The sequence below is a fragment of the Arvicola amphibius genome, chromosome 2, assembly GCF_903992535.2.
Source record: "Arvicola amphibius chromosome 2, mArvAmp1.2, whole genome shotgun sequence".
Classification (NCBI taxonomy): Eukaryota; Metazoa; Chordata; class Mammalia; order Rodentia; family Cricetidae; genus Arvicola; species Arvicola amphibius.
Window position 1 is genome coordinate 113,194,372 of NC_052048.2, and position 102,725 is coordinate 113,297,096.

General features: G+C 44.7%; 1 protein-coding gene across 2 annotated transcripts; it reads right to left on the minus strand.

Moving 5' to 3' along the window:
• Positions 1 to 6,601: 6,601 nt before the first annotated feature.
• Ppp1r21 (protein phosphatase 1 regulatory subunit 21) lies at positions 6,602 to 71,435 on the minus strand. 2 transcript variants are annotated; one of them, XM_038320208.1, is made up of 23 exons: positions 71,284 to 71,385; positions 67,646 to 67,882; positions 57,559 to 57,627; positions 55,195 to 55,341; positions 53,064 to 53,165; positions 51,098 to 51,262; positions 50,917 to 50,975; positions 49,955 to 50,049; positions 46,254 to 46,306; positions 45,366 to 45,515; positions 42,095 to 42,196; positions 41,895 to 41,983; positions 39,240 to 39,376; positions 34,930 to 35,022; positions 31,907 to 32,034; positions 28,419 to 28,571; positions 25,814 to 25,906; positions 23,820 to 24,062; positions 17,237 to 17,269; positions 15,201 to 15,317; positions 11,848 to 11,946; positions 10,604 to 10,732; positions 6,602 to 7,290 (listed from the first exon to the last, which is right to left on the minus strand). In XM_038320208.1, the coding sequence occupies exons 4-23, from the start codon at positions 55,327 to 55,329 to the stop codon at positions 7,261 to 7,263; spliced, it is 2,205 nt and encodes a 734-aa protein (XP_038176136.1). In that variant the 5' UTR covers positions 55,330 to 55,341; positions 57,559 to 57,627; positions 67,646 to 67,882; positions 71,284 to 71,385; the 3' UTR covers positions 6,602 to 7,260. The 2 variants fall into 2 exon arrangements, with proteins under 2 accessions (XP_038176136.1, XP_038176135.1); XM_038320207.1 differs by lacking the exon at positions 67,646 to 67,882 and having other exon boundaries at positions 71,284 to 71,435.
• Positions 71,436 to 102,725: the final 31,290 nt, after the last annotated feature.

The following is a 102,725-nucleotide window of genomic DNA, read 5'->3' on the forward strand; positions in this document are numbered from 1 at the left end:
CTCCCCTTCTGTGATCCACACTGCTCTGGAGCTTGCCACTTTCCTCAATACAGATCTTTCTCCTAACTCCAGCACGTATCTTCATGGAAGCCTCTCTGGCAGGGTCCTTTCTGTAATCAAATCTGGTGGCAAACAGCTTAGCCTATCCTCAGCTAAGCCACCACAGCCATGTCACCAACTGGGACCTCATTCCAGCTCCTTTCCCCTGCTACACAAAACAGACCCTCAGAGAACATACTTCTCAAGTTTTAAAATAACATTTATTTTTATTTTATGTGCATTAGCGTTTTGCCTACATGTATGTCTGTGTGAGAGTGTCATATCTTGGAGATACAGACAGTTGTGAGCCATCATGTGGGTGCTGGGAATTGAACTCAGGTCCTCTGGAAGAGCAGCCAGTGCTCTTAATTGCTGAGTCATCTCTCCTGCCCCCACCCTTCTCAATTTTATTCAGAGCTTTCCCCCACTCCAGCCCCCAAAATTTTCATGGACCCACTGAGAACTTCCTATGAGATTCCTGAATTCACATAGCAGTGGGATTCTGTTTTAAACACTTCTGGTATCATCTTTGTGACCTTGGAAAGCCTAGTTAATGGAAAAGATATTGAAATAGTTTGTCCAGCCACTGGAATTCAAAGAATTCAGGATTCAGTATCACAAGATCTTCAAAGTTTCCGCAGTAGGACCTGCACGTATTTCCATGGAAGCCTCTCTGGCAGGGTCCTTTTCTGTACCTTAGAATTCTTCAAATCCAAGTCAGCTGAAGCTATTAGGATCAATAGACCTTCAAGAGGAGGGCCAGGCTCAGTCTCAAATGGTTAATGAGAACACTCTATTTGGATGACAAGAACCGTTCAGGACAAAGTGATAGCTTTGGGGGAAAATGTATTAAAGAAGAAAGAACTTGGTACACGCACGAAACATTCTGAGCCGACCCAAGCTACTGCTATGTCCTTTCCTGAGGAAATTGAGCTGCGCTTTGGATGGGGAGTTCCTGAGCTAAAAACCTACATCTTCAACAGAGAATGCCAACCGAAAGCAATTGATTCTAACCAGTCAGCCGCTGACAGTCTTTTAACATAAAGATGACACTTCTGGTACGGCTTGAGCTATCCTGACTGCTGGCTACAGCTGGTTCCTGGCTCAGTGCCTGAGACTATCTATTGCCTGCTTTCTGTGTACAAGATACTCTGCTAGGCAGCAAACGTCAGTCTAAGGAGTGAGTCCTGCTTCAAGTTCCTGCAGGTTGTAGAGGTAGATGTCATACGTTAAAATACAATGTGAAAATTGTCCATTTAACCCAACTAAGGAGGTGACCTAGGTGGGAAAGACTGAAATGATGTAATGCCTACAGAACTCAGTAGACCGAGGAAGGAAGATCATGAAGTCAAGGCCTAGCAAGAAGGAAGGAACAGTTGGGGAAATGGAGGGAGAGGGAGAGAGGCCAAGGGAGAATATTCTTCAGTATTTGAACAGGATATGACTGACATTCTGTTGACCAGATTATGCTGTTTCTATTCTAGGGCCCCGGAGATTTCCCTTTTGGGCCATCCCACCGTACTCCATGGTGTTTATAAAAGCAGTGGAGTTCAGGAGTAATTGAAGACCCCAGTAAAACCAACACTATGGTTCCGACTGGGGAGTTGCCTTTTGAGGCCACTCCACTTTAGGCTCCAGCATGCTTTCTCTGCTGAGTCTGTTCACAGAAAGTTGTTCAAAGATTTGGAAGAACAGAGCTGACCTTGCCAGCTAGCCTCCTAATTTGGAGCTAATTACTGAACTGCTCAGAAATGTGAGGCAGAGGAATGCGCTTGCTGACTGCCTTCCCATTCATCACCATGGTATCTGAGGACATGGCTCTCAGCAGAGAACAGGAACTTCCTCTTCAAACACAGAACAGACAGCCCTTGTTGGTCTGGCTCTCAGATGTTTCTTACTATCATCTGCCATTGTCTATTGTTCTCTTCTTGTTAAAGTTATGGAGAATTTTGAGGACTTTGAAGACCAGGGAGGGCTGAGCAGGTAAGAGCACTCGTTGCTCCTGTAGAGGACCCTGGTTCAGTTCCCAGCACTGACATGGTTACAAGCATCTACAACTCCAGTTCCAGGAAACTTGCTCTCTTCTGATGTCCATGACCATCACACATGCACATGGCACACATACATGCATGCATATAAAAAAATCAAATAAATCTTAAAAATACTATTTTTAAAGACCGGGTCAACCTCAAGAGATAACAATGCATAAAACAGATCTATAAACTGTACCTTTTCTGTCTGGGCATTTTCACCATGAAGAAGGCTTTCAGTCGACTGAAGAAAGCTTTGGTTGCAACTCAGTCTGCGCCTTTCAGCTAGTCGGTTCCACTTGTTTTAACTTGTTTGCAAACATTCTGAGTTTTTGGTTGTTTGCTGTTTTTTAACAGTGCTAAGTTACCTCTGTCTTGCAGTGACCAGATACTTGGCAGAAAAAACTCAACGGAGGAAAGTTTTATTTTTGTCAATGGGATTGGAGAGATGTCTGTCCATCCCAGAAGGGGAGGTCTGGCAATGGCAATATGTACCAGGGTTGTTCGCTTCTTTGTGGTTCAGGAAGCAGAGCAGGCTGGATTGTGGGGACCAACCCCTGCGACCCACTTCCACCAGGTAGGTCTTATACCTGAAAACTCTACAGCCTTCAAAACAGTCCACAAGATGGGCACCGAGCAACCAAAGCATGGCCCTGTGAGGAGTGTTTCAGATATGGACCAGGGCCTTCGAAGCAGTTATGCTAACGGTCATGTCAGTTTACCCAACAGTGTCTTACCATCACACCAAAAGCAGCAGCTCTGCCTGGAGAATGGAAACTTCCTCTTTGGACACAGAACAAACTCCCTCATCAGAGTAGCTCTCACATGCCTTCCCAGACATTATCTGCCAACGATGTTGTTATGTTCATGTTAAATCCCATTTTATATGACAATCCAGTTTATCAGCTTTAGAAGCCAACAGCACTGCATCTGACAACTTAATTGAGGGTGACATTGACAAACGACATGACAAGATACATATTCCTCAGTCTCTCAAGCTGTGCCTGAAGGCTCATCTCCCTGCTTCTGGCTGCTTTCAGTGTGTACGGTGCCTCCAGGCATTTGGAGCCATGCAAAGGACTTCCCTCTCCCATTAGACAATCTTTTTTCCATTTGAAATTTCTCATCACATAATTTATTCTTTATTAAAACATATGTGAGCATTAGATAAGAGCAAAAATACTTTTCTAAAATTACTTATTTTTTTCTGTGTGTGTCTGTGTGTGGGTATGTACAAATGAATACAATGTTCACAGAAACCAGAAGATGATGTCAGAGCCCCTGAAGCTGAAGTTACAGGTGGTGAGCCATTTCATGTGGGTGCTGGGGCTAGAATTTCAGTTTTCTACAAGAGCAGGTGCCCTTAATCATTGAGCCATCTCTCCAGCCCCATGAATAAGTTAAAATGTTAAAAACTAAATCTTTATTAAGAGATTATGTTCTTAATCTATTTCCTAGTTTCTCAAATTTGCAACAATATGCATGCAACATATAATCAAGAAAAGGTAGGAAATGTCATTTTAATAAGTTCTCCAGAAAACAAGTGGTTTTAGTTAGGGTTTCTATTGCTGTGGAGAGACACCATGGCCACAGCAACTCTTATAAAGGAAAACATTTAATTGGGACTGGCTTACAGTTCAGAGCTTCAGTCCATTGTCATCATGGCATTGTGCAGGCAGATGTGGTACTGGAGTAGGAGCTGAGAGTCCTATATCTTGCAAGCAACAGGAAGTCAACTGAGACACTGGACAGTATCCTGAGCATAGGAAACCTGAAAGCCCACCCCCACAGTGACACACTTCCTCTAAGAAGGCCATACCCACTCAACAAAGCCGCACCTCCTAATAGTGTCACTCCCTATGAGATTATGGGGACCAATCACATTCAAACTAGCACACAAGTCTATGCTGTTGCATTTGTGGCTTTCGGTACGCACGGACCTCAGTCACTATCTGAGTCTCCACTGCCGGGACTGGAAATCTCTCAGTTTTCACTGCCCATGCCATGAGAGGCCTATGCAGTGGAGAGGACATTTCTGAGAGGAGGTATAAGTGATAAGTAGAGGGCTGTGAGGCGAAGGGCTTCCGGAACTGAGAAAGGGTGAGAGACAGTGACTGTCCAGGATGCGGCAATCCTCCAGCCCAGGGAGCAACCAGGACAGCCCCCAGTGAGTCCAGGGGCTCCAAGAGAGACCTGTTTCCCTGACACGGTGTCTCACATGTTACCTGGTATGGCCTCAAAGACTCCTCTACCTGAGCTCCCCAGCAGCTGGGACTCAGAGCCGACTTGTGGTTTCTAGAAGATGTCTTGGCTGAATTCCCAACCGAATTTGGCTTCAGTGAAAGAATTACACTTCCGGGGAAACGTTTAGGAATGAACAAATGGCACCCACTAAATACATGTTTTAAAGGTCATCATTGGCGCCAGAGAAAGCAGAGATGTCATACATTATGTGGCTTGGCTACCACGTGCATCTGAACAGTCACAGGGAAGTTTATATTGAATATCAACACGATCAAAAGGTGAAGCAACCAATTTAAAGTAGAAGGGTTTTCTCTCTACAGAGTGGGAGGAGGACTGGGGACAAGGTTTTGTTTGCTTTCCATCAGGAACGTGTATGTTAGAACAGCCTGACTCACACTGAGGCTCATAGCTTTGACTAAAGTATAGACAATTTGGGGGCTGGAGAGAGACGGCTCAGCAGTTAAAAACACATACTGCTCTTGCAGAGGACCAGAGTTCGATTCCCAGACCTATGTCATGCAGCTCATGTAGCCTGTGACTCCAGTTCCAGGAGACCCAATGCCTCTGGCCTCCTGCACTTCTGTGTACACACAAAGACATGCACATAATTAAGAAAAATAAAAAATTAAAAAATGAAACACAGAGAAGTTGAAGGAAAAGAACCTCTATGTATTACTTTATGTTTCTTGAGACAATTCCAGAACAGGATGAGAGAGTTCATGATTATATCACCGCTATGTCACAACGCTGCTCTCCAGGCAGTTGATGTAGCTGTTTGTGCCCCTCACACACACAGACTGTGTGCAGTACCTGAGCACACATTCCCTGCACTAATCGATCATATGAATAAGACAGGTTCAGAAACCAGTGCTTACCACACTCACTGACACACGTGTAGAACTGAAGCATTCAGATGAAGTAATCCAGTGTCTTAGACTTGCCTTAAACACTCCAAGAAAAAACGTGTGTGCCACAGGGTAAGCAAGCTTAGCAAAGTGTTTCTGATAACTGACAGGGACACAAATCTGTTCTCTCCACATCTGTGCACATTTTGAAACTCTCATTATAAATGAGCGATGACAAACAAGTTAGTGGTGCAAATATACTAGACTTGCTTGATAGTTGGCAAGGTCTGTATAGGAGAGAAGTCGGGGCTGGAGAGGCGGCTCAGTGGTTAAGATCACTCTTGCAGAGGACTCAGGCCCAGTTCCCAGCACCCACACGACAGCTTGCAACAGCTTGACTCGAGTCCCAAGTGATCCAATGTCCTCCTTTGGCCTCTCCAGGCACCAGGCTCACATGCAGTACATGTACATACATATAGACAAAGCAATCACACACACAAACAATAAGTAAGTTTTTTATGTCAAAGGAGAAAAAGAATCATGCCAAGGGCTGGAGAGACAGTGGCAGTTAGGAGCATCTGCTGCTCTTTTTTTTTTTTTTTGGTTTTTCGAGACAGGGTTTCTCTGTGGCTTTGGAGCCTGTCCTGGAACTAGCTCTTGTAGACCAGGCTGGTCTCGAACTCACAGAGATCCGCCTGCCTCTGCCTCCCGAGTGCTGGGATTAAAGGCGCGCGCCACCACCGCCCGGCTGCATCTGCTGCTCTTGCAAAGGACCTGTGTCGCTCACAGCTACGGAGAGCTCCAGCTCCAGGAGGTGCTATACCTCCGGCCTCTGCAGGCACCAGCTCTCATGTGCACACACACACACCTACATAATTTTTAAAAATAAAACCTTTTAAAAATAAAAAATATATCAAAAGCAAATATTGTATCTGGCCTTTAAATGAATCTGAGAAGCTAACTAGCTAAAAACTTTACAGGCTTTTGAATGAAGGTATGAAAGAGAAGACAGGATGAAGTAATGGAGTTATTGAGAAATGTCATAGTTTACCCCCCAGAAACAGCACCTGGAGCGGAATGCCCATCCAAAAGCCCTCCTGAGGAGTGGGCTCAGGTGTGCACTCGCGTGGCTGTGGCCAGGTGGCCTCGGCCCTCTAAGCCTTAGTTTCTATCCGTGAGACAACGACAAGCCACTAAGCACAAAACATCTGCTTGCGGTCTTGGGAGTGGGGTGCAGGGACAGGCACCCAGGGGTTTGCACTGAAATGGCACGTGTCTACGAGAGACCAGGGGTCTCTGCTTGAAAGGTGGGTACCCCCAAAACTCAAGGGCCTTCTGGAGGCCGGACTGTCCAACAGCTCAACTAGAAAGTTTATCTCTAAGTCAGTGGGACTGGATGCATTTGAATCTCCTTTATCATGTTGTCACAGACAGCCCGCAAGGTTCGTGTGGGTAGGAATTTATTGACATGAATCTCCTTGAGCAATTATTCTAACACAGAGAGGACTGCACAGTTGCAGACATGACAGCAAACCCATGGGCTGCGAAGGATGGGAGGCTCATCACCCCCAAGGAATGGAGGGAAGGGAGATGGGGGAAGAAGCGGGGGAAGGGAGAGAATCTTTTAAAAAGAATCTGAGACATCTTTCAATTATAATAAGAAATGACAATATAGGGAAGTAAGGACATCTGACAATTTAAGCATTTTATCCAGAAACATATATCTATTCCACAGATACAAGATCCATTGCCATATAATCGAGCTTGAAAATATACAAAATGTTTGTTGTTCTTACATACTGAAATTAAGTCCTAATTTCAAAAAGTGCACAGTAAAAACAGCATAAGGAGACCACAATATCCATGGTTATGTCTATTGTTTTCCATTTGACTGTCAACATCAAATTCTGTATTTGCCTTGCTGTTTACAAATATACTTTAAATGTCTCAAGGTCACGGACAACACTGGCTAGTTTACTAGGTCCAACAGCACTTCAGCTTTCCAGAGGCCGCCAGCACTGGTTGCGGGATCTGACCCCGAGACTCTTGGCAGCAGCTGCAGCCGGTCTGGAGGGAACAGTCACTGTTCAGCTCTTCGTCAACTATCGACTCCTGTTCTTCTTAGAATTTCCCTGTGCAAGGAACAACGGCCACCATCAGAACACAAGCTTCATGAAAAGCGTTCACAGTTTATAAAACAGGCTGTCTGGGGGCCATGCTGTCCTCAGAACACTCTGGCTTCCCATGTGGACAGCAGCTGAGAGAACCTGCATGTCAGCTTTTCTTCAGTGACCACAAAGCTGCTGTTACTTTTGACTTTCCCTGCTCCCAACTTGTACCGGCGGTCGGAGGAGTTTGGAAATAACCAAAAATAGTCCTTTTATAATAAATCAGTTTTAATAAAAGGAGAAATAAGGGAACTTACAGAGCCAAGGGTCCAGCGAAGCAGAGGGTAACGCGGGGAACAAAAACAGGGGAGTCCTTCCGGGACCCGGTCCTTTTTAAAGGACCTTACTCCCCTGGGGCATCCACGCCCCTGAACGCAGGGATTGGGCCAGCTGCCCCAACACCAACTTCCACGGATCCAACCCCTCTCAGGGCCAATGGTGGATAATAAAGAAAGCCAGTGGCATCCAGTTTACCAAATTCCTTTTCTTATGCAATTTCATGACGCAATTAGTTTAAGCTCCAATATATTTTTCTGTTGTTTAAATAAACAGGTTTGACATCAGTGGCTCTCAACTTCCCTAATGCTGTGACCCTTTAGGACAATTCCTCATGCTGTGGTGATCCTAACCATAAAATTATTTTCATTGCTGCTTCATAACTGTAATTCTGCTACTGCTAGGAGTCGTAATGTAAATATCCGTGTCTTCTGGTGACCCCAAAGAGGTCGATATCCACAAGTGAGAACCACTGTTAGAGCTTGAAGCAGTGGTGCACAACTCTCAAACATGGCGGTTTGGCATAACTCTTCAGAGAAATCCACTCCTTAGGACGACATTCTAATTGAATGCCTAAATGATGAGGCCACACACCATTTTTTCCCATAAGGGCAACACTTGCAGAGAACAGACACTAAAACTATGGAACACACTCGGTGGAGATGTTTACTCCGTATCCAGTGGAGACAAGGCTCATTCAGCCATGGGAGGGCCCTACAGCAGCGGTAAATGACTAGTAGGTGGAGGAGTGTGCTCAACAGCTTTATGTCAAGTTGACACCATTAAAGACATATGAGAGGAAGGAACATCAATTGAGATCCACAAGCCCAGGCTGCAGGCAAGCCTGTAGGCCATTTTCTTAATTAGTGATTGATGGGGGAAGGCCCAGTCCATGCTGGGCTGGTGGTCCTGGGTTCTATAAGAAACCAGCTGAGAAAGCCATGGGAGGCCGGTCAGCAGCATCCCCCACGTGGCCTCTGCACCAGCTCCTGTCTCCAGTTCCTGTCCTGACTTCCTTCAGTGATCAATAGTGATAGGAAACCCTCCCCTCCCCAGGCTCCTTTTTGGTCGTGGTGTTTCCTCACAGCAATAGTGACCCTGACTAAGACAAGAAGGAAGCAAAATACAGGGCTTACAGAATGCGCACAAAATGGTTAAGAACACCACTGTGCGCTTCAGGGAGGTTTCTTACTTGGATTTAATAACCCAGGTACTTAGGGAATAACCTCCTGAGAGAACTTGAAAACCCCGGGACTCCTTAAGTGGCTGCAGTCCACCTGCTCACCTCACATGGCGGACACGCAGCTCGGGGCTGAAGTGCTCCTCTGTCACTGCTTCTTAAATACTAGTGCACACCTAGCTTTCCCATACTCTGCAGCAATCAATCACATCATAGAAAAACCAAAGATATCTCTCTGGTGTGTATGCGACCTACTGTGACTAGAAATATAACATGTCATAGAGTAAGGCATTCATGGAAAGACTGTACCTCTTGCCTCCAAGGTCACATTTCCCAAAGCACAGCTAGAGAGACATAACTGAAAGCATATTGGCTGGTCTTCAGCACAGAGATGGCCCAGACAAGTGCCAGGAACCCTCCCTACACAGTGAGAAGTTGATGGCTACCCTGAAACAATGCTGGGGAGGGTTGTGTAGTGCAGACTCCAGTGTAGCAACCCAGAATGTCCTCCGGGGAAATCTCGCCAAGCAGAGACTGGGTCTGCTCCACCAGTGCAAGACTGCAGCTACACTCTCTACGGATGGGTGATAAAGGCCTGGCTTACAGAAGTACTCTGACCATCTGAGATGACACACAGAACTGAACACCCGGTGTCGTGAAGCTGACATTCACTGACAGAGACGTGGCATATGGAGATGCATGCCTACCTAAGCACATTACCCAGTATCTACTGACTGGCTCGGACAGAGGCCCCTCGAGAAACAGAATCAACAGCAATCCTAGTGATAAAATGGTTAGCATCCCTAGGTTATATGGACAGTTACGAGAAGAAAGGACTCGATTCCACTCCTGGGCATATACCCAAAGGTCATTTCCTACTGCAGAGACTTGTGCATATCCACATGAATTTTTGCTCTACTCAGAATAGCAAGGGAATGGAACCAGCCTCAATGCCCACCAACTGATGAAGAGGTAATAAAAACATGGGAGATAGATGATAAGCAATATTATTCAGCTGTAAAGAAAAATGAGATCTGTAGGAAAATGGATAGACTTGGGAAGCATCACATTAGCAGAGGTGACCTAAACTGAAAAAGGAAAAAGCGCATACTCCCTCTCATATACGGACGCGAGCCTCTAATGTATGGATACATGGAAACAGGTCTAAGTGTGGATCTGGTACAACACGTAGGAAAGAAATCAAGAGAGGGCAATGTGAAGACAGAGAGCAGGCGGGGGGGGGGGAGGACACGAGCCAGGAAAGAGGATGTTAGGCTAATTTTGTTGTGGTTGCTGTTTTTGTCGGTTTCAACTCTGTTTCTTCTTTCTGTGTGGTAGATAACTGAATTAAAATGTAGTAGATACTAAAAGAATAAAACCCTAAGTCAAGTCTACGGTCTTAAACTGTGCATCTCACTGAGAGGCCAGCATTGGGACTGATAAGTGTCTCAGTGGCTTCCTTAAGCTGTGTGAGGCTTTTATTTGTGGATTAATGAGAATAAATGATTTTACTGAATGAAACAATTTGCTAAGGGTTCCACAAATAGCATTAGGATCTTCTACATACAGAGCACGCTCCCCTCCTAAGGCTGTCTGCTGGTCCCCCTCACTCACGTGCAAAAGCATACATGTCAAAAGGCAGCAGGTCAAACTGCAGCTTAGACTAAGCCAAAGAAAGCATTTTTCTTTCTGGACAGGGAAATGAAGGGCAGGATGGTGACTCACAAGTACGTGCTCCTCACCCTTGCTCTTGAAAGACATCACAGTGGCGTGTCTTCTACCAGCCGCATCAGCCATTCCCACTCCCTGCCCTGCACACACCTTACTGGACATCTTGAGCGTGTCGATCTCTTCCCTCTGCTTGGACAGTGTCTCGTTCATGCTGCACAGGTGGTCACTCATCATGCTTAACTGATCCTCGTAGCTCCTCTTGGTGGTCGTCAGCTCATCCTAAGAGCAGGGGAAGGAGAAGGCCTGTCAAAGTTATTTTTTATTACAAACATCTGGAGAGCAGCCTAGCTGATCAGTTAACACAAAGGTAAGGCACAGGTCGAACTTAAAAGAAATGGGGGAAATGTATCAGCCTTCAAAGTTCCTAACTTATTTGGGAAAACTTACAGGCTGGAGAGCTATCTCAGCTTGTCAAGTGTTTGCTTTGTAAGCATGAGGCCCCAAGTGCCGGGGAAGCTGGGCCTGTGCGGCACACTAGGAATCGCAGTGCTGGGGGAGGAGACGGATCCCTGGACTGATGAGCCAGCCAGTCTACTTAGCAAGTCTGAGGTACAGGCATGCTTAGACAAATGTACCACCCCTGGTTTTCAAAGGCTCTGCATAGACCCGGCCTTCTGCTCCTTAACAGGAGGACACCCTCTCGCCTGCACTTCATGCTCTCCCTGGCCTCTTCAATGTCTCCTAAGTAATCTGAGAAGATGATCTGAAACATGGACCGCTGTGTTCCTGGGTTTTCCTGTGTCTCTCTCATGTTGACATCAACAGGGGCTTCCTGGAAGGCAATGTCGGAAACTGGAATTTGATCATCTACTTATGTATTTGTATATACATACTGAATCAGGGTCTCACTATGCATCCCTGGCTGCCCTGGAACCCAGACTGTAGATCAGGTTGGCCTCAGAGATCCACCTGCCTCTTCCTCCCAAGTGCTGGGATTAAAGACGTGTGCCACCATGTCTAGCAAAGACGAGGGTATGAAACCCAGCAGTGAGGAAGGAGCAATGTTTTGCAGCCTCACTCTTAGGCTTATTTAGGTCAGTTTCTGAAACAAGACAGAATAATGTGGGCGAAACAAGCCTGCAGCCAGTCATGATGAGTGCTTACAAGGAAGAAGAGAAAGAAGGACTATGGGTAAGTGAAAATAAACAAATGCAGACTACAGCAGAATTTGAAATTCAAATCAGAAACAAGTAAGATGACCACTCTTTGCCTAGTATAAGTAATGCATGCCTTTCAGGTGAGTTAGACATGAGCTGCAGAATGGTGTGTTTAAGGCCAGCAATCACACTTCCCAAGGGAAGGCACTGGCACAGAGGTCACCTTCAGGAACCCACCTGCAGCCTGCTGCTGCTCTGACTGGCTAGCTTCAGCTCCTCGGTCAGCGTCTCCTTACACTTCTCTGCCAGGGCTAGTCTCTTCGAGAGCGCTCGGCACTGTACAATCAAAACATCAGACTTTATCCTGGGAAGGTTAGTAGGTTATAGTCACCAAAGCCAAAGGCCATCATTCATTCCGAAACTCTCTACTGAATACATGTGCTGGACAACCAGGACGGAAGATGAAGCCACACCCTCTTGTTTTAATAAGGTAAAAAAAAAACCCAGCAGTCCAAGTTCATCAGTGTTCTCAGCTCCCGTGATTACAAAGCACACGAGAACATTCTCTATTTACACAGGATCTATTTATACTGCTGTGGATAGAGGACACCATTTACCTCAAAAGTGATCACAGGTTGCCAACAAGGGGGCCTATCTGGGATTTGGGTTTGAAGTTATTCTGTAGAGACCCCAATACAGGAACCACAACATCTTTATAATCCCACCAAAAGACTTATGCTGAAGGGGAAGACAAATCTCTTAAAGAGTTTTACTAAGCCTTTTACCAAATCTTTTAAAGAGTTTTCAAAACAGAGCAGATGAAAAGGAAAGGGGGAAATTTTATTTTATTATTGTTCAGACAAGGGCGATTTGAAGACACACACTGAATGCTGTGTAGACATCAGGATCTCCAAATATCCTTTCCAGTGAAGTCATACGGGGAGGTACTACTTCCTGTTTATAGATGAGAACAAACTGGGACAATCTAAAAATTCTTATATCATAATTGTGCTGAAAACATGTACTAAAATAGGCAGATCTCATGAAAATGAGACAGACTAAAATTCCCCGTTACTCATTTGTTCTCAAGAAAATTTCAGGACAGTCTGTACGATCAAATGAGCCACTTCCCTCTGTGCTCAGCACTGACCCTGACCAAGAGAGGGAAAGCAGGCAAGGCACGGTCCACAGGAAGATGACAATCACACTGGGAACACTAACCCGGAAAGCAGACAGGGAAGCAGATATGTGGTAGCAGCTGCAGGCCCAACTCAAGAGACAGCAGTTCCACCATTAGCCAGGCTGTTTGCTGTGCCCCCTTCTATACTGTAACACAAGCAATCATAAGAGACCACCAATGAAAGGGGGCACAGCAGCTCCCTGCACACTGGGCTGATTTACTTTAAAAGAACAAACATAAGGTGCTTTTCTACCTCCAGCAACTGGCTGCCTGTCAACTTCTTCATCTCTGCAATGTTGGAGACAATCACAGATGACACTAGGTCCAAGAAATAGTCCCTTCCTTTGCAGTTTAACACCTTAATGTGCTGTAATTCTCTGCCCGTCTCTTTAATTAATTCTTACTATAAAGTGCGAACCAAAGACTTAAAACCCTGCACGTACCCACCCAGCCTTCTTCCTTCCTTATTCTTTAATATTTGCACTGATTTCATTCACTTCCTGATGTGGGATCTCCTTCTTTATATGTGTTGCTTTTATTGGTTATTGAATAAAGCTGTTCCAGCCAATGGCTTAGCAGAATAAACCAGGCGGGAAATCAGAACAGAGATATAGAGAGAGTAGGCAGAGTCAGAGAGATTCCATGTAGCTGCTGAAGGAAAAAGATGGCAGAATCCCAAAACCTTACCGGTATGCCAGAGTCTCTTGGCAATACACAAATTAATAGAAATGGGTTAATTTAAGATATAAGAATTAGCCAGAAATATGCCTAAACTTTTGGCCAAGCAGTGTTGTAATTAATATAGTTTGTGTAATTATTCATGTCTGGGAAGCTGGGAAACAAACGAGCAGTCTCAGTCTACAACTTCCCCTTCAACTTTGTAAATTCTATGTATAGTGAACAGTGGGTTTTATTTATATGAATTATGGAGTAAAGGAAGAAGGTGTCAAAAGTAAGATTTCTGTATCTCTTATAAGTTAAAATAGGTGCCATTTTCCATTTTATCATTAAATCCAGCCCTACAAACTTCTCATTTGGAAATGTGAGCTTGCTGGGCTGGAGAGATGGCTCTGTAGCTCAACTGCTTGCTGTGCAGCCATGAGGACCTACAATCCCCGCAGCCATGCAAAAAAGCCAGGTATGGCGGCACAGGGCAGTAACTGCAGAGCTAGGGAGGCAGACACAAGAGGAGCCTTGGCTCTAGCCAGTCAGTCTATCTGACCAAGAGCTCTGGTTCAGCACTAGGCCATGTCTGGAAGAGACAGCTGGAGAATGAAGGAAGAAGGTACCTGATGCTGACCTCTGGAGTCACATGTGCATGCACAGGTGTGTGCACATGCACATCTACAGTCCCCCCCAACACACAGAGACATAAAGACACTGAAGAGAATTTAAAGATGAGCTGGTGAGATGGCTCAGGGGATAAAGGTGCCATCAAGCCTAATAACCTGAGTCTGATCCCTGAACATACAGTGGAAAAGAGCCAACTCCTGCAAACTGTCCTCTCATGTCTACATCTGCTGGCACTCCCACACATACACAGTAAGTACATATAAAACCAAAAAAGGTCAGATGTGGTTTACTTTTTACTCTGCACATGTGAAAATCCCTTCATCTGCGTGTGCCCTCTACCACAACACAAGTTGATGGAGGAGGGTCATCTGTCTATGTGTTATTCTCATTGGTTAAGTAATAAAGAAAACTGCTTGGCCTGATAAGTCAGAACATAGGTGGGTAGAGTAGACAGAAAAGAATGCTGGGAAGAAGGGAAGTGAGGAAGTTGCCATGACTTTCCTCTCTGAGACAGATGCAGGTTAAGATCTTTCCCGGTAAGCCACCACCTCGCGGTGCTACACAGATTACTAAATATGGGTTAAAGCAAGATGTGAGAATTAGCCAATAAGAGGCTGAAACTAATGGGCCAGGCAGTGTTTAAATGAATACAGTTTCCATGTAATTATTCTGGTACTAAGCTAGCCATGTGGAAACCGGGCGGGGCGAAAAGCAGGCCTGCTCGCCTCATCACTACAAGCTATACAATTTGTGTGTTGTTATTTCGGGTGTAAAGCTAGCCGGTAGCCGGGAGCTGGGCGGCGGGAAGAGGCCCACTGCTCCTCACTACAACAAGTAATCCTCCAAAACTCATAACACAGGGCCACAGAAAGGCTGCACAAACCTCTCATCTCTCTTGCAGGAACCTGGGAATGATGCATGAAGTCTTACACTTACTGAAATGAAGGTACTGGAGTGGCGTACGAACTGGTCACCATGAGTCATGACCGACCCAGACACAGGAGGACAGAAAGCGCGTTAGTGGTAACGTCTCTCCCAGCAGATGGAGAACAGAACCAGAACCATGACCCAACTGGAAGGGGTAGGGAGAAGTAGCAATCTTATCAACTCGACTCACCTCTGCATAGAAGTGCACTGATTTACTGTCCGCCAGCTGTAGCTGAGACGTGAGCTCTGCTATCCTTGCCATGTAGTGATTCTTAATTAGGTCTTCCCGGGACTCCACATCTGGGACCTAAGCAGAACACAAACCAGAGGTTCCAGTGAGAAGGGCATTTCTAGCAGAGAAACAAAAGCCACACTTTACACCTCTTCACTGGAACCTCACAGAAGACAGTTTTCCATAACGCCAGGCACGGCAGAAGAGCCCAGGCTTCCCCATGAGCAGCTGCCGGCCTGTGTGGTGGAGCTCCCCAGAGAACAGCACTGCAGTGAAGTACCAGGAAGCCCGTGGACCACGTCCTTCCAGACATCTGTTCACTCATTCCTGTTTTGTTTTGTTTTTTGAAGCAGAGTGCTACCAAGCATCTAGGGCTAAAGTGAAATGCATAATCCTCCTGCATCAACCTCCCAAGTGCTTGGATTACAGGTGTAAGCCATCACACACAGTTCTAACCAGCTTTTATTAGCCACAAACCTAACTTTCAAAATCTCCACTTTCTGACTAACATGGACTCTTTGATTGGAAGAGATCAGAGAATGGGGGAGTATTTATTGGAACCCCTGGCTCTTTGTTGACATACAGTCATTATATATACAGTCCTGGGTTTTAGTTCACAAGCATAAATACTGCCGGTCCAATGGTGTGGGAAGTCCTTCTATATGTGTTGCTTTTATTGGTTAATAAATAAAGAAACTGCTTTCGGCCAATGGCTTAACAGAACATAGCCAGGCTGGAAAAGATATATATAGAGAGAATAGGCAGAGTCAGGAGAAGCCATGGAGCCACCAGAGGAGAAAGATGTGAGCAGTCAGCCAGAACCTTGCTGGTAAGCCATGAACCTCGTGGAAAAATATAAAATAATAGGAATGGGTTAATTTAAGACATAAGAGCTAGCTAGCAGTGACTTAGTAATTATAGCCTCTATGTGATTATTTCATGTCTTGGCAGCCGGGAACGAACAAACAGCCTCCCCAACAGCACTCCAAACTTCCCATCTTCTCCTTCCCCTCATGAGCCTCCATTAATCTCTAGATAGTCATAGAGAAGCTTTTCTGTATCTTTATAAAATGTAAGAAACCACAAATGGGAGAAAATGTTACATTTATCTTTCTGAGCCTGACTTGATCTACTTCACATGATAATCTCTGGTTATATCCATTTTCTTGCAAACAATATATCATTCTTATGGCTTCATAAAATTCCGTTATGTAAATACACCACATTTTCTTTGCCATTTTTCTACTGGTGGACACCCGCGTTGACCACATGACTTGGCTACTCTGAACAATGCTGCAATAGCGTCTAGTGTAAATACCTCTGTGCTACGTTGACTCGTGGTCCTGTGGAACCTCTAAATTTAGAACACTGGTTTTTCCACCCTTAAATTTTCCTCAGGAAAATGTAGTGCTCATAAACATACTAATAAATTAAACAAAATAGAATTGTTTAGGGCCTTTGTTCCAGATTGGTCCAGACCAGTATTTTTCCTGGTTATACTAGCAATGACATATAATTGAGTCAAATTTAAAAATTCATGAAGCTCAGTATTACCTTTGAAATAAATAAGTTAATGACAGGATCTACAAGTCTCCTAGGACCATTGTGGCCGCACTAAGTGACAAGTTTGGCTGCTTCAGTTTTCCTTTACTGGTCACTTGCAGAACCATTATTTTCAGTTATTTCAAAATTCAAATATATAATCTCAGGTGACAAGTCACACCAGATCTTGGCTCACTCACAGCAAGCACAAAGAGAGGCCTGAGAAACCCCGCACTCACTCTGTCAAAACTGTGGAAGTCAGCCACTGAGCAAGACACTTGCTAAGCCAGGCTCTAGGCTACCCTCTGATGACAGCACGAAAGCTCTGATAAGAGAAAACGTCACTTTCCTTGTAAGAATTGCCAAAACATACAGGGCACTCCTACAGGACTCGTCCACAAGCATGTGCCACACATGCACTAACAAGCAACATAATGTGGAGTGCACATTACCTCACTGTCTGGCATCCTGGTTAAAACCCCAACCTAGAACATAAAGAAAAAGCAGCATTAGAAGAGAAGATACATATTTCAGACACAGAAGCTAACAGCCTATAGTGCGTTCTCTTCTTGGTCTGCACTGGTGCACATTGGTCTGCACTGGTGATGCAGGCCAGATGGCTGTGGATGCTCAGCATGGCTTCTGCCAGGAGGCACAAACTGATGACCAATGCCAAATGCTCTATCGAAATGCTAAGTCACCCAGCAAATCATTCAGGAGGGACAGGAGGGACAGAAGGGTGACCAACTTTGACCCTACCACATCATTTCCAAAGCAGTCACACAGATGGTCCATGGAGACCACAGTCATCAAACGAGCTGAATGGAACACAAATAAGCACTTTGTGTAAAACTCAGAAAGAAAAAAGCATACATAATATTATCAAGACATTAATAAACATTCATTTGAGACTTAAAATAAATATATATAACTTTAGATAAATTATACTACAACTCCATTTTTCTAAATTTTGCTTTTATATATTAAGACTCAAAAAACAGGATTGTGGGTGGCTCAGTGGTAGAGAGCTCACCTCATACGCCCTACCATCACCCTTTAGAAAAAGAAAAAAAATGTCAAAAACAGGTATGATTGCAGAATGCAAGTTACTGCCCAAGGTGACAGGGTGGGTGGCAGGCTTAAGGACTTAAGAAACCTAGGAGGCCTTTCTTCAATGGGTCTCTGCTAACCAGGGACCTCCAGGGGGCATCCTCAAGGACACCATTCTACAACCTTTGTGGAGACAGTTTCTCTCTATAGCCATGGCTGGCCATGAACTCATGGCAATCCTCCTGCCTGTAGCAGCCAGGTGCTAGGATCATAAGTGTGCCCTGTGTCCAGCTTTCAAGGGTATTACTCTGAGGACTGAGTGCTGTGACTTCACAGATGTCACACCTATCTACCTACAAAAGAGTCACCCTTAAGAATCTCTGGTTACAGCAGAGCTACAATTTTCTCCTCCTCAATTTTCTCCTCCTCAATTTGCTTCCTTTTGAAGCAAAAGTCCCAATTTCTTTGTTTATCTTGAAGTTAAACACTACTTATAATAACCCACTGATCACCGGGCAGTGGTGGCGCATGCCCTTAATCCAGCACTCGGGAGGCAGAGGCAGGCGGATCTCTGTGAGTTCGAGGCTAGCCTGGTCTACAAGAGCTAGTTCTAGGACAGGCTCTAAAACTACAGGGAAACCCTGTCTCGAAAAATCAAATAATAATAATAATAATAATAACCCACTGATCATTTGGTTTGGCATAATCAAATATAACTATATTTGATAAGATAAAACACAAAGCTATGCCTAAGCCCCTTTACTTCTCCCACTCCTTACTCCCAGACTTGAAAATGTGGTTCCACACAGAGTCCTTCAATAGGATAGTCGATAAATGGGAGGAATATTCTGACATGTGTTTTTTCAATATTTTCTCAAGTTCTACTAACAAGAGTGCAAACCAATGCAATCTCGTTAGAACATATTTGGCAATGAAGATCAAAAAATTGTAATATTCAAGGGAGGGGAGTGGAGAAAATGTATACTCAATAAAAAAACTTATATTGGTTAAAAAAACTTATAATATTCATGTCTTTTGGCTCTGTATTTCTTTCTTTTCTTTCTTCTCTGTATAACAGCTCTGTATGTCCTGGAACTTGCTTTGTAACCAAAAGCTAAGTGCTAGGATTAAAGGCAGGTGCCACCACAACATGACATGTAGTTCTTAAGACAGTACTTTTAATTATGTCTATACATGTATTCCTATGTGTGGGTATATGTACCATGAGTTCAGTGTCCCCAAAGTTTAGATGAAGGCATCAGATCCCTTAGAGACAGAGTTACAAGAGGCTGTGAACTGCCCGACCTGGGCACAGGGAACCAAATTCAGGTCCCCCACAAGAGCAGAACAAGTTCTATTTAGTAACCGTGACCCTAACCTAAGAGTGTACTCCAATGAAATCACCTGATATGTGGAAAAACATTGCATAAAAATGAGATGATAGGGGGCTGGAGAGATGGCTCAGTGGTTAAGAACACTGGCTGCTCTTCCAGAGGTCCTGAGTTCAATTACCAGCAACACCATGGTGGCTCACAACCATCTATGATGAAATCTGGTGCCCTCTTCTGGTGTGCAGGCATTACATGCAGGCAGAACACTATATATAATAAATAAATGAATAAATCTTTAAAACAAAAAACGAGATGATAAGTAAGAGTGAAAAACATAACCTACGCTCAACCACAGGAAAATTAAGATGTGTTAGATGTGGATACTGGGGGGTCAGTGTCTACAGGGTCTGTGTGGATACTGGGGGGTCAGTGTCTACAGGGTCCGTGTGGATGCTGGGGGGTCAGTGTCTACAGGGTCCGTGTGGATACTGGGGGGTCACTGTCTACAGGGTCTGTGTGGATACTGTGGGGTCAGTGTCTACAGGGTCTGTGTGGATGCTGTGGGGTCGGTGTCTACAGGGTCCGTGTGGATGCTGTGGGGTCAGTGTCTACAGGGTCTGTGTGGGTACTGGGGAGTCAGTGTCTACAGGGTCAGTGTGGATGATGTGGGGTCAGTGTCTACAGTCTCTGATAACACAATATGCATTAACCTTATGCTGAAACCTAAAATTTGTATCAATTTTATAGAAGAAATTTAGTAGTAATATTTATCCAGGATAATGCCATCGATTTTCTTCTTTTTTACTCTCCTGTTATTTTTAGTTACCTCTAATGAACATAGTTAATTTTTATATATAACATAATTTAATCATAAAGTCTACTAATTTTTTTTATTTTTTTTAAGTCTACTAATTTAAGCAATATTTTTAATTAAAACAAAAATGTGAACATTTGAATGGCTCTGTATTTTTTCCTTCTTGGGATTATTATCTTTTTTTTTTTAGAATAATGAACCCATGGTTACATGGTTGAATTCAGTGCTCCCAGGGACGGCTGCAGCCGCTAAGGTGCGGCTTGGCCTTTGCTGCATTCCTCCTGTCTGAGGTACGGTCCTCGTTGTTGACTTGAGAATTCAGCCAGGCCCCCTAGCATTCCACGCATGGGCTCAGACGCCTGCCCATGCGTCTTGAATGTTCACGCCATCTGCACGCATTTCACCTAACGGGGTACGGTCCTTGTGAGGCTTGAAGTGCCACGGTTTTTTGAGGGTGTTTTCACGGGCTTGACCATGAATGCCAAGCCGTCCAGACCTATCACTCTGGCCTCATGCTTTAATGCCTTACACTTATCTGTTTCTGTTCAAAAAAGTGACCTAAAAAATTAAGGCTTTTTTCATGCAGCATGTGACTGCTGCCATTTTGACTGAGGTCATGTGACCTCACCACCATCTTAACTGAGGTCAAGTAACTTCACCGCCATCTTAACTGAGTGACTTTTCCACCATCTTGATTGGAGTCAGGTGACTTTGTTGCCACCTTGGCTGCTTCAATCAGTGAGTCTCTCCCCGTTCTGCTACGGTTGCTTTCCTTTACTGGAATCGTGTTTGGACTGATCCCGGGGGTCAGTCTGACCATGCGTTAGCACTGCACACTCTATGTACAGTACATTCGACTGGGGGCCCGGGGTCCTCAATTTCTTTTCTCTTGTCATAATCGCCGCTCAGAGCGGCCCCCCAGCCTCCCTGGTTTCTGGGTCATCCGACCAGATCCAGCTAGGCCATAGCACCCCACCTATGGACAGAGGATGCTCTTCCACGTGGTCTTGGGTGTTCACGCTGTTTCTCGGGTTTTCATGATTTTGGCTCTGGATAGCAACCAGCTCCCCAGCTCTTTTAAATTCCAGCCAGCCTTTTCAATTCCAGCCATGGCATGGTGCAGTTTTTTCAGTTCCAGCCTTTTGCTCCCCTCTGCGGCTTGTGTTATGGCACGGCGGTTCACCAATAGAGAAGATCACGCCTTTAGGTCCCTCTCATTAAGCTTAAAATCCTTACAGCTCAAACATTGTGATTTTTTTCATATAACACGTGGGTGCCACCATGTTGATTGGGGTCAGGTGACTTTGTCGCCATCTTGGCTGAGGGCCAGGTCAGGTGACTAAGTTCCACCATCTTTACTGAGGTATTAACTGTCTGGTTCTCCAGTGTTAACTTTCTATCTATATATAATAATTGTTCTTTATATCTCATTTCAGACAACAAAATACTAAGTCTCATATTTTAAACTGGTATGTACTTTTAAGTCTCTTACAAAAATGCCTTAAGCTGTTCTCTACCATTTTCAATTCTGGCATTAACATTCCATTGCCAGCAGTTTCTTCTTTCTGCCATTTTACAAGTCTGGATCTTACCTGTTAAGAGCCAGTATACTACAACTATATTTAATCCAGCCCTCAACTGCTCAGAGATCTGGGGAATGTGATATTTAAATATTTAATTATTAAAAACTTTTCATAACAAAAAGAGATAGGTTGGCTCCTAGCAGCAGCTCTCTGCTCCCTCCAAAGAAGACAGACACGCACAGAACAACATCCTTCTACAGTTCACAGTGACTGCCGAGCACTGACCATTGGGAAAAACTGCCTTTCATCTAAACTAAAGACTTCTAGATGTGGACGGGATCACTGGAATTGACAGCCTAGCTGCTCAGGTCAAGGTAGGCCTGTCTTCCTACAGATTTCTTAACCCACAAGGTCTTCTGGAGCCTGGCAGGCCTGCGCTAACCAACAAAGGTCAAGTGCAACCTTCAGCGACTGTGGAGGACCTAAAAAGAGTAGCTCTGGGTGCCAACCAAGTAAGTTCTCTGTCATTTTTTAATCAGTAACTCAAGTAAAACCTTATCCTTCTCAAAGATCTCTGACAGTTTGATAGCTGAGAGGTTTACCCAGATTACCTCACCAAACAAATTTCAAATCAATTTTATCTCTTATGCTACAGTCATTATATATCTAAAACTTCTGTTTTCACAAATTCAAGGAGTTCTTGTGAGTTCCAGGGAGCCAAATTAAGGAATCCATCTTAAACAGGTCAGATACCTGCTCAATTCCCTGGTCCAAAATGTTTTTCCTTAATTTAACTTTGTTCTTTGTTCTGCCAATACCTTAGAGACACCAGACATTTCCATGCCACAAACACCCATCAGAAGCAAAGAGACCAGCTATGCCAGGATGTGACCAGCACCCAGCCTTCTCTCGGGTCCCCCTCCCCCCAAAGACGACGCCCACAATCAGCCGGAAGCAGTCTTGAGAATTCGCCGCCCCAATTCCTTCAAACTGTGGTGTCTAATCTCCTGCTTTTTATTATAAGGAAGACCCAGGAATGTTTTGGTTTTGGTCCCTGTCCCGTTAAGAGACAAGCCACGCCCATTCCCTCCCCATCCGCTGAGGCAGGCTGATTTTCAGCTTCCGGCCTGAGCTCACTCTCTTTTCCATCTTCCTCTCGGAGAGGCAGCTTCGCTTCTGCCTCTCTCCCCACTTCTCTGCTTCCCATTCTCTGTCTCTGTCTCTGTCTCTCTCTCTCTCTCTCTCTCTCTCTCCCTTCCCCATTCATAACTCCCCTGAATAAATATTCAACCTCACCATGTCTCTGTCTTCTGCCAGCTCGCCATGTGTCTCCCTGCCTGGGACCAGTCACTGCTCAGGGACCGGCAGCCTTCTCTGCCTGGGACTGGCTGCTCGCAGGGCCCACTGTCTGCCGCCACATGGCCTGCTACCACCATTTGGGACTTCATAGCATTTGCTGCTTGCCTACAGCTGCCACCTGGGACTCCATAGCATTTTTAAAAGAACACAACAAGCTGTTTCTTTACCTTCTAAATGCAAAGGTTAAAAGAAGGCGGGGCATGTAAGGCTGAGACCTTCCACCCATGACCCTGAGTGGTTCTTTGTTACACGCACATTCCAAGTTTGCACTTTCTGGGACACAATATAAAATTATTTTAAAGTGGCATTAATGGTCTTTCTAGAAAAGTTAGGTAATTGAGGGGTTGGAGATTTAGTTCACCTAGCAAGTGCAAGGCTAACTCTGGGTTCGGTCCTCTGAGCAGAGAAGATGGGGGCAGGGTAAAAATTCCAAAACAAACCAAAAAAACAAGGTAACTAGAAAGTTAGGTGTTGGTCTTTGGTTGGAGACACAACAGGACTTCATCTAGGAACTGTTTTCAAAAAAAGCTGAATCATCCTAGATTTGACTTACTAGACTTTCACCAGAAACATGGCTCTGGCCACATGGAATTTAGAGGGAGTTTCTTTCTGAAGGAGACAAGCTTCCTTTATTGAAGGCACAGGGAAACTGGCACGTAATTTAGATGGGCTTGTCTGCAATCTTCCAAATTCTCCCGCAGGGATTAGGAGGAGGTGCCCCTGGGGAAGGGCCTACAGCACATTTTACAAAACGGAGACCAAGGCAGCCAGTGTCAACATGATCACGTGTCACTTGACTGGAAAGGCAGCTGACAGTGACCCAGGAAGTGCGCCCTGGAGAGACACAAGCTTTTGGACCTCCCAGCCTTCTGCTGTTTCTGCTGTTTTGTTAGGGGCAGGACTGGAACAGCTGGGTCTGAGATAAACTGCGGGCAAGGGCGAGCAGGAGGCCACTCACCAGGCTGGTGCTCTGCAAGGGCTCTGCTGGAACCTTGGCTGCACCTTCCTCCTGGCAGGGAGCAGTGGCCACAGCGGCATTTTCCTGGGCCAGCCCGCGCAGCTGCGCACTGCTGGCGCTCCGCAGCCTGTCTGCCATCCGCTGGTTTTCCTTCTCCAGCTTGATTCTGGCAAGCTGTGCTTCTAACATCCAATGCTCTTTCTCCTGCTCCAGTTTAGAAATCTTTTCCAAACTCTGTTGAACCTTAAAAAGTAAAAGTATTTGCAGTCTTAGAGAATGAGAGACACAGACCGTAGTGGGGGCTGTAAAAACAATAAAGACTAATGCTGGACAATATTGAACACCAAACGAACAACCCAAAATTAAAAAACTGAGCCAACCATTTAAAAATCGTAGCCATCAAAGGATTTCATGGCAGACAGCTCAGGCAGGAAGTGTGGATCTGAGTTTGTTGCCTGGAACTCATGCTAACAAACAGCCTGGAAGTGGAACTGCAGGGGTGAAGACAGGTGGGCCTCAAAGATCTCTGTAGTCTACACACTGATTCCAGGCCAGTGAAAGCACGTATGCGCGCGCGCGCTCTCTCTCTGGGGGAGGGGAGGGATGTGGACAGCGCCTAAGAAATAGCAGGAGTACAAGGCTCCTGGCCTCTATGGGCCGCACGGACAGTGAAAAAGGAGTTCAAGACTAGAGAAGGCTATGGGAAGCATCCCTAGATAGTCATGCTTCTGTGAGACTCAAATCGGAAACAGAATTCCTGAAATTCAAGAAATAGACACCAAGGCCGAAAACAACAAAAGCAGAAACAAAGACTCAGAGAAGCACTGGAATAAACTCTGACACGGAGCCTGGCTTATCCCGGGTGCCAAGTAGTCGCCCACTTTACTAAAACTCAAAGAACAAAGCACAAAGCTGGGTGTTTGGGGGATGGGGAACTTTCTTCAGGAGTGACGGATGCAAGCCAGGCCTGAAGAGCACATGTGCACTACACAGCACAAAGCCAATCCGTGTCCTTCAGAATGAAGGACAAGGGACAACCATAGTCATAGAGGGGTCTGAGGAAGGTTAACTAACTGTTCCTGAGGCACACCTGACACAGTGAAGCATGCACACACACACTGACAGACATAGACACACACACGTACACACATAGATATGTACATGCATATGCACACACAGAGTCTTTAGAACTGGTTACATTAACATGTATATTTGTAAAAACTGTGGCATGCATTAGTGACTTGTATAGTTTTCTGTATGCTATACTTTTCTTTAAATAGTAATTTCGTGGGTTGGAAAGCTGCCTCATCAGGAGCACTGGCTGTTCTTGCCCAGGACCTGTGTTTGGCTCTCAGCACCCACATCAGGTGACCATGAAGGCCAGAAGAGGAAATCAGATCCCCTTGGACCAGAGTTACAGACAGCTGTGAGCTGCAACATGGGAGCTGGGAATTGAACCAGGGTCTTCTGAAAAAACAACCAGTGTGAACCACAGTAGTACTCTGGAAAAGTAGCCAGTGTTCTTAATGACTAAGCCATTTTTTCCAGTCCTGTAAGGAGTGTTACCCCAAATTAAAAATAAGTCATATGTTAAAGTTACTTAAATAAATCTGTCAAAATCTAAATTGATACCAGTTGATACTAATGTTTGAAAGAAACGGTACTTTTCATGAAATCTACTTCCCCCAACACAACTGACCAACAAATGGAAATAACCCGACGAGTCTCCACCCTCTCCTTCTACTGCCTCAGTATTTCTGACATCAGTTTGTAGTGCTGCTACTCAGCACCGACTATGGCAATGAAGCCAAGATGACCTAGGGTTCCAATGACTATGCTTATGGTCTTTATCTCTGTAGGAAACAGTCACGTCTTAAGTGTCACACACAGACACTTCATTCTGACGCCTTGGTGGGCTACTCTTTACTCTAGATACCTCACAAACCGTCCACTTCTACTTTTTACCAAACTCCATGCTGTTCCCGGCGCCATACCTGCTGTGCGAGGCCTTCCCGACTCTCAGTGGAGCTGAGAAGAACCCGGCGGTTTGCCACTGCTTCCCAGTAAGGCACAGAGTCTGCAAGAGGCTGGGGACAAAAACACCGAAGTCATTAAAGGGTCCTACACACAAGAATGCTGAGTAGGGTGTGATCACAGACCAAGACGCTTGCCAACACAGACCATTTATTATGTGTGAAAAGAAACACCTTTATTATGTGTGAAAAGAAAAACACATTTTTAAAAGGAGAACAAAGAGAGGACATTTGTCATAGCAACTGCACCCCTCTCCAACTCAAACTATGCACTTGTTCCAAAGCACGGGTGCAGGCAGGACAGAACACACAGAGGCAGACAACACACACGGGAATCTGCTCAGTGAAGAATGGAAGGTATAACAGTCCCTGAGCATCATCTGATGGTCAGAAAAAGAGCAGGTGCTTCTTCCACATATTAATCATGACCAATTTGAGATGATATAAACTCAGATAAAAAACATTTAAAAAATATTTGAAGAAAATATGTTTCTATAATCTTGAGAAAAGGGCTTTGGCTGATAATGACCACAACAAAAGAAAAAGATCTACTGGGGGAAAAAAGAAAAAAGGAATTAAAATAAAACAAAGACAAAAAAACAGGAAAAAGACCTGTTGAAGGATAAACAATATAAAGATCAAAACTTGTAGGGTGGTGACTGGCTCAGTGGGCAAAGGCACCTGCTATCAAGACTGACAACCTGAGTTGAATCCCAGAGACCTACATGGTGGAGGGAGAACACTCCTCAAGTTGTCCTCAAAGTTCTACATACATGGCATTACATGTGCACACTGCTCCCACTTGCACCCATTCAAAATATGTAAAATTTTAAATTTTCTATTCTAAAAAAAATACCCTACCAAATTGGTAGAAATATTTTCTATATAAACACAATTAAAATTCTTAATATACAGTATCCAGGAGAGGCAGTGATGGACGTGTCCTTGACACATCACATATATGTAAGAAACTGTCAAAAATAAATTTAAAATATTCTTTAAAATTCTTACTAATAGCGAACTCTTTCGATTCTAGCCAGAAATATTTATTTTAATAGACAGCTACAACAGACAGCAGATAAAATGAATGGCAGCCATGGAAAGCTACCCTCCCTGACTACTCAACAAGACATGCACATTAGAACAACAGTAAGAAACTGCTCTCTAAACCACACAAATACTGAGCTTTTGCATAAACAAGTGACAGTTTAAGTGTAGTCTGCAGCACTGAACTTGCAATAGAAAAAAAATGAGATAAATTTATAATTTCTTTTAAATGCGGTAAGAATATGTGGTCACTGAAAAAAAGTCAGAAAATGTAGGAATACATTATTTTGCTCCCAATCTTAGCACTCATGTGACTCTTCCCTTTGTTAGACTATGTCTAAATGAAAAAAATTGACTGTGCACATAGACTGTGAAACCAGTGTATCTCTGCTTGAATTTATTCTTTTAGAAGCTGTCACCGCCTAATGCATTGTATCTAGTCCACACACACACACACACACACACACACACACACACACATATGTATGCTGTAAACCACTATTAGTGACTGCAGGCAGGTGCCACTATCCCTACCTGATGATCACTATTCTATTGTCTCTCTGGTATTTCATTCTATGAATGTGTAATGGTTTAGCCTTCTCACTGCTGGTGAGTATATGGGCTCTTGCCTGGTTTTCACTGTTGTATGCAATGCCACATGTAGTGGGTACAGTTTGTGTTTTAGAGTTCCAACTACAAGATACATATAAAATTATTAAAGCAGAACACTCCAGGTAAATTATCCCTAATCTCAGGTTCAATTCAGGAGTAATCATAAGTATCAGCTTGATATGCATGCCTGGGCCCTTTGCCATTTATAAACATCTCAATAAATCTATGCACATTGTATAGAATTCCTTGTTGTTATTTTCTTAAACTTAAGTTTCACTGTACAATTTGCTTTTTGCATTCAGAATGTTTTAGGGATCTGTCTGTCACCTGTATGTGGTGCCCACTGTGTTGCTGTTTGAATGAAGCATAGAGCTTTAGACTATGGCTGCTTTGTGGTTCATTTAGGTTTCCTTTGACTGATAAGCACTGAGAGGCCAATTCTGACTTTCACCATTAAAGTAACACCGTCGCAGCCCCTGCAAACATCTTTCAGGCACATGTGTAGACCACTAAGAAGTCGAATGCTAAAAGCCACCAAGTTTGCGTGTTTATAATTCTCCTGCTCCATCTCTTCTGGGGGCAGCCCTAGCCATGTGCCAGGTATCCTGGCACCCCAGAGTTGTCTAACATGTCTTTATGACTGATTCGCCAGAAGAGAATTGCTGATTGAAAGTCTGACCAGCCTGGTCTACAAGAGCTAGTTCCAGGACAGGCTCCAAAGCTACAGAGAAACCCTGTCTCGAAAAACCAAAAAAAAAAAAAAAAAAAAAAAAAAAAAAAGAAAGTCTGTGAATGCTTCCAGTGTCCCAAAGGAAAACAGAAAAAGACATACATGCAGTGGTGCACCAGTCCACACAAGATGCAAAAAGTTAAGTACATGAATGATTATTAGCAGCAACACACCAACCTTTCTCAAAGCCTTCATGTAGGCAGCAGCTTTCTTCTTGTACTGGAGCATGCACTCAGCTGAAAGGGGACTAATGAATCCACTGGCTGTCTTGGGCCCATAGCTCAGTGAAGCAATGAAATAGTCCACGTTGTTGCTGAAGAAAGATGCAATCTAAACACAGCATGACAAGAAAACATTCCATTTTCCAACAGTGATCTAACATACACACCTAACAGTTTTGCAGTGGTTCGAATGAGAATGGCCCACACAGGTTCATATGTGTGAATGTTTGGACCCAGCGAGTGGAACTATTTGGGAAGGATGAAGAGGTTTGGCCCTGTTGGAGAAGTGTGGACTTGTTGAAGGAGAAGTGCCACCAGGGGTGGCTTTGAGGTTTCTATATTCCGTGTCAGGCCCAGTCTCTGCCTGCAACTTTCGGATCAGATGTAAGCTCTCAGCTATTGCTCCAGCATCACACCTAACCCCACCATGATGATCGGACTCTGAAACTGTGAGCACACCCCTAGTGAAATGCTTTCTAAGTTGCCATGGTGATTCATCACAGCAATCTGACCGTGACTAAGAAAATCGCTCAGGGCAGTTTCAACACCTGCCCAAAGCCTACACCTATTTATTTGGGAATACCTTCACAATTTTATTTGGGAATACCTTCACAATTTGTGATACAAAGAAGACACCAGTAAACACAAGATGACTTCAGACATGCCCTCTCTGTTTACTTCCTGTTCCTCTGTAAGTGACCGACCAGCTTTCTTTTTAGAGACAGGCTCTCACTGGGTAGCTTTGGGTAGCCTAGAACTCACTATGCAGACCAGGCCAGACTTTACCTCACAGATCCACATGCTTCTTTCCTCAAAGTGCTGGAATTAAAGGCATGTGCCATGCCCACCTGGAGGTGTTTCTTATGAACTATAACTTCTGTACTGATCTCAAGCCATCTTTGTGGTTTTTTTTAAACGTTAGCTTTGAATATCTCCTATTCCAACAGAAGAGATATGATATGAGCATCTTAAATATATAATCTCTACCTAAACTTAGTTGTGTAAAATCTTAACTTGTTAATCATAAATAGAACAGAAAACAAAACTAAAAACACATATTCTTGTTATTCACAGATGTAGCATTGTGCAGTCTATGTAACAGCTACAAAGAACCATGACAGCAATTTTGCTGAGCTATAGATTTTTAACTTAACAGTGCTATATGAAGTGGTGATGTAAAGAAAATGCCTGACTAAATATCCTTGCTACAAAAAGAAATCCTGGGTACACTAGCAGGTGTTTAATCTTGGTAAGTATGTGATTTTTGAGTGTTCTACCTTGACAAGTATTGTTCAAAACTAAGCAACCAAACTCTAATTGTCTCAGGTTTTATTTTTTATTAACCTTTTACAGCAGCAAGTAAACCTCAAGGCTATCTACGATATGGCCCATGTGATTGAACATTTAGTAACAGCTGGCAGTGTTGGGGGAGGTTGTAGAACCTTCAGGGTATGGGGTCTTGTTAGAGGAAGCAGCCCCTGGGGAGGGCCTCATGGTAACATCCCTGCTAGTCTCTGCAGGTCTCCTGCCTCCTGACTGCAAATGTCACGTCACCAGTTCCACGTGCCTTCCACGTGCCTTGCCGCCACGGATCCACCATGGAAGATGTATCACCTCAAACCAAGAGGCAAATACAATAACATACATCCCAAAGTGGACAGGGGAAAGACCAAGAGGCCTCAGCCATACACAAAGAACTCTAGGCAACTAAGGAATGCTAAGAGGGGGAAAAATGGTCCCCCCGGGGAAGAGCACACCAGCTGGTCATCCAATCCCAAACAGTCAACCCTGAACACACGTATGAGTAGCACTATACAGACTGAGTGCTGTGGGAATCTTCCTGCAATAAGGACCCTGAGAGATGAGATGTCACCGGTGGTCAGAAGCCAGGACAGTTCCTGACAGGCTTCAATGCCAAGTCCAGTTTGCATTTCCATTTTATACTCTAAACACCACAAAGTAGGCAGTTTTCACAGAAGAATACATGGCTGTCAGCAGGCTGTTAAGGACAACCACCCATTGTTCCAGCTATTTCTCCAGGTCACTCTTCTACATAGCAAGTGAAGTCATGCTTGGAGAAAGGGCAGTACAAGCAGTACTTTATGTAACTACTAAATAAATCAATAAGTCAGTATCTATTAATTGGTCTTTTCTGCCTTATTCTACTTTATAAGCAGGTTATACTTACGGATATATATGCATGTATCAATAATTAATGGAAAAATAAGGCCATGAATGTGAAAGAGAGCAAAAAGCAGTATATAAAAGGGTTTGGAGGGAAGAAACGGAAGAGAAAAGTGGTATATTATAATCTCAAAAATAAGGGAAATAATGAAAAAATAAACCTCCTCTCTATTTAATTGCTTCTTTCAAGCCATTTGGTCACAGATATGGAAACTATCGAATACAGGACTACCTGTATTCAATAAAATCAGTGCTTAGGGCTAGGGAGATGGTTTGGGGTAAAGGGTTCACTGCCAGGCCTGGCAACCTGAGTTCCACCTACAGGGTCCAGACAGTAGAAGAGAAGCCTTACTCACGCTGACCTTCCCAGCTGTGCACAGAATGAACACTACACACCAAATAAAAATAATAAATCTTTTCTTTTATAAATTAGTATTCAAAAATCTTGGGTTACAGATTGTGTGTGTGTGTGTTTATTTGTGTGTATAGAGAAAACCACAGAGAAGTACTTAGGGAGAGGGAGGACACCAACGGGGCGGGGGGGGGGAGGATGGGTAAGAGGGCAGTGGGGGTGCAAAAAGCAAAGCACAATGACAGATGTGTAAGAAATGCCATAAGAAACCCGCTGCTTTGTATATAAAGTAAAAAATTGAAAACTACTTTGGATGGTTTAGAAAGCAGTGAATGACCCACTTATTCACCACAGTGTTGAACAGTCGCTGCCATGGCATTTTAAACACTGTATAGAAGATTCAAATGAACTGGGGGAAATGTTGGGTAACAGAAGAAAAGTAAGATGCTGTTTAAAGAAAAAAAAAAAGAAAGACAGACAAACAGACAAGACCTTAAGGTCTGGGGACATAGCACAGTGGCAGAGTGTCTGCCTACCGTGCACAGGGCCCTGGTTCAGTCCTAGAGTCCTCTCTGCCACACACACATACAGACCTTATAGTCTACAATCCTTTTATAGATCAATTTTCTTTTTCTTTTTTTTTTTTAAGATTTATTTATTTATTATGTAAACAACATTCTGCCTCTATGTATGCCGACATGCCAGAAGAGGGCACCAGATCTCATTACAGATGGTTGTGAGCCACCATGTGGTTGCTGGGAATTGAACTCAGGACCTCTGAAAGAGCAGCCAGTGCTCTTAACCTCTGAGCCTTCTCTCCAGCCCCCATAGATCAATTTTCTCATCACTTTTTCAAAGGAGCACATTAAAGAGCTGAACTTAAGTCAGGATTAGCTGAGCACAATTACCTTCCCGGCTCCGTTTGTTAGCGCCACTGCTGAAGACAGGATACAGTCGTTAGTCGTTACCAGCTTCTGTGTTGCTGTTGGAAGTTCGTGCTCTATGGACGCCTTCTGACTATAGTGTTTGGAAATGTCTATGAGAAAAACAACAATGAGATGCAAACACTACTATCTACATACAGGTTGCACACAGCTAGCCAGTCTGCTCCACTCTCACTGCCAGATTTCCAGTTTATTAAGTGCATTTGAAAGCAATGATAGATACCACCTATCAAGACTGTGCTGCATCAGCTGGTCACAAAGTGAATAGGAAGTGGTGTGGGGGGGGGGGCAGCCACAGCATGTACGATGTACATGGAGACCAGGTGATGGCCTGAAACAGTAGTCAGTTCTCTCCTGTTACCACGTGGATCCTAGGAATCAAGCTCACAGGGCCATTTCTGGTGATGAACACTTTCACCCACTGAGTCATCGTGCCAGCCCTCAATTACATTTTAATTCCACATTAAAAAACAAAACACATTTTGATAACTCCTGTGGTGGTTTGAAAGAAAATGACCCCCAAAGGGAGTGGCACTATCAGGAGGCGTGGCCTTGTTGGAGGAAGTGTGTCACTGTACAGGTGGATTTTGAGGGTTCACATAAGCTCAAGCCATACCCAGTGTCTCCATTCATTTCCTGTTGCCTGCAGATCAAGATGTAGGGCTTCAGCTCCAGCACCATGTCTGCCTGCATGCTGCCATGTCCCACCATGACGATAATGGACTGAGCCTCTGAAACTTTAAGCTGGTCCTAATTAAATGTTCTCCTTTATAAGAGTTGCAAGGGTCATGGTATCTCTTCACTGCAATAAAGCCCTGCCTAAGACAGCTCCAGTGCTTTCTTTTTACACCAACAACTTCGGTGTAAAATTGTTGCCAATCAAACTTCGGGACTTTCCTCCCTGTGTTCAAATTAGATCAAGTACCTATAATTCCTGAAAAAGCAGGAAGGTAGAGAGTTGCAACAAAAGGTATCTTAAAAAACAAGGTTCCAGGAGCTGGAGAGAAGGCTCAGAGGTTAAGAGTACTGGCTGCTCTTCCAGAGGTCCCGAGTTCAATTCCCAGCAACCACATGGTGGCTCACAACCATCTATAATGATCTAGTGCCCTCTTCTGGCCTGCAGACAGAACACTGTATATATAATAAATAAATAAATCTTTTAAAAAAAAACAAAACAAAACAAGGTTCCACCAGGCATTGACACAGGACTGTAACTCCATACTCAGGAGGATGAGGCAGGGTCACAAATTTGAAGCCAACCTAGGCTGCGGGATACGACTCTGACTAAAATAAAATGAATAAAAACACCTAAATAAAAACAAATGATGCTTCTGCTAATGCCTGTTAATATATACTCTGCAGTCTCATGACACAACCCTCTTCCAAGCATGGGAAGGAGATGAAACTATAACCCCAGCCTTATAATCACTTCCCAGCATTGGAGGCAGAGATTGCTTGTTCCTTCATGTTTCCCACTTTTCTTTTTTACGTTCATTCTCAAGAGTAGAAACAAGCTTGAAAATTTCATAATGGAACTTACTATTTGGTACACTAAACTAAAAATAGTGAAACAAATAAAAAGAAAAGAAACAAGTGGCCACACCAAAGAGCCAAGGAGGCCCCAACTCTCCTACAATCTCTATCAGCTCTTGCCAAACAAGAAAAATGATGTGCTTTGTCCTGGACCACTCAGCATCATCTTGACCCTCAGAAAATGTACAAACAAAGCGTGCTAATGATTTTAAATCTTTCTAGGGTTCTTAGGATGTAACTGCTGAATTAGAATAGCAATATAAATAAAATAAGGATAGTATGACATGCCAAACTTGAGGAGGGCATTAATCATGCCCCTTACACATTATACAAAACACTTTTATATTTTAAAAAATTTCCTATAAAAATAGTCACTAGCTATCAACAGTGCAATGACCCCTCCAGACACCTGAGCTGATGCCCTTCAAACAGCTCCTGCACCTTTCCCTTCCTCACAATTCAAAAGGGAAGAGGAGGAGGGGATAGGGCATCTAGAAACAACAAAGAGCTATGGACTAATTACTCAGAAGCACTCAAGAAGCGTAAGAAAAGCCTTAAAAGGCTTGGGAGGCAGAGGCAGGTAGATCTCTGTGAGTTTGAGGCCAGTCTGGTCTATAGAGTGAGTTCCAGGGCTGCCAAGGCTACACAGAGAAACCCCATCTCAAAAAAACTTTAAAAAAATAAATAAAAAAGGGCTTCCCCCTAACCCTTTAGCCAACTATTTAGACCAAAACCAAATAAAAACTGAGCAAGACCTTAAAATAGGTATTTATATATTCTAGAACTCAGATCTTCCTGCCTCTACTCTTAGTGCTGGAGTTAAAGGTGTGAGCCACTATTCCTGAGATTTTTAGTTCTTAAAGTTATGCTCAACAAGACCAAATTTAAAACAGGCCTTTTAAATACCAAAATAGGAGCTTGGAATGCCGCTTAGTGTTAGAACACTTAAATACCATGTACAAGGTTCTGGGTTCAATCCCCAGCACCGAGCATCGACAGCGAGAAGACGCTCGGGAAACACTGGGCAGGTGTGCACGACTATACCCCGGCATTCCAGAGGCAGAGGCAGGATGACCACAGGCTGCCCTGAACTACACAGAGCGCCAGCTGGCCAACGCTGCACTGAGACTGTCTCAAAAAGATGATGAGCAAACACTCACAGGATAGTGGTGCTCTAGTGTACTCATGGCCTCCGTTTCCTTAATCCTTCATACTTGAGCCCTGACAAGTGCGGCAAATTTTGATGCGTGCCCCTAAATAGCACATCTGGTACGGTCCAGCCCACATCTTGTGTCAAATCCCGTGAAGCACTGAGCAGATGGCAGAGCAGAGGGTCGAGGTTGTGCACTTCCATGTAAGCCCAAGGCTGCTAAGCCTTTCTGGAGTCTGTAACCCTTGGCAGGCAGAGCTGAAAAGAAGGTTTTCACGGATGTAGGTTCTGGTTCAAGGCTCACCTTTCATGACGTCATGAAACCCACGCAGAGCAGCGCCAACATTTGTTAAGACGGAAGTGTAGTTTGTGCGAAGGAGCCCATCCGGCTCTGTACCTAGAAAGGCCAGTTACAAGCCATATGAGCATTTCTCCAGAAAGCTGACTGCTCACCCTCTCCCTCTGTTCTGGGGGCCACAGAGAATGAAGTTTGCTTATAATATGTCTGAAATAATGGCTTTCCAAACCTTTGCAGATACGGTCACAAATGGTGGTAATGAATACAGGCACATTTAACTTATATGCATCTCCCAGGCACACATTTTTAATGATTAAGAAGTCAAAAGAAGACCAGTTAAACGGATCAGCAGGTGAAGGCACTGCTATCAAGCTTGAAGGCACGAGCTTGATCCCAGAATCCCTGAGAGTGCAGAAAACGATTACCACAAGCTGTTTCCTGATCTCCACTCAGTGTGGCAGAAACATGCTTACACCTCATCCCACATACACAAATATGTAACTACACTCATCCTGCACGCACACACACACACACACACAGACACACACACACACACACTACACTGAACTCATACACACAATAAAAGAGAAAATCAGAGCCAGACAGTAGTGGCACATGCCTTTAATCCCAGCACCCAGGAGGCAGAGGCAGGCAGATCTCTGTGAATTTGAGGCTATCCTGGTCTACAGAGTGAGTTCCAGGACAGACTCCAAAGCTACTCAGAGAAACCCTGTCTCGAAAAACCAAAAAGAGAGAGAGAAAGAAAATCAATAACAACTCAGAAGGAACCACACAAGTCTGTGATAAGTGAGCCAAGTCATCCCCTCGTTAACTCAGTGCAACAGAAGCCCCACTCCCAACAGACACAGCCCAGCACACAGCCGTCCCTCTCCTGTCCCCAGCCACTGGCTGCTGAGGCTAAGTACTGGTCAAGTATGGCCAAGAAGTGGGGAGGGGTTCCTTCCCTCATCTACGCCCCCACCTCGGAGACCGAGTCTCTGCCCTGAGCAAGTGCTGCTGAGAACAGTGGTCCCGGTCTCCACTGCCTTGGCTTATCAACGTGAGTTCCACACTGAAAGAGGCAAGTCAAAAAGACCTGGTGTGGCTGTGACACAACTGTCCCCAACACATGGGCAGACCGTGGCTCCGAGACTGAATTCTAGGGAGAAGCAGCCTTGGTTCCAAGGCTTTCTTTTCTCAAGGGAAATGATTTCACTTGCACTACACAGAGAAGTTTGAGCTGTGACTCTCAAGAAGAAAGAAGAAACTGGCAAAAGCACAGAAGAAAGTGGCCAGTTCATAACTAAACCACAGGTTGTGAAAAGAAAGAGACCTCCTGGGGTCAGAAGTTACAAACACTAACTTCAAAAATATTACCAGATAGTTAAATGTTACCACTCTAAAGGAATCTGTATTTAATGCAATCAGTCTGAGGGTGATGCAGGCCCTAAGGTCTTCAGAAAAGTCCAGAGCAATTATCCAGCAATGAGAGGAGCTTAAGCCAGGATCTGAGTAGAGAAGGAGAGCGTGAAGGAGAACCCTTCAAACCACTGTCATTGTCATCCATGTGACTGCACATGCCCCAGACTGAAGCCTAAGACACAGCATGAATATGTAAGCCTCGGCTCTGAGAACTACACTGCTTAAAGAAACACCACATTCATTCGTGGATCAGAACACATAAGTTGGCGATATTCTCTGTAAGTTTCCTGAGGCTACTGTAACAAAGTACCACAAATAAGAAATTTACATTGTAGAAACTAACAAGCTGATGCTACACTTCATATAAAGGGATCCTGAAAAAAACAAAATAATCTTGAAAAAGAAGAAAGGAGGATTCACGCTTCCTGATCTCAAAACTTACTACAAAGCAACAGTCATCAAGTGAGTGTGACTGGCACAGGCAGATCCAGGAGCAACACTGGAATTAACGGACAAACTCATACACATGTGGTCAACTGGCTTTCAAGGAGAATGCAAGACCATTTAACAAAAAGAACTGTCAGTAGATGGAGCTAAGGTGCTGGCAGCCACATGAATCAGCCCCTCACCTTACTCCACGCACACAAATTAACTCAAAATGGATCACAGACCTGAAAGCAACAATAAAACTGTAAAATGCTTAGAAGAAAACACATCTTTATAACTTTGGAATTGATAGGGGGTTTTTACATTTGAAATAAAAAGCATGACACCCCTCAAGAGAAAGAAAGTAACAGTTAAACTGATAATTGGGTTTCATCAAAGGTAAAAACTTCTGTGCTTCCAGAAGTTTTAGACAAGGTGAAAACAAAGTAGAAGAAAAATCAGTAAATCATAGCTTCAACAAGGGACTTGACAGTGGAACAGAATGTACGGAGAACTGATGTAGGAGGGTCATCTGTCTTATCTGTTGCTTTCATTGGTTAATTAATTAAACAAACTGCTTGGCCTGATAGGTCAGAACATAGGTGGGCGGGGAAGACAGAACAGAATGCTGGGAGAAAGAAGGCAGTGAGACAGATGCTCTGGAGCCAGCCACCAGGTCAGACATGCTGAATCTTGCCGGGTAAGCCACCACCTCGTGGTGCTACACAGATTATTAGAAATGGGTTAATCAAGATATGAGAATTAGACAATAAGAGGCTGAAACTAATGTTTAAATGAATACAGTTTGTGTGTTGTTATTTTGGGTGTAAAGCTAGCCATGCGGGAGCTGGGCAGGACGAAAAGCAGGCCTGCTTGCCTCATCACTACAGAGAACTATTATTTACAACTCAACAATAAGAAGACAAACAGCTCAACTGAAAATGAAAAAGCAATCCAAGCAGATTCTTCACTAAAGGAAACAAACAAGGGGCCAATAAACAGATCAAGGGGCATCTGGTACAGCTGGACAGCAGGGAAGGGCAAATCAAACAGTCGACCTACTTCAAAGCCACTAGCATGGCTAAAATCAAAGTCCTGTGATGACAAACGTTATTGAGGACATGGAAAAGTTAACTCTCACACATAGCTGGCAAGAAAGGAAAGCAGTGCCTTGGAAAACAGTCTTGGTAACTCCTCCAGCAGTTAAACATGGCTACCTTAGGATCAGGAAGTCTACCATGCACAGTGGGTGACACCAGGCCCAAAAGAATGAAAAGGTAAGTCCACATAAGAACTTAAATATTAATACCTGTAGCATCATTATTCTTAATAGTCAAACAATCCAAATTTTTGATGGATATACACGTATTTGATACATGTAAACAATGGAATAGTATTCTGCAATAAAAAGAATGGAGTATGGATACAAGCTATATTTTGCATTAATCTTGTTAAGCTTTATTACAAGAAAGTAAGCAAACAAACCAAACTACATACAATGGTTCTACCATTTATGAATCTGAAACCAGTAAATCTGGAGACAGAAAATAAAGAAGGAGCAGCTGAGAGCTAGAGACAGGAGGAATGGCAGAACAGGAAGCAATAGCCAAAGAAGAAAGGGTTTCCTCAGCTGAGGGAAATGGTTTAGAAAGGGCTGCACTACATGCACACATCAGGGGTATACTGAAGGCTACAGGACTTCACTGCAGGTACACAGCAGGGGTATACTGAAGGCTACAGGACTGCACTGCAGGTACACAGCAGGGGTATACTGAAGGCTACTGGACTGGGATCTAAATGGGCAAGGTGTACAGCAGATGACTGAGAGAATAAAAAGTCAAAAACAAATCACTTTTTATGGTGTCATTTATATGTCATAATAGATGTTTCCTTCCTTCCTCCTTCCCTCCCTCCTTCCTTCCCCTCCCTCGTTCCCTTTCTTTACAGCCCAGGCTGGCCTTAAAATTAAGATACTTCTGCCTCAGCTTCCCAAGTCCTGAGAACAGATATGTGCTACTATGCCTAGATAAAACCATGGATTTCTTCAAAACATTAAAAATGAGGTTCACTCCTTTTCTTCAGTATTTTTCTCTAACTGGGCAAAAGGGAAACAATGGGCACCTTTAAAAGGTTGCATGCGCTGTGGCTGCTAACAAAGGGCCTTGATGCCCCTGCAGTTTCCAGAGTGAAATGGTTACTATGTTTGCCTCATGAACAGTCATGATTCACCCTTCTACACTTAAAAAAGAGAAGGGGAATTACTACTTAATGCACGGTCAATGACAAATATTTTACCTTAACTTCATAACACAAATTCACCCTCATTTACTCCTTAATTTCATTAACTCTGCTCACTGAATTCAAGGTTCTGATTCCAGATCTTATGCCCTGCCCATTCTCCCAAGCTAAGCCATGTCCCTTTTCCAGCTTCTTGTTCAAGATGAGTCATAAGCAGCAGTCTTACTTACTCGGCAGGGCGAGGAGAGTGATGTACGTCTGCAGCTTCTCAAACACGGCCGTCATTCGCTTCATATCCTGGGACAGCTCCAGGTTCCTGGCTTTCAGTGCAGGTGTGCAAAGGGACGATTCACATTCTTCTTCTAAACTAGGAATGGCAGGGTTTCAAAAGTGAGCATCCTGGATGACTTTCTTTTCTTTTTATTTTTTTAAATAAAAGATTTATCTTTTGTGTCTGTTTTGTATATATAAAACTTTTATTTGTCTAAATATTTTATATATGTGTTTATATGTTTTATATATATAATTTTTTATTTGTCTAAATATTTTGCTTGCATATATGTCTGTGTACCATCTGTGTGTCTGGTTCCTGAGGAGGCCAGAAGAGGGCATTGTATCCCCTGGACCTGGAGTTACAGATGGCTGTGAGCTGCCATATGGATGCTAAAATCCACCCAAGAGCTCTGGAAGAATAGAATGTGCCCTTAACTGTAGCAGCAGTCTCTCCAGCATGAAAGTAATATATTTTAAAGTATTATAAATATTTTCATGGTAGCCAGGCAGTGGTGGCACACACCTTTAATCCTTGCATTCGGAAGGCAGAGGCAGGTGGATCTCTGTGAGTTCAAGGACAGCCTGGTCTACAAGAGCTGGTCCATGACAGGCTCCAAAGCTATAGAGAAACCCTGTCTTGAAAATCCCAAACTTTACCTACTGAGCCATATCTCTGGATCATATTTTAAAAATTTTAAAAACAGGCACACTTGTGTCACTGAGACTTCTCAAAAGACTCTTAAAGTCAAATAGTTCTAAGAAACAAAAGCAAAACTGTCCGATTTCCCTGTGGATTTGGATGAGGACTGGGAACAAAACAACCTAACTCCAAGAGAAGATGTGAAGAAGGGGCCAGCTCTGCAGCATTCACAGCTGGGACACGACCGTCAGTGATGACACTCCAGGCGGAGTGGCTGGAGCGCGGGCAGTGACCTGAGAATCTTCCGCTCCACATGAGTGAGCTGGGCAGTTCAGTTCTCAACACAGAACTTTTGCTGGGAAAACCCAAACTATTTATAGGAGACATTCTATTTAACTGAATCCCTAAAGGGGATTAATTAAACAAAAGTTGGCATTGCTGCTACACAGGCTCAAATTTAAAAACAAATACTAGATTGATATTATCACAAAATGGGACTGGAGAGCTGGCTCGGCAGTTAAGAGCACAGGCTGCTCTTGCAGAGGACTGGGGTTCAATTCTCAGCACCCACATGGCAACTCACGGACTGCCTATAATCCCAGTTTCAGGAGACTCAACACTTTCACACAGACATACATGCAGGCCAAACATTAATGCAAATAAAGCAAAAATTTAAAAAAGTTAAAAAAAATATTATCACAAAATATATTTTACCACTTTCAACTTTAAATAGGTACCTTAACTAGAAAGTTTAAAAATGAGGACTCTTAATAGTGTTTATTTAATAACTGTAGTAATCTAGTAAAAAGGTCCATACAAAACTAGAAAAGTGCCAAGCATGGTGGTGTGCCTGCAACCCCACGATCAAAGGCTGAGGCAGGATGGAGCTTCAGGTGGCCTGTGCTGGCCACACTCTTCTCTCACCCCCATCTACACCCATAGTCCCTGTCTCCTCTACCTGACCTGCTCTAGTCCCTCTACAGAGCAGGTCAGCTGCTCACAGGGGCAATCTGGGAAAAGTCGGGCCAGCAAGACAGCTCAGTAAGTAAGGGCATTTGCCAGCAAGAGAAGGATTCAGCAAATGCTCTGAACTAAGACTCCAGAAAGGCACAGGCGCACTCTAACCCCAGCACTCAGGTGAAGCAGGTGGGGCTCTAAATTCAAGGTCAGCTTGATCTATGTAGCAAGCTCTAGGCTAGCCAAGACTAGTGAGAACTTGTCTTAAAACAAACAGTATGAAAACTTCCAAGCAATTCTATCAACTTTCCAGTACACTTTTATGCCTTTCTAGAAATGTAAGGTGGAATTAAAAACATTAATGCTGATTATTTAAGAGGTTCCGGAATGACATAGCCTAGAAGATCCAGAGCAGATAAAGACTATTTTGTAATTGAAATAAGTGTCCAATAATAAAAAGATATCATTCTAAGTATACCCAAGGATTATGACTCAAATGTAGAAGTTAAATATTCTAACTCCCATCTAGACATTAAAAACAAAGGAATTTAAAAAAAACCAAACCATATGTTTCTTAAAAAGAAAAGTGTCGCCGGGCGGTGGTGGCGCACGCCTTTAATCCCAGCACTCAGGAGGCAGAGGCAGGCGGATCTCTGAGTTCGAGGCCAGCCTGGTCTATAAGAGCTAGTTCCAGGACAGGCTCTAGAAACTACAGGGAAACCCTGTCTCAAAAAACCAAAAAAAAAAAAAAAGAAAGAAAGAAAGAAAGAAAGAAAGAAAGAAAGAAAGAAAGAAAGAAAGAAAGAAAGAAAAGTGTCATTCCCAGTTATTGAAGACACTGATTGTGACCTTGTGCAGATTAGAGGACCGCTGAAAACCATAGTTGACTGAGTTATCAGCCAGGCTGCAGCCGGTCCAGACAGACGCGAGACGCCTGTTACTCTTTGATTAACTCCAGAACCTGTCAGGTCCCACCCCAACACCCCGAGATCCCTGGCCTCCAGGGAATAAATACCTTTTTAACTGGTAAGGAAGGATCTTCCTAAGGAAGCGGACGTAGGAAGCTAAGTGATCTGAAAATGGCTTCAATTTCACAGTTGTCTCCTAGATAAAGATCATTCCACAGTTAGATGTGCTACCGGACAATGAGAACCCACGCTTCCCCATAGTTTAAAAAAAAAGAGGCAGAAGAAAGACCACAAGGAGGAAAATTACCAGGACAGTCACAGTATCTTCAGTTATACTTTCAAATAAATGCAGCATTCCTTCCTCAAGGGGGCGGATGTAGGATGCATTTTCATGAAGGTGTTGAGAGAACTGCATAGGAGTAGAAGGTTTGAATGAATTCGATGGAAAATAAGTGCCAGCACTTGGGAGAGGGACTCTGACTTCACATTGAAATTCTTCTGAACACATTTCTGGAAAACCCCATATAAAATGTCCCAGATAAAATTCTCCAGTCCCCATGGTTATCCAAATCAAGGAAGCAGATGACACAATGACCAACCAGGAAGCTGAGAAAATGAGGCTACAGCCAGCCCAGCCATGAAGAGAGCAGTGGGCCAGGGTCCCTGGACACTGGTCGCTTTGCAGGGGTCCCAGTGAGGAAAAAGCAGAAGGGTTGGGCAGACTTTGTACTATGCACCTCAGTTTTCAAAACAAGCCCACTAGGCAGCTTCGTGTTTCACGGTACACACAGTTCAGGGTTAGCAGATGCCAGGGATGTCAGCAAGGCGAGTGAAAATGTTCACTATCATCACTGATGTCATAGTATGCAAACAGATGCTGTGGCTATAGCCTAGTGCTACAGTGTGTGCTTGGCCTGTGTAGTGATGGGCGGGGGGGGGGGCAGTAATCCCATCATTGGGGGTGGGGATCCCACTATATTTTAGACAATTTAGAAGCAAAGGAAATAAGATGCACTTATGAAATGTCTCAGTCATCAAGGTATTTCACAATGACTCAAGTCTGAACTTCTGCATACAGACACGTACTGGCCTGGCTTCTACAAAATGCAGGTGACCCCATAGACGCTGCACAGTAATACTGTCCTGCACAGCTCAAGCACTCTGGGCTCCACTGTCCACAGCTGTAAAGTAGGAGTTCCCAGTTACTTTAAGAGTCTAGAAACAGTTTACACATCTTGGCCATCTTCTAGCAAAAGGTTTCCAAGTCTTCAATATTATAGACTTTGTAGACAAATTAGAGGGACTTTCACAGGCCAAAGTACTGAAGATGAAATACTAAGAAATACACGAATCCTACAAAATAATGAGGTGTTCTGGACAAATTAAAATTAGAAGAGTTATTTTTGCCGGGCAGTGATGGTTCATCACTTTAATCCTAGCACTCAGGAGGCAGAATCAAGCGGATCTCTATGAGTTCAAGGCTGGCCTGGTCTATAAAGTGAGCTCCAGGACAGTCAAGACTGCTACACAGAGAAATACTGTCATGGAAAAAAAAAGTTATTTTTATGTGCATCACTAAAACTGATGAAAATCAAGCACTACTGAGGCATGAGCTTGGCAGTGGCTAACTTCTGCCAAGTGCTTAGAGCATGCCAGGCACTGGTACTTTTATGTTAGCTGTTTACATCTGTGACATGAGCAAGTCCTTCTCTAATTCAAAGCAGAGAGATTAAATAAATCTCCTAAGGGGGCACAGCTAAAACATGTGCCAAGAAGTCCAACTTCAGAGCCCAAGTCTTTGCTACCTACTAGGCACTTTGGATATCTGTAGACATGACTATATCCAACCCCTAGAAATATTACACTATGTAAATGAATGAATGAATGGCTAAATAAATAAATAGGCAAGCAAGCTAGGAAGAGTCAGTCTAAGTAGAAAAGCATGGTTGATGACATTATCAAGCTCTCAGAGGACACATCTGTAGCAAGATCCCTCAGCTTCCCTTGTATGTGAGCTGGCCTCCAAGTTGACCTCAATGAGGTCCACATAGTCCTGCCTTTGAATGCTACCCACTCGTACTGTTTCAGGGTTAGTCTGTGTGACTAATAACACAACAGGCATGGCAAATGGGACTAGCCAAGTGTCCCAAAAGACTATGGCTTCCACGTCTTTTGAGCTAAGCTCTCTAAGGGACGTTAGGTGTCATGTCATGAGAACATCACCCGAGGGAGAAGGGCACATGAGCAACAGGCTCCTTGGCACCGGCCAGCATGTGAGTAAATAAATCTGAGCCACCTCAGAAGTGTGCCCTCAGCAGTGAAGCCTGCAGATGAACGTAGTCCCAGCGACACTGTGAGTGAGGCCCTGTGAGACGGCGGGAGCTGCAAACTCCCTAGGTAGCTGTTTTAAACCACTAAGTCCTGGGTAGCTTAACATCCAGTCATATAAAACGAATATACTTATTAACATTCTACTTTTACAGTTAAATAAAATTTTTTGCAGGGCGATGGTGTCATACACCTTTAATCCCAGCTCTCAGAAAGCAGAGGCAGTGGCAGAAGCCAGCCTGGTCTACAGAGTTCCAGTAAAGCCAGGGCTGTTAAAGAGAGAAATCTTGTCTCAAAATAGCAAAACAAAAAAATAATAATAAAATAAAACTTTGAAGGTGTCCTTAAATCCTTTTTAAAACTACCTGGGTAGGGAGGCAAAAATCTTTTGGCCAAAAGGAAGCAGAAGGATTGAAGAAAGGTACATGTAAACCTCCTCTATCCTCAGGTAAGCCCCACAGACCCACACAACTGGCTCCGCCCTTTCCCACTAGCAGCCTCAGCAGAAGGAACGAGCTGCAGACTGCACTGGCTATTTAGACCAATGACAGAGTCAAAGCAACTATGGACAAGACAGAAACATGCCAGCAAATTAGCCCTCCTAGCAAAACGCAAACAGAATTCTGCCAATGGCTGTCAAAAGCTGCATAGGCCTCAATCTTGTAACCAATGGGGAAGAAGCCAATTTGCTCTCCTAACTTTCATCCCATTTTCCACTCTAGGGGCTTCACATTCCAGCCCAGAAGTTGGCTCAGCACTCCCTCCCATCCTTCCCCAAAGCTCAGGCCCACCCACCATGCTGTCCTGCCTGACATTCCCACTCATACAGCTCCTAGGAGCCCAAACAATCACCATCCCTCTTCCTACATCCAAATATCACTCAGTCTTCAAGGCTCCAAATCCCAGAGAATCTTCATCAATTCTTCACAGGGCACGCCCCTCCCTGCTGGCTCCATACTTACTGGCCATATTGGTAGCTAGCTCGACTGCGTGCACGCTCTCTGTCTCTCTGTCTGTCTCTCTCGCTCATCACTTCCTCCACTGCTCACTCTGCAGTCTTCTGATAATTCCCCTAGCTTTAATTTCTTAACACCCTGTATTTGCCATACTGTGTTTTGGCGAAGACCATGACTTGTGACTTCTTCCATGACTCCCACGGTACTTGGCTAATACAGGGAAGCAGTCTGAACAGAAGCCCCTATTTGTTCTCCCCATCTGTCCATGGCAAGAAAGGCATCGTAACTACTTACCTTCTGATTCAATGGTGATATGGCATCAATGGCAGAATCAACAGGGAAAATCTGAATCCTCTGTTCCGTGTAGGTGTGAAAGTTCAGAAGAGCCGGCACGAGGTCCTGAACAAAAGCCAGGGCCTGCCCAGCTATATCACGCATCTTCAGCTTTAAAATGCAAAGCACACATTGTCAACTACCGAGCAACTGTTGGAAAGCACTTGAACCCCAGTGAGAGCACCCCTCAGTCTACATTCATTTGCTCCCACTCAAATCTTGGTGTTCTCCCATCCAAGCAACTTAGGAAGCCATCAGCTTTGGCAGATCCACCTCCTCCACTTGGCCTTGGCTAAAAAAGCACACTACCCTAACACAAAAGCCTGGTTCAAACAGCAAGGCATCCCATAATTCAGTTCTAATGTGATAAAATGAGAAGTACTGCCAGGTATGGTGATGCACGCCTTTAATCCCAGCACTTGGGAAGCAGAGGCAGGGGATCTGTAAGTTTGAAGACAGCCTGATCTACACAGTGAGTTCCAGGACAGCTAGAGCTACACAGTGAAACCCTGTCTTAATAAAATAATCAGAGGTAGTACTGGGTAAAGGTGCCTGCCACCAACGCCACCAAGCCTGACGATCAGAGAACTATACACAGGACCCATGCAATGGAAGGAGGAAACAGACTCCCACTAGTTGCCCTCAGGCCTCCACATAGGAGCACTCCCCCAATAAATTATAAATGTAAAAAATACATAAAAATCTAAAAAATCAGTAAAGCATGAATTCAATCAACTCATGGTTTAAAGAAACGAATGAGAGAGCAAAGCAGTGACTAGCACATCAAACTTTGGTAGGACGGGGTATGGACGGCTGAAACTAAGAAGACACGCCCAGTCCACCCTTTACCTGATGTCTCCTGTTGTGCAGTGGAACGTTGAGAGCATTGTACAGATGATACTCTACAACACAAAAGTGATGCCCGTTAGAGCTCAGCTCAGACTTCAAAGGAGAGCAACTGCAAAATCCTTTCTATGAGAACTCAATGTCCGACACACAATCACAGCAGAGGAGCTTGGAATATACAGGGAAGCTGTGGTTTCGCAGGTTAGTAATAACGGTTTCTTTGTTTAACTTCAGAAGTAAAAGAAACAAACAAACTACTCCTGGATCTCCACTTCAAAGAAATCTTTTCAAACTCCTCTTTGGGGCCTCTCAAGATTCCCTGCAAAGGCTCCTAATATTCTTGCTGTCACCCATCATTCTTCTACAATAACCCTCCCCTGGCTGCCACACTAATCCTCCAAAAATGCCAGTGTCCTTAGCAGGACTGTATTTCACTGTCTGCTGCTGCGGGTCCCAGTACCTCAATGCTTTCTTTCCTAGCTGGTCCCATGGTCTTCTTCAGTCCTCACACCCAGGCCGCCGGCCACCGGCCACCTGCCACCTGCCGCCTGCCGCCTGCCGCCTGCCACCGGCCACAGATGCTGCCTAGCACCAGGCACCACACTGCTAGTCACTGTCATGTTGAAGACCTTCCTCTCCTCTCACCACTCAGTCACTGAGTTATTGAGAAACACAGCCTTTTCACCACTGCTACGCCCCCACTGCCGCCCCACTGTGGCCCCGGCACCTCTGCCTTCTACCAGCCCTCTGATAGATAGCCTTGCTCCTTGTCCCACTAAAGCTGGCCTAGCACTTCAGCAATGCTCTTTGTTAACAAAGCCAGAGCCAGGTCTGCCGAGATGTACTCCACACAACTTCAGTGGGGGCTTCAACTCTCGTGGCTTCGTGCCCTCCCATGCTTTCTGGGACATTTATTCTAAACCTTCCCATCTTACACCCCAAAGACCATCCCTCGTCTCCCCCCTGTTGTATGCCAGGACCAGGGCCAAAGCGAAAGGGTTTTTTTTTTTTTAAGAAATCTGCGTGTGCAGTGGAGTACTACACAGCACAAAAAAATAACAGCATCTTGAATTTTGCAGGCAAATGGATAGAGCTAAAAAACATCATTTAAGTGAGGTAACCCAGACCCAGAAAGACAATGAGTGAGTATCACATGTACTCACTCATAAGTGGTTTTTAAACATAAAGCAGAAAACCAGCCTACAGATCACAATCCCAGAGAACCTAGACAACAATGAGGACCCCAAGAGAGACTTACATAGATCTAATCTACATGGGAAGTAGAAAAAGACAAGATCTCCTGAGTAAATTGGGAGCATGGTGTCCTTGGGAGAGGGTTGGAGGGGAGGGGAGAGGCAGGGAGGGGAGCAGAGAAATATGTAGAGCTTAATAAAAATCAATTAAAAGAAAAGAAAGAAAGAAAAAGAAATCTGTGTGTATCTGTCTGTGTATATGTGTGTGTTATGTTTATGTGTGTGTCTCTCTCTATATATATATGTATATGTGTATGTGTGTGTGTGTGCCTATGCATGTGTGTGTGATACTGTACATACCACACATGTGCAGGTGCCCAAGGAGGCTGGATAAGAAAATCTGATTCCCTAGAACTGCTATTTACCTGATATGGTGCTGGGAATCAAACTCGGGTCCTCTACCAGAGAAGTGTGTGCTCATACCTGCTGAGTCCTATCTCCAATCCCTGAGAGTGCTCTTATACACCTGACTCTACCTGAGATGGAAATCCACAGCTCGGCTAATCCTCTCCCTGGGCTCGGTGGAAGCAGCTCCTCTGACTGACTCAGACACTGCACATCTCCTCCTCCTACTCTTACCCTTTTCTGAGACAGGGTCTTGCTATGCACCCCAGCCTGGCCTCAGACCTGCACTCTCCTCATCTCAGCCTCCCCACTCAGTGCTGGTATAATAGGCATGCACCACCAAGTCCAGACCCTCCCTTCTTATCTATCCCATAACCAGCTCTGTGCCCTCACCTATTTCTTGAATTCCACTGGCTAGAAAAACAACATCACTTTATCAATCCCTAGAATCCCTGTGTACCTCCAAGTCCTTGTGTAGCAATCTGGTGGATATAGAAACACTTCCCTCAAAAATTACTGGTCCTCCTTGCTGGGCGGTGGTGGCGCACACCTTTAATACCAGCACTTGCGAAACAGAGGCAGGCAGATCTCTGAGTTCGAGGCCAGCCTGGTCTAGTTCCAGGACAGGCCCCAAAGCTACAAAGAAACACTGTCTCAAAAAAACCAAAAAAGAAAAAGAAAAAAAAAAGAATAATGAAATTAATGAATGAATTAATTAATTAAAAGAAAAAAATTACTCGTCCTTTCAAGGTCACAAAATCCAGTCAGCAGATCTGCTGCCTTCCCACAGGCATTCTCCCTGACTTCCCAGTGCTGCGCAGCACTGACAGCACCAGCTGTGCTTGCCTGACCTCTTCCACAGGCCCTCACTACCCATCACTGTGATGGAGAGCTCACCAAGTCACCGAGGACCCTGCAGAGGCCTCCTCACACTGTGTGTCCCGTGTGTAGAAGCTAGGTACAGGGATTATTTTCAAGGGGTAGTTCAGGTTGTTGATACAGACATAGCCTGTGCTGACTTTAGTTTGTGCGTTTCACCTGCATAAACAATTCTAGTTGTGAAAGCAATCACACTCACTGCCGGCTGTGCACCACATGCATGCCCACAGCACCAGATCCCCTGGAATTAGCATTACAGACAGCTAGGCGCTACTTTGTGTGCACTGGAAACAGAGCCCAGGGCCTCTGGAAAAGCAACCAGTGCTCTCAACAGCTGAGCCATCTCTCCAGCACCGCCTGTGCTGACTTTAGATGGGATCAAACTGCTGTTTTCTTCACCCCCTCTCCAGCTTTTCTAACAAGAAATTAAAGGAGCTAAAAACCAAATTTCAAATGTAGCTGTAGAAAAAGGAAGTGTGTATTAATTTGATTGTATTAACTTGACTGTGGGCTTTGAATTCCAAATATATTTTATTTTATTTTATTTTAATTTTTAAGAACTAATTTATTTTTCAAGCAGGTAGGTGCAGGCACCTGAATGCCACAGCAGATGAAAGTCAAAAGACAACTTTGGGGCGTTGTGGGGACTGAACTCAGCTTGCGAGCTCGGCAGCCAGTCCCTGTACCCACTGAGCCATCTCACCGGCCTCCCAGATATAAATTTCTTTGCCTTCAAGAGTTTCATTCCGTTCTCGCCTAAGGTCAGACATCTACCGCACGTGTGAGTGCTGTTTAAATTCTTTTTCTTACTTTTGGATGTTTGAGCTACCAGGCCATCCCTAGGAGGAAACAGAAGCTAGACTTCCCAAAGGCTTCCTGTCACTGGGAAATCCCCAAGGAGCAGAAGTTACCAGGCTGAAAAGACACATCCATGGTGGACCCTCCCAGCCCCAAAGATCAACTTCTCTTTAGAAAACATCCCACCACCTCCCACGCAGGCTGGCTTTTGCCTTGGGATGTGAGCAGTGCAGTTAAAAGAATGCACTAGATGGCTCTGGAGATAATTCACAATGTCCTTAGGAAATAAGCCACACTGATCAAGAGAGCAGAGCCCTCCAACTGGTCAATTTGGTTTTTTGCTGAGATTAGAAATTATGTTACTTAACCAGCTACCACAGAGAGTCAAAGATGCAAATAACAGAAAACTTATGTCTATGTGATACCTACTTGTATCATTAAAAGGTACTTTTTCATTGATGATTGACAAGGATTCCTCTAATCTACCTGACAAGTCTTCATGAAGATTCTTTAACTGTAATTGACTGAAAGATAAAAGAACCCACAAAACCACATTATTACCAATCAGCGAATCGCCAACTGCTTGTTATCCCAACAGCTGGCAGCAGGCTTTCAAAGAGCTGTGCTGACATCTGGAACATTCCTCTAAGAGTTGTTCAAACTTGACATTAAGAGAGGAACCAGCCCCATTCCTCAAAGCCCCAGAGACTTCTGGGGAACCTACCCGAGTTCCAGTTTCTTATACAACCTGAGTTTACTTCCCCAAGATAATCATAAATTTTCTATTTACTATCTATAAATGTTTGTTCAATTATCATTGTACAGTTTTTTTTAAAGTACTTTACCAGGTTATTTTTTACTTAAGTTCAAAAGCTGATAAATTCTGTTTTGGCTAAATTATTAGCACAGATACCATCTAAGCCACACATATATTTCTACCAATACAGTGAAACCTGTGGATTATGGTAAATACCAAAAAAAAAAAAAAGCCATGAAGACTACAAATGGTTTTGGCACATTGCTATGTAATGCTCTAAGATTTAGAGATCTCTCAACTAGATCCCATAATCTCAATCTTTTTCAAAATGTACCATAAAAAAGTGGCACCGTTTATAGTCATATTTCCTGCTGGGGACTACTAGGCAGTCCCTGTCCCAGGAGAGCCAGAAACACAAAGTCGCAGTTCAGAGCTGAGAGCAGGGCCTCCCAGACCTCTCCTGAGGCCCAGCAGAGGCCACTCTGTCCAGGTGCGGTGGCCTGTGACTGGAAAAGGCCCTCCCTGGCAGTGGCCTACTCGAGTCTCCTCAGCTCAGCACAGACAGGAGAGAAGGAGTGAAACAGAGGCTTGGGTCTGACTCTGACCTCGGGGCCCCATCCCCATTTCCACATACCATTCTTCTGTTCGAAGTCGGCATTCCTTGGCCTCCTTTTCTAGAGTCTGAGATTTTACCTGAATTTGGGGGGAAAGAAAAGCTGACAGTTCAGTCTATGGCTGAGTCCCCATGCAGCACCCCAAAACTTACAGGAGCCTGACCTAGGTCTTAATTAGCCCCCACGGGCAGCAGAGCTTACTTCTAGCTTAGCCTTGTCGTTCTGTAGTTTCTCAATGGTCTCCATGTACTTCCGGGTCAGGCCATCAATCACAGCTTGGTGCTGAGCAGCTTCGGTTTCCAGAGTGGCCAGCCGACTCCTCAGCTCTGCTTCCACATGCTTGTGATGCTCATCTGCTTCGAAAAACTGAGAAGAGGAGAGCCCAGTGCATGCAGTGAGGACAGCAGCGACCACTCGCCCTGTGACTATCACACGGTTGAGGGGGCTGAGCTGAAGGCACAGGAGCACTTAATTCCCACGGGGAGATGGGTGGCACTTTCTTAGCCTTCTTTTACAGATGTGGAAATAGCTTAAAAGCATCATATGGTCTTTGATTTGTAGTTAAAACATGGCAGAAATGACACAGGAACAGAGAAACCTGCTCCACAGTCTGCACTTCTCTTCTCTTAGGCCCCCAAATCTGTACTCTGGACAACTATTTATATACAATTCAACTGAGGTGCTGCTCTTAAAACATACAAAGCATTCTTCCTTAATAACTCTGATGCTAATTCATTTATTAGATATAAAATGCAGAGGTAAAATTTTTTTCAAGACTGGGGCTGGAGAGATGGCTCAGAAGTTAAGAGCACTGCTCTTCTGGAGGTCCTGAGTTCAATTCCCAGCAACCACATGGTGGCTCACAACCATCTGTAATGAGATCTGGTGCCCTCTTCTGGCCTGCAGGCATACATGGAGGATGAACACTGTGTACATAATAAATAAATCTTTAAAAAAATTTTCAATGTTTCTCTTTTTCTAATTACTTGCAAGTATTTACGCGTGTGCATGTATAGAGGGTCTGAAGACAAGAGTTGGTTTATGGTCCTAGAGATTGAACTTGGGTTCTCAGACCTGGCGACAAGCACCTTTATTCCCTGAGCCATCTTGTGGGCCCTAAGATCTTTCAAAGCTGGCACAATGATGCATACCAGTAATGCTGGCACTTCATAGATGAGGCAAGGGGACTAAGACTGCAAAAACATTCTCGAGAACATAGGGTGCTCAAGGCTAGCACTGAGCTACAAGAAAATCTGCCTCAAAAATACAGAAACAAGCCGGGCGGTGGTAGCGCACGCCTTTAATCCCAGCACTCGGGAGGCAGAGGCAGGCGGATCTCTGAGTTCGAGGCCAGCCTGGTCTACAAGAGCTAGTTCCAGGACAAGCTCTAGAAACTACAGGGAAACCCTGTCTTGAAAAAACCAAAAAAACCAAAAAAAAAAAAAAAAAACCAAAAATACAGAAACAAAACAAAACTCTATACATCACAGATCATTAAACAAACCCTTCTTATTGCTAAGCTCCCACCAAATGACCCAGCTCATCAACTCTCGGTAAAGGGACTAGTGCCTAGCATACTTCTGATCTGAAGACGCTGAACAAATGCACATACTCACATCAAGCTATGGGTGAGAGTTAAGAAATGAACAAATCATAGTCACAGTACATTCTTAAGGGACATATAGAAAACATGAAAAATCCATGCAGACAACAAGGTAACTATTTGTATTAATTTTTCCACATCTCAGATTATAAGACCCATCTTTTAACATATTTACCTATTTTACGTGTATGAGTCTTGTTTTAGTTTGTGTTTGTCTGCATGTTGTGAACCTGGATCACGTGCATACAGTGCCCTCGGGGGCCAGAAAAGGGATCCCCTGGAAGTGGAGTTAAAAGCATTTTTGAGCCATAAAATGGGAGGTAGGAACTGAACCGAGGTCATCTAGAAGAGCAGTAAGCTCTCCTCACCACACAGCTATCTCTCCAGTGCCAAGACACATCTGTTTAAACATTTATTTATTGTGTGCGGGCACAAGACAGAACACATGTGGAGGTCAGAGGACAATGCGGGAGTCAGTTCTCTCCTTCCACTATGTGGTGCCCAGGGAGTGAACGCAGGCCTTCAGGCTTTTGACCCATTTTCAGTCATTCAGTTTTCTGTCACCTGGATATGCAGCCGTTCATTCTCCTCGATTTTCTTTTGCAGATCTTCATCAAAGACACTCTTCTGCTCCTGACTCAACTGAGAAGATGACTCTCCACTTTTCTGAGGGAAAGAACAAGTTATGTCCACACAATTCCGAGCCTTTAGAGGAACAAGCTGAGGCACACAGCACCTACGACCTCAGTGGCTTGTTTTCTACGTGTTCACCCTTTTCAAACCACCCTGCAAAAGGCCCACAGTTCACCACTTAACTTTGCCTATGGGACCCAAACTGGAACTGCAAAGACGACAAAGGCAAGAAAACTTAAAAGAGGGACAGAAAAAAATAAATGGATTCATCATTTTTTGCATATGAATTCAGGAATTGCTAGAAGACAAGAATAGCAGAAAGCTTCATCTCAACCTGATCTTTTGATTTGGGAGAGATTATGTTAGAGTCTAAATTACTATATTCCTTTAAGAAGTTCTATTAACTCATATAGCAGCATTCACAAATACATGTTCTTGTAAGAGTTTACATAAATTTCTATTTAAATAAAAGCCTAACCATGTTGTTATGCACACAAGAAAAAGCTGACTTATGGAAAATTCCTTTCTTGTGAGTATGAACTTATCCACTAGGAAGAATAGCACTATTTAGGAGATCTAAGAATGAATGCTTGTCTCTGTGTGACACACAGAGCTGAGACTGTTCAAGGAGCAGTTTCACAATGGTACTGTGTGAGACATCAGCCACCCATCTCTGCCTTCTCAGTAGCTCACTCATCACTGCAGATGAACTCACCTGCTGACGCAATACAAATCAGCGGTGAGAGGAGCCTCTGGAAACACAGCTCTACAAAAACCAAAGACACTAAACACCCACCACATCTGGAACACAAAAGTACACAAGGCACACTGTGGAATGATTTACTGGCGGTCCTTGTGTTCCAAACCTGAAAGCTTTAACTAAGACTAATTCACAAGTCTTAGCACCTCTGCTAATTAACCTGCTATGTTAGTCACACCTGTAACCCCAGTTCTTAGGCAGCCAAGGCAAGAGAACTACTACACTACTACACTACCAGCCTGGCCTACATATTTAATCCCAGGCCAACCTGGGCTACAGAGTAAGACCCCCCCCCCCAGCTCAGAAACACCTGATAGTCATATCTGCAGTCTAGATGGCTATTTCCTCCCAGGGAGCATCTGGAATCCCCAAAGCAAGCACACTTCCTAGCTCTATCAGGTACATAGCAGGCCCTCTTTGTCCCCTCTACACTTAATAATTCAGAGTGCCCTTCTAAACAGAATGATGCATTTGGAAAAGGTATCACTTATCACATGATAATACACTCCATGTGATCACTTCAATCTCCAAAGCCTTAAGCTCTCATATCCACTCTACAGATGGATAAACTGAGGCTAAAAGAGTAACAGCTGTGCCAAAATTGTAGAGCTATAAATGGCAGGCCGAGAACTGAAACCATGCTGAACTCTAGAGCCAGTGTTCTTCCCTCCACACATCCTCCTTCAGGGTCCCTATCTGCTGCTTCTTTCAGCACAGCCTGTTAACACACTTGCAGAATATGGGTCCACATACATGTAAGACTTAATACTCTGCCACTAGCCCAATGTTGCTCTTAAGCAGGCAACCGTTCATCTCTGAGGCCCCAGCTGCTCCCTGCTCAAGTAGCTGCAGCTCACCCTCACCCCCTGACTGCATCTGCCAGACCTTCAGCTAGCAGGAATTAAGGGAACAAAGACATCACCTCTGAGCAATATGAGATGCTCCATGACTTCCCTCATCTACTAAATCAATCATTCACGTTTGCTGCTAATAGATCCTTAAAAATTGACCTTCCTATGGAAATGCCCCTGAGCTGGTCATGGTGGCACACACATGTCATTCCAGCACCCGGAAACTAAGATGAGAGAACTGGGGATCTGAGGCCAGCCTAAGCTACGTGAAGAGATCCTGTCTAGAAACCAAAAGAAAACAGGAAAACGCCCCTATGTGGATGTATCAATAGCAAACATCTCCCTTCGGGACTCAGTTACCAGATGCACAGTGGAGCACTGAGGTCCCGGAGTGGTTCTGCTATTGAAATCAGTCTATCCCTCTCCACACAGGGGCCTCTGCTGAACTTACCTTATTCTTCTTGCCTCGAGGCTCACTTAGCGCTAGCTCATCTTGAAGGAGTTCCACCCTCTTGGCAAGCTGCAGATTTCGAAATGTCAAACTGTCCATTTCCTGTTGTAGTTTCCTCAACGACTGATCCTTCATTTTCAGTTGTTCCTACATCAAAGAGAAACAGTTCCTCACACTGTTTGGCTGTTTGTTTTAAGTCTTTGTTCCACCAATATAAAATAAAACCCCCTTGCTTTGGGGAATGAATAATTTATGTTTATTATTTCAGATATGTTTTAACTATTTTGCACAAAAAGTATCTTTCAGCCAAACTAGTATATTTACAAATAATATATATATATCGAAATAACAGACTATCAGCAACTTAAATAAAGCAAAATGCCTGCAACTCTGTTAAGTCTGTGACAGCGAGCAGACAGGCCAGGGGCTGCACATTTATAAACCTGGGTGTGTAAAGGGAACTTTAGACTTATTAGCAACACCTTCAGTGATCAGAGGGTCAGAGTCTGATTACACTCCTTTCTCTGTGTTCTCTGAACTTAAATGACATCTTTTCCCACCTCATCCTCTTTCTCTGTGCCAAGTTGAGAACCTAACCTGGCCTTCAAGGACACCTACACGTGTAGAGCTACAGCGGGGCTCCAGTCTTCAGTCTTCTCAACACACCTCCTTCCACTTAACTCTGCCATCTGGTAGATTTTGAAGCCAATATTCAGACAGCACAAGACGGCTTCACATTCTAGTCCACGTCGGTTCACTTTCAAGCCCATAAAAATAGACTCAACACCTAAGACCTCAATAACATCCTACCTGCTGACTATTTTCTACTCTTTATAAAGAAGAAACAGGAAATTAGAGACATCGTTTCACCTTATTGTAAAATGTAGAAGTTATAATTAACTACATTTTACTTAGAATTTTGTGTTCACTGATAACCAACAAAAGCAAACAGAGTCTACTGTCTACTTAAATAATTACTTTGATTAATTTCACTGAGAACAGTCATAAGACTAACAGACAGATACTCTAACTGTATTGAAGCAGCAACCTAACTGCATGGCTGCTGTGTGTGCTCTGGGATGTTCTGCAGGAGGAAGGCAGATGGAGAGCCCAACCATGTGTCTGACAGTCGAAAATGTTCTTCTTCTTTACTGTTTTTCAGGATGCCTTTCATTTTTACTTGAAGGTCAAAGGTACACATAGGTTCAGTTCAGTGTAATTATCATAAACTCTTAAAGAAAGTCCAAGTGAATTCATTAAGGGGCAGATCCAATTAAATCAATCGGAGGACACCCTGACATTCACTGCCCCGTAATTACAATGTACTGGAACACTGTGCTGCAACTGCAGTGAGCTCAGGATGCACAGGACGCAAAGCAGTTTCTTTTCACTGTTGCGGTGAGTTCCCACCAGTTGCATGATGCTCTAAATGCGCTAACCAATCATCAGCTCCAGAAGCGTGGTGTGCCAACCGTTACCTAAAGCCCAGCTTCGGCGACAGGATGATAACACTATTGATCCTTCAGAGATAACAGGAAGTAAGATAACAGGTGCAGGATGTGCTTAGTGCAGTGCCTGGCATGGAGTGAGCGAGAACTCAGAGACAGAACTAAGTATTTCCAGCACCACTGCCTTGACCATCCACACACCCCTAGCACCACAGTCATCCCCAAGACCAGCACCAGGAGCTGCCAAACAAAGCAGGCTATTTGGGAGATACTTCCTCAGTACTAGGTTCTAAACATTACGAGAGTCAGTGATCAATTCTTCAAAGGTTTCAGGAAAGTAATTCATATCCCACAATTAATCTCCCAGTCAAAAGTATTACAAGCCAGTATTTATTATATGCCAAACAGAATGGGCGGAGACAAATCCTTTCTCAACCCATTCTGTTTCAGTTAGCAAACGTGCTGAGGTGAAACGGGTTGTTCAAGTGCACAACACAGGCTGTCACCGTGAAGCAGCAACTAACGGCAAGAATAAACGGATCGCATGATTTATGCTTCAAATTCATTTCTTAGGCCCTATTTGTTGAGCACCGGAGATGCAAATACAAACATGGCCATCCCCTCGGAGTGCTGACTAGAGAGGGCAGATACAGGCTGCATCCATCCTGATGGATTTGACTCCACAAAGGCCTTGGACTACAGAAGGAATGCATTAGATGAAGTATTTTTCTACATTTTTTAAGCTGAGGAGACATATAATATACATACCTAACCAAGGAAGAAAGTCAGACACAGTAAACACTCCGATCATCCCTACCCCTAGTAAATCAGTGTCAGAGTTGGGACTTTATCCCCCAAACTATCTGCTTTTCCAAACACGGAACAACCTTTGCTACTCCGGGTTCCCACTGCATACCTTTAGAACAGCAGAATTGGCCTGCTCGTCCACAACGCCTTTCTTCAGGACCTGATTCTGAGCTCGAAGCTGGAAACAGAAAGCAGCAATTACTTTTAATATAAAGAAACCACTTACAGCAAGGAAATCACAATAACTTCATAATGACAATTTCCCATTGAATAACTAATATCCTCAAGTATTATATATACATTTGTGTGAGTGTGTGTACATGTGTGTGCACTTGTGTGACAACAAACACTATTTGCCCCAAAGAAGGAAATAGATATAATAACTTACCAAGTGGAACACAGAAGTTAAGTTCTCCAATAACATAAACCTAGTCACTAGCACATCTGTGTCCCCTGGGCTGACGCTGTAGCTTGGTGGCAGAGCGCTTACCTGGTGTGAGTCTTGGGTATCATTAAAAAGATAAATAAGGGGCCGGGCGGTGGTGGCTCACGCCTTTAATCCCAGCACTCGAGAGGCAGAGGCAGGCGGATCTCTGAGTTCGAGGCCAGCCTGGTCTACAAGAGCTAGTTCCAGGACAGGCTCTAGAAACTGGAGAAACCCTGTCTCAAAAAACTAAAAAAAAAAAAAAGATAAATAAGTAAAATAAAAATAAAAACTCAGGTCTCCTGCCTTTGAGTATATCATTCTTTATATGGATTTATATTATTTATAAGTCATGGTCCTGAATTTAAAATGATACAATAAAAGAAAATGTGGGGCCAGAGAGATGGCTCAGCAGTTAAGAGCACTGACTGCTCTTCTTGAGGACTTGAGTTCAATTTCCAGCACCCACACTGTGGATTCCAGCCCCAGGGCATCCAATGTCCTCTTCTGGCCTCCAAGGCTAATGTACACAAGTCTGCATATCACAGACACATACATGCAGGCAAAACCTCATACACATAAAATAAAAATCACATTTCAAAATGAAGAGAGAAAATTCCGTTTTCCTGAAACTCTGGAACACTGTTGATGTGCATAACACAAGTGAATGAATGACAGAATGAGAAGTGAACAGAGCGTAGGGCACCCACAGACTCGGGGATCTGGTACCCAATATTAGACCTACAGCTGTCGTCACCTCAGGGATGTCTCCAGAATAGCAGACCGTTATCATCTATGAGCCAAGTTCAGTTTTAGAAATCACAGTACCTCCAAACCCTGTCTACACAAAACCTTAAATGCTTGCCTTGCCAACACAAGGACTTGAATTCAATTCCATGAACCCATGACTTTGCTTTTGTTTTAAAAAAAAAAAAAAAAGGTGGTGGGCATGGTGAACTGGAGAGCTGAAGACAAGTACATCTCTGGGGCTTGCTGACTGACTAATCAGCCTCTCTTGCTAGTATGTCTGGCCAATGAGAGACCCTACCTCAACAACACCTGAGGAGTAACAGTGAGCTTTTTTTATGGCCCTTACACACACACACACACGCACGCACACACACCACACACATATACACACACGCAATAATATCCACTTGCATTGCACCCCAAGTGCCATTCGTGTGTGACATCACCCAGTGCTTACAATCCTAAGGAGGCGGTTATGCCCTCGCCCCCACAGCACAGATAAGGACCCCAGTCACAGAAAGGCAAGATGGACTGCTGAGATAGGAGCCCAGCAGTTTGGATTCTGCTGTTATAATGGCAGCTACTGCTTTAGAGTTTTTGAGAGAAAGGTGGGCTGCCAAGATGGGCCTTCTCCTTGGGTAATGAGGTAGAACTTGGGCTTATTTCCCATAGTTACATTTTTAAATGTATGTGTAACTGTATTACAGTTACTCACTACATATACATGTGTATGCATGTGCATATATATGTGTGCATGCATGTATGTGCGTGTTGGGCTTGTCAGCAAGACCACCTGCCATCACTTGCTGGGCCATCTTATTGGCTCTTAATGGTTTGTTGTTTTCTGTTGTTATTGTTTTATTAATTTTTTATTTATTTTATATACCAACCATAGCTTCCCCTCCCTCCTCTCCTCCTGTTCCCTCCCCCTACCTCCTTTCTACCCTCCCCCCACCATCCACTCCTCAGAAAGGGTAAGGCCTCCCATGGGAGTCAACAAAGCATGGCATATCAAGCTGAGGCAGGACCAAGCTCCTCCCCCTGTATCACTTCTGAGCAAGGCATCCCATCATAGGGAATAGGTTCCCAAAAGCCAGCTCATGTGTCAGGGACAGATCTTGGTCCCACTGTTAGGGGCCCACAAACAGAACAAGCTACACAGCTGTCACCAACATGCAGAGGGCCTATGTAGGTCCCATGCAGGCTCCCTTTCTGTCAGTCTAGAGTTCATGAGCTCCCTCAAGTTCAGGTCAGTTGTCTCTGTGGGTTTGGCCCTCATGATCCTGATCCCCATCCATGCTTATATAATCCCTCCTCCCTCTTTGTGGCTGGACTCTCGCTGGCTCTGTAATATTAAATATCAAAGAAAAGTAAAGCAGTTGGTAAGTTACTACTTATGCCTATCGCGGTGTGACCACCACTGGCTAATCTAGAGGGAAACCCTCTCCCACAGTAAGAGGAAGTATCCTCAGCCAAGGACACAGCATGGGAAAGTGTAAACCTGAATCCAGTGTGGCTGACAGGTTCAGGAGCTCAACACAGATACTAAATGACTGTGTCCTCTGAGAAACTGAAATGGGATAATTTTATCTACTTCATCAGGTAGCTGGCTCACAGATCCAGAACCTGGGTGGCTGGGGATGGAGGATCACAAGATCAAGGGCACCTCAAATCCCAGCAAAATTCTTCACAGACCTCGAAAGAACGGTACTCAACTTCATAAGGAAAGCAAAAAACCCAGGATAGCCAAAACAATAAGAGAATTTCTGGAGGCATCACAATCCCTGACTTCAAACTCTACTACAGAGCTACAGTACTGAAAACAGACTGATATTGACATAAAAACAGACAGAAGGACCAATGGAACTGAATAGAAGACCCAGATATTAATTCACACAATTTCGAACACCTGATCTTTGACAAAGAAGCAAAAAATATCAACTGGAAAAAAAAGCATATTTAACAAATGGTGCTGGCATAACTGGATATCAACATGTACAAGAATGAAAATAGATCCATATCTATCACCATGCACAAAACTCAATCTGAATGCATCAAAGACCTCAACATAAAGCCAGCCACACTGAACCTCAAAGAAGAGAAAGTGGGAAGTACACTTGAATACACTGGCACAGGAGACCACTTCCTAAATATAACCCTAGCAGCACAGACACTGAGAGAAACAATTAATAAATGGGACCTCCTGAAATCAAAAAGCTTCTGTAAAGCAAAGGACACGGTCAACAAGACAAAACGGATTAAAATTCTAACCTTGCCAAGCTCAAATCTGTCTGTTGAGAAAGGAGAATGGAAGTGACTCTTTCCTGTGCCAAGAAAATGGGAATATTAGAATGCTAACCCTCATGAGAGATTTAAAGCAAAGCAGGAAGTTTAAAATTAGAAAGAAAAGACACTCATCTTTGGCTTCTCCCTTTAGGGAGTGAAGAGTCACATTTGTAGCTACAGCAGGAAATGTCTCTAAACCCAGGCCCACCATTTAACAGGCAATATAAATGGGTCTTCACTTACACAGCTGAGCTTCCATCATGATCTTGACCTGCATTATGGGAGAACTCATCAGCCTAGTCCCCTTCTTTCCTCGGACACTGTAACAACCAGATAGGAAACTACAGGAAAGGTCCTTCTCACACGGTGTCCCGCAGTGGGGAGCGGTGATCTCACAATTAGAACGGACTAAAGGGACTGTTCTTTAAGGTGTGTTTATTTGTTGCCCATCTATGACATTATGCTCAGAGAATATGAAAGAGAAAAGGAAATACAAGATACAGCTGTAGTTTGCAAAGAATTTACTATTTCCACACCAGAATTTCCAACACTCAGGAGGCTGAGACATGAAGATTGCCTTGAGTTTGAGGCCAGCTGTTGTATAATAGTGAGTTCCAGGCCAGCCTAAATGAGCTATAGCGTAAGACCATGTCTCAAAAACAAAATGCTAGGACTGAAAGAATGCTGTGTGATTCCTATAGCCAGCGTTCAGATCCCAACATGCACAGAACACGCCAGGCATCCCACACAACGTATCCCTGATTCTGAGGAAGGCAGCAACAGAAGGGCTGGGGATGGCTTGTCTCTAGTCAGCTGAGGACTTGCAAGTCTTAGGCTCAGCAGGAGACACTGTCTCCAAGGGACAAGTGTGAAGAGTGCTGTAGGACACCTGATGCCCTCTTCCAGCCTCCACATCTGCACCCACTCACACAAGTGTACAAATACAGAGGCTGGGCAGTGTGGCGCACGCCTTTAATCCCAGCACTCTAGAGACAGAGGCAGGTTGATCTCTGTGAGTTCGAGGCCAGCCTGGTCTACAGAGCGAGTTCCAGGACAGAAAAAGCTACACAGAGAAACCCTGTCTTGAAAAAACAAACAAAAAACACCAAAAAACCAAACAAACAAATACATACAGAGAATATAAAGGTTGCTCTAAAAATATGTATAATTTAAAAGGAAAGATAACATATTTTAAGATAATTAGCAATATTGTATTTTTTCACCTTTTAAAAAGCATAAGCATGTAATTTTTAAAATGTTGGAGAGATGACTCGGCAGTCAGGAACTCTGGCTGTTCTTCCAAATGACCCAAATTTGGTACCCATGTCAGGTAAGTCATAACTACCTGCAACTCCAGTTCCCAAGGGGCATGATGTTCTCTGGCCTTCAAGGGGACCCAAACACACACAGCATACACCCACAAAGATGAAAATCTAATTCTTTTTTTGTTTTTGTTTGGTTTGGTTGTTTTCCGAGACAGGGTTGCCCTGTGTAACAGTTCTGGCTGTCCTGGAACTCGCTCTGTAGATCAGGCTGGCTTCAAACTCACAGAGACCCACCTGTCTGCACCATCACCGCCCAGCTAATTTTTTTAAGGGCTTGGCAAACTAAAGTCTGAGATCCAAACGCCTGCTACCTAATTTGAGGTCTTCTTGGGATGCAGCCATACTCCTTTGTTTACGCACCACACGCAGTGACAGACATGGACAACTGCAGCATAAGTCAGCGTCTCAAGACTAGATTACTACTGGACAGCTCTTCACAGGAAGTCTGGAAACCTCTGCTCTAAAAGTCCAAAAAGGAAGCACTGTTTCAATATTGACTTCCATTAAGTAGCTTTCTAATTTCTAAGCAATAAACACCCTTGAGGATAATGAGCTATCTGCCTAGGAGGATGAAAACTTTCAAATCACACAGCCAGAAGATAGAGAGTACTATATAGTCCAGGCTGGCATGGAACTTGCTTCTGACTGAAGATGACCTTGAACTCCTGCTCCTCTGACCTCTACCTCCAAGCACTGAGATTACCACACCCACTTCAGTCTTTAGGTGTCATTTCAGACCCCCGTTCTAACTGTGGTTTAGCGTATCTTTTCTGTATGGTATTTATAAACTCCTAGTGACTGCCTAAAGTCAAATGGGCTTCACCCCTACTGAACTCATCACTTTCTGCTCCATCAGAATGGCAGAAAAATTTTATAATAAAATCTTATTATCATTCATTTCTAAGATATAGTGAAGACTATTTGGAACAAACTCAATAAATCAATTTATTAAAGGGGGAACTTTCAAGTAACTGTGTGGCATCCAATCTAACTGACTATAATAACAAAAAGACCTAGGTTTTCCTTTGGAAAATACTACTTGCTAAACTGACAACTCAGAGTATGGCTTCTACAAAACTAATATCAATATTCCCATTAGCAATATTTACCTAGACAGCCAGGGAAGGCCAGTGACGCTACACTCGGTGGCACTGGACGCTCTCCTGCACACCAGCATTACTGTGGTCAGGTGCTGCTCAATGAACCTGTAGCAGCTTGTAAGCCCTGATACCTCCACCCAGTCTGATCCTTCAGAATCCATCTCCCTCCTCCCCACCACTCACCACCTGCTTCTGTTTTAGATGGTTACATGATTGCCATCCGGACACCAACACTTGTAAGAGACAGGTATGGCAGCCGACTCACATTGATGTAATCAGCAAGTGCCCTGGTGTCTCCATCACACAGGAAAGCCCTGAAGACAGCACAGCCTGGTTCCCAGCAGCAGCGGCTCTTCTGTGCCATCCGTGGAGCAGTATCTCTCAGTGCCCCCCTAGTCCTTTAAAAACCTCTTCTTGCTGCCCACCAGCTCCTGACTGGTGTTCCGCCTCAAGCCCTATCAGTCTGTCCCCACTTCTGCCATTATCTTTCCTAGCCACCTCCTGTGGCCCACGGTGAACTTGCTCCTCGGTTCCTTGGGCACCTACTAGTAACAAGACAGGCTTTGTTTGTGTTTTGTCTTAATTTTACTTTTTAAACTTGAAAAGTTTACAGTTTCTAATTTATGTATGTTTCTGTCTGCATCTCTAACATACCAATTTGAACATCTTCATGGGAGAAACCACGGTATACACTTCTGGATAATTCCTGCTCACAACAAAAGATCAATGCTGTGGATAAAGAACTCAATAAATATCCAGCTAATGATTCAAGTAAAACCCTGCACACAGGGTGTTAACTGTAACGACAGTAAGAGGATGCCATCACTCGGACAGTCCTGTTCCAAGGCACTGCTTCATGTCCAGAGCCCAAGGCCTAACTCTACCAGCCAGCCTCAGTCCCCAACCAGGCCTATGGCACAGATGTTTCTCTAGAGACCCAGAGGGTAGTGATAAGCCAGTTATGACCCCCTCATGTCATTCTGATAATCTCTGTTTAGATCACAGGCCCAAGAAGAGAGGGAACCACAAGGACTAGAAGACTTGGCAGGGAAGAAGAAATAAGTCATTCACGTGGCTTTTTTCACATAAACCCAACCACTGTCTATGTCACAACTGCGCTTACGTGGCTACTTTCATGCAGTAGACATGCTGACATTTATAAATGGTTTACAACCCTATAAAATGAACTTTAAATATACAGCCTTTCTTCATTACAAAACAATGTGCATAAAAGACAACCCTACACCTCAGCACGACCCCATGCAGTCTGTGACTACTGAAGCCAGTGTGTGACTACTAAAGCCAGTGTGTGACTACTAAAGATAGTCTGTGACTACTAAAGATAGTTTGTGACTACTAAAGCCAGTATGTGACTACTAAGGCCAGTGTGTGACTACTAAGGACAGTGTGTGACTACTGAAGCCAGTATGTGACTTACTAAGTCTCCCTACCCCAGGTAGGAAGAAAATGGGGGCAGGCACAGACTGTGGGTCATTTAGGAGCAGCGGTTATTTTGTTCCTGACGAAGGAAACGCTTCCTTCAGGTGGAACCCTTTCTTCTGACCCTGTCTTCATGAAAGAAAATGGCTAAGACAAAATTCCTGCCAGCAAGACTTGCAGGTTAGCTGCCCCTCAGCAGGGGAAGGGTATGCCAGACCTTGTCTTTCTAGAACATTTGGTCTTTGGACAGCTACTACGGCAGCTTAGGAGCAAATTTCAGGCCTCACCCTGGACCTACTTGGCCAGAACTTGTCGTTTGGGGAGGTGGAAGGGGGTCTTCTGCTGACTTACTCAAACACACGTGAGGTATAAAGCAAGGGTTTCGATGACCACTGTCCAACAGGGTAACTATGAGCCACGTGCTGCTTGTTTATAATTATTTAAGATGAAATGAAATCTAAATTTCAATTCCTTAGTCTTGTTAGCTTCGTTTTTGAGTGCTAAGCTTCCAGACGTGGGACCAGTGAAAAGACTAAGTCAGTAAGGGCGCTTGCCACCGAAACAGAGCAGCTAAACTCCATCTCAGGAACCCGTATGGTAGGAAAGAACTGAAAGCTACAAACTGTCCTCTAGCTGTGGCACATGCACGTGGACCTGTGCACACGCGCACACGCACACACATACACACACCCACAAAAGAACAAATAAATAAACGTAAATTAATTTCCACACAAGGCTGCCCTACTGAACAGCAAAGAAAAAGAGCACTGCCCTTCTCATGCAAAGTTCTTCCCACAGCACCAAACACAGAGCTGTCCCAATTGGGCCACTGGAAGCTACACATCAAGATTAAAGAATTGGGGGTGCACGCCTTTAGTTCTGGCACTCGAGAGGCAGAGGCAAGTGAATCTCTTGTCAGTTCAAAGCCAGCCTGGTCTACAAAGTGAGTTCCAGGACAGCCAAGGCTATTACAGAGAAACCATGTCCTAAAAACAAAACAAAACAGATTAATGAAAACTGTATTTAATTTTCATGCAATTTAGACCAAGGAGCTCTTGGAGCTAGTGATTCCTCAGGTTCCACCAAGCCCCACCATCTAGAGAGCAAACTGGGCCCTTTCCCAAGTAGCTCTGTACTAGGAAACAGCTCTCAAAGGTTCCCAAAGGCCGTCCATCTTCATAAGCAGGCACATCAATTGCAAAAGAAACTGACAGGAAAATAAAGACTGTCTGGCTTCCCTACTGGTTCTTAAGACTGCAAAGAGACTTTAAAAAGACAATCTTTATCAGAACAAAAGCTATGCTACTGATAACATTCTTTGAAAGATGATACCCAAAGTTTATCACAAGCTCAGGTTTGGAGGTTAAGTGTCCCATAAAGGTCACACATAAAAGCTGATGTCTAGGGTAGGCCCAGTTTTTTGTTGTTTTGGTGGGGGGATGCTATGGACATTAGGAAGCAGGTCTGGCAGGAGGTTCCCAGGTCTCTAGGTCTCAGAGAAAGGCAGAGCCGTGTTCTTCCTCACCATGCCCTGGGTTGTGCAATGTAATCAAGTACTTGCTCCTCTCACTACCCTGCTGCTGGATGCACCACAAGCTAGAGAAGTCAGGAGGTATTCACACTGAGCCCGCACAACTCCGTCTGCTCCCTCTGCACTCTGATCCTCCAAAGCAGAGCAAGGCTAAATAAGCCTTTATACAAGTCACTTGCTGCCTGGGGAACTCTGCTGTGGCAACACGAGGTTACTAATACACTGTATATTCAAACCACAAAGGTTCGCCACAACACAGACTGCCAGGTCGCACTGCCAGGTCCCATTGCTGAGCTCCACTGCCAGGCGTCTGTCCCAATGCCAGGTCCCACTAGTTGGTTTCAGATTCCACACCTTTAGTGCAGACCCAGGAGTCTGCATTTCCAGCTCATCCTCAAACGGTGTTCCTGATGGGGAACTGGGAATCAGATTCTGCAGACTATTGGCCCAAGAGAGCGTTAATACTGGGAAAATCCTGAAACTTGCTCACACACATACCATGGTATCAGGCAAAAGTGCTCTTTCAAGGAAAGCAAGCTGGAATCAAATGAGCCAGACTAGCACATTTCACCTAATTTTTCCAGAGATATACCAGAGAATAAGGAGAGCAACAAGTGGCAAAGGAAACAGTGAGTAGCTTTTGGTCTTTTATTTTTAATATACAATGTGGCAGTTGGGGCCTTCATTAGCTTTCCCTCACATCTCAAAGAAGTAGTTTGCATTTTTTACCTGCTCACTTCAAAAACCCTCTGAAACCCGCTGAGACAGACCTTTCCTTCTCCAAAACTACTGAACCGAAGTCAGTCTCCAGTGACTTCAGCTGCCTAAACCACTGCGGCCTTAATCTCCATTTACACTGGTCCTTCTGGAAGCCTTTGTTTTAGCAACCTGCTCCCAGTACATCATTGCTCCAATCTAACTATATCCTCAGCCTCTTTTTATAGCTATTTAAAAAGCTTAAGAGGAGGGACACACAAAGCCCCAATTCCAGCTGAGAAGCTAGTGGCAAATGATGGCTGTTGGGGAAGGAAGAGTCCATTTTCTTTGGGGCAATGGATCCTGGTAGGCGGCTCAGGCTCCAGTGAATGGTCCAGCACCGTGTACATGCAGGCTGCTCTAATTGGACTCAGTGAGAACTCAAAAGAAGACATGAAGGTACAAAGGGGATGTGTTGGGGATCGGGGGAGAGGAAGAAAGAGGCGGGCTTGATATGATCTAGATACACTGCATACATATATGAAATCGTCAAAGAATGAAAAGTACTTTTAAAAAAACAATTTGCTGTAATCCTCTGTATTTTTGTCATTGAGAACTTTAACCCCATATCTCTGAATACTCACAGTTTACTACTGCATGTGTTTTGCTGCGATGCTATTCCAAAACTAATGTCATTCTTGGGGAAAAAAATTCTCAAGGGAAAATATCTGCCCATGCTATTGAGTAAGGAAAGGCCTTTTTCTGAGCACAGGCTGAGATCTGCTTGGAAGGCGATGAGGAGGAATGCAAATGTCCTGGTTCAGGAATCCTGCCTGCTTCTCTCCTTTTACATGGTAACAGGAAATCTTTTCCTTAGCATCCTAAATAGGGCAGAAGAACAATGCAAGTACATTACAGTATTAGTGCATAATCGGAACACCAGGGAAGGCAGTAAACAGATACCATACCCCTTCCATAGGACAAGGCCGTCAAGGTAGAGATCTAGTCTAGAAATCACTTTGCTCTAGAATTGACAGTGTGAGCTGGAGTTCCAGACAGTTAAAAGCCACCCCATTAGGATGCTGGGAACTGGACTTGCATCCTACACATGAGTGAATCTTGGGTCTGAATCTGTGAGCTTCCCTCTTAGGCCATAAAGCAAGCTTCCACCAGTTTCAAGAAACATTATTATGTAGACTGTATTACTGACACATAATGAAAATTAAAAGTACATGATGTCTTTGACCAGTATCTGCTTCTCTCTCTCTCTCTCTCTCTCTCTCTCTCTCTCTCTCTCTGTGTGTGTGTGTGTGTGTGTGTGTGTGTGTGTGTGTGTGTGTGTGTCTGTGCTGTGTTTGAGACAGGGTCTCAGAGCACAGGCTAGCTTGGAATTCTCTTCGTAGCCAAAGCTGGTCTACATAAAGAACTCACAGCAATCCCCCGCCTCAGGTTTGAGCCACCTCACCCAGCCTCTTTGGTTCTATGTTCAGTTATGTCCATGAAAGCACAAACAGAAGAATGAGAAATGGTCTGGCCCCACAGGGGAGATGATCCCCAATTCAGCAGACCTCCCTAGTGGCTCCTCTTCCTGGTGAATCACTCCTACAGGTGTTCCCCACACTCACACTCTGATTAACTCTTCAAGTTCATCTATATGGGAATATTTATTTTCTATTGTTTTGTTGTTTTTCAAAACAGGGTTTCTCTGTGTAACAGCCCTAGCTGTCCTGGAACTCCTTTGTAGACCAGGCTGGCTCTGCCTCCCGAGTGCTGGGATTAAAGGCGTGTGCCAGCACCACCCAGCCTTTATGGGAATATTTAAAACAACTAGTTTTTTTAGCAAGTTCATCTCCATTTTAAAAAAAAAATGTCAGCAATGATTCCCAACATCACCTCAAGCTGACATATAAAACATGCAACTTTAACATATCCCTATGTTATCCCTGCATCCCAAAGTCTACATCTTTAAAACACCCCTTTGTTCCCTCTTGACCTTCCCACCTCGGGTAGTAGCCATTGATCCTTGACAATCCTTCACCTCAGCTCTCGACCACCTCTGTCTTCCCTCACCGAGTCCTGAAGTAAGACCCAAGGATGAATGGCGTCTGCACTCTCTTTATATCGTTCCTAAATCCAGTGCTACGAACAAGGCCAGCCTTCAAAAAAGAGTAAGCTAAAAGTATTTTTAAACTAAAACTCTTCTCCATTCTAGCTACTAATGTTACTTAATCCTACACTTTCTTCCCAGTGTGGTCCAACCAGAATCTCTAGTTCAACCTACCTACCACATAGTTACCAGCTTCCTTCCAAAACATAATACCACTCCCTTAAAAAAAAATCTGGAAGATGGCAAGATGGCTTAACCATTCATGGCACTTGTCACAATCCTGATGACCTAAATTCAATCCCTAGAACCTACATGTTAGAAAAGAAAATGAACTCCCAAAAGCTGTCTCCTGACCACTACACACACGTCCCCTACATAAACACATAAACACACACACACACACACACACACACGAATAAATATAGATGGATGGCTGGATGGATGAATAGGTTTCTTTGACCTTTTCCCACTGCACATATCATATTTAACAAAATCCACACCCCTCCCCTTCACCACATCCACCATGCATCTTAAGGGGCTTCCACGACAGCAAACACAAGCTAATCTCTTAACTGGAAAGCTACCACTTTCCTCAACACCCTTCCCCACTCCCTCGTCTAAGTAACATCCACCCTTGCCCAGTGACCTCTCCTCTGTGCCCCACTGAATGTCACTTTGTATCATAATTATATCCCACACTTGAAGAGCCTATTAAAGACAGTTCTGCAGCTGGAACTCTGGCGCACTCAATTGACCCTGTGTGCAAGGTGCACGTAATATGAATTTGTTGAACACGTTTATATGCATGCATACCCAAAAGAATAAAATCTTTCAACATCTTTTATTACTTCGGGAGGCAATATACCTTTTTCAGCAGCGCAGCCACTACTCCGTACATTTCTGGAACTACACACAGGCCATTTGGAACTGCCTTTCAAACTTGTTTACCCTCCAGAGATGGAAGTCACCCCCCTTACTTTATATGCATGAAACATTTTCAACCAAAAATAGTAGTGGCAAATTTGGGCACTGCCGTCCTCCACCCACCCTCCTTCATCATATGGAATTGTTCCAAATTTCTGGCTCTTTCAAACAAGGAAGTCCTCCTCAAAAGACAACTCACTGTCTCTGACAGGGGGCCACAGACTCCCAAGGGATTTCAGATGGCAATGCACAGAGGTAGCCTATGGGAGCATGAGTAGGATGAGCAGAGCCTCACCAAAGGCTCTCATCTGATGCTGAAGACTAAGAGTGCATGTTTAGGTGCAGGCTTCATTTTCCTTTAAATATTTCATTTTACCTTCTCGAATACAAGTTTAATAAAATTATAAAGTGTTGAGGGGTTTTTTGTTTCCTTCAAATTATAAGAGGGGCTAAATCTTTTCATTAATTCTGTGAAAGCCAAGAAAACTGAAAATTGAATGTGACTACTGAATCATTTCCCAAGTCATGAGATTCTGCTTTAATAACTTCATTAGAATATTCTTAAGGCAGAAACTGCACCACCCTTGTCCAAGAAAAAGGTTTCACCATTTGAAAGACTGACACTACAGAAAACGAGGTCCCGATTTTGCATAATTCTATAAGGAGAGCCCGCTGGGTGAACTGCCCCATTCCAGTAAGGAAGATACAAGAAAAAAGGACACGGCCCCACCACACAAAATCAACGGAGACAACACCTGTATTCTATAGCACAAGTCCCAGTGAGGCAATTCACAAGGATAATACTCACTATTACCCTCCCAAACTGGTGTGGAAGCAGATAAGTCTTTTTATCCTTAAACCATCCCCCTCGGGAAGGGAGAATGGTGCTCTTCCCCATCACTGGGCAGGGCAAACTGAGGAAGCAGTGAGCAAAGGGGGTGGTCTCATATGCCTCCTTTCCTCTCACGCCAGCACCAAAGGCTGAGCCCTGGATTTATGTCATCCCACTTCCAAGCCAGCTTGTCCAGCAAGAAGAATCAAACTCCAGCTCCTTTCCGCAGAGATGCACACGGACCCAGACACCGCCCGGCCCTAGCTCCCTGGAGCGGCAGGTGGAGGCACCGTAATGGTGGAAGCAGGAGGAGGAGAGGAGAGGAGGAGCCCTCAGCATCCCCCACCGTCCCAAATCGCTGCCGAGGCGAGCCGAGGCCGCAGGCCAGGGACCCCTGACTCCCCACCCACGATGGGTACCTTCGAGTACTCCTGAGCCAGCTTCTGGTACTTCCCCTGCAACTCTGCGGAGGCCATGGCCTCCCCCGCCCCGTCCAGGCCGGGCCGCCCGGGCTGCTGAGCCCCGCCCCCCGCCCCCAACCCCGCACTCGCTCCAGGGCAGGGCTCTGCCAGCTTCTGCGGCTCCGCCGCCGCGCCTCCTCCTCCACTTCCGGGTTTCGGGGCGGGAGGAAGGCGGGGCGGACCCGGGGGCGGGGCGACCACGGGGGCGGGGCGACGTCTTGACATCACTGCCCCGCCCTCCCGTGCTCGAGTTCACGCGTGTGCGGCCCGGCCGACGTTCCTGGTCTGTGCCTGTGCTCGGCCTGTGGCCCGAGGCGCCATCTTGGGCCGGGCGTTAAGATGGCGACCCGGCTCGGGGCGAGGCTGACTCAAGAGGAAAGAATGTGGAGCCTACGGAATGCACGGAACACCACGGAGGGAGACAAGGAGTGTGAGGAACGGAGAACCGGAAGGAGAAGCGTTCTAAGAGCAACGAGAATTGGCCACCCTGTCCCGTGGTTCCCATAGCAACTGCCTGGCGTCAGCTGGTTGCATCTTTGAAGAGGAGCCTGGAAACCTGTATTCTGCTGTCTCTCATTCGTTATCTGGATTTAAAAGACTTGCTCTGCACTGTAAACTGTCAAACCTACCACAGATTTATAACGCTTGCCCTTCTCCCCTCCCTGGATCAGAAAACCGTCATTGCCTCGGGTGTTTTGACAATGAGAATTGTGTCCGTTCTCTACTCACATGCCACGTGCCCACTCCTGACCCCTTTTCATGCCTCTGAACCATTTTCAATGGCCAAAAGACCGTTAGGAAATTTCTGAGAATTTCTGCCACGCATTGAGATGTGAAGAACGTTAATGGTTTAAAAAGAAAAACAACTGAAATTAGATAGCTTGAGATACCTTATAATGGAAAACTGCCTCCTTTCCTTAATTTAAAATAGTCTTTACAATTCTGTTAGGGATTAATTTAAGTGTAGCATTCAAGTATTTCTTGATAGAATAATATGAATTAATAAAAGCAATGTTTGTTGAGTATAATATGGCACTTGAAACTAATGAACTACATTTGTACATATCTACATACATATAAACATCAACATGTTAAAACACCATATTAAATGTAGCAAGTTGTGCTGGCTGCTGCTATGTAAGCCTTTAATCCCAGTACTTAGAAGGTAAAGGCTGGTAGAGCTAGCAAGTTCCCAGGCCAGCCTGGGCTACACAGAGAAACTCAGGAAAATGTAAATTACAATACCATACAAGTATATTTTAAAAATATGAAGTAGAAGCCAGGTAGTGGGAGCACACGCCTTTAATCCCAGCACTCAGGAGGCAGAGGCAGGAGGATCTCTGTAAGTTCAAAATCAGCCTGGTCTACAAGAGCTAGATTCAGGACAGGCTCCAAAGCCTGTCTCAGAAAAACCAAACCAACTATATATATATATATTAGAAACAGCAAGACATGTTCGGCCATGCCTGCAGTCCCAGCACTTGGGAGACTGAGGCAGGAAGACTTCATGTTCAAGGGCAGTCAGGGCTACATAGTAAATCTAGGCCAACCAGGGCTGAATAGCAAGATCTTATTTTAAAAATTGTGTGTGTGTGTGTGTGTGTGTGTGTGTGTATGAGTGTGTGAGACCGACACGAAGTAACATTTTGTATTCTCTTTTTTTTTGCCCACAGCTGTTTGTATGTGTTTGTGTGTGTGAGAGAGACCTACATGAAGTAACATTTTGTATTCTATATTTTTGCTCACACTCCTTTGTATGTGTGTGTGTATGAGTGTATGTGTGAGAGAGAGACCCACATGAAGTAACATTTTGTGTTCTCTCTTTTTTTGCCCATAGCCTTTGTAGTATTCTTAAACTCATAAGCATGTAGTAAAAGTGCAGAGACAAGAACTGGAAGGCTACACATTAAACTGGTTAGTGTCTGCACCTAGTGAGAAAAGGAAGAAATGAAACTGACAGGACAGATGAACATCAATTTTATTTCTTTAGGTTTTTAAAGGAAATATTATTGTATTTATTATGGCAGAAATAGTCTAAATTGCTAGGTCAGCACTTTAGACTATAACTGAAGTGAGAACCGGGCTGGCCTAGTTTCCCTTTCCTGTGAGCAATCAGGACTCGTACAGCAACGCTTAGCCTGGACCCTCTTTCTGAACGGAAGCTAGAAGAGCTGTGCACTTCTGGTCTGCTAATGAACAGCTACTGCCATCCAAACTTTCAGAATACTTTCTAAGAGTTGTGTTAGTTTTCTGTGGCGCCACCAAGTGGCAGAACTAAATATTGTGCTATATTTCCATGCCTCCTCAAGGAATGGAATTCTTTTTATTGTTTTAAAAATGACATTCCAGAAAAAAAAACATTCCAAAGAAAGAATGTGCAACTTTAGCCAGAGAGCCCGAGTAAATTCATGTTACTGAATTTAGAAATTTGTTTCTACTGGCTGGCGGTTTGGTCAGACACTGTTTTAAAGCTCTAGTTGGTAAATATGAATAATTTAAAATTAAGACTCTCATTCTCAATTGATACTAAAGAAAAAGACAAACCGCAAAGGGGAAGAAGTTAATTGCAGCATGTGAACCCAACAGCAGGCTCTTGTCCAAATATAGAAAGAGCTCCAACAAATCAATTTTTATATATATATATATATATATATATATATATATATAAAGCCATACCTACTTGTTTTACTACTTCAAAGGATGGCTGAGGCATGGGGAATAATTAATTGCCAAGTAGAGTTTAAGGACCCGTGATCTGAGGGGAAAGTCCAGAGCACTGTGAAGACTGAAAGTGACCGGAGAATGCTCCTGTTTAAAATGCAATGCCAGCCTGGCAAAATGGCTCAGAGAGTGCTTCCATAAAGCCCAGTGTCTGATTTGAATCCCAGGACACACATGGTAAGAGAGAGCTAACCCCTGCAAGTTGTCCTTTGACTTTCGCACATAAACTATGAGGTGTACAAGCGCGCACGCACACATACACACACGCACGTACACACATGTATATACACATGCACAAATACACACAAGCACACACACAATAAAAAGTTTAAAATATATAAGATGCAGTACCATTCTGTCAACAGTTATCAAACCTAAGAAAACACTGCACATTAATAGCTCACATCTCTAAGATTCAGAGAGATGGAGCAAAAGTTGTCCGTTGCTGGCTTACAGCTGACTCTGGTGAGCAGTGCTCACAGTCAGTACTCATTATCCGTAGACTGCATCGGGAAATTTGCATAATGTGTGCTGTAATTCGGATCCAGTCCTCACAGGGGCATCTGCAAGCGTGCACAGAGTAGCACAAGATCTGAGTTACCCAAAACCTGTGTTCCCAACTGGGAGGACTGCATTGTTTTGTTTAAAAGTTTGCTCTTTCAGTGGTCCCAAGCATAGTGGTAAAGCCCTTCCTACCCCTAGTCCTAAGTGCAAGAAGACTTTTAGCTTTATGAAGATGGAAGTGTGCAAGAAGCATCATTTAGGCTTCAGTCCAGAATGCTATTGTTGGACATGGTGATTCATTCCTTTAATCCCAGAATTTAGGAGGCTGAGGCAGGAGGATCTCTGTGAGTTTGAAGCAGGCCTGGTCTACAGAGTGAGTTCTAGGACAGATAGAAGTACATAGAGAGACACTGACTGAAAAAAATGGCTGTTGATAGCTGATTTGATATTAAAGAAGCAAAATGTGTATCAAATAGTGTATCTTTAAACTAAAGTACATTTGAAATGTGGTTATGTGTGGAATGGTTGAGGAAAATGTGACCAGACACTTTCCAAAACCTAGTATTTTCCACAGCAGTAATGCTATTTGCTAAGTTAATGTTTACAACCATTTATAGAACATATGTAATGCGTGTACTAAGATTCAACTGAGACATATAGATTGAGGATGTTGTACAACTTTTCTTGACCGTATGGACAAGCAATTATGCCATTGACTTACTGACAATATGAGGAACACCATGGGCCTCTGGATCTACTGACAGACAATATGAGAAACACCGTGGGCCTCTGAATTTACTGACAGACAATATGAGAAACACCGTGGGCCTCTGGATCTACTGACAGACAATATGAGGAACACCTTGAGCCTCTGGCAGAATGTTATTTCATGGAGAGTAGAATGCACCTGTGTTGTCTTAGCTGCGGGAAGGTCCCCATGTTTGCCCAGGTCCGAAGAGCAAGAACTTCATTCAGACTTCCTCCCTCACCCTCCAAAGCAGACATTCAGAACAGAACAGGGAAAGATCAAGGAAGACAGCTCATGGGGCCTTTTATTATATAGCACGTTCTATATATAAACAAACCACTTTGGTTGTTTATGAGACCGTGTCTCACTGCATAGCCCAGGTTAGCCTTGAACTCAGAATATTCCTGCCTCAGCTTCTCAAAGTCCTATGTTTAAGCCCCAGTACTGCAACGTAAAATAAGTTATATACATATGTAATCCATTCATCCATCAGTGAACATCTGGTTTGTTTCCACTTAGGGATGTTGTAAATGATTCCTCGGTGACACAGACGCACAGCTATCTGTTGGAGTCCTTGTTTCTGCTCTGTTGAGGGCAAGCCCAGAGAGAGAGTTTCTGGGTGGTCTGGTAACTTTGTTTTCAGCTTTCATGGACCTGCGCTCCTGTTTCCCATTGTGTTTTCCTGTGGGTTGCACAAAGCTTTGACTCTGCACCAGCACAAGAATTTGTCATTATCTATGGTTTTTGTCTAATCTATCTGAATTATTAAAAAGCGGTGTCTCTGACCTTAATTTGCATTTCTCCAATGATTGAGCTTGCCGTTTCCTGTGCTTGTTGCCTTCTTTGGTGTATGCATTACCTTACCTCCCTATGAACCGCACTCCTTGCTTTCTGTTTGTGTGGTAGGACTCAGGTCTGCCTCTATTCAGTCCTCTGAAGTCGGGATAGTATGTCCTTCCTCTGCAGGACCAATCCTGAGGTCTCACTGGAAGCCACGGCCTCACTGCAAAACAGGCCTATTGATCTCTCCATCAGTCCTGCGCTCCTTCTCCTTCTAGCTTCAGAGTAAAAGTGAATTCCTATTCCAGTAAGAAAACCCCTAACTCCTGGCCTTGCCCGTCTGTGTCCTAATGAGCATCCTTTCTCCCACTGGCAGTGCCTTCCCTGATCCCTGCTACCTCAACACCACCTCCCCACCTTTCTCCCAGTGACTTTTTCCAGATGTGCTTTAACTCTGTAAAATTCTGGAGTTACCAGCATGTGCCTCTTACCTTGTGTATTCCTTAACATTTTGTGTTCAGGCCTGTGTCCCCAATGAGACGGCAAAGATCCTTGGAAACCTTCTAAGCCTTTTGTACCCGGTGTTACTTGGTGAGATGCAGATATGCTCGTGGTACCTGGAGGGGGGATGCAGGGCTGTCCATCATCAGAAGGAACTCAGTTACATCACATTTCTGCAAACACAGGGTTTCCCTTCCCTCCCCTACTTCCCTCTACCCACTTACAGATCATCACAAATGGCTCCCTTTTGCTGTTCTCTCTTCTGCTCATGGCCTTCCTCTGTGGTTCCTCACTTCCCCTTTGGCACTGATTTCTTTCTGGAAAATTCTAACTATTGGGGCAACATTGATTGCATGAGCCCAGTGAAGTTTTTACCCAGAAAATTCTTCAGAGTAATATAGCGATCTATTTACTCATTTGTTTTTGGTAATGTTGATTGTCTCTCAAATCATAACTTTAGCCAGGCAGTGGTGGCGCACGCCTTTAATCCCAGCACTCAAGAGGCAGAGGCAGGTAGATCTCTGTGATTTTGAGGCCAGCCAGCCTGGTCTCCAAGAGCTAGTTCCAGGACAAGCTCCAAAGCTACAGAGAAACCCTATCTTGAAAAAACAAAACAAAACAAAAATTATAATTTTATTGTGGGCCAGTCTATCAAATCTCTAGTTCTTCACTTTCAATTATGGAGAACCAACCATATTTCCTCTTGTAGGAGAAGGAAAGGTAACCACACAGAAAAGAGAGAATTCTGTGTGACTAGAATGATGGCTCAGTGGGCAAAAGCCACTGAATGGGTGTCTTCCTCTGTCCTTCTCACCTATTTCTCTGAGACAGGGTTTCTCCCACAACCCAGGTTTCATGTTTTCTCTGCTGGGCTGGAAGCCAGAAAGCCCCAGAAGTCTTCCTGCCCCTACCTCCCTCAAAGCTGGGATTACAGGCATGTGCAAGAACCCAGCTTGTCTTGTGGGTCTCATACTCATGCTGCAGCAGCCCCAGCCCCTAAGCCCCTTAGCACTTGTGCCTTAGTCAGGGTCACTATTGCTGTGATGAGACACCATGACCAAAGCCTCTTGGCGGAGGAGACAGTTCATCTGGCTCACACTTACACATCACAGCTGATCAGCGAAGGAAGTCAAGTCAGGAACACAAACAGGGCAGGAACCTGGAGGCAGAAGCTGTTGGTGTGCTGTGTTGTGCGGGACAATCAAAGAAAGAAGTCACCTCAAGATGCAGTTCAGGCCTGTGGCAGCAAGGAAAAACAGGGTTAGAAGAACTGAACCTCAACCAGCCACATAAAGATTTACTTACTGATTGCTACATGAAAGACGAAAGTTGTTTTGGGGATAAAACAAGTTCCTCATACCAAAGTCCCTGATCTAATCTGCATGGTTTCTGAAGGAAAACATCACACCCTGAGATTTCAGTCCTTACTGTGCACTGTTTGCAGCACCCAATAATTCAAGACACTGCAGGTGGGACAGGACCATCTCGTGACCAAGGCCATGCAAAGGCTGTATAGCTCCTTCAGAAAACCAGTTCTCTAGAGAACAGAGAACAATCACCATTTTCACATGATTTTCTTAAGGTCAGAGTACTTCTATAAAACGGCTGTGCATTCTGACGTTTGCCCTGGATACGTGGAAACCACTATTCCATTCTAATGTTTATTATCCATACAACGATTCCACTAATTCTTCCTCTTCAAGGAGCTGATGCAGACGCCATGGCAGGGTGCTGCTTGCTGGCTTGCTCCTCATGGCTTGCTCAGTCTTTCCTACAGAATTCAGGACCACCAGCCCAGCAATGGCACCACACCCAGAACTGGGCCCTCCCCCCATCAATCACTAATTAATGTTCTACAGGATCAGAAGACACGTTTTGAGACAGTTTTCTCCTTCTGCTATGTGGGTCCCCGGGACTGATCTCGGGTCATCAGCCTTGGCAGCAAGTGCCTCTTCCCACAGAACCATCTGGCCAGCCATACAACGATCTTTTAGGGCATCACTCTCTCCTCTTACAGAGGCCTTTTCCCAACTGAGGCTCCCTCCTCTGGCAGGCTGACAGCTTCCTTCCAGGCAGACCAGCAGTTCTCATGGCGTCCTCATTGCAACTTACCTCCCAGCTCTGAGAATCTTCTCCAAAAGGCCTCCCAGGGCAACCCGTGCAGGTGAGAAGAAAGCTCCCGCAGTTATCCACACTGTATCCCTGCTACCTGTAGTTAAGTCAGGTTTACATGGTGCCAATGCAAAAAAAAAAAAAAATACTGCTCTCTCCTTAAAGGGAATAAGAGATAGTTTATTCAAGAACCAAATCTGAGTAACAAGGATTTAGGTTACCCCAAATTTTATGTTCCAATGTGAAGCATTTTCATGAAGTATTTATAATGATAGAACAAAGAAATCATAAATTAAGTCAATTTTAAAATACAGCCCTGGTACAACTGAAGGGCAGTTACAATAAGATGCAGAAGAATGGTTAAGAGGTAGGGATGAACTCTGGCTGCTCCCCGTTCTCTCGGGGTCTTACTCCAATATCTGGCTCCCAATTTTTTATTATAAGATTAATTAGCTATCTGCCATAATTGAGGTAAGAGAATAACTCATAATATTACACCTAGCTCCTCTATTCTCCTGGATCAACCACAGTTCCTAGATCAGAGGGTCATCTCAACAACATTTCCCAAGTATTAGGGGCCTTAAGTACCAGCCTCAGTACCCCCTCAGGGCTCAGAATTGGATGTCTATGGCACGAGAGGATCTGAGGGTAAAAAATTAACTCAAGTATATTACCTCTGCATCTTCTTTATTTTTCATGCAAGGGGAAAATGAAATGAAGAGGGCACAGAGGAGAGGAGGAATAAGAATAAAGGGAAGAATAAGAAGAAAGGAAGGAGAGTAAGGGGAAGAAGAAGAAGAAGAAGAAGAAAGAGAAGAGTGAGGGCTGATCTCGATGAGGTTTCCAGTCTTTACAGACATAGTTGGAAAATTCCATAGGCAAGGACAATAATAATATGCATATCAAAATCACAAAAGGTGCAGGTAAAACCTGACAAAGCTGTACTTTGGAACAGGTGACCCAACCCAGGAAAGAGCCAGCATTCAAGGGGAAGTATCTGGCATTCTAAACCATTAGATAAAGTTACTAAACAACTCTTAATCCTGGATCCACCCATTCTCCTCATCTAATCTCTTTGATGATAACCAGCTTTGAGGACGCCCAGATTTGTCTGTTAGCAAAGGTGGGGCACGCTGCCTTCCTGCTCAGTGTTTGCCTTCTATAGAAATTTCTATGTGGTCCATTAGCAGGTAATTTTGTGGGACTGACTCTATGTGATTTGACTGTTAGAACAAACAGTGAATGACATTGCTCCAAGGCCTCATGGTGTGGGGTGTTAAAAATATTTTCTAACACACAAAAATCCCAATCATGCCAAATCAAAACAAGCCAAACTAAAAGATATCCAGGTTTAATAAGATTTCTGTTCTCTCGGGTGGCCCTGAGGGGAATCAGGAAGCCGCCACTAACATGACCACCTGGAGAAAAGAGGGAAGATCACGTTTTGACTTTCCGGGGAGCAGTTTAAATAGACTGGGGGAGTGGTCCTGACCTCCTCGGGGAGGTGTCAAGGTGCAAGGGGCATAGGGGTGGGGCCTCCAAAGATGGAGGCCAGAGACCGGGATTTAAGTAGGGGAATGGAGCAAGGACATTCCACTGCCTGTGAAGAGCTTACACTGATGAGGTGTTCTGGGAATGAATCCCATTTTGAAGGGAAGAATCATGGCTCCACAAGGTCTTTACAGATATGACAATGACTTTTCCAAAAGACAAGTGTTCCCGCAGCTCTGCAAAAGGAGTTGCTCCACATGGACATGTACATATACACTTCCTGTTGGTCTGTCTATTGGTCTGCCAGCTGTGCATTCACTGTATAGACTTGTGGACTCCAACACCCAAGTCACCAACTGAATCCTGAAACTGGTATAAACTGCGGATGCTGAAGCACCCTCTTCCAGGTTTATGAGCACTGTTACATTTTCAAGAATTGCACAAGTCTTTTGCTGAACACAGCCACTGTTAAAAATTAGAGTCCATAGACTTACAAAGAACTAGGATTTTTCACACAGAAGTTTTTGTGTACCAATTTACCCAGATAAACCTTGGAGGGAAGTGCCTTGTTCTAGGGGAGGTGAAACATTGCATCCTTCAGGAAAGCTTGGCTAAGCTCAGGAAGTAAACAACTCAAAGGCTTCAGGAAGTCCCTGAAACTGACCAGATACACTGGATTCCTCCCTCCTCAAGGATATGAAAGCAGAAGGAATGGATAGGAGACACCTTCAAGCCATCAGGACTGCTTGAAAAGATACTTGTCACTATGGAGCTGCCTGCAAGTTGTGCATTGAACTCCAGGGTTCCAAGTTTCACCTGGGTGGGCTTTGGTGATGCAGCTGTCTCTGAACCATTTCTGCCCCTGTCAGTAGCGTCTAACCCATTCTCACCCTGTAAGTAAACTATATATAAATATAACCCCTATAAGTAAAAACAAGGTTTGAAGGTGGCTGTGTTTAAGAACACTTGTTGTTCTTGCAGAAGAATCAAGTTCTAGTTCCAGCACCCACATGGTGGCCCAGACCCATCCATAATTCTAGTTCAAGGGGATCTAACACCCTCTCTGTCCTCTGTGGGCATCAGGCACTCATACAGTAAATAATATACATGAAGGCAAAACATTCAAACGCATAAAAAATTAAAAAAATAAACATTTTCACTAGCAATTAAAGACAGCCAGGTACCCGTGTCTTCACTGTATGACAAGAAGTTGAGAAAGGAAGTTTCTTTATGCAGAACCAGGAAAGATAGTAGGGGTTTTTGTTTTGTTTTGTTTTTGTGTTTGTTTGTTTTTAAGACTACTGCTTTGTAATTTTTAACAGAATAATTTACTGAGGAATAAGGTCATCTGAAACCAGTGGCTGATGTGCCTACTGGGAACCTGGAGCTGGGCAGGGATGGGGCACGGTCCCAGCAATCTATTCACAAGTCTGTGTCTAAACTGAGGAGCGCAAACAGCCCACTTGTGGTGGTCTGAATGAAAATGACCCCCTAGACCCATAGGGAGTGGCACTATTAGGAGGTGTGGCCTTGCTGGAGGAAGTGTGTCACTGGGGGTGGGCTTTGAGGTTTCAAATGCTCACGCCAAGCCCAGTGTCCCACTCTCTTCCTCCTGTCTGTGAATCTAGATGTAAAAACTCTCAGCTCCTCTCCAGCACCGTGTCTGCCTGTGCTTTGCCATGTGGATGATGGGCTACACTTCTGAACTGTAAGCCAGCCCCAATGAAATGTTGCTCTTTGTAAGAGCTGCTGCAGTCATGGTGTCTCCACAGAGCAACAGAAGCCCTGACAACGACAGTGCCAAGTGCTTTCTGATACAGAGAAGACTACACAGCACAGCTCCGAGTTCCTCTTACCAAAGTGCTTCCCCTGGGCTTCAGAGCTGCAGTTCCCAGGAAACTCGTGGATTAGAGGGACATCATAGATGATTTGATTTGTACAGCAGCAAACTACTGCAGAGATGCAGAGGTCTCGGATGAGGGAGGCATGGGTTTTCTCACAGCCTGCCTTCCACATCCACAGAAACTGTGACCTGAGGAGAAAGGCAACACCAAGATGAGGCCGTATGTCCACAAAAAGACGCAAAGCACTCAGATGCCTTGTGGCAATAAAACATAATGTACACACACAGCGTCATGCACACACATTTGCTTGCACACGCATGCACACACGGGGAGACAGACACATGCATAATCAAAGCAGTTTGACTTATAACAGCCCCAACTGGAAACAATCTAGGTGCCCAGCAGTGGAAGTATGCAAGCAAATTGTGATATCTGTGGACTGGGACACAATGCAGCAATAAAGGAGAACGAGCAACAATATGTGAACATCATATGAAGCGTGAAAAGAAAAGCACAACATTCTGTAATTGTCTGTTTAACATGGAATTTAGAACAGGCATGACACCACGGGAGATGGGGGGTGGGCAGAGCAGTGTTCACTCAGAGGTCATGGTCCCCAGCCTGCTAAGGATTCAGGTTAACTGCCACTCTTGTCAAAATTCATACAATGGTGTGCTTAATGCCTTAGCACTTCTTTATTAAAATGTATGACATTGATTTATGAGTCTGTGTGTGGTATGAACATGTGTGTGTGCGCCACGGGCTCCCGTGGAAGTCAGAGGACACCTTGCATGAGTAGGCTCTCTCCTCCCACCATGTGGCATTCCCGGTGATGGGACTCAGGGAGCAGGCTTGATAGCAAATGCCTTCACCTACTGAGCTCTCTTGCAAGTCCTTAGCTGGGCATTTCAGTGTGTGTAGGGGTATGTTATTAAGAGGGAAGGAGGGAAGGATGGGTGGAAGAAGAAAGAGGAGAGAACAAGAGAGAGGAGATAGAGGGCAAGGTAGAGATGAGAGAGAGAGAGAGAGAGAGAGAGAGAGAGAGAGAGAGAGAGAGAACGAGCAAGGGTGTGCAGAGAGCCAGAGGGTTAAGAAACATAGCAACACATCATTGTGTGGACTTAAAGATCCACAAACAACTGAAAAACGTTTTGAAGAAAATCTCAAGGTGAACAGCCTGCACCGGCATGTGGACCAATCTAAGGAATTGTAAATACTAGATATGATAATGGCAGGTAACTCTGTAAAAAAAAAATGCCCACCATTTCAAGAAATGCATGGCATAGCCTTAAAGCAACATAATATGTGGATTACAATACTTGGGTGGGGGATAAAATAAGGAGGAAGGGGAGGAGGTAAATGGAGGGACAAAATTGGGGTACACTGAATCCAAGTTGTGAGACATGGGGCTTAACAGTTCTTTTGGCTCTGCTTTGGTGTATATTCAGAAAATGTCACAGAAAAAAAATGAAGTCTTAGGAATACAGGAGAACGCTCAGTTCCAGTAGCGTTAACCAGACCAGAGACCTCCTCTATGCTTCTGTTGTACAAAAAATTCATTATTAAAAGTCATACACTCATGGGGCAGTGGTGGAGCATGCTTTTTTTTTTTTTTTTTTTTGGTTTTTCGAGACAGGGTTTCCCTGCAGTTTCTAGAGCCTGTCCTGGAACTAGCTCTTGTAGACCAGGCTGGCCTCGAACTCACAGAGATCCGCCTGCCTCTGCCTCCCGAGTGCTGGGATTAAAGGCGTGCGCCACCACCGCCCGGCTGGAGCATGCTTTTAATCACAACACTCAGGAGGCAGAGGCAGGCTGCTGTCTGTGAGTTCGAGGCCAGCCTGGTCTACAGAGCGAGTTCCAGGACAGCCAAGTCTACACAGAGAAACCCTGTATCAAAACAACAATAATAAAGAAGTCACACACTCAGTGGATTTTATTTCTTGTTTGGCTGGTTGGTTTTGAGTTAGTGTTTCATGCAGCCCAGGCTGGCCTGGAATTTGCTGTAGAAGTCAAGACTAGCCTTGAATTCGCCTGACTCCTCCACCCAAGAACTGGGAGGTAGGCGTGAGCCACCCATTCGACCTCTAACCAACTTATATTTATTGAGAAAAAAACACAAATTTCTTCAAACCACGAATTTCCCCAGACGCTTCTTACATCCCCATGTATTTTCAATTCTCAATTCCATTGGCTTCCTCAAACTGCCTTCTCCTTGGTATAACCTAATTTTGCCAGCAGGCGGCGCGCCATCACCGAATTTGCTCTGCAGCCACTAAAGGTGACTGTCGAGTAACTGGTTACCAGTCCCGGGGCATGCCCACGATCACTAGTAGCAATTGTTTAGGCACGTCTCTAGTGACTTCATCCCATTAACCGTGAGTCTTTTTCAAGAAACAATCAGCCTGTTTGAACAGAACAGGTTAGGCAAATAAGTAACTGGAAAATGACTAATTCCTTCTACAGGACGTGTTGGGACGTCTTGCACTCCCCTGCGGCTGAGTTAGGGTGTGGACCCTTTGTCCTCACGTGATAGCTGGGAAAGGAGACAAGTCACCCTCCTCTGCAGGCCACCCTCCTTTGTCCTGGGCCGCCAGGATTAGCGGGGGCAGGACGGTGTGTGTTGGGGGGGGGGGGGCGGCGTGAGCTGTGGCGGGGGATGGACAGACCCAAAGCACTTGGAACAGCAGGCCTGAAGCTGCTTCTCCAGGGCCAACCCTGAATCTTTCCTTGTGTGCTGAGTGCCTGCACTGAGTGCCCACCTGCGGTCCAGACCACCTTCAAATTCACAGGCAAGGCTTTTAGAGGACCTGGGGCTGGAGGAGAGAATGCAAAATGAAGCTTCCTTCTCAATGAAGTTTGCCACCCCCCCCCCCCCCCCCCCCCCCCCCCCCCGGCTGTTTCCCACCCTGAGGAAGGGGCGCTGCTGAGGAGCTGAAATCCTGTCTCAATCTGGCCACTGTCCCCCAGATCCCTGCAGTTCAGTCAGTGTGGCTTCTCAGCTCCACCCCTACTCTCCTGCCCTCTCTATGAAGCAGCTACAGCCAACAATCTCCTCCCTCCAACCAGAGCATCTGGTCAGGAGTGCTTGGTGGTCTCCAAGCCTTTCCCGGATTTACTACAGCTATGAACTCCTGAACTTCTGCCTCTTTCGCTAGACTCTGTGACTAAAGCCTTGTTTGCTTTGTGATACAGTCTCACCTAGCCCAGCTAGCCTGGATCTTTGTGCACGGCTAAGGGTGACCTTGAACTACCACCTCTTCCTTCGGAGTGCACAACTGAGCCACACACTCCTGACCCCCATAAAGCCATTTGAAAATTGTAAATACCTCCCACAACCCTCATCTCAGTTGAGACTCTTGAGTCTGCAAAACAACCCCAAGTAGCTCTGTGATGAAGAAGGTATCTGAGAACTAGAATCCTGGACGAAGTCTGTCACCTCACCACGTGGCCTCTGTGTACACAGCAGGTCTGGGGGTCAAAGGAGGGGAGAGCTTCTGGAAGGCATGAATGACAGCTACGGAGAGAGTGGGAGTAGCATTGGGGAGGTAGAGGCAGGTAGAAGTCTGTGATTTCCAGACTAGCCCTGTCGAAAGAAAGAAGGGGGGGAGGGAGGGAGGGAGGAAGGAAGGAAGGAAGGAAGGAAGGGAGGGAGGGAAAGGAAAGAAAAGAAGGGAGAAAGGAAGGGAAAGGAAGGAAGGGAGGGAGGAAAGGAGGAAGGAAGGGAGGGAGGGTGGGAGAGAGGGCTGAGGGCACAGTACACCACCATCCTCTGTCCCATATCCAATGGCTGGTCCCTCTGCAAAGCTGCTCCCCACCCCCTCAGGCTACCCTAAGGGTGCTATTGTGAGGGGGCTTCCACTGAGGAGAGGAATCGATGTGATAATTAAATTCTGGCTGTCACGTGTGCTGGGCACTGAGGTGGGTGCTGCAGGATTCATATGCAGCCACAGTGGGGGACAAGAAGCGAGAAGCCAATTAGGCTACAACAGAAGAGCATTAGTGCACAGATTCGTGTTCAGAGGTACCTGCATGATAACAGAGGTGTAGATTCCAGGCCTTTTGTGATGGAGAGAAGTTATGAGCCAAGTGTGGCAAGTTAAGGAGATGGGTACTGGTCTGATCATGCGTACTGGGGGATACTACGGTGACCACTGGTCTGATCATGCTTTCTGAGGGATACTGTGCTGGGCACTGGAATGTGTCTGTGAAGAGGACAGATACTTGCCCTCCTGGGGTGACATTCTAGTGGTACATTATAGTTGGCATTTTCTTTGGGTGACCAACCAGCTCCCAGATAAAGACATTATTAATTATGGAGACTTATTAATTATGAACACCCGGCCTTATTTTAGCCTTGTCCTGCTAGTTCTTTTAACCTAACTTAACCTGTTTCTATTCATCTACGTTTTGCCTTGGGCCTTTTTACCTTCCTTTCATTCTGTATGTTCTACTTTTCTGCTTCCTTCATGTCTGTCTGTCCGGCCCCTATTGTCTCCCTGTTGTCTCCGTTTTCTTTCTTCCCCAGCCTAAATTCCTTTTCCTGCTTACTCTCCCTGACTGGAAGTCTCACCGATACCTCCTCCCTCGCTATTGGCTGTTCAGCTTATTAAACCAATCAGGTACTCTAGGCAGGCAAGGTAAAACAGCAATTCATCTTACATAGCTAAACACATACATGCAGTTAAATAAATATTCTGCAATATAAACAAATGCAACACAGGCTGGAGAGGTGGCTCAGCAGTTAAGAACACTGGCTGCTCTTCCAGAGGTCCTGAGCTTAGTTCCCAGCACCCACATGGTGCCTCACAACCATCTATAATGAGACCTGGTGCCCTCTTCTGGCCTGCAGGCAAACATGCATACAGAACACTGTATACATAATAAATAAATAAATCTTTAAAAAACCCACACCATGTCTTTACATTGTTAAACAACGGTACATGCTACATTAGGTCAGAATTCTGTGGGGAGTAGAAGAGAGGGGAGGTCTGGGGGGTGGTAAGGGGGAAGTGGCACTTGAACAGAGTCCCAGGCATAGGGATCAGAGGGCATGCAGCATGTTTGGGGAACAGCAGGGGGGCAGTGTGGCTGGAGCAAGAAAGAGGGAAGCAGGAGGCATTGGGCGGAGAGCCTCAGGCCTTCTGGGCTGTCACAAAGACTTGTCTACAGATTTTGAGAGAAGGTGGTAACCGTGGGAGCAGCCAGCTACTGGGAAACTTGGGTCTAAAGGAGAAAATAAGGTTCTGGCTTGAAGCTTTTGTTGATTCCAGGCACTGGTGTAATAACTCTGAGCATAGATCAGGAAAGGATGTGTGAGACTGGCTCCCACGGATGCTGTTCAGGAAGGCTCCAGGCAAAGTGGTGACAGGATCTGAGTTGGCCAAAAAGATGCTGTGCTGAGGGCAGAGGAGGAGGGAGAAGCCTGGTTCCTTCAGGGAGTTCTGACTGTGACACCAGTGGAACCGGTCAGTCTCAGAGGTGAGCGGTAGTGGAGGCAGCAAGCTGGCCGATTCCGACCATGCTGACTGAATCCACCTGGATTTTCCGATCATGCCGACAGAATCCACCTAGATTTCTTGGCAGAATGCACATGGAGCACAAGAGGACAGCTATTCAGGGAGACTCCAAGGTTAAGGGAACGTTTTGGAGAGAGTGAGAAGAAAGGCATTCTGGGAAGAGGAAACCGTGGGGAAACATGCCTGTAAGCATACCTATTGGGGGATAAAGAACAAAGGCATGTGGCTATCAAGCCAGTACTAGATAAACCAGCAGATAGAACTGGAGACAAGGATCTAGGACAGCTGTGTCACAGAAAGCGCTCACTTGGGCCTTGGCCACAGAGAGTCACTAATAGAGTTTTCACAGAGAGGCAGGCACCTGTTTAGAACTGATTCAACTGGAGAAGCAGGAGCCAGGGAGACCAGTGAGGCTGGAGAGAAGAGAGGCAAGAGGGCGGACATACGGTTCTGGGTCCAGGCTGACCTTGCACCTACACCCTCCATATAGTGTTATTCAGTAAATCACACATCAGCTGATTGAGATCTTGTCCTCAAAACCCCCATCCCATCCTCTCACAGCTCAGATGTCTTCAACAGCACAAATAAAGCCACTGGGTAGAAATATGGTTTTGATGCCTGTGGCCCTGAGGGAAAGCCAGAGGCGCCCTCACCCCTCATCCAGGAGTGCACTTGAACCCCTTTGGAAAGATTCTCCAAGCTGTTGAGGTCAGAACTGTAGCCTTAATCAACGTGCTTGCACTTCCCCCAGAGAGGTGGTGCTCACACTGGCAGGACTGCTTCACTTTGCCCCATAGATAAATGACAGAACCCAGATCCCCTCCTCGGGCTAGGCTCTCACTTCCAAGAGGAGGAGGAAATGGGGGAGGCGGCACAGCCAATACTGAACTTCATCCTCTTACTGCTGGGGACGCAATGGCTGGAGTTTCCAGTCACATCCAAAACTTCTGACTTACAATGTGTCAAGCCTTGATGATTGACCACAAGGCACACAGAGTCCAAATGTGCCTCCTGCTGTCCTAGCTGTGCGGGACAAGCCCCGGATGTCTCTTTCAGGTACCACAATGGTGATGGTCATGCGCGTTTCCTAGGAAGGCTGTTGTGCTCTGCCTGTCGGTGGTGTCCTGCTCACGAATGTCTTTTCTGGCTCCAGCACCAGGAGGAAGAAGGGCATCTTTAGATCACCCTCTGCACAGCATTGGCAGCCAGATTTCCGATTCTTCTGGGTGGATCGTGAAGTTCAAAGCGTGTCTGCACCACAGTACACAGATATGATCCGCTTGTCTACACCACAGTACACAGATATGATCCACTCGCATGGAGCTCTGTATCTTCCTCACATTTACACATTTTGTTCTCACCGTTGAGTTGGCACCATGAGTCCAAGGCTGGATTCCCCAGGGCCATTTCTGTATCCAGATGACCCAGACCAAAAACCCAACAAGAGTGTATCCAGCTTTAACCTCAGGCTCTGAAGTGAACATTCGTCCTCCTCTATCACAACTGGACTTGGAAATGGGTCCAGAAGGGGGTGGGGGAGAGAGAGACTGCACATAACTGCGTGTCTTTGGAAGTACGCCTGTTTCTGGAAGTATAGACTTGTTTATAATGACTTTTATTTATTAAATGCCAGCTTGGCACAAGGAAGTTTCTATTCCTATTGAAACCCCACAACAGCCCAGTATAGACTGAAGACTTTTCTCCAACCTGCCTGTTCCCTCTAAACCGGTTTCTCTCCACCAACTGGGTCCCCCTCATCAGTTCCCAAAACAGCTTACGAAGTAACCGCTCTAAGGCTTATTATTAGTTACAATTGTTTCATCAATGTTTTAGACTTCTTATTGGCTAGCTCTAATTGGTAAATTAACCAAATAGAAATGCTATTAATCTGAGTATTGCCACAAGGCTGTGGCTTATCGGTGTGGCATGCTATTCCTTTGGTGGCTACATAGCGACTCTTTGACTCTGCCCCCCTCTTTCTCTGTTTGGATTTCCCACCTGGCTTTACTCAGCTAAGCCATTGGCCAAAACAGCTTTATTCATCGACCAATAAAAGCAACACATATTCAGAAAGACATCCCACACCAGTGAATTATTTTTTTCTGTGGGAAAAAATTTAATGATTTTTTTACACCTTATTTACTTACAAAATAAATTTTACCAATTCATTCCACTTAGCTTTTATGAGATTACAGTTTCTGTAATTTAGACTGAGCTATATACAATAAACAAGCTTAAAAAGGAAAACTCAAATGCCTATCTGCCATTAAGCATTTGGGATGGATGACAATGTTATTGGATGACAGATCCAAGCCAAAGAGCTTGGCTAACAGAAGATAATCATTGGTCTAACTAGAGCTTGGCAAACAAAACTTGAGCTGAAAGCAAGAGAATAACAATAGTAGCAACGAAAGTTACAAATGCGTATTCTGAGTGGTCTGGCAATTTGTCCTAAATTTCCTTAAAGAACATCATTACAAACTGCTTCCATTGCTATGTCGCCGAACAGGGAAGCAATGCCTTGCCACAGTTATGCAGCTCAGGCTCTTGTCTGTGTCCATTTACCTTACTGGGATAGCCTTGCAGCAAGTACACCTGCCTGGGTTCATGCCAGACCAAGGCCAGGGCTCTTAGCAGGTCAGGAGGAAATCCTGTAGGCAGAGTTTTGTTGGGACTGCTAACTCCCCAGTAACCACACAGAGACTTATTATTAATTATAAATGCTTGGCTGATAGCTTAGGCTTGTTCCTAACTAGCTCTTACAACTTAAGTTAACCCATACTTCTCATCGACGCTCTACCATGTGTCAATACCTTTTTCAACATGGCATGCCCTGCAGACCCCCACGACTCTGCCCTTCTTCCCCATGTTAACTTTTTCCCGGAAAGTCTTGCCTAACTTTTGCTACCTAGCTATTGTCCAGTCAGCTCTTTATTAACCAATGAGAGTAATATATATTTAAATACAGTGTACAAAAAGATTGTTCCACAGCAAAATTTTCCATGAACAGCTCCATCTGAGCATGGATGGCGCACTTCTGTCACCCGTTGCGGGACTGAGGCAAGATGTTCTGGTGTTCCAGACCATCCAGAGCTATACAGGAAGACCTCGACTCATGCAATAGAAAGGGGGCCGTGAGATGATTTAGAAGGCAAAAGTGCTGGCTGTTGAGCCTGACCATTTTGGTCCAATCTCTAGGACCCATGGTAGAAGGAGAGAATCAACTCCCATAAGTTGTCTTCTGTTGGGAGCATAGCACAAAAAGTCTGTGTGTCCACTGATGTCCAGAGAAACCAGGAGTGTTGAGAACACAAGATTCTTTCCAATGGGTGTCAGGGACCGTAGACCCCAACTTAGAAACTACCTTTCCCAGGGCAATAAAGAGAAACCCTGTCTCAAAAAAACAAAAACAAAACCAAAAAACAAACAAACAACAACCCCCTCCCCCCCAAAAAAAACCAAAATTAAAAAAAAAATAGAACAACAAACGAGTCTAAGCTAGAGATGAGATGCTGGGTTAGGGGTTTACCTCGGTGGTGGAGTGCTTGCCTAGCAAGCAGAGGCCCTGGGTTTGTTCCCAACTCCAGAACAAAAGAAGGAAAGAGGAACTGTGATTCCAGGGCGTGCATTGCACATGCGTTTGTGTGCAGACACATGCAGGGGAGTGGCATTGCTGCTCCTCACTTCCTTTCTGCATTTGAACACAGTTCACAACAATGGGTTTTTCCAAGAATGAAAGTTTCCAGAAGAAACTGGAACTGTGCCTCTGTCAGTTATGGGTTGGTCATCAGGCACATGTCACTCTTTGGTCCTCAGAAAGGAACATCTCTCCTGGTGTTGGGTTTCTGTTGCCTGAGTGACAGCCATCTCAGTCCATGTGTTCTTTTTTTTTTTTTTTTTTTTTTTTTGGTTTTTCGAGACAGGGTTTCTCTGCATCAGTCCATGTGTTCTAACCTGAGCAGAAAGCAGCGGTTACTGAAGAACGGGAAGGTTTGCCAAGCCCTGCAAGCATGGATCCTGTTTGCTCATTTGCCCTCCTCTTCTGGTCTCAGAAATAGTCAGCAGGCACAGACCCTGGCAGGGGTGCCACTGTGTGCCATCCAAGCAGCACAGGTGGATTGGACAGGAGAACATGGCACAGTTTTAATATGCCTGGGGATCGTGTTCCCTCTCTTACTTTAGATGAAGAAGCAGACACCAAGAGGTTAACTGCTGTGCTTAAAGAAAGGAAGCAACTTCAGTCCAGAGTCTGCCCCTGTGACTTCTGGTCATCGTCTGCCTAGCCATCAACCCCTTTCTGCATGCTGAAGTTCCTAAAGGGAACAGGACCCGGAGCTTATAGCTCTTTCTAGCCCCCGTGCTGTGCTGGGGCCAGGCTGCATGGGAGACACTGCCTCTTTGTGCTGCCCTCCTTGGCACAAGATGAAATCAGGTGGTCCTCATTCTTCCTGTTCTACTTTGCCAAATCCATCTGAACACATTTCCTGTGCACAGAGCCAGCTCACCAATTATCTGCTCCAATTAAGGAGAGCAAGGATGCCACTCATTCATCCGTTCCAGTGGGTTGACCAAGGCGGAAGGCAAGGTTGATCATTCTGGCATGCAGGTCTTCCAGTGGCTCTGGGCATGCTGTTTCCCCTGGTCCTCCTTTCCTGCCCCAGATGACCAAAAAGACTTTCCCCACCCCTTTCCTTTCAGAGTCTCTGGTCGCCCTCTCTCTGCCTTCCCACGCTGATAAAGTTCTGTCCTTCTCTGTCTGTGTCCATGGATCCACTGAGGTGCAGGAGATGTTAGAGGAAGACCGAGAGAATCAGCTCTCACACAGCCTTGCCTATGAGGCATCTTCTGTGTCAATACCCCAAACTACGCTTGCCACAGATCAATGTAAAAATTAGGTCTGTCTTTGGTTCTGTGGTACAGACACCAGACTCTCAGCCCTCAACTGTCAGTCCTTTCTAGTACCACGAGGCAGGCAAGGGCTGTGGGTACCTTCTCTGTAGCAGCCAGGACCACAGGAATCATCAAGACCAAAGCTCTGTCCCCTACCTAATTCACAAGACAGGTGTGACCCTGGGATGAAAAGCATGCAATACAGCTTACACAGTTCCCTCCCAGAATTGGAAAATGCCTTGCTGGAAAGACCATAGGACAAATAAAAGGGGTGGCAATTCAGCAAAATGTCTCACATGTACACTACCCTAGAAGATATGGTGAAAGATTTGACCATTTATCCTGAACGGGCAACTCCAAAGAGAGATGAATATAAGTGTGTTATATGGGAACTAGTTAATGCCAATGGAGATGTCACTTTGTGGGTGGCAAACAAATCCTAAGTTTTAAAAAACAAAATCCAAGATGTCTTTGTTTTATATAAAAGTCAAAAATCAAAGAAAATTGCATATGCCTGTTACCATGTATAAATTATTGTACTTATACATATATAAAATATTTATGATATCTTAATGACTATAAATATACATATATAATTATACACATGTATGTGTATATATGTGTGTGTTAGATTCAAGGCACAGTTAACTATAAACATTTTGCTATCACTATGATATTTAAATTAACATAAACATACAAGATAGGCCATCCTATATTTACTGAATATAAGATAGTATTTTCAGTCTTTTGACAGAAAATATGTAATCTTCCCCCTTCCCAAAATTTCCAAAATGCCCTTAACATTGTCCTTCAGGGGACAATTGCTTAAATAAGGTAGGGGCTTGCTTTTCTCACAAGCAAAATATATCTAAGTGGTATATCTAAGCCTCTCACCACTGTTCCGACCTTCCCAGAATCAACTTCACCTTTGAGTTCTCAGCCACAGAATGGTTGTTACCTCCAGCAGCCACTGTGTTTGTAATATAGATTGAAGGAGGAGGAGGAAGAAAAGGAGGAGGAGAAGGAAAAGGAGGGGGAAAGGGGAGGGGAGGAGGAGAAGTAGGAGGAGGAGGAGAAAGGAAAGAGAACAGCAGGAAAAGTGAATCCATCCCGTGGGTGAACAAGCCTGCGTTAGGAGGAACCTGGGAACCCTCCCTGGACAACTCTTTACATGCCATTGGCCGTCTCCACACTCAAACCCAGCCTGGAAATGTGGTGTTCCAGTTGAGGTATTACTATCTTTAATAGCATTGGGTTCTGTAGTTAGTAAGACTGAGGGATACTGGATTGGCATCTGGTCCCCTATGACACTGCTTCACCCACTGATAATGCCTGAGAACAGCAAGGACCAAAACACACAGGACTAAGGCAGGGGCTGGAGAGACAGCTCAGCAGTTAAGAGCAGTAGCTGCTCTTCTAGAGGATTTGGGTTTGATTCCCAGCACCTACATGATAGATCACAGCTATGTTACTCCAGTTCCAGGGGTCCAATAGCCTCTTCCAGCTTCTAGAGGAACCAGGCACACACATGGTACACAATTAGATACATAGGTAAGATATTCACATGCATAAAACAAAATGATAATTTTTTGAAAGAGAGAGGTGAGTAATTTTCTAGATGGCTTAACCTCAGGGTATGTGAGCTTCCATTTTGGCTGCTCACCACAATGATCTGTTGTGACCAGAACCTGATTCTAAGCAAATCTGGGGATGGTAAAGCCAGCTGAAGGTAAGTGGCTCAACCCCTACCCCCAATCCTCCCAGCAACATGAAAAGAAACATGACTGTCTCAAGTGAGAAGAATCAAGATGGCAGTGGTCTAGTGCCTCATGCTGACACTAGTCACTCAAAGGATTCATGTCAGCTCTGTGGGGAGCAAGGCTCAGCTTCACAAATGTGTTTTACCTGCTGTGTTTCTTAAGCGTGTGCCAGCGTGTAAAGTGAACCAAACACCCTCCATTCCCAGGAGAGCCGAGAGTTGAGGCCATTTCACTGACCTGCATCCTGGGCAGTGGGGGGACACGCCCATGACACCCAGTGCAGCATCTTGGGAGCAGATTCTCAACACACAGTTGCATTCTGTCCTGGGTTCTGCCCAGGGACACTGAGAAGTGCTCCTTCTCTTCAGAAGAGTTTCCTAAGCTGGGGAGTTAGCTCCTTAGCGGCTTCTATTGCCCAGTGATCTGGATTTCATTTCATCGGGTGACCTTCACCGGAGAAAGAGTTCCCAAAATATGAAATGCATGTTTATTTTTAATCTTGCTAAACTCCTACTTGGACTGAAACCACAGCAAATTCTTAGAGCTTAGAACTATTTGAAAATATGAAAAGATAATAAATATAATTTCTATTTTTAGAAAATGATTGGCTTCTCTTTAGTCTTGGAATCTTTCCAGAGCAGTTGGACAGTAGTTTCCAAAGGTGTGCTTTCTTGGTTGTTTGAGAAAGTCTCGATATGTAGCTGAGGGTAGCTGGGAGCTTGCGGCTATCCTCCTGCCTCAGCCTCCTGAGCTAGGATCACTCATGTGAGCCACCAAAGTTGTAATAAAATATTCAGAACCTTCAAAATAGCCATTTCTCTTCTACAAATTTATACTAAGAAAGTAATTAAAGACACACAGTATAGAAAATGTAAAAAACAGCCTGACATGGTGGTGGCACAGGCTGTTCATCCCAGCAGGTGGGTCTCTGCATTCGAGGGCAGCCTGGTCTACAGAGTTCCAGGACAGCCAGGACTATACCGAGAAGGCCTGTCTTGAAAAACAAACAAACTCAAGATCTCCTGAGTACATTGGGAGCTTGGGGGTCATGGGTGAGAGTAGAAGTGGGGAGGAAGGAAGGGGAATGGAGAAAAATGTATTGCTCAATAAAAACAAAGTACACACACAACAGAAAAACAAACCAAAACTGTAAAAGGAAGAACTTGTGTTAGAACTGGTTTATGATAGTAGGGTGGGCCGAAGCCGCCTAGATGTGATGTTCTCGGCGTGTTCTAATCAATGAACGTGCGGTACATTTTACAGAACAATACATTACTTCTGCTGTCTACCAGCTGCCTGCTGGCAGCCAGGCAGTAAACAAAAGGTTATATTAGCAGATAAAACCATGAGCCCTCACATTCCACGCTTACAGCATGGCTTTATTAATTGACATGAAAACACACCAGGTACAGTGAGAAATACCCGTAATCCCCACACTGAGAAGGCAAAGACAGGAGAAGTTCCAGGCTAGCTAGGGCCACCTAAGAGACCCTGACTCAAAACAACAACAAAACAGAACAATAACAATAAAAAATACAAAAGAAAAAATAGCTTAAAGAAAAGTCAGAGAGTGAAATAAAGCAAGCCAGACTACTAGCCAGTGGCAGGAACAACAGTAACAGCTGACATTTGCCTATAAATGGCTTCAGTCAGATAAGGAAAGAATCCCTGTGTTTAAAATGTTTTACTTCCACAGTGGAACAAACCTAACTTCTTCCAGCTGAGAGGGTTGCTCCAGCCAGCCTGTTTAAGTGTGCGAGCTTGACATGGGGCCTCTCCCCCTCAGCTCCACCTCTTCTTGTATCAGTCCCTGACTTCTCAAGGCTGGGCGCCTGAGAATGGGGACCTAGAAGGACGTCCCTCCTGCAGGCACAGTCCTGAGACACCACTGGCTGCCGGAGAAACCAGGGGTCCGCGGGACTCTGGTAGGTGTTTCATGAGCTGCTCCTCAGATCCTTTGTTCCGGATGTGTAGGAGTTACTTCAGTTGCTGCTCAGCACTGTAACAAAAGACCCCGCAGGGGAATTTAAGGACTCACAGATTAAGGGCACTGTGCACCATCCCTGGAAAGGCATGAATGGAGGAGAAAGAATGCAAGGTCACGTGGAATCCGCAGTCAGGAAGCAGAGAAAGACGCGGGCTGATGCTCAGCTCACTTTTTCCATTGTATTCAGCCTGGACCCCAGGCCATGAAATGGTATCATCCACCGTCAGGCTGGATCTATCTCTCATCAGTTAAGCCTCTTTGACCTTCACTAACACCCAGAGATTTGCTCCTTGGTCATTCTAAACCCCACCAAGGCTATCACAGATGCTCCAGGTTAGCCACGAGCCCAGTGTTTCCAGCAGTCCCCCTCCCCTCTCTTGCCCTCCAGTCCCTTCCCTGCCGTTTGAGGCCTTCTGCACCCCCACTCAGAGGTCCTCTTGTGTAGTCTACAAGACAGTCAAGCTGGCTGCTCCCTCAGTCCACCTGGCCCTAGGAAAACACACATCTTTGCCTCCTCCTCCTTTCTCTTCTTGCTGTGGTCCAGTCTTTACCTGTAGGCTGCTGCTGCTGCTGCTGCTGCTGCTGCTGCTGCTGATGCGGAGGACGAGGGAGGATGAGGAGGAGGAGGAGGAGGAGGAGGAGGATGAGGAGGGGAGGAGGAGGAGGAGGAGGAGGAGGAGGAGAGAGAAGAGGAAAAGAGAAGAAGAGGAAGAAGATAAAGAAGAAGAAGGAGAGAGGAGGGAGGAAGAAGAAGAAGAAGAAGGACAGAGGAGGAAGAGGAAGAAGAAGTAAGAAGACGGAGGAAGAGGAGGAGGAAGGAGGAGGGAGGAAGAGCTTCTCTTCCTCCTCTTCTTCCTCTTCCTCCTCCTCCTCCTCCTCCTCCTCTTCTTCTTCTTCCTCTTCCTCGTCCTCTTCTTCTTCTTCTTCTTCTTCTTCTTCTTCTTCTTCTTCTTCTTCTTCTTCTTCTTCTTCTTCTTTTTAGATGGAAGTTTTGTAATAGGCTTCTTGTAGTAAAAAGCATAGTCCACTCCCAAACAATAGGGCTCTGGATGCCATTGTGAGAGCCAAAGTTACATTCTAAGTTTTAATTACTATGCCTTAGAGATCGTGAAACAAAAATGCCTCTGATATGCAAGCACAGGCAGCAGCTGAGATACTGGAGGCTACTGTTTAGGGGAGATAAGAAGCCCCGTGTTTTCACTCCCTAAACAGTTTGTTTGACCCATGTTCACCAGATGTGCTTGATCACGTGTGGGCGGGAGGTTCACAGGCTGGATCCATCAGGATGTATGCTTGCCCCCGATTGGACCTGGTGGGAAATGCAATAAATTACGGGCTTTCCTTCTTAAACCCTTGCCATACTTGATTCTGGGCCATTTTCTCAGAACCTGGGTATGGATCTGGCCAGAGCCCATTCACCTGCCAGTATTTAAATTAAAGCTTGCTTTGATTTTGGCTTTAAGTGGTGGTAGTGGTCTTTTTTTTCTCTTATTCCCGATCAGTGGCATTACCACTGGGGGCCATCTTGGGAATTCTCCCTGACTGACCTAACTGGGATGAGGGTGTTTCTTGCCCACCTGTTCTCTCTGCAGGAAGATGAGTCCCCGGCCACCAACCAGACTCTCTAAGCTCTCAGTCTTCAGCCCTCCCGCTTGTGACCTGGAGGCTGAAGCCATAATAACTGCAGAAGCTGTTCCTAAAGTACAGGCTTCTCGGGACAGTCTGCAAGGGAGACACAGCCTTCAGTTACCAAAACTTGGACAAGGTCAAGCCAGACTTAAACCAAGGCTGTTGTGTTTCTTCCGGATGCTTTAGGGGAGAATCCATTTCCTGGCTCTCTTAGCTTCGAGAGGCTCGTGATCCTTGCAACTTTAAGCCAGCATTGGTGGACTAAGTCTTTTATACTGTTACTCCAGTGTTCTCTTTCCTGCCTCCCTTGCCCACACTTAAGAACACAGTGATTACATTGTGTCCACCCAGATAATCTACGGTCTCTCTAAGGTAGGCTAACTAGAAAACTTAATTCCATATGGTACCTTTACTTCCTTTGCCATTGATGGTAATATATTCATAAGTTCCAGGAACTAGAATATGGCCACCTAGAGGGCCATTACTTTGCTTTGCACAGCTGTTTCCTGAATTCTCAACATGGCTCTGAATCACTAGTCCATTTCTTTTGACTGTCTCTAAGAAAATCAACTGAGGAATCCCCTCAATAGAAAGCACGTGGACATACATTTAAGTTAGTATTTTCATCAGTTCAAATGCATGTATCAGTATTTCCTTACTGGTAACCTGAGCAGACAAACATATCTTTCCAATTTTTAAACATAATTTTTAGTTTTAGAAAATTTCAAATAAGAGCCAAACGTGGTGGTGCATGCCTTTAATCCCAGCACTTGGAAGGTAGATCTCTGTAGTTCAAGGCCAGCCCGATCTATAAAGCAAGTTCCAGGACACCCAGAACTGTTACACAGAGAAACTCTATCTTGAAAAACCAAAACGAACCAAAACAAAACCACCATCAATGGTCTTTCAGTTACTGACTGACATAATATTATCTTTAAAACATCTACAAATAAGTCAAGTTTGTAACCGTTTGTTATTTTTGTTGTGGTTATTATTAACTCCCTGGATTTCCCAAGGTTTTGTCATAAGAAATAGAATCTATTTTAATTAGACAAAAGTCACTGGGGAATAAAGAAATCCATAGGGAACTCTCAGGGCCGTGACTCAGAAATGGAACATCAAATGAGCTCTTTCTTCTTTCTACATCGCTAAGAGCCGAAGTGAGGACAGAAAGTCAGTACTGTTGGCTTAACGACAGTAGCAGGAATACGTAAAAAGCTAAGCAACAAGGAAACTCATAGCTTTAGTGACCTCTCTAGGTGTACATTCATTTAGTTCTATGGCTACTCATCCATTTGCCTACCTATGTACCTACCTACCTATGCACCTACCTACCTGTCTATATACCTACCTACCTATATACCTACTTACCTACCTATCTACATATGTACCTACCTAGCTATCTACATACCTACCTACCTGTGCACCTACCTACCTACCTACCTATCTACGATTGTACCTACCTACCTATCTACGTATGCACCTACCTAGCTACCTATATACCTACCTACCTATGCACCTACCTACCTATTTACATACCTACCTATGAACCTACCTACCTATTTATATACCTACCTACCTATGTATGCACCTATCTAGCTACCTACCTACTAATCTACCTACCTACCTATATACCTACTTACCTACCTATCTACGTATGCACCTACCTACCTACCAACCAATCTACCTACCTACCTATGTACCTACTTACCTACCTACCTACCGACATGTCTCTTTTTGAGGTTTCTATTTTCCAAATTCTAAGAGACTCTGCTGAGTCAAACATAGAGCCTGCCTATTTCTGACCTGGTTTGAGTTTCAGTTTTCAAAATGTTAGGACAGATTTAATAACCCTAGGTGAGCCCGGGAGCAAAGTTAAAGGAAATGGTCTTTGAACGCCACAGGATTGTCACCTAAATCAACCTCCACAACCGACTAATTACAGAGAAACCTGCCTACACCTCATAAGGAATTGGGGACTACTTGGGTCTCAGTTTCCTAACTGAAAAGCGGGTGGTGTACTAGACAAGCTTATAAGGTTTCCGACAAGGTGTTTGGTGATTTTTGAGATGGTATTGTGCACCACAGCCCAGGTTGGCCTCAGACTCATGACAGCTCTCCTGACTCCTTCTGCCAAGCTCTGGACTCATAGGCACTAACCATACTCCTAGCTAGGCTGCTGACAATTTTAAGGTGTTACCTACCTGTCTCATTGTATCTCCCTGGATGGAACACCGAGTTAGTCAGCTGACTGAGTCATTCATGAACACAGGCCTGCACATTCACTCTGTACCAGGCACTGCTAGAGAAGACAGGAGCAGCCCAGCCCTCTAGGAGACTGTCCTCACTGTCTCAACCACTGGCCAGTATGAGCTGGACACAAACTAAAGAAGAGTTCTCTTCAGGAAGTCATGATGTCTCCTAACTGCTAATGGGAAGGAAACACAGCAAGACAACCAGGGCTCTCAAATTAGTGACAACAAAAGAAACTAGTTTCAAGAGGATCCCACCCCTGGAATCTCTCTCTCTCTCTCTCTCTCTCTCTCTCTCTCTCTCTCTCTCTCTCTCTCTCTCTCTCTCTCTCTCTCTCTGTTTTTTTGAGACAGGGTTTCTCAGTGTAGCCTTGGCTGTCCTGGAACTTGCTCTTGTAGACCAGGCTGACCTCGAACTCACAGAGATCCTCCTGCCTCTGCCTTCAGAGTGCTGGGATAAAAGGCATACGCCACCACCACCCAGCTTCCCCTAGAATTTCCAACGTAAACCAAAATCATCTGAATAAGGTGATTCTGGAAACCCAGTTTGGAAGCAAGATTATATATTCTGGGCGTGTCTAGCCCTCAGCTAAATTCAAAAGCAGAGGAGGAAGGTGGGACAAGTTCTCAGACCTTTTGTTTAGCCGGAATTAAAAAAAAAAAAAGACAGAAAGACAAACTTTCTTATGGTACCTTGTCCCCCCCATGCTCATGCAGCAATTTTGTGCAAGTGTTGAGAAGGTACCTGCTCTGGGCAGGCAAACTACTCAGTGCGCCCAGGAAGGCAGTGCTTTGGACAAACACTGTCCCCACTGCCCCAACCATGGTGTACCTTGGGGAGGGAGTGCAGGCTGATTTCAGTGATACTCCCTTTTGTGACACACCCTGGTGTGGCCTATTTATTCAGAACAACTCAAGAGCCATAATAGAACATCAAAGAGGTTCTAGCTGGTTTACAGCCCTACTCTTGTAAATAAATAAATAAAGGGGGGGGTGAGAAATTTCTGCTTTCCCCAACCATTTCCGACTGAGGCCATGTTCCCACGAAGCATGGAGGAGCACAGCTGTAGAAACAAACAGTAGTATCCTATTAGGCTTTTGTCCCCGAGGTTCCCACCAGCTCAGCATTAAACAACCAGCCTGTGAAAGGGTTAACTCTTTAAAATTCTCATCCGCTGAAGGCTGGCTCTTGTTGCCTGGTGACTGCTGCGTGGCTTCCTGCTGTCACTCACCTTGTCTCCAGAGTTATCCTCTGCTCTCCTAAGGAAGGTTATGATTGGACAAAGGTGACATCATAGCAGGAGAAGGAATTACATTGCTTTGTCAAGACAGCCACCAATAAGATGACCCAAGAGTTGGTGGCAGCGTGTTCAGTTTTCTTTGTTTTAGTGCCTTTCACATGGAGCTAACAAATTCAATGGACATTCTCCGTTTCTTGGAGCGCCAGTATTGCAGGTGTTGCTGATGGATTTTTGCCCATATAAATATTCCTTGACATCGTGTGGATTCTCTTCACACCATTTAATCAATGCTAGTAGCCCAGCCAAACCTTCCCTGCCAAGGACTTGGCCAGCATTCGGGAAGCTGCAGATCACGGGCAGCAAATGACTGCCGGCAGCTCATTATCACACCCAGGCTGCAACACTGCATTCTGCCCAAGGCAGCTCTCCCTGGTGCTCATCGGAGAAGTGCCTGAAGTGCTTCCGAAGCATCCTTCTCAAGGATGGCTTCAGAATACAACACAAGGCACCAGAGGAGGGAGAGGAAAGGTAGTGCGGAAAGCTAAAAGCCTGTTTACTTTTAAAATCAAGCAGTTGGAGAAATCTCAGTTAGCCAATGAGCACAGCTCTTTGATTACATTTGCAATTGACATCGCATACATTGGCCCTGCTTTGAGAATCAAGCCTTGCTGTGCTTGTTTCATTCTGTAACTTACACCGAGGACACTCTTGACTGTGTCAGTCATTGAAGGCACCCCCTGAGCGATTGCAGGGTTGCTTGCAGCCTTATTGTACTTGGCTGCTGAATTAAACCCTCAGTTAAATGCTCTCTTTTCCTTGGTAAATATTTAGTATACAGCATCGTCACTGCTGGTATAATTGGATAATTGCTTCCAATTAATGCTCTATTTCAAAAGCTACAACTCCATAGGAAGCTTAGTTGAGCTGCAACAAAGGCAGACCCCCCATGGGAAGCTGAAGAGTGAATTCTTTTCTGTGATCCCGCTGGAAAGCAAGGGGAGAGAGAGAGGAAGAGAGGGAGGGAAGGAGGGAGAGAGACAGAGAGAGGAGAGAGAGAGGGGGGGGGAGGGAGAGAGAGAGGGAGAGAGACTATTCTAGATGGTTATAACATCCACTGATAATGATGTGCATGTATGCATCAGCTGATACCTGGGAGGACATGCTGCCTCTCCCCAAAGCTGGCTGCAAGGAGCTAAACATCATTTCTTGCTTGTCCTTAGAGTGAATTAAAGTTGGCCATGTATTTCTTGGGGGCATTCATCTGAAAAGGAAAGTATTTACACGAACAAGAATGCACCTATACTTTGAATTACCAAGCACTTTCAGGAAAAAAAAATCATATAGTTTTAAGAATTCAGATTGGGAGCTGGAGAGATGCCTCAGTGGTTAGAGAGCACTTACTGCTCTATCAGTTAACCCATTTC

Bases quoted from the DNA above. Each gene is read 5' to 3' on its own strand.
- Ppp1r21 (XM_038320207.1), bottom strand. From the start codon at position 71,340: ATGGCCTCCGCAGAGTTGCAGGGGAAGTACCAGAAGCTGGCTCAGGAG. The intron at 55,342-57,558 runs GTATGCAGTGGG...TCTTTGATGTAG, and splicing joins CCAATTCTGCTGTTCTAAAG to GAACAACTGAAAATGAAGGA. The intron at 39,377-41,894 runs GTATTTATTCCC...TGCCATTCCTAG, and splicing joins CTTCCTTACCAGTTAAAAAG to TTTAGAAGAAGAATGTGAAT.